Here is a 134,321-nt window from a genome sequence, read left to right as displayed (position 1 = left end):
GGTAGGGCAAGTTCACACTGAGAGGTAAGGCTAGCCAAGTCTCAGTGTCCATGAGACTGTCCATCACCTGGGGAGCAGTCCTGAAGCCACCATTGCAAGGCCCTAGGTGTAACCTCCTTCAGCCTTGGTCATCAAAGGACAGATGAGCCAACACACACAGGACAGTGAGCTTGCACCCTCCACGCAGAGGTCACTCTGGGAGCTGGAAACTAGTTGGGAGAATATTCCTGCCAGAGAACCTGCAGTCTCTCCCCAGCTCTACCATGGGATGATGGGGGAGGGGAGGGCAGGAATTGGACTGAGCCCAGGAGGGAGATGGAGGCAGTGTAGGAAGGCACAAACGTTCTTTTTAGGCTTTTGGATTACCACCTCTCCTATTATCCTCTTCAAATAGTTAATCAGGGCATTCTTAATTCTATTTTTTTAAATGCCACCCTGCTTCAGTTGTGCTACTGGTTTAAAAGAAAAAATCAAGGTAAGCATTTGCATCTACACTTGTAGGGAAAGGGTAAGAGCTGTACTCCCTGGAGGATGTGGCAGGAGAGGGGGAGGCAGCCTCAACCAAAGGGCCAAACACCAAGAGGAAGGTGAGCTCCAGGGACAGAAGCAAAACTTAACTCAGCAAAACTTAATCTATTCGGTATAAAACCCTCAATTGCTGGGGCTTTGTGGATAAATTTCCTGGTGACCATACAAGTGTTGGGCACTGTACTAAGTGCTAGACTGGGAAGAGAGGTACAGACAACCAGTGCTCAATCCTTCCCCTTTTTTGGAAGACAGACAAGAAAATAGCAGAATTTGTAGTGAGGGCCATTGCCAGGTTGGAAGCCCAGGGGGGCTGGAGTGGAGGGCACATAGCAAAGGAGAGAGAAAGGCAAGTGTATCTGGAAAGGAGGATGTGCCAAACTGACATGGAGAGCCTTGTCCTGCGAGGAAAGGGCTCCCTGTCACATAGGAACCTGGGCATGCTGTAGTCCATCTGTTCATGCAACAGGGGCAGAAAGGTGGCCAGGCTGCAGGGGCTGCCCCTGAAGGTATGGCCATCACAAATGCCCAGCTGTGCCTCAACAATTCCAGCCCCAGAAACAAGGTCTCCAATTGTAACTCACGACAAGGATCAATTTCTATGCACCAACCTAAGCCAACAGCATGGGGTGAAAAATGTGACCAAATGTGGGTCCTTATGGGCCATTCCTGGAACGCCAAACCTCATGACTGATTATCAATGGAAGAGACTGAAAAAGTGCAGAGTCCTTCCATCAGCCCTCACATCTCCAGCTCCAGAGGGTCCTTCTGCCTCCACAGACAAGCATACCAGTCCTCTTGATACCAGGGATTTTACTGCCCATCACTACCAAAACCACTCGGAAAATTTCCAAGTGTCTGCTCGGTGGAAGCTACAGTGCTTGGTGTTGGGGGACAAGGACAGGGACACAGTCTCTGGCACTGGAGTGGATGCACCCAATCCAAAGAGAGGGTGCCAGAGGAAGGAGCTCCCCCAAGCACTTCTTAGAGAGTCACCTGAGCCACCATGACCAGAAGACCAGCAGGAATTAACCTCAGGGTGCTCCAAGCAGGGGAGCAGGAGGCACAAAAGCCTACAGGAGACTGAAGCATCTAGAAATGTCCTAATTCTTGTAGTCCTAAGGGTCGAGCCACAGGCTTGTGATTCAGACGACTAGGGTTCATTTTCCAGCTCCACTCTCAAGAGCTGCAGTTGCTCGGGTAGTTGCCTTAGCCTCTTGGGGCTTTGGTTCTGGAAGATGAAACAATGTTTGCCACAGAGGTGCAATTAGTAAATGTCATTTAGTGTTATTTGTCCATGGAATATGCGCCTGCTGCTGCCTGGCTATACAGGGATGGAAGCCAGGTAAGGACAGGTGCTGGGAAGGAGTTTGCACCTGGACAAGTGGGAGTGGCTAAGTCACGTGACTGGGGCAAATCCCTAGGGCCCTGCTCTGTCCCTGGGGCTTTGAGTGCAGAGGTGAAGGTGGGAGGAGGGAGCAGGCCCTGACCCTTAGCTTCCAGCTCCCAATCCTTGGCTGTATGCCAGCTCTACTCCAAGCTTCCTCCAGGTGATGTCAGCCACTCCTAGCATCCCTTTCCTTGCCCACTATAGCACCCTCCAGTTCTCACCCGCCCCCCCACGTGCCTCTCTGGCTCTCATGATTTGGGAGAACCATCAGCTCTGGAAGACAGTCCCCTGGCAGGCTGGCACCCAGCCCTGCTGGAGGAGAGGGACTACCCATTGCCTCCCTCACCCCCACCAGGTTCTTATGGCTGTGGAAACTGAGGTGGAGGGAGGAGGGCAGGGGGCAGTTACCAGAGCACTACACAGAGCAGGCACAAGGAAGGTCAGGAGGAAAAGGTGGCACTCAGACATGTCTGCTACCTGCTATTGTATACTACCGTTCGGTCACCAAGCCATCCTGAGCTCAACTCTCCTGCATGGACCCATGACCCCCACTTTGGGGAGAGGGGTTAATGCTACAAGAACAAAGCTCCAATCTATAATGTGGCAGGTAGTGTGTGACCAACTGCTAAAGGGAACCACCATGATTGCTGCCCAATGCCCACTCTGAAGGGACACGATCGGGACCTGGCCCAGGCTGCACTAACAGCTCCACCATCCAGACTAACAATTACCTCCTGGGGTGTCTGTGTGCTTCATTGAGGGACAAGAGTTACAGGGTTCTCTCTGCCTGACCTAGTCCCCATCCTTGGCACTTACACTTGTGTACACACACACCCATGTTCATTCCCTACAAGTACCACAGTCCACACCAAGCCCGCAGGCCAGGCAATGCCCATATTGGGTGGCTCTAGTGCTCACAAGGTGCCCCAAAGAAATAACCAGCATCACCCAATACAAAGCCTCAAGGCAGAGTAGCAGTTCTTCCTCCAGTCCCTCTCTGGGCCCACCAACACCCAGGCCCCCTCACTGGGCAGTCCTGTTCCTGCCTGTGGTCCTCGGCAGTAATGAACGGAACTAAGCCCCCAGGATGAGGACGTTCAATGGACAAGGGCAGACAGTAGTGAGGATGCCACAGCCCCAGAGAGCAGGGAGCCCCGTGTGTGAAGGGCATCGAGCTTCACACGTGCCCATCCTTCCTGCCATCAGTCACTGCCCCACCTGTCTTGTCTTAGGCTGAGATCACCTCCACTGCAACTCCCGTTAGAACTGCCTCCCACACTCACACCCACATCAGCCCACGAGGATTGCCCATGTTAAACTCTCATCCACAAGCAGATACCTGCTCGCACACACAGGTACATGTATGTACACATAAAGGCATGTAACAGATCCTGATGCCCAAAATCACTCTTCCTGCCTGGCCTGTTTCCCTGCTACCCCCCCTACCTCTAAATGATGGGTCTCCTCCTTTTCCCCATCTTGTTCAGACCCTGCCAAACTCTGGTCAGGGTGACTTTGACCAGGCTGCTCAGAGACCACCATCCACCAGGCATGGGCAGGGAGAAGAGCCATGTTTCACTTCAAAGCAGAATTAGTAAAAACCACCTCAAGAGGTCAGAGGTGGTGAGGCTCTGAGAACTGCTCTGAGCTCCAGTGGCCTTTGCCAGCACCTTCACCTACAAACCAGCCCACTGCTCCTCCTACAGCCAGTGCGCTGCAGTTTCTCTGCAGTCCGTGTGCTCACAAACCCAGCAGCACACATGCACACATATGACTACATGCTCCTGACTACATGCTCCTGTGTGCATACATGCATGCACACATAATCACGGGGTACACATCACTGTCGTCCAGATATCTAAGGGAAAAGAGACACCTTGAAACTTCCAAATTCTTTAGTCAGCTCCTCTTGTGATCAGGGTGACAAGTGACCAAGGTGATCAACCCATCTGCAGCCAGACATGGGTATATTCTGGCCGGGTCAGTGTGTCCAGAGTTGGATCTGTGTGAGGCCCAATTATATAGTTTGATAAGGTCAGACTGGTGTGGACAAGGAAGCTGGACTCAGGCCTAGTAAGTTCAAAGTTAGGATCAATATGGGACTGATTCATGGACTATGTAAAGGGGACAAGTGTATGGCTGCCTTCAGTGTGGGGCCAGCTTGGGGAGCCAGCATGCCACCCAGCAAAGTAAAATGGCCCTAAGGGACTAGACCCTGGGGAATGGGGGAGAGTGTCCATCAGGACCACCCCCAAATCCAGGGCCACTTGGGAAAATGACCTATGCCTCCCTAAAGAGCACCCTCCTCTGCACACAAGCAGAGCCTGCAGGCCCTGGGCACGCAGACAGAGCCTGCCCCCTACAGAGGCCATGTGCCTAGAACATGAACACAGGATACAGCAGAGGAAGACCACACCTTCCCAGCACCACTGGAGTCTCCTCAGGATAATTATTTATTATTCATAGTCATCAGCATCTTCATTAATTATTCATATGATCCTTAATTATTATCCTTAACAATAAGAGCAGTAAATAGCAGAAAAGTCCTTGAGGTGCCTAAGGCCCAGGGCCGGGTGCCTCCGGGCAGTTAGACCAGCTAATGCCCCCAGGGCAGTGGGGGACACAGACCCCCTGTCCACTGCCCAGCCCTGCCCCTGCCCCTCCCAGTGGGGCCCAGGGGATTGCAGAAGAAGACAGTCCCAAGGGCAGGGGAGGAGCTGCTCCATCACCATTCTCCCCTCCACAGCCAGGGCCTCCTGGGCAGGGCCTCCAAGGGGAGTGGCCCAGGTAGTGCCCTGAACCCTGGGTGAGCCATGTGTCCACACTGGGCAGCGCCACTAACTGCCTGGGTCTGAGCCATGTCTGTGCAGGGGCTGGGAGGTGAGGGCCCCCAGCTGGCCCGGCAAGGAGAGGCGTCGAGTGGGGCCATCTTGGGGGAGCTCTGAGGCTCCCGGAGGAAGCTCCTCGAACCCCATGAACTGGGAAACCTGCAAAGAACACAGAATGAGCTGGCAGGGATGCCCCAGTGGAGGAGGAAGGGAATGCCTCTCCAGAAGCCAGAGAGAAGGGTCAGGGGGACAGGATGGAGCCTGGAGGGGACAAGAAGGGCCATGGCAGACAGAGCAAGACAGGGACCACAAAGGGGAGGCACTGTGGTTACAACTAGAGAAATATACTGTCAGGGCCAGAACCAAATGGAAGAGCTGGCAGTCACAGAGAGCTGACACCGAGAGAGGGCCCCCCTTTCCCTTGGGGCCAGGGAAGATTCCAAGCCATGGCCTCTTCCTTCCCCAGGGAACATGGCAGCTGGATCCAAACCCAACCTGGAATGAAGAGTCCCTGAACTGGGGCAGAAGCTGGGACAGAAAGAGAAACAGGTTCCTTCCTGCAATTCTACAAGGAATTCTGGGGACCTAGAAACAGAGGCAGGCTGGCAGCCAGGCATCCGAAGGCCAGGGAGAGCGCCAGGGCAGGCGGGAGGGGCTTGTGGGTGCTGACTAGTCTGCTGGTGAGATCCCTGCGGGGGAGGCTGTGAAGGGAGACTGGCACATTTGCTGACGTGGGCCCTGGTGTCTGCAAACAGGAGCAGGCAGCATATGGGAGGGGGAGAGGAGCCAGGGGAGGGGGGAGCAGATCCCAGGCCGCTTCTGGGAGCCACCCTCACGGACTGGTACAGGAGGCCTAAACACAGCTGTCCTTCAGGAAATGGGAACACACATGGCCACTCAGAAAAGGACAAAGGGCAGCTGAGGCCCTCCTCTCAACAGGAGGGGAGAAATACAGGCCCAGAAAGTCCTACCCCAGGGGCTTGGCCTCAGCACCCTGGAAATGCCAGCTGCCTCCAAGATGTGGCATTGCTAGAGTGAGAACCAAGATCAGCAGATACGAAGACTGGGGATGCGTCACCACAGCAAGGACCTGGGACCCTGTCCTGAGACACAGTGACATGCAGCACCAAGCCCCAGGTCCTAAGCTTAGACACCATAGTTACATCTTGGCCCTTCAGGTAGCCTTGCTCTAGCAGCCCATTTCCTCCAGGAGCCCAGAGGAGGGGGGAGAGCAGGAACGGGTGCGGGGAATAGAGCACAGAGTCCAGCAGAAAGGGTGGCAAGGCAGGTTTGGGGCAGAAAGGGCAGAGCTGGGGTGCTGGGAGAGAGGGGCTTGGGAACTTACCTGAGAAAGCGAGTCCAGGGTGAGGGTGGGGATGGGGCTGACGGGCAGCAGAGGAGAGGTGGAAGTGGGGCCAGGCCCAGGGGTGGTCACAGCACTGTAGGCTGGTGGGACCAGCGTCATTTGCCTCTGTAGCAGCTGCAGGACAGTGGCCATGTCTGCACTCAGCCGTGTTTCCAGCCTAGGGAAAGGAAGGAAGGACAGCAAAATGTGGCCCACAGGGAGTAGGATACGCAGGGAAGTAGTTTACTCCAGATCCTTGGGGGTAGGAGGAGGCAGCTGGTTAACCCCAGGCTTCCCCTTCACTCTGGGTGTGCCAGCCCTGGCTCAGCTGTGGAAGGAAGAAGGTCCAGCTGCTGGGTCTTTATCCTACAACACAGCCAGCAACCCACAGAGCAGACTACAAAACACCTCCTACTCCTGCCCATCTCCCTAGCCATCCTCCTTACCTGTTGAGCTGCCTCTGGAGGGCGTCCAGCCTGCTCTCCACGTCACCCCTGGACCGCCGGCTGGGGCTGGACAGAGGGATGTTAAGGAGGCTGGGGGTGGGGGCAGGGCAGCGAGGCAACTCCTGGTACTGACGGCCCCGACTGTCCCCCCAAAAGCTGAAAATGTTGGACACCCCGGAGAAGGCGCCTGGAACCAGAGAGTAGGGGTAAGGCCGGGAACGCAGGCCACGCCCCCTGCCCATCGCACTGACACACACCCCCGGCCCCGCCCCTACCTGAAAGGGGGTTGCAGGTGTCGCTGCTCTTCTCGCAGTCCTCGGTCAGGGGCTCCCCACCCGGCGGCTCTCCGGGGGGTCTGGGGCTGGAGAAGGGCACCAGGCGGAGGGGGCTGGAGCTGCGGCCTGGGCCCTCATCCTCACTGCTCTCGGGGCTGGAGGGGCCACTGGACGGGCTCTCCCCCCACGATCCCCCCGGCCGGCCCCGGCTACTCGGCCCTGCCCCCGCCCGGCCCGGCCCCAAGGCCGACACCTCCCCTGGCTGCTCCGTGTCTGTGGGAAACAGAGAACGGGCCTCAGAGAGAGGAGGATAGGGGAAGGGAGAGCAGGGAAAAGACAAGGGGAGCCAGGCAAGACTGGGAAAGGACTTGGTCCCCGGTTGTTTCTTCTTCTATCTTCCTCCCACTCTCTACCTGACCGCGAACTCCCCGGGACCCTGGCTGCCCATGCACCGGCATTGATACTGCTGAGCAGGGCTCTCTGCAGCACTTGTGATCTGCTCCTTGCCCTCGTTTGCCCTGAGTCTCCCCCCTCATCAGCTCAAGGTAGCTCCTGCCAATACCCAGGCACCGTGAGGATGAAAAAGCCCAGCCCCTGCCCTGGAGAGTGGAAGAGGGCTTCCAGGAGGAGATGACAGCTCAAAAGGGCCTGAAAAGATGGTAGTACTTGAACAGCAGAGGGGTGGGTACACCGGAGGAGAGGACACAAGGGTCTGCGCTGCCCGGTGGAAAGGACCCTGTTCCCCAGCTCTGGTTCCCCTCCTGACCTTCCTGACCCCACCCTCCGCTCTCCTCCCCGCCCTCCCCTCGGCTGCCTCACCCTTGTCGGTGCGCCTGCGGAAGGACAGCTTGCGCTTGCGCTGCCGATTAAAACCGCCATCTATCTCCGCGCTGCCGGGGGACCCCGGGATCATATTGGTCTGGAACCAAGAGCAGTGTCAGGGTGCTCCAGCCCTGCCTGAGCCAGACCCACCCCACTTAATTGAACAAAGAAGAGAGGGAGCTGGCGCTCTGGACACACACACACACACACACACTCTGGACACACACACACACTCTGGACACACACACACACACACACACACACACACACACACACACCCCTTAATCTCTGCCCTCGACAAGGGCTGAAGTGGGACTTTCATAGCTGGGCCTGAATGTGATACTAGTGGACAGAAAGAAATAGAGGAAAAGCAGCAGCACATTCAAGGTCACACAATGAAGAGGCAGTCTCCCAGCTGAGAGGTAAAGGCAGCTCTCTCGGGAATGGGGCCCAGCTGAAGATGGCCCACTCACATCTCGAAGGTTGAAGGTGATCTCCAGGCTGGACCAGAAGTGATCTGAGAACTCCGGGTACATATCCAGCACCTCCAGCAAGTCATCACGATGGATCTTGTGCAGGTCGCAGTAGGTGAGAGCTCTCACATCCCCGTTGGACTTGCCAGGCCTTGCATATAAGTTCAGTGGCTCTCCAAAGATGTCATTCTTTCCTGAAGGCCAAGGAGAAGACAAAGGCCTCAGCCCACCAGGCCAGCATTTAAGGTATTTCCAGCCAGGGCTGGAGCATGTCCTTCAGCCATCCCCTAGCCACTGACCAGGGAAACATCAGCCAGCCCATTTTCCTTCAGCTCACAATAGGCAGGATAGAGCCAAGTAGCTGGCAATGCCTGAGGGAGAAGGAGCCAGGAATTTTGGGGTCTCCTGACAAGTAGGGCCCAGCCAGAAAGACCATCCAGGATGCCCAGCTCTGCCTATGGTCCTGACTTCCTTGGGTTGTAACCCCACTTCTATCCCAAAACTCCCTGTCCCAGACACCCTCCTAGCCAACCACTGCACCTCATAAGCAATGTTCTTCAAACTATAGATAAGAACACAGTAGTGAATCAATACCAGCATCTTTTTTTTTTTTTACTGAAAGAAAACAGGATGGTATAACTTAGCATGGCATAGAACAGACTGTATCACAGATAGTGCTGTGTAGTGAAACTTGGAGGGGGAGAGGGTGTTTGTGATTAGGTTGAACTGAGAAATTAAAACCTAGAATGTTCTACAGTGAGCCATGGTTAAAAGGGTTTGATGCATCAGCCCCTAAGGCATGCAGGGCCAAGGAAAGGATAGGGCAGGGCAAGAAGTCCCCAGTGTCATGGCATACCTACCCATATACACATGTGAGGTAAAAAAGAAAGGGGGTTTTGGGGAGAAGGCAGGAGCCAGGGATGGGTCTATTGTATGAGGCTACAGGGAACCACACAGCCCTTGGTAAAATCTGATGCACACCCTCCCTGCAGGCATCTCTCCCTGCACTGCCCATTTTGGAAGATCTAGATTTGATCCAACTTTAAGGAAGCAGGAAGTGTCTGCCTAGGGGGAGATCCTCAAGTTCAGGGGAGTGTGGGAACCCCCAGTTCAGCAGTGCCATGCCTGGTGGGGTTTCCCACTGATGTCCCCCTTGGAGGGACTGAGCACTCCCAGGTCCACAGCCTTAATAACTGTGTATTCAGGGGCTCAGGCCTCTCTAAGAAGCACTGGACATTTCCCATCTAGTGACCCCACCGCTTACCCAAGATGGCCACAACGACGTCGCCTCGAAGGATCTCGATGGAGCCCCGGGAGATGAAGTAGAGGGCGGTGAGTAAGTCCCCAGCGTGCACCAATGTGTCCCCGGGCGGTGCATGTGTCGTCTTGAACTTCATGGCCAGAGCCCTCAGGCAGCCCTTGGTGGCCCCACGAAAGGGCTTGCAATGCTGCAGCAGTGAGCGGTTCAGGTGTAGGCAGATGTCAGCCTGCAGGCACTCGGGGAAGCCCTTCAGCACCTGGGGGCAAGTGGGACAATTCAGGACACTCTCCCTTGGGACTCTACCCACACCCCCAGTCCACTGTCCCAACACCTCCATCTCAAGGAAGTCTCCTCCTCCAGGGCCCAGAGATCCAGGATGTTCCCCAGAGCCTAGGGGACCCACCAGTGTCTTGGAAAGCACCTGACTTCCCTCTCCAGCTGCACCACCTCTGGCTGGGAGCCCTTGGTCTCTAAACCTCAAGTTCTGTGTGTAAGTATAGAGATCACTTCCTGCCTCATGGCTTAACGCCATGGCCTTCGTACAGTGCCTGCCCCAGTGGGAATGAAGGAGCTCCGTAGGCTTCCTGCTTCTCAGGCTCCCTCTCAGCACTGTCACCACAACACTGGATGCACAAAGAACGCGTCCCCGACACCCGCTGGCACCTCACCGCGTTCATGTCGATGCCGTTGGTGTAGGACCAGGCGTGCTGGAAGTACTCCTCCAGGCGCTGGCGCAGCGGGTTGGGGATCTGGTGGAAGCGGATGAACTCCCGCACCCGGAGCATCTGTGTGTGGTAGCGGGCCGTGCCCGAGTACAGCCGCTGGATGATGGCAGACACGTTGCCGAAGATGCTGGCATACATGAGGGCTGGGGGCGTGGGTGAGTGGGGCCATCAGCATCCGCAGGGACCCCGCCCGCCCACGGGGACCCTCTGCTCAGGCCCCGCACCAGGTCAACGACACTCGCGGTCCGGTCACGTCTCAGTCTGAGAGTGGACATACACATGCTCAAACACACGCCAGCCTTCAGCACTTCCTGCCCTGGTGTCCCACCTCCAAACCAAGTCATGCTGGTGGGCCCTGGAGTCTCTAAGGGGGGGACAGGGGTGGGGGGGAAGGATGGGGGCGGGAAGTTCTAGCCACTTCTCTTGGCTCCACCCTGGGCTCTTCCCTACACCCAAGCCCAGCCCCCCGGCCCCGCCCCCAGCCCAGGTCCCGCCCCCAGGACACACTCACAGCCAATGAGCATGACGCAGATGGAGAAGATCTTCTCCGAGTTGGTGTTAGGCGAGACATTGCCAAAGCCCACGCTGGTGAGGCTGCTGAAGGTGAAGTAGAGCGCTGTCACGTACTTGTCCTTGATGGAGGGGCCGCCCAGGCCGCTGCTGTTGTAGGGCTTCCCAATCTGGTCTCCCAGGTTGTGCAGCCAACCAATGCGGGAGTCCATGTGCGGCTGCTCCATGTTGCCGATGGCGTACCAGATGCAGGCCAGCCAGTGCGCAATGAGCGCGAAGGTGCACATGAGCAGGAAGAGCACTGCTGCCCCATATTCCGAATAGCGGTCCAGCTTCCTCGCCACGCGTACCAGCCGCAGCAGCCGCGCGGTCTTCAGCAGCCCGATCAGCTGGGAGGAGAGGAGATAGTATATTCAGTGAGGGGCGGGGTCTCCGTAATCCTTGGAGACGGTATTGGAGGTTAGAACACCGAAGACTCCGTCCCGTGATCTCCTGCTGATTATTAACGGCACCTTATATGAAGCACTTTCCACACGGTGCCCAACACAAACGTGTCATTAATCTTTGTGCCAGCTTTAAGACAAAGTGGCCACAGTCACCATAGCGAGAATGAGTAAATAGAGACTCAAAAGGTGCAACCATTACAGACAGGAAGGTGCCAGCCAGAATTCCCAGTAGCTTTTAGGGTAAGTTTGTGTAAGTTAGAAAATGGTGGTCCCTTTGGGTAGACAAACTGGACAAAGGAGTCCCCTCTGGGCTGTGCAGTCCCAGCAAGCATGAATTTGTTGGGGTACCCTCCTTGCCTGTGCAGCAGCCCTCTCTTCCCACCCTTTCACCCTACCACCCCCCCACCAGCTTCTCTCCCTTTGCCCACAACCTTCCTGCCAAACCCACCTCCTCAGAGCCAGAGCCGAAGATGAGCAAGTCAAAGGGGATGGCGGCCACCATGTCAATGAGAAACCAGCCCTTAAAGTAGTGGACAGCAATGCGGCCAGGGTGGCTGACCACCTCCTCGTTGGCATTGACGTAGGTGGTGCGGAAGTTGATGAGGATGTCTACGATGAACATAATATCCACGATGAGATCCACCACAGCCAGCGGCTGGCAGGCATAGCCACAGTCAGGGGCCTGGGAACCCTCCTCGGTCTCCTTCAGCAGGAAAGCAGCTGAATAGGGCGTGAAGACTGCCGTGTAGATGACTAGCAGCAGGATGAGCCAGTCCCACACAGCCTTGAAGGGACTGTAGTGCAGGATGGTCCAGCGGTGGATGCGTGGCGCCTGCAGCTTGTACTCAGGAAGCACGTCAGCACCCAGTGATAAAACCTGGACAGGGAGGGAATATGCAAGTGAAGGATGAGGACAGGCCATGGGACCCCAAGCGTGGGAGCTGTGATATCCTTGCTACCGCCAAGAAGAGTAAGAGGGGAGGTCAAAAACATTTCCACCAGAATGCCCACTCTTCACCAAATGGCCATACCTACTGACCACCTCCAGACCTAGGCACTACAATTCCCAGAATGCCACACAGCATAGTCACCTCCTGGCTGGTGCCATATAGTTCTGACATTCCCGAGATACTTGAATTCAGGGTACAATGCAGTAAAACCTGTTACCGCTCCCCATTAACGGACAATGCAGACCAGACCCTCAGACTGTAACTCGTACCTTGCAGTCTTACCCCCAAAACCATACACACATACATACACACACCCCATAGTCTCAGTCCCAAAAAATGTCCCAAGGACTCCAGCTCCCATCCTGGACAGTGAGCCCAGGAGCCGTAATCTCTACATATAAAATGGTCACTGCAGGTCCCTACCACTCCCACTTCACGCCACTTGCATGAAGATACCAGCCACCCAGTCTCAGGCTCCTTGGCCAACCTGGGGGAAGAAACCAAGACACTCTCCATGCCCTCTCTTTACCTGGGCCCCAGGCAGCCTCCCACACTCTCACAAAGGCACACAGAGTACAGAGCCCAGCCCAGAGGAGCTAGTGCCAAAACACTCATGGGGACTGTGCAGGCTCCCACTCACAGATAAGGAAGCACATCCCTCCTCAACAGGCGGAGGCAGGCCTGCAATGTGGACCAGGTGGTAGCAGCCACGGCACCCTTTCTCCCAAGTTGAACTAGGGCGAACTCGGGCCAGCTTTGCCACAGGCCCAGAATCTTCTTACAGACTACTGACTTAACCCAAGAGCCCCTTCCCCAAACCCTCCCACCCTGGACTCTGCCCTCCCACAGCAGCCAGCCCCAAGGCCCAGACTTGCTGTCGTTGGCCTTGCTCCCAGAAGCACAACCCCCCAGCCTCAGGCATCTGGGCTGGATGGAGTCCCAAAGACTCCCTTTCAGATTCAAGCGGGGATCCCCTGGGCCCATCTGCACAAGTGCAGCTGTTTGGAGAACATCTCCATAGGGGAAATAGCTAGAAGGCAAGGTGGGTCATAGTTATGGGTTTGGCTGCCTGGGGTGGCCACACAAAGACTCCAGAGGCACCAGATGGAGTGGGGGTGAGCAGCCAGGGTGTGGACAGAGCCTGAGCACAGGTCCCATTTCTATGCTGCCTTGAGTACAAGTGGCCTGTTTCTTAAGGCAGACAGCAAATACGCAAGTGGTGGTGGCATGTAAGGGGTCAAGTGGGAACTGAAAGAAAGGAACTAGCCAGGACCCCACAGACAAGAGGCAGAAGGCAGCTGCCCCTGGACAGGACTCCTCTCTGTGCCTGAAGGGGTTCAGGCCCTAGGGGGCTATGCTGGACCAGCCCTGACAACAGTGACCCTACCCCCAAGTCTGTCCACAGCCTATGGACAAATGCACCCACATGTACAGCAAGCCGGGGACACAGGTCTGGACTCACTAACCTCATCTTTCCAAAGGCCATTCTCAGCTCTGAAACCATCCGCTTACCACATGGCCCTGAGCCAGGCTGTTCTACATGACCTGCTGTCCTGTAGAATACTGACCAAACCTGGCTCTTCATCTGTGGGTGGGAAGAATCCCACCTGTAACCATCCCCCAGTTGGGAGGAGCATAGGAGCCCAGGTAGAGGGAGACAGAACAAGGGTGGTGCTGGCGGGAGTGAGATTCTCAGTCTCACCTGGAGCCACCTCCAGGCTCTGAAACAGGAGAGCCATTGGCAGAGAGGTGGCTCCCAGAAGGTATTCATCAGCCTAGGGGACAATGACCCAGGCAGTCCTGAAGAAGTGAGCCAGGTGCCAAGACTCAGCATGCCTCATACCCGCCCTCAGGCCTCAGACCACCCACCCTCCTCAGACTCGAGCCCTAGGACCCCTTAAACAAACCAAGCCTCCCTTGCCGCCACAAGGTCCACCTCCAGGACAGAATGAGGAGCCCCACACCTCTGTGCCAGGCCTGGTTGCTGCCCGCTGGTTCCTTCACCTCCCTGTCTCCCCGCCATCCTTTCTGGGCACCCATTTGATTCCTGTTGTCTCTCTTCTCCCTTTACACTTTGAGCTAGAAGACTGCAGGCCCCAGGAGCCCCGGGAGGCGGGATATCCAGGGAAACTCTGGGAGCCCAGTCCAGCAGGAGCTCAGTGGTGGGCAGGGCTGTAGACCCCATGGCCCCCAAACTATCCTGTTTCTAACAAGCCCTCTCCCCAGTTGCAGCCAGAGCCCTTTGGGCTGTACCCCCAACCTGCCTCAGTGCCCCAGCCCCAGAAAGGAAGAGGGGCTAAGGGTCACCTACCTCCTGGGCCACCAGGCTGGAGATGCGAACGGCCCGCCTCACCCGGCCTTTCTGAGCCCTGGGTCGCAGAGCCCCTGTCCTGCTCGCCTTCCCTGCTGGGGCCGCCATAGAAGACTTGGCTCCCCGCAGCCTGCCTGCTCTGGGCCCCGAGGGCCCAGCCAGTGCTTTACTTGTGCCCCAGCAGCAGTCCCAGCCCAGGCTGCACCCCCAAGGCTGGCCGACTGGCAGCCAGGGCCGCCTCTGGCATGAAGCCAGGATGGTTGGGGCTGGGCCCCGGGACTGGGGTCACCTGAGCTGTGAGGGTGGGCAGCAGTCTGCCTGGCTCTTGCTGCCCATGGTCCCCTGGTGTGAACCCTGCTGCCAGGGTGCTGCGCTCTGCCCGCCTGCCGCCTGCCGCCTGCCGCCAGCCCGGCAGCCGCGGTGGGAACCGCAGCTCCTCCAGCCAGCCCCTCCTCCTCCTAGGTTCCCACCCCCACCCGGCCACACTGGGCTCCCCCCGCCCAACCCGTGCCCGCCCTCCGCCCTCTGCCCGGCCAGCGGCCCCCACCCCCTCGGCCCGCTCCTGGCTCCTGCTGCAGCCGCTCCTGCAGCCCATGCCCCTCCCCCTCCACCCGGCAGCCTGGTCTGTCACGGCAGATTAATGGTCTCCCCAACACCCCCGCCCCGCCAGTCCAGTGCTGAGCCAGCCACAGTCAGACAGAGACACCGAGAGATGGAGAGACACCCAGTGACTGGCAGGGGCACCACACACGGACATATCCAGACTCACAAGCACACGGTACATCACACAGACACAGGCTGTGGGCCTGATCACAGATGAGATGCCAGGGCTCAGGTAGGAACCAAAAGAGGCAGCAACCAGAGGGGGAAAGGGACAGGCAGCCGGATAAGAGCCTGGGGTGAGGGGAACATTCTGGAGTCAAGACCAAGGGGCTGAGGACTGGCAAAGACCCAGAGAGCTGGAGGCGGTGGGAGCAGGGCCAGGAGGCTGCCAAGGAAGGCCAGAGCAGGGCCGCTCCTTCACATAGGCCAACTGGGCAGCTGCCCTGGAAGTGGTCAGAGGGGACAGTTTGGGACAAGGGTCCCCTCCTTCACACTGTAGGGATCCCACCTCTGAATGCCCCACAACACCAAGGCCAGGATCTAAAGAAGCTGGGATGGACTAGGCAGTGAGGGTGTTATAGACCACCTTGCAGCCAGGAAGGGACAGAAGATCAGGCTGGCCCTATGACAGGGGACCAAAGGTTGGTATTCTTGGCTCCAGAATTTAGGGACTTGATCCTTCCATATCCTTGCACCCACAACCAACCACTCTCTACCTCACATGTCTCCACACTATGGAGACATCGTAGGCAACTTCAGGATATCTGCATAGTACTAGCCCCTAAGAATCAAGGGGTCTACAAGAATCAAGATCCTCCTGATCTTGATCTCTAGGGTTCTTTCTGATTTAAAGCCTCCTCCTATTTCTTGGCTTACCCCTAGCACCTCCTGGGTGTCCCTTGAGGCTGCCTTCTCCCACCCACCCTGGCTCTCCCATGTCCTCAGCTCCAAATATCCTGTCTTCATCTAGTACCCTCAAGCCACACACCCCACCAACCAGTCCCACATCTGTCTATCCTAAGGATCACCTCTCTTCATCCCCTCCAATCTGCCTCTCTCCAGGACTTCAGACTATTCCCTCTCACATCCCAGCTCTGGGACATCTCCCCCCAACTTCCCCACTCATTGGCCCTTATTGACTTGCCCCCTTCACCCCTACCACTTCACCACAGCCTACTCACCCCCCTTTCCCTCCAAGTTCCTGCAAGGTAAGGGGAGAGCCAGGCAGCTAGGCACCTACCTGGGTGACTTTCTCAGTGACATTGTGGGTCCGCTCCTTTATCTTCGGTGCTATGATTTCCCGGTCACTGGTGGGTGAGGCCAGGAATGGGTCGCCCTTGAGGTCCACAAAGTTGAGGGTGATCTGGGGAATCTTGCTAATGGTGCGGTAGCGTACGAGGTCCGAGTCTGAGGTGGAGTTAAGCAGGCCGCTGCGCAGGGGGTGCATGGTTCCTGAGGTGGAGAGGCACAGTGGGGTCAGCTGAACAGACTGACTGGCTGGACAGCTGGACAGACTGACTGGCTGAAGAGCAGTCAGGCCATTGACACAGACTAGAGTGGAAGCCCGGCCCTTCTTGGGCCAGGGCTGTGAGGGACAGGGAGGAATGAGATCAGCTCAGGAGACCCAGTGACAGAAACAAGCAAGGGCCAGGACCCCTTCCCATGATGCAATGTGATGAAGACCACAAGAGGGAGAAGAAAGGGCAGGTGGACAAACCAGAGGGTGGGGTAGTGTCAGGAGCCCCTAACCCTCCCCAGCCCTTCCCAGTTCCATGGCCATCCCTGCTTCAGGGTGTCCTGGGTCAGCCAGCTTCATGGGGCCAGTCAGGGCTCCGTGAGTGGAAGAATACAATGGGGTGAGTGGACATTTAATAAAATAAAAGGTCACTTAATGAGATTAAATAAGTGCTTAATGGGATTTCCATCTCCTATGCTCCCAGACACCCAGGACTGTGGGGAGAGAATGAATGTGACAGGCCTAGGCCTGGGCCTGGGTCCGGGGCAGGCCTGGCAGGCAGGAAGTTGGATAGTTCACCTGGCCTGTTCCCTCACCCGTGCTAGCATGGCGTGGTGGTGGAGGCAGCACCCCAGCGCGCATGGCCTCGATGTCGTCGGCGGATGAGGCACGGCGCACGCTGGCGCAGCTCTCTCGGGAGCGCGTCCGGGTCAGGCTGCAGCTGGAACCTGACGCATCGGGGTTGAGGCTGTGCGCCCTCGGAGATGGGTGTGGGCCAGGGCCGCTGGTTTGAGGCGAACCAGGGCCAACCAGCGCGCGCCGCTCCTCCGCCGGCCCCAGCCCTGCCACATGGTTGTCCATGGCTGACACCTCGTCCAGGGCCAGCGACTCACTGCTGGGCACCGCCGGCGTCAGGTCCACGTCCACCACCACAGCCCCCGTGGCGCCAGAGCCTCCCGTGCCTCCTGGCCGCACCGATGACTCCCGAGCCGTCAGCGCCAGCAGCGCAGGCAGCTTCAGACGGAAAGTCTTGGCGCGGCCTGTGGAAGAAGAAAGGCTGGAGTATAAGGGCCATGAGTAGCAAGGCCTAGGGGCTGGAGACCCACCAAAGGGAACTAGGACCCTGACAGTGGCAGCCTCCCTTCTCACCCCATGCACAGAGCTCAATTCCAAAAGCTAAGCAATCCTATCTAAAATTAATCATAAACAACTGCCATTTCCAGCCACACTTCAGGGCAGACCCTGTGAATTATCCCTGATTCCACAACAGCAGTGGTGGGACCATCCCCCATGTCAGTCAGGGGGACATCAGGCATTGATGTTTGGGTGGCTCACTGGAGGTTTCACAATCAGTGCTGGGCCTGTGTGTGAACAGGAGTGATGCGTAGGGCTCTCTCCCACGCCTATCAGCTGGCATCAGAAGGGCCAGTGTCATTACCATTGTTTTAGAGCTTAAGAAACCTGAGATGAACATTTTTATCATGATTATGAGGGAAAAATTAAAGTTAAACCCTAATAGGATACTGGGGAAGGCCAGAGAGCTGAGCCTTTGGGTTGCCCAGGGGAAGAAGTAAGGCCACCATGTCTCCAGCCATGGCAAGTATGCCCTCGAATCCCCTCCCTCAATTAGCCAAGGTCATTAGAGGAACTTGGCCAGTCCAGGATCAAGGACCAGAGAGAGTTGAGTTCATGAGACAGAGTTTTCTAATAAGCATAGGGAGCTACTCCCAGCTGGCCAGGGTGAATTCCCATCCCAGGACTGCTCAAGCAAAGCTGGAGCAAAAGCCATTCCTTGGGGGTGCTGGGTGGGAACCCAGCTGGCAAGGTTGAAAAACAGGTGCTCTCCTGCCCCAAGGACTTGTATTTCTGGGCCATGCTACTCCATATCTGTCTATATCAGTTCTGGGCCAGGTGGAACCACACTCATCAATGTTCTCTCCCTAGCCTCTAAAGGGACCACACACACAAACTATTTCCCCTCCTGCAGGGCATTGGACTTGGACAGCTCAGGGCCAGAGAACCAAGACTGAGTGTCCCTGAGCTGGGTCAAAAATTCAAGAAGCTGCACTTACCAGGGGCCAGCCAGCTGGTAGGGGGGCCTCGGTGATTGGTATCACGAGCTGGGGACCCTACCATGTCCTTCTCCATCACCACCTCAAAGTTGAGGATAAACATGATGACAGCCCCATCCTCGTTCTTCACAGGTACCACATCCACCAGACACAGGAAGCAGCTCCCTGCAGAATAGGGAGGACACAGTCCATCATGGCACCAAGGCCCCGCTCCCCCAGTGGGCAGGGCACAAAGCCAGTTAGAATGAGCCCCGAAATCCAAATCAGCCCATCCACTTCTGTCTCCTCACCACAGCCCCCACTTAAAATTGCCCATCCCCTTCTCCAGGGTTTCCTACCCTGACCCCACACCCCAGTCACGGGCCTGCCAGTCTGCATTTCTTCCCTCACTGCCTACTCCAGCTTGCTGCCTGAACAGCTCCTCCTCCCTCTTTCTGCCTATCTTTTTCTCTAGCCCTCTTTCCCTATGTGCATTTTCTCTCACGTGTTTCTGTCCTCCAGGTTTTCATCTCAGTTTCTGTATTTTTTCAATGGATCTTTGTTTCTCCATCATTCAAAGCAGTGCTCAAGCCTACAGGCTTTAGACCCAGAAAATCGGTGCTGCTGTATGCATTTTTCTGAACCTGTTTAACATCCCTGTGCCTCATTTTCCTCACCTACAAAATGGGAATTATGATTCTCTCTTAAGTTATAAGGATTAAATATGTGGACATGTGCTAAGTGCTTAGGGCAAGGCCTAGCATGTATGACATTGCAGACAGTGGCTATTACTATCTGTCCCTGACTCGGTTCTGTGTAGATTAGTGTCCAACCATTGTGTCTGTCCACAACAAGATAAATACAAAAGTTGAAAGCAAGAGTTTCAAAACCTTTACAACAATTTGGCATTGCTAAATATCCAAGCATGTGATCTTGTGATTCACAAAAGTACTGGTCTGAAAACCAATCTTTCACCAAAAAGTCTGAGAAGTACTGCTTCTAGACCTTTCATCTTCATCTCTCCTTGTGTTGCTCTCTGTTCTGGACTTTCTCCCTCCCAGTCTCCTTCTGTCCCCTAGTAATCCCTCTAGCTGGTCAGATCGGCCCACCAGTCCATCAGCTTGCTATGGGGTGATGTCATGCTCCTCCATGTGGGACCACCTTAGGTAGAGTTCTCAGCTCCACTAAATGGCTGCCTCTTCCTCCTCCTCTTCCTCCTCCTCCTCCTCCTCCTCCATGGCCTCAAAGGGACCCAGGCATGTTCTCATCTCTTGCTCTTCCTGGGTGGGGGGAGTGGGGTTCTCAACTTGGCCCCCTCTGATTACCTGTCTTTTCTGCCTCCTTGTGTCCACATTCCCTCAGAAGGACCTGGTGCCTAGAATAACATGCTCTGGGAGCCAGTGATGGCCTGTCATGTCAGTGAAGGGCCCATCCATGGATGGAGAAGAGGTAGCAGAGGTGACATTCCTAGAAGTTCAGCCTTAGCCACCCTTTCTGCTCACCTCTCTACCTCCCAGAGCTTCCTTGGGTTGGTCTCCCTTCCCTCTTCCTCCTGGGCCAGACTGGAAGCAGGGGCGATGACAGTGGTAACTGGAGTCAAGAGAGGACTGGCACCCCTGGGACTTGGAACAGATGCTGATGCCTGCTACCCAGGTGCTGGGACTGGGTGCTGGCAGGTAGGTGGGGGAGCAGTGTTAGCTGCAACCATCAGGCCAACAGGGAAGGTCCTGGCTCTGAGAGACCCTGGCCAGGTACAGTGCTGACTTGCTGGGAATGGAGCCAAGAACAAAGCAGACCAGCGATTCGAGCAGCCACAGGTTCCTCTAGTGGAATGAGGTCCTCCAAAATCAACTCAAACAGGATGGCATGGAGGTGAGAGCTGGACCCAAGAGGAGCTGGTCTGGAGCTCTCGCCCCACCCCACGGCCCTTCCACTCACCGCAGCCCAGGCCCTCACAGCCCTGCCGGAGGGCCCTGAGTGCAGGGGCTCTGCCTGGGTCTCCCTCCAGCAGTCGCTCTTGTCCCCTGACCTCCGGCCTCTGACACACAGCTGTGGTGTTGGAGCCACAGGGGGGCTGGGCCCAGCTGGAGACCGTTTGGCACCCAGACAGCCTGCCTGTAGTTTATGCCCTAATATGGTGATGGCCGGCAGCGGCCTGAACAGGGACTGGCCTCCTCAGGACTATGGAGAGGCCAGAGACCAGGAAACTTCAGCCCTGGAGACCCTAGCACCTGCCCCCAAGACCCCATCCATCCAGGCTCCAAACCACAGTCTTCACCAAGAGGCCTGTCTCAAAGAAGCCTAGAATCTGGAACCAAGATGACTCTAACCCTTCTAGATGGCTTAGGGACTCTGCCCTCAACACAGGGCACCAAAAATTCTGACCTTCAGTCTTCAGCACCCCATCCCACTTCAGTCCAAGCTTCTTGGCAAGAGAAGCAAGCTTTGCATTCTGAGCTTTGCCTACCCACTCCAGGACCCTACATCTCAAATTGCTGCCCCTGGACCCTGGCAGCTCAAAAACACACAAACATTCTCAAGATACAGAAACTCAAGGATAACCCTCTCTCATATTGCAAAAGTCAGCTCCCCACATCCAGGTATACACACAGAAGCTCAGGTTCCCTTCCCTTTGTTGATATGCAAGGAATTTTCCCTTTCAAATTATTCTGTGAAAGACTTTATTATTCCAAAAACGTGAACCCCAGTCCTGCCTGATGGCTGAAGGAGACAGAAATTTTGGGTGGGGATGGGGGGAGTGGGGGGAGCATCATGAAGAAAAGAAAGCCAGGGCCAAGTAGGCCCCAGGCTCCCCAAGGCACCTTCTCACCAGCCAGGTTTTCTGGGTCTTTTGTAAGTTGCCATATCTGTCACCCACCCCAGTTCTTCAGCAGGGCCTGCCTGCTGACCCCACCCCATCACTGACTGGAAACATGGAGGGGGTTCCTGAGGGTAGAAGAGGGTTGGCCAGGCCAGGGGCAGGGCCCAGGATGGCTGGAGCTAGGCATAGCACAGAACAAATAGCAACTTATGGCTGGCTTGGGTGCTCTGCTTGCCAGCAGACAAAAAATGTGTAAGCAAGAGGCTAGGCTGCACTCCAGAAAGCCTGAACCAGCAGGGCACAAAAACAATCCTAACTTCCCACCTGCCCCACTCCCCCCCAGACCCAGGCCTCTCAGCCATCACTTTGCTCCTCTTTCCCTCCCTGGCTCCCAACAGCAGCCCAGCTCACCCAGGGTAGAGGTGGGCTTAGGAAGGGCCACAAGGCCCAGAGCTGAGAGAGGCTGCAGTTCCACTGAGAGCCACTCTGTGGCAGGCATAGCCCACACTCTTAAGGCAGGCGGCACCAGGAATGCTCCTGGAATGGAGCAAGATTTGGTGTGTGGGGGGGGAAGGCCACGGGACTGCAGGACAGGCTAGAGGGGACAGCAGACAGCCAGATTTCCAGTCTCAAAGGGGAGTCAGGCGGCCTTTGTGAATTATTAGAAGCACATTCACTAGTCACCCTGAGGAGCCCCAGAGTGTTGTCTGTAACACAAGGTGATCATGCCCATGCCACAGAGTCAGAGGGATGAGATATAACACATGCAAGACTCAGAGCCAAGCCCAAGGGAGGGCTACATAAACTCAGAAGAAAGGGAAACATAGGTGGGTGGGTCTTAGCAATGGAGAAGCCCCCAGGCCAGCCTGCCACCCCTTCTCTTACCTTAACTGTGCCTAGACTGAGAAGCCCTCGCTCTGGGTGAGGAGGCCTCTTTTCCCAGCCTAGATCTGCCCACTCCACCCTCCCCCCAGCCCCTCTGGATGGAGACTGGGAAAGGAGAGGCACACATACCTGGGTAACCACACGCCTACTGGTTCCTATCTACTTACACCTTGGTGCCTTTGGCTCTAATGGCCTGATGAGGCAGGCCAACCACTCTCCCAGCAGGTCTTCCAAGGTTATGCAGCTCGCTGAAGGTCACAGAGGGGAGAGGACAGTGGGAGGGACAGTGGCTTTTCCCTAGGGGAAAGCCTGGACCCACTCCAGGCAAGTGCAGCAGGTGCAGCATGTACAGTTCACCCTGACCCCATGGAAGGTCCCTGTCATTTAGAATGCAACACCTGACTAGCTTTCATTTGGTGCCAACTCGCACCTGGGAGTCCACCTAGGAAAGGCACTGATCCTTGCCTGGTCCTCTAACCTAATAAGGATCTGGCACTCAACCCAGTGTCTCAAATCAGATTTCCTGCCTCTGAGCACTGATGGCCCAGGCCAGCCCCAGAAAGTGGCCATACTTGGCTAACAGGAGTCAGACCTTATTTTCACAGCAACAACAGGCTGGAGGAGGAAGCCTGCAGATGACCTGAGTAGGCTCGGCAGGTTCCTGAGGTCAGTGTCTCAGCTGGCTCACCTATGAACTACGGATCCTTCCAACTTCTTCACTACCCGAAGGACATCACTGAGCATGTCTGTGCAGGTGAAGCATGACCGACAAGAGAGACCTGACATCAGCCATTTTTGAACTAAGTGTTCAGCAGAACCCCAATTTGGTGCATGGGACAAGATGGAGGAAGAAAAAACAAACCGGACAGTGGAGGAGCCCTGGAGAGCTAAGCTATTCCACCCCAGCTGTCAGGAGACATGGGCTTTTGCCCTCCCTCTTGTTTACTGTGTGGCTGTAGGGTAGCCCTGAACTTAGGCTCTGTGGGTACCACTGGGACAAGTGATTCCTGCCCTGGGTGCCAGATGAGATGACAGATGGCCTTGTGAAAGCATCCAGAGCTATAATGAGGCAGGGTGGCGGGTCCCTGCGGGGAAGGTGACCTCAAGCATCCTCACCCTGGTCGCCTCCCTGCCTTGCTCCAAGCAGAAGGAGCTGTGCCCGGAATGGGCCCAAAGTCATGCTGAGGGCAGGAGTCTGGGGCTGCAGTTGGCCCTGTCCGCCCCCAGGCAGAGGATGTCTCCGGAGCAGCAGCCCAGGGCTGTGCAGTGTCAGGTTATATTTAGCCTGGTGGCGGCGACAGGAAGATGCAGCAGGAGCCGCTCCTGGCCAGGGGCCACCGTGTCGCTAATACCACTCTCATGGGCAGCACGGGCCCACAACATTACAGGACCAGGAAACCGAGAGAGTGACTGAGAGACCAGCCAGTGAATAAATGAGTGTGTGTGTGTGTGTGTGTGTGTGTGTGTGTGTGTGTGTGTGTGTGTGTAACAGAGAGAGACCAATCCTATGCTCCTAAATTTAGGAGCTGAGACTTGCAAAGTCCTGGGGAATACCTCCTACAAGGCAGGATTGGGGGGGATTGGGGGCAGACCCCAACTGCCATAGAAGCAGCACTTCTACACAGACTCCTCCACCTTCCCTTAGTCAGACCCTGCCAATGAACTCTGTACAGGGCCTAGGACCTTTGCCAGTTTCTAGAACACCTGCCCATACCCAGGGTCTGTGGCATACCCAAGCCATCTTCCACACCACGTCAAAAGACAAACTCTGCCTAGGAAAACTCAGCCAGCTGTGTCCCCAGGATCCTAAGGCCCTACCACTCTGGGCCACTACCTTGTGGAATATAAATGGAGAATTATACCTCCTATCCTAAGAAGGTAAGAAAAGGTCACACTGCCCTGGGGAAAGCTGCCTCCACCACACCATTTATTCACAGTTCCAACAGTGCCCTGCCTGCCCCGGCTTCCTCCCACCCCTTGTGCTCTCCACAGCCCCTGCCCCTCTTCTCCTTCCCTCCAACTCCTCCCATCCCTCCAGAAGCCCTCTGCAGAGGTTTTCCTGACTGTTCCATCTGTCCTGCATGGATGCTTCTCTCTGGAAGCTTGTCTAAATGCACACCCTTACAAGCTGGCTTCTGGGGTGAGCTCCATCCCCCAACCCAGCATTCAGGCCTGAGGCCAGGAGAGATGGCTTTATGGGAAGTGTCAGGTGCATAGCCTTAGAAGGCCCACTGGTAGCCTGGTTGGTGGGGGGAGCGAGGATAGACCTACAGTTATGGCAGGTTTGGACAGGCTATGTCCCTACCCTCTCACCTCCCTTCCAAATCTGGGGGCACTCCTCAGGACAGAATTCACCTGTTTCAAATCCATGGTGCTCCCATCCTGAGTGTGGACAGCAAAACAAAGCACCACAGGACTTCAGGTGTCTTTCCCTGAAGCAACATTAAATCTGGTCACCAGTTACCATGGAACTGAGCCTGGCCCCAGAACCTGGGTGAAAGAGGCAAAAGTGGAAATACACCAGGTGTTGCATTTCTGAGTTTTGGGTCCCCTTCAGCCCCTTTCACCAGTGTCACCCCTACCCTCCAACCCAGCCTGCCACAGGGCACCAAGGATACACAGAGCTACCACTGTCCACTGGGGTCCTCTAGTGCTCCATAAGCTTCTGCAACAGGGTTCCATCTTGGCTCCCAGCACAACCCAGAGGATCTGGGGGGACATGAGAAAGCCCATCCCAATTTATCTCCGCCATCAGTCACTGAGCAGACTGCAGCTTCTTTTCTGTGTGTGTGTGTGTGTGTGTGTGTGTGTGTGTGTGTGTGTGTGTGTGTGTCTGGGGGGGGGTTGGCAGCAATGGGGTTTGAACTTAGGGCTTTGTGCTTGTGAGGCAGGCGCTCTACCATGTGAGCCACACCTCCAGCCAAAGCTTCTTGATCATTAAGGCAATGATCCCTGGCTTGCTCTCTATAGGCTCTGTGAAACACCCACTGCTGCAAATACATGTGCTCCTGCAAATCCTCTGAAAAGTCAGCTGGAACATTCACGCATTGGAACGCATGACCATGACCCAAACGTAAATAAGAAAGCTGGCATCATTTGCAGAGGATGAGGTCAGCTCCCTAGAGAGCCAAGAAAATAAACAGATAATTAAAACTTGAGAGGGGGGATAAGAAAAAGTAATAGAGAGGGGTGAATTTGATCAAAGTATATTATATGCATGTATAGAAATATCACAATGAAATTCCTTTGTACAATTAACATATGCTAATTTTAAAAAGATAGGGGGAAAAAAGAACTGTTAAGATAGCTCAGCAAGGTTGCCAGATATAGGATCAGTTCACAAACTATATAGGTTTTCTCTACAGCAGCCACAAGCAATTAGAAAGTAGGGTCAAGGGGGCAGAGGTATGGCTCAAGTGGTAAAGCGCCTGCCTAGCAAGCTAAGGTCCTAATTCAAAGCCCAGTTCCACCAAAAAAGAAACAAAAACAAGACAATCCAGGCTGTCAGTTGGGACAAATATCACTGAGACATTAATTCTCCCAAAATTAAACTGCAAAACCAATTTAATTCTGATCGAGATTCTAGTGGAAGCTGGGTATGGCTGTATTGGCCGTAATTCCAGCACTCAGGAAACTGAGGCAGGAGGATTGTGAGTTCTAGTCCAACCTAGGCTACTTAGCAAGACCCTATCTCAAAAAAGCAATAGATAAATGAAATGACAGAATAAAAAGTAGAATAAAGAGGGAGGATTTGCCTTACCAGATGCTAACGCATATTAAATACCACAGTTTTGTTGTTATTGTTTTTAATGTGGTTCTGATGTAAAAACAGACAAATAAATATTTGGAACAGAACAAAATGTTCAGAAGCAGATCCATGGCTAATGGGCAAATTAACCTATGCTAAAGGTGGCCTCACGAGTCAATGGAAAAAAAACAGACTAGATGAGTTGGGAAAGTTGGCTCATTACACGGAAAAAATAAAACTTGATCCTGACTGGACACTACATCCCAGGAGACCCAACTGAGGAAGGTGAAACAGTTGAACTAACAGTAGGGAAAGGTGGACCCCTGAGGGCCTCTGTGACCTCAAGATGGGAAAGCATTTGTTCCACAGGCCTTCAAAAGCACAAACTGTTAAAAACCAATGATCTGTTTGTATCAAAATTAAATATCTTTTGAATAAATTGAACAGACACTTCAATGGAGAAGACATTTGCAATACATCAGTTCACCAAAGAGTTAACATCTGCACTAATATATACCAAATATTTAACCGTGTGCATTTGCAGTTCTAGAATATGCAAGCAACTCCTGTAAATCCACAGGAGCAAAAGGGAGCAGCCTCAATAGAAATGTGGGCAAGACCATACGCAAGCAATCACAGGAACTGAAGTCAAAGGCTGTGAAGCACAGAAGATGCTCGGACTTACTAGTAATCAAAGAAATACAAATTAAAGCAACAAGATACCACTTTCACCTAGGAAACTGGCAAAAATTTAGAAAAGTGGATGATGGCCAAGTGTGGCAGGGTATTGGAATCTCACACTCTGTTCAGGAGGCAGCGGTTCCCATGCACAGATGGACAATACTTCCTAAGAGTCCCCATATTCTGTGATCCAGCAAGTCCACCCTGGGGCACGTGGCCACAGACAGCCTCACACAGGTCTGGAAGAGCCCATGTGCAGATGTTCACTGCACCATCATTTCTGGTGGCAGGGAGGTAGAGGTGGGGGTCCCGCATTGAGAGAGTGAGCAAGTAAGATGTGGTAGGTGCATACCCCAGAATGGAAAGCTAAAGACTAGACAATGAACAGCAGCCTACCTGGACTGAAAGGCACACTCCTGTGTAAAAAGAGTGAATGCCAGAATACAATATATAGCACAACGTCATTTACATAAATTAAATCCACATGCCTCTCTCCAGACAAAATACACATTTGCAAGAACATATGCAGGCAACCCATCACGGTGAGTACATCTGAATGGATGCCTGTGGGAGCACTGTGGGACCAGTGAGTGAGATTAAAAAGGAAAAGGAGAAAATAAAATGAAAGAGAAAGGGGAAAAACACTAACATGAGTGCTGTGTTTTCAATTATTTGGGGAGCTAGGCCAGCAGACAACTGGGGAAAAGGAGGAGAGGCAGGCAGGAGGGCTGCCCGGGCACCCTGGGCAAATGGGCTCACCTCCCACAGTCCTGACAGCAGGACCTGCAGCCACCAGGGGTAGTGCCCTGCTGAGTGCGTGGCCTGCTGCTGCATGGGCACTGGCATGCTTACTTGTTCCAGGGACACCCCTGCCCTGTCACGCAGAAGCCAGGTGCTTTGATTCCACTTAGAAACAGATCTAAGCCAAACCCAGGCTTCCTGAAGCCCTGAGCCCATCACACCCCAAAGGGCTTCTTGGGAAGACAGCCTGTGCAGGGTGGTCCACGCTAGGCTCTGAAATTGGAATAACTGGGATCCCATTCAGGCCTCTACCAGCTGGGTGCGCCTAGGCAAGTCCCTCAGCCTCTGCAGGAAGAAAATGACTGAGAAGTTCCACTGTCAGAGGATGAGGTCCACCACTGCTGAAGCTTGTGTCCCTGTCTGCACACTATAAAGAATGACCATAATGATGAGTGTACCTGTGTGCTGCCAGGCAGCTGCTATCTCCTACCCAGCTTTGATCTCTTGGCAGCTCTAAGGCTTTGCTGCCTTCCCAGGCCTCCTCTGTTCTCTAAGTGAGGGGGCTATGAGTCCCCAGATGCCTTCCCTGTGCCCCACGATGTCATGCAGCAAACAGCAGGGCTGCTGGACTTCCAACTCGCTGAAAGTCACCTCAGGCCATCTCCCCCATCCTACTTTCCTCGGACCCTGATGGCCTCCCCAACCTCTCCCAGCATTCTATTATTTCAAGGATTTTCACAGTGTGAGAGGCTGAGACTCAGAGATGGGAAGTGATTTGCCCAAGGTCACACAGCAAATCTGTAACTGAGCTGGAAATTGCCCCCAAGTCACTGACTCCCAATATCAGACTTCTTGCCAAACAGCACTGCTCACCCCATTCATTTGTTCAGCAAACATATACAGGTACTGAGCTGGCACTATGCACTAGGCATGTAGATACAACAGAGAGCAAAACAGCAAGGCTCCCTCTGCCCTTGTGCAACTTACAGTCTGCTGGGGGAAGACGGCATGGCAAGCTTATCCAGTGCTGGGACCAAGGGAGACAAGGATGGAAGGCAAAACAATGCCATGCCCTTCTGCTTCTAGGCCAGCAGATGAGCTAGCAAACCGGAGAGGGGTTTACTGGAGGACAACCCCAGTCCACATCAACAGTTGCCGGAGCCTCTCCTGTGCTCAACACCTGTTCCAGGTGTTCCTCCCAGGCTCTTCTGGGGCCCTAACCCCCAGACCTCCCTGCATGTCAGTGTCAAAAGTCCTGTTATCCCTCTCTCCCAAAAGGGCCAAATACTGCCTCCCACCCTGCCTGCACATGAGGGGAGCGTGTTTTCATAGAAAAAGGGCCATTCTCAGACAGAGTCAAGTTCTTGCCATTTCAGGCACACTTGGGGGAATGTTTTAAGTGTGAAAAGGCTTTCTTGGAACCTCTCAAATCATACCAGGAAGGAAGCCACCTCTGGGCAGACAAGAGGCCCAGGTTCACCCCATGTCACACCTCCAAGCCAATCCTCCTGCTGCCCCAGTCCCCCCTCCCTAGAGCCCAAAGCCACAGTCAACTCTGCTTCCATCCAGACAGCTCTGTGCAAATATTTACATAGCTCCTCTCAGGGCTTCAGGAGACACAACGTGGAGGAGCCACCCTCCCAACACTATCCAGGCATGGGACTTGGGGCAAGCTGAGGACAGACAGCACCCTCTATTGTCAGGCTGCCTCCCCTGGGGAAAAAGGGCAAGAAGTCCCTCAGCAGTCCAGGGCAGCCCTTCCCAGTGTGGCTCAGAGGGAAAGCACTCAGTGGAGACAGCCAGTCAGCTTGAGGCCTGCCCAGGATGTCCCTCAGGCCCATACCTCTTACCTGTGGGCCCTCTTACCTGTCTCCCATCTCCAGTTGCTCCAGGGCCTGGCCAAAAAGATAGGGACAACTCTGCCCCTAAGATGAAGTGAGCTCCCAATGGCTTTAGTCCCATGGAAAAGTACTCCTTTGCATCTCAATTCTCAGCTTCTCTAAGCCTTTGCCTTCCCAGCCCCAAGGTTTACCCCTAGGAAAAAAATCTTCCTTTTCTCCCACTCAGACTGACACAGGACCTGGGGGCCACAGGTGGGGCAGTGGGTGTCTGACTTGAAAAAGGAGGTCCACTGCAATGACAGAGCAGAGCCTCTGATTTAAGAGGACAAGGAGGGGTAGAGAAGGTAAGGAAGAGGACCAGGAGAGGTGGCCTGGGTGTAGAGGACAGAGAGAGGCCCTGAGATGTGTGGCTGGTATTAGAAAGACTTACATGAGCACCTGAGAGGCCAGGTCTGAGTCAGAGGCCAGTAGCCCAGTGAGTGTGGGGATACAGCACTCTGGGGAACAGGCCTGGCCCTCGGGTCCCCACCCCTCCCTGTCACAGCATCAGCTGTGGCAGTGGGGGCCCTTTGACCTTGTTGCTATGGCAACTGGGCTGCAGCTGGAGTAGAGAAGCTGATACTCTTCTCCAGAGACACCCGGATCCCCACCCACGCACAGGCTCTGGGGGACAAAGGGACATGGAGACAGGGTCAAGTCAGTCAGAGGTATGGAAAGACAAAGCCTTTGAGACACAGCCCAGAGGGGCACAAGACACAAGAAAGAGGGAGAAAGGGAGAGAGGCAAGAGGAAGGCTCAAGGGCACTGAAGGAAGAGAAGAGACAGACAGATGGAGATAAAGACGAAGGGACAGAGAAGGCCAGGCAGAGACAAAGGCAAGAAGGGAGAGCTGCCAAGAGGATGGGGCACAGCAGGCAGGTGGAGTGGTGGGGAGGCGGCAGAGAAATAGGAAAAAGAACAGAAAGAATGGAAGGGACAGAAAGAGAGTACCTCCTCAGGGTCTGGGAGAGGAAAAGCCACAGTCCTCAGCTATGGCAATGTGTGGGCACAGGTGTGTATCCAGCCAGCACCTGCTGCCCAAGGTGCCTCCTCGGGGATGTTATAGCCTGCCAGCCCCACACCTTCGGGCTCTGCTTTCAATTCTGTTTTAATCCTGGGCCTAATTTTCAGGGGAGTCGGCATAGGGCCAGTGAAGCCCAGGCACACCATGTCTCTTCCTCCACCCACACTCCCCCAGTCTAGCCTCCCCACCTCCCAGAAGTCCCAGCAACTAAATAATGGGGTTGTCTGGCTCCAGACCCTGAGACTGCACAGAGCTAGGCCAGAGGCACCGACACAGCCCAGCTGTCCTTGGAGGCGCCTGCCAGCAAAAGGCCCTGCCTCCTCCCAGCCATCCCGCCTCCCTGGGGTTGTGGCCCAGGGACCCACTCCTCCAGCGCTGGCCCAGGCAAACACTGCAGGAAAGACCTGGATAGAAACAGAAGGAGAACACCAGCATGCCTCCCCTCTGCCTCTTCACTTAGCCCTCAAAATAGCACACATACACACACACACACACACACACACACACACAGTCCAGGTCAGGCCATGAGACAACACTAGGGACTGAGCGTGTCAAGGCAGAGGAAGGGGAGGTTGAGAAAATTTGCTTGCATTACACCAGGCTTTGAGCACTGGGGTGAGTGGAGCCCCAGGTGGCCAAGGGCAAAGGCCTTGTTTGTTACCTGATCCCCATGGAAACTGAGAGCAAAGAATGGGGCAGGAGGCAGTGGCTGGCATAGGATTTTCTGGGTCACTGTCCCATATGGAATAGTAACCTGGACAGGGTAATACTTCTCACAGCTTCAACTTGGGCAAGGACCTGAGTTCTAGGTCCATCCCCTTCACTTATGCACTGGTAACCAGACCTCTGCCTCCCAGCTTCTCCATCTGTAATTCAAGTGGGCCAGATCAGGTGATCCTCAAGATCACAAAGGTTCCAGGATAGCTCCTCTGCAGAAGGGGGTCCCACAGCCATCCTCTCCCAAAGAGGAGAGGGCCCACTCCACGTAGGAGGACCCCATACATGCTACAGCCAAAGACAAACTCACTCAGAACCCTCCTGCCAAGGGACCAAATCTGCTAGCACACTGTAGGACTGGAAGGGGTTTTACAAAGGAAGGTCCAGCTTTCTCAAAAGCTCAGCATGGTGAGCCAGGCACAGCACACATCTGTCTATAATCACAGCATTCATGAGGCAGAAATGGGAGGATGGAGAGTTTGAAACCTGCCTGGGCTACATAGTAAGACTGTCTCAAAAAAAAAAAAAAAATTAAAGGAAAAAAAAAGCTCAGCACTTTGTATAGTTCTCAAGTGAGTACTTTATCCCAGAAAAAGAGAGAAATCAACCAAGTTGAACCACTGTAATATATAATAATTTCCTGCATTACTTCCTAACCCAGGATTTATGTGTTCATATTCTTTTCATTACACCAGTGGTTTAGAAACTTTTAAAATAAAATTTCACATAAAATAATGGTGCAGCAGGGAGACAGAGTAACACTCTGGAGTCATTCTCAATATATGACAGACAGCAGAACAGAGCAGGTAGGGCTCTGGTCAGACAGAAGTGGACTCTTTCTTAATTTCTCTAAACTTCAGTTTCCTCATCCATAAAGTAGAAATTAAAAATATTCTTTCTCCACCTCTCAGGTAGAGGATACTCTCCATTCTCTCAGGGTAGAAGGTTGCACAAGATAATGTGTAGCCCTGGTTTCAGCAGGTACCAATCACCCACTGCCTCAGGGTTTGCATCTAGTCGACAGGCCCTACCAGAACACCTATTTGCTGTGGGCAAATCCTATTCCATGGGGCCACAGGAGCAGTGTCCCTGAGTGCTGTCCAGACTGCACACCTGCAAAGGAACAGTCCCTGAGGATGTCAACTGTTACAGGGCACCCTCAGCAACCCTAGAGCATACACGGCAGGGGTCTGGGGCTTGCTAGTTCCACTCATCCCAGCAGGAGGTAGAGGGCTCACTCCGCACAGCCGCACAGCCGCCAAGCTCCCCAGGGTAGGTTCCTTATCAGTCTTACAAACAGCTCAGTGTCCAAGAACGCAACTCTGAGCCCAACTCACAGTAAATGCTTGAGACATGCACTGGTAAGCACCAGGGCTTAGGCAGTCCAGCTGTAGATTCTGGAGCCCCCTTCTCAGCCTACCCATATTTACTAGTCCCTAGGCCACTGCACTGCCTTCCCCGAGCAGAGTCCATCCCAGTAGGATAGACATGGTGTGGGAGCAGCCCTGCACGTCTCTGTTTATCCGCTCTCCGGAAGCCCGGAGCAGCTGGGCTGGGAGGCGGTGGCTGAGCAGAGACACCTGGTGCAGGAGCGGGTGGAGGGGCGGAGCGCTCAACAGATGAGACAAAGAGAACCGAGTTGTCCGGGGAGGCGCACACCTCCCCCCAGGTGCAGTTGAAATGCAAAAGAGAAAAAGGAGCAGAAGAGGGGCAGGAGCAGCATCCCTGTTTGGTCCCACCCTTGGTGACATTTTCCCTGACCAGTTACCTGGCAGGAGCTGCCCTAGGGTAGCTAGAGCCCTATGGCCTAAGGTCAGCGCCAGTACCCCGCCTGACCTATTACCTCCATCCACTTACGCACCTGCCATCCCAACACAAACTCTAGCCCGCCTAGCTCAAGTTGCTCACACTTGCCCAGAGTGCCAGACCCTCAGCCTAGCGGCCCCACAGTCACCCGAAAAACCATCCCACCAGTGAGTTAATTGAAGAGACCACGGTGCCACCTCGCGGGCACACGGCCACGCCCCAAATTGGGTCCCTCCCCACGGAACCCACTAGGTTCACCAGCCGCCCCTAACCATGGGTCCCACCTCTGCCCCGCCCCCACCCTACCTCCACCCTCGCCCCGCCCCCACCCAACACCTCACCGTAGCCCCGCCTCGGCCCCGCCTACCATCTTTCCGGTAGAAAGCGATCTCCACTTTGCGCTCCTCCGCGCCGAGCAGGGCCTGCGCGATTTGCGCAGCGGCGCGGCGCTGCGTGCGCGGCCCGTGCAGGAAGTCGCAGGTGCAGGGCCGCTGCATCACCTCGGCCCGCGAGTAGCCGCACAGCTCGCAAAAACCGTCGTTGCAGTAGATGACCGCGCAGTTCTCCACCCGAGCGTTGGCGATGATGAACTTGCGGCCTGGGGGGCGGGAATGAACGAGCATGTGAGCGGGGGACCCCAGCCTCAAGGGTTCTCAGCCCTTCCCCACATTCTCTCGTCACACAGCCGTCCCGACACTCCGCAGCAGGGATCACAGCGGTTACTGGGGTCCCCAGCAGAGGGCGAACTCAGCTGTGCCCAGATACAGGTGCCTCAGTCGGACCCGGCCTAGTGGCACGCCCCCTCCCCCTAGCCCACAGGCTGGCTGCGTGGCTTCCCCCGGGCAGAGCGCCAGCAACCCGCCACCTCCTCCGCGCCCGGGGCCGAGGCCAGCCTGGGCGGGTGTCAGCAACGCGTGTCAGCAGCCGCGGCGGAAGGATAAACACTGGGCCTAGAAAGAGAGCCTGGGAAGGGCCAGAGATGGCGGCCAGCCCTTCCGTTTCCAGCGGCATCACTGGCTTCTTCCTCTTCATCCCTGCTGCCTAGAAAACCATTCCCCTCAACTGTCTGCAGGTCCCGTCGGGCCAGTACCTGCCAAGACTTCCGCACTCCCTCCACAGGCAGTCATAAGAGCTGGGGAGTTGGTGCACGAAGGATGAGGGAGGTAACACACAGAACACCCATGATACTTTATCTCTCTGGGTACTCTGACACCCAGCGGGTAGGTGTCACTATCCACGTTTTATAGATGGAGAAACTGAGGCTCAAGAGAAATTCGGCAGCATGCCCAAGTCTTGCAGATCATAAATGACAGCGCCAGCTTTTGAAACTATCTGGCAGAAGGCCGAATAGCTGGTGGTCACAAGCCAGAAGCCCAAGGTCACAGCGTGCAAGACATGGGACCTGCAGCTCCAAACCCTTGGAATCTCTAGAGCCCAGGGATGGGCCTGGGACACTGGGCAATTTATAAGAAAACAGAGCCAGGAAAGACGACCTTCTCTGGGGATTTAAGGTCCCATAGAGAGGGAAGCCCCAATGGACCCGTTTCAGCTGGACTTGGCTCATCCACCCCACACCTGCCCCAACAGCCAGGCCAGTGGGTGAGTAGCAGCATCCATTTGTGCCAGGCAGGATGCTCCAGGGATAAGAGCTTTCTATAAACAAAAGTTCCAGCCACTTTGGCCTTTAATGCTGGAGCTTTTGAAAGCAGTTGGAACGCTCCCTTCCCCTCCCCCTGCAGGCATAGCCCTATGGCTGTGCAACCCTGAGGGCAAGGCCCAGGCTACTGCAGAAGGAACACCTGAGGCAGGTCCAGGCCATTAGGATCTGGCCTCGTGCCTGCCTCTGCTGCCCTGCCCCTGGCCTCAAGAAAGTTACTTTTTGGAGTTGGGTCATCTTTTTGGTCAATTCCCCCAACTCCCAGGCAGCCATTAACCCCACATGAGGACTTTCTGTCACATGAAAAGACCCCCAACTCTGCCACCATCCTCACCTCAGCCCAAGGCAATCCAGAGCACCAGCCACACATAAATGAAAAGCCACACCTGTCCTTAATCCCAGGTCTGGGAGCGAAGAGAAAGTTTCTTCCAAGGCAAGTCCCACCCCACCCACCCTACTTCGATTCTGGAATACCCGGGTAAAAAGTATTGTAAAGGCCCCTTTGGCCTGCTCCCTCCTACAGATGTGGAAACTGAGGCCTACTTAGGGAAGAGTCACTCAAGGTCACATGGCAGTCAGTGGCAGAGGTAAGGCCAGAAACAAGGCCTCCAGAATCCCCTCCCAGGTCCCCAGGTTCTTGCTGTGCCTCCCCACCTCCCAGGCTTGTAGGAAGGAAAGCCCTAGGACCTGCCCCTCAGCCCCCCAGGCCTCTGCCAAAGTCATTGACTCCGCCTCCTCAGGATCATCTTGTTCCTCTGCTGGAGACAATGCTGCCCATCCAACTGACCCCTCCCTCCCACCACAGCACAAGCACACGTTGTCCTGTGCTCACAGGGTCATGGGCAAAGAATGTCACCCTCTCCCCATTCCCTTGGCAGTCACACCCACTGTGGCACATGCAGCCTTGGGGACAGGCACATGAATGCCCAGAACATTCACCTAGGATGGGACAGTTCTGGAAGCCTCTCCTATCAGGCCAGCATTAGGGGTGCTGTAATCCGTATAAAGGGACTTGGGGACAGTGCCCATGACAAGAAAATCTGTAACATGGGAGCACCATAGCCAGCCTGTTACCCTCAAAGCCACCTTCAGCCCTAGGGCACCCTCTTACCACAAGACTCACAATCTTATCGCGTTGTCAAAGACACCTCCCGGCTGTCCATGCCGAGTCAAATTCGTGAGTAACACACGGGTCACATATGTGCCACAAACACACACTCAAGAGCAGATTAGGCAGTCATCCTAGTCTCCTACAGCACAGTCAAGATTGACACACGAACGATACTTTTAAGGTTCCACTGTTTGGGGCACATAATATTTTCATGTCCCTACACACACATAGTCCCACAAACTTCAGGCACCTAGAGTTGAGGATACCTGCATTCTCCCCTCCCTGCACACTCTGGGTGTCACATGGACTCCCGAATTCCTAAAGTCTGAGCTGAGCCTCCTGCTGCAAACCACAACACAAGGTACCTTGGTCCCATGCCTACGACCCCCTGCACCAAGCCTTGCCCCCACGGCCCCTACCTGGAGCCTGGGGACCACCAGCCCCCACTGACTCGCACTTTGTGCTGCACACGGCCCGGGCACGCCCCTCCATCCACACTCGGAAGAACTCGACCCGCCCCCAGACCCCCTCCCCGTTCTGCCCCCTCCCCCACTCACTCTGGCCCTCAAACTTGCGGATGATGGTGTCCAGGAAGGTGTTCTGCGGCGCGACGTGGCCCCTCCGCACCGGCATCCTGAGCCCATGGGCGGGCCGGGCGGGCCCCCACCCACCCCGGCCCGGCCCGGCCCGGCACTAGGCTTCGGATGGCCTGGCCGGGCCGTGGTTCCCGCACCCCGCGGCCAAGCTAGGCACGGGCGGGGCCGGGACTGGACTGCGGACGCGGAGTCCCTGCTTGGCTCCCGGCTGCCCGCTCCGGACCGCGGGCCCGGCCTGAGGCTGCCTGAGCTCGGACCGCCCGGCCACCCGCACACCTGTCTGCCGGCCCCGCAGAGCCACTGGCCCCGCTCCGCCGCGTCCTCGCGCTGCGCTCCGCCCGCCCGCCGCCGGACTCCCGGCTCCCGCCCGCTCGCCGCCGCCGCCGCGCCGACAGCCGCTCCGGCGCCCGCGGCTCGGGCAGCGCCTGCGGCTCGGCCCGGCCGCTGAAGGGTTAATGTGGCGTGCGCCCCTCCGGCTCCGGCCCCCGCCTCCCGACCCCCTCCCGCCCGCCGCGCGCCGGCAGCGCCGCCCTCTCCCCCCCCCACCCCGAGCGCCCGCCCTTCCCATTGGCTGAGCCTCGCCAAACGCTCCCCCCAGCCCCAGCCCCTGGCTCTGTCACTGAGCCCCCGGGACTCGCGCGCCGCAGAGAGGGGGAAGGGACCCTTACGTAGGGGAACCGGGAGGACAGGTGCGACGGCCGGCTTGGAGGCGGCCAGGAAAAGGGGGTAGGGATGCTACCCCGCCACGCACCCCAATTGAGACCTAAGAAACCTGATTTGATGAGAGAGGGTCTGGCCCTTATCTCCTGCTTTCCCAACGCGCCGAGGACCGGCTTGGTACATGCAATATGCGCTCAGAGCCTGCTGTGGGTGGCAACGGTGAGGCCTAGGTTCTGGAAGCCCAGGACCAGGGGAGACCCAGGAAATGGGAAGGACAAGACAATGTGGATACCAGCAGAAATTTGAGATAAGGGTGGGCACGCCCCCCTACTCTTTCTCTCTCTCTCTCTCTCTCCCCCTCTCTCTCTTTCTCTCTCTCTCTCTCTCTCTCTCTCTCTCTCACACACACACACACACACACACACACACACACACACACACACAGAGCCTTCTCGAGTTATTCGAAGCTCTCCATGGGTGGCATGCATAGCGAAGGACAAGAGTTTCAGCCTCCTAGCTGCGGGATCAAAGAAAGGCGCCTGAGCTCAAGGTTCCAGCCTGGGGATCCCCGAGTGGGAGCCGGCCTGCCCTCCCCCTGCAGCGTGGGGGCCAGGCTTGCAGGCCCAATAGGCGGGCTTGGGGCCCTGCGGCGGCTGCGGCGGCCCAGCCCCTCAGAAAACCCTGACCTAGCCGCAGGCCCCTCCCCCCCGGCCAGCTGGCTCGCTCCAGCTGCAGCTCCCTTATTTAGGCAAGGAGGTCTGAGGATGCTCAAGGGCAGGCAGGGTGTCTGCCCGCCGTCTGCCCATCGCCTGGCAATCGCCTGCTTGGGTCTGAGAAAGGGTCTTTCGGGGCGAGGTGTCCCTGGCCTGAACAGCCGGGCGGGGCCTGGGCCAGGGCAGGGCGGGAGGCGAGTGTTGACAGCTGAACCGGCAAGCAGGCGGGGAGGAGTCGGCAGCTGATCTCACCGTGGGTCCCCTCCCCTGCTTGCAGCTCGGATCAGAGGCCTGTCTAGATGGATGGGGCCATGTGGGGGCTCCTGAGGCCTTGCAGCTGCTCTGTCCTTGGAGCAAGGGGCTGGGTCTTGTCACCAGGGAGAACCATCATGGGATGTGGGGGAAGGGAAGGAACAAAGGACAGAGAAGGAATTAGTCTGGAAGGAGGGAGGTGTGAACGAAAGAACACAGAGAGACCACCACATCCAGACTCTCACCTTCCACCCAGGAACAAAAAGATGCAAACACTGGGGCCAAATGGGGCTGCTGGCCAGCAGATGACACCCTTTTTTATTTGCTGGTGGGTGGGCAGTGACTCAGGGAGGCAGCCGGTGGGAGAGAAGGAGGTGGCTCCACCAGCTGATGCTAAAAAAGTCCAGAGATTCCCGCCTGCACAGTCATCTCGTAGGCCCTCTCCACTTCCAGTGGCTTCCTCACTCACTCCCAAGATGCTCAGGACCTTCCATGGCAGGGGCTTCCCCCTTGTGACCGTGGCACCAGGGGCATCAACACACCTGGGTTTATGACTGGCACAGCCCCCGCCCTACCCCATAGCGTGCACACACACAGACACACACACACACACACACACACACACACATGCTTCTTGGTTACCTACATGTATGAGTAGAGGACCCTCTCTTCCAGGTTGGGGGACTGAGAGAAAGTGAGGAAAGACTGAGGATGGGTTTGGAGAGAGTGGAAAGAAACATCTGCAACCCCTTCTCTCTAGACCAATGGGACAGGAGAGCCAGGCACCTAAAGGAAGGGGCTACTCATCTGACCTGCCCAGCTGCCCCCCATGACAGGAAGCCACCTCGCTGGGACAGTCCCATTCTTAGTCCAGAGGGAAAACAGAGGTGTCAGAGGGTGTCCAGAGGAGCAACCAGGCACAGACTAGTCCTCCTGTGCACAGAAGAAAGCTGTTCCCTCAGGCTAATGAAAGCTAGATGTCTCTGTCTCAGTCTCAGTCTTACATACACATGTAAGTCAAAGCCAAATACAGGTTTCTGACTTCTTTGGAAACTCAGGGGAGAACCTGAGGGCAGTGCCACCGAGTCACACCCACATGCAAGGATTGAGACAAGGAGAGGCTGTGAGAAGAACAAGCTGTCCCCTAGGCAACCTTCCTGGGGTCGCTAGTGTTAAGAACTAACAACAGACAAGCTGATGGAAAACCTTAAAAACCTTCCCCCTCCACCATCACACACCGACCTCTCATCTCCATTACCCCAGACTCAAAGAAACAAGTACCCAAACCTAACACCAAAAGCATCCAGAATCTGCCCCACCCCCAATGCAGGGCCCAAAGGGTCATTTTCAGGGATCATTCCTGGAGTTCTCCCTCACCCTGCCTGTAACTGAGAGGAGGGAGAAGCTGTATTTATATTGAGACACATAGGCTCCTCCCAGAGCCCAGAAAGAGACAATTTAGGGAGAAAAGTCTTCAGAAAACATCCTGCCTACCCCACTCTCTGCTCCTGCTCAGTCTGAGGGAATCGAGCCAGAACTTCCTGGGAGGAAAAATGTAATTGAAGCCTACTCCTGCTGGTAGGCCCCCAAGGATGAGGCCAAGCCAGGCACAGCCAAAATCAGACCCAGGAGAGCAAGTAGCAAGTGACACTCACAAGGGACTGGAAAGCAGTTCCAGGCTGATGGGCACAGGAGAGACAGCTTATGGAGGAATGGCTCCTTGGAGGCCCCAAGGGAGGAAGAGCAGCAAGTGCCTCTCTAAGTGTTTAATGGGAAGCTTGGGTTGTATGGCGTAGGGGTAAGGGGCTTTGTTTTTCTGTGCAACTGGGTTCAGAGTAAAGATGCTTTCAGATATAAACTGAACATGGAAAAGAGAAACAAAGGAATAGTGTGTTTCCCACCAGAAGTAGGTGCTCAGGGCTTATTGAAAACAAGAAAGGGAAGAGGGAGTGAGGGAAAGAGAGAGAGAGGAACTGGGAAGAGAGAGGGACCTGCCTCAATCCCACAGCCAGAAGCCAGGACCCCCTTCACTCACTGCCACCTGTAGCTCTGTGTGCAGCCGTCCTGCCATCCCTTGACCCATTCTAAGATTTTTTGCCAACCCAATATCCACCATTAGTGGGACATATTCCTGGCATGGTGGCATCAGAAGAAGCCAGTAAGAATTCATGAGATCTGACTTCTGGTTCCAGTTCTGCTACCAGTCATGTCAACAAATGTTTCCTGGGGACCTTCTTTGTGCTGGGCCCTTTGCCAGATGCTATGAGGGGACAGGAGGTTGTAAGCCAGACTCCCTCCTCCAGGGATTCACAGTCTAGTGAGGTTTAAGAGAGGCGGTAGGCAGACAGAAACTGTGCAATCTGCCATAAGTGCTGAGGGATTGCAAGGAGATGCCGGCTCATTTTAACTGCAAAGGTCTAGAGATTGGAGAATGGAGATCAGATCTCAGACAAAACAGGTGCAGTGATTTGGAGCAGTAGGCTGGTGCCATTAGCAGAGAGCTGAGGAGTATGCAAAGAGGACTCACTGAAGGAACAGTGATGGCTGCTGAAATACACTATCCACAAATGCAGGAATCACATCTGCTGTTGTCCAGACTAGCATATAGTAGGTATCCAACAAATGTTTGTTAAATTAATAAACATCTCAAAACCCAATAGCTAGCTGGGCTGGGTGCCGATAGCTCATGCCTATAATCCTAGCAACTTGGGAGGCAGAGATCAGAAGGATAGTGGTTGGAAGCTAGCCCAGGCAAATAGTTCACAAGACCCTATCTTGGGGGAAAAAAAAAACAAACCCTTCACAAAAAGGTGGAGAGGCTCGAGGTGTAGGCCCTAAATTCAAACCTCAGTAACACAAAGAAAATACCCAACATAAAAAAGGATTGGTGGAGTGGCTCATGTGGTAGAGTGCCTGCCTAGCAAGCATGAGGTCCTGAGTTCAACCCTAGTACATCCAAAAAAACAAACAGTAAGTTAAACCAAGAATATTTGTCTCTGCTTCATTCCAGATAAGGGACTGAAGTTTCATTTCCCCATGTTTGATGGTTGATGCTAGCTGTCCCTGGAACCTCAGCCCAAACTGAGGCTACTTGTTCACATGAAGCCTTTCTGCATGGCTGCCTGGCTTCTTCACGGAATGGTTGCTGGGTTCCAAAGGCAAGTATCCCAAGAGAATCTAAATGACCTTGAGAGATACACAAAATTATTTCTTCCATAATCATGGTCCATCTGATTTGGAGAAGAAACATATACCCTCACCTCTTAATGGAGGAATGTCACAGTCATATTGGAAGAAAAGCAAGATATATTGGTACAACCACCTTGAAAATATATAATCTGCCTTGTGAAACTATACAATAGTCCAGAGAAAAGGTGTCAAAGACTTGAACCAGGTCAGAAGTGATGAAGAGAGGCCCATTTGTTGTGTAACTTCAGGAGTATCAGTAAATCTCACTTTCCTTACCTCTAATATGATGAGACCAAACAAGCTGGCCTCTGAGATCCTTTCCAGATCTCAAGGTGAGTGATTCCTTAGTTCTACACAACTACACTCCCCACCCATGAGCAATCCCTCCATTTTCTCTCAATATCTACTCTCCCTCAGCTCCTTCCTCTGCTTTCTCATTCTGGGTGCCCCCAGGGCCAGTGCGTACTCCACAAACAGCATCATATTTATTTCGGACTAAAAATAAATGGAGAGGGAGGCCCTGAAGGACAGGTGAGAAGCCCCTGGGATTATCAGCCCCACACACCGACCAATGCTGTGAGTCATCACTACAGGGTCTCCTGGCAATAAGCAAATATATGAGATGACCTCTGCCTGCAAGGAATTCATAATCTAACTGGGTAGAAAGGACAAATGAACACGAGTGTCAGGACAACAATCTGGTGCTACTGAAGATACATGGAGGGGAACTCAAAGTAGGGGAGGCTCTGAATGGGTAGGAGCAGCCAGAAGGGCTTCCTGAGGAAGCTGGGCCCTCCTAGATAGTAAGAGTCCCCCCAGGCACAGAGGAAGGGGGCGGATAGCTTCAAAAAAGCCAGATCCCAATAGAACTCAGTTGTGGGTCCTCTTGCCAGTCTATTCTTACCCCAAATGAGGAAAACAGTCTGTTGCCTCCACCTGAGAAGCTGACAGCCCATTGATTTGTGGACTGGACTGCTGAGACACAGAAAGGGCTCCAAGTGGGGCTCTGGAGCTCAATTCAGTGAGTGGTATAAACACCAGAATTACAATACAGGAGAGGCTAACTGGGATGGAGGCTCTCATTATAAGGGGGCCAGCCACTTGTCTGGAAGGTTCATAAATTCCTTTAAAAATATACTTACCAAGTCCCTGGTATGTACCTAACACTGTTCTAGGAAATAGGTAGATTTTTGTCATCTTTTATGTGGGTTTTTTGTTGTTGCTGTTGTTGTTTTATATACTTTTTGAGACAGGGTCTCACTATATAGCCTAAGTTGGCCTCAAACTCACAATTGTCCTGCCTCAACTTCCCAAGTGCTTAGATGATAGATGTGCACCACTACATTCAGCTTTTTTGTCATTTTAAATGAAGCCTGTGGAGGTCGCAAAACAAGTGCTGCTATGTCATAGATTTAGGATTTATATTGGGATGGCTTTGAAGAACCAAAGAAATCAAGGAGCAAGCCATGTTTCAAGTTACCCAGCTAGGGAAGCTGACCCAAGAGGATATTCTGAGGTTTCTTGGCAACACAGCGCCTCTAGCCCGGCTGGACTCTGTCTCTGTCCAAGGTGCTGAAAGCCCTGCATACCAGGCTGGGCAGGAAACCAGGGAGGGCAACCCAGGTGACCAAGATGGGGGCCCTCTTCAGGACACAATGAACTAGAAAGCCACCCAAAACCATGAAAATGCTTCTGGAACTGGACAGCAGCCCTACAAAGCCACATGTGATGAAGCCAGAGCCAGTTTGCCACTGGTGCTGAGAAGCCCAGGCCTCTTGTGCTTCCACTCTCACCCCCACCCCACCAATTGCCATCAGGACAACAATCTGAATCCACCCCTAAAATTCTCTGAGTTTCCAGTGGGGCTTTCTGTTGCTTTATGGAACATTAGAGCTGGAAGTAAACACATTCCTATTTGAGATGATAAAACGGAGATACAGAGTCATGACGCCTCTTCCTAGAGGTTATGCCAAAACATAGAACAGAGCTGCATAAGAAGCTCAGTGTCTTGATCCTTAACCAAGTGATTTTGCCATCACACCAAGATGGGTTGTGAGATTATATATATATATATATATCACATATAGCAAGCACTTAAAAAAAATGAAGAGTTCAAGGGGAGAAACCCAATCCAACCCAAGGAAGCTACCCCTCCCCGTGGATCACTAAGCAGCCAACACCAAGGACCAGAGAACTCAGGCTCAACCTGCTCTCCTCCACCCCGGTTCTCCCCCATCTACTCACAATTACCCATCATTTTCTCTGTGCCTCACACTGTGAAGGACACCTAGGGAAATATTGGGTCTACAATCTAGCCCTGGCCTCGCAGAGTTTGCAGTTAACTGGGAAGACAAGATGTTCACACATGAATAGATGATATTATGAGAGCCAAATACAAATCATGGCAGCTGACAAGAGAAGTCACATGGTCCTACAGCCCAAGCCCAAGAAGTGGTGCTGCCCACGAATGCTTTTACTTCAAATTGGAGAAGTCATTCAAGGCTGGATGGGGACAGAAGGCTGTACAAGGGCGGAAAGCTTAGAGAGAATTCAACTGAGCTGAGAATCAAGGTCAGGACCCCATCTGAATCTCTCTGAAGACCACCAATATTGTCACAGGTCTTCTCATGGAAAGGAGAGCTGGTGAGCACAGGAAGGTGACAACTGGGGCTAATCAGTGTCCAGAAAGAAAGAACGAGGTCCCACTTCCCTAAAAAAGAAAGAGCCAGAGTGCTCCCCCTTTGGGTCCCTGAGACAGAACTCCATTTGCATGCAGGCTCCTCTAGGAACCGAGGTCAGCAGCCCCTTGAGCAACTTTGGCTGGGGTTTAGGAAACAGATCACAGACCTGAATGCTCATCAACCCCTAACACATCAGGACAGTCTTGCCTGCTGGTCCTGAGCTGGTCACCAGGAGTCAAGGATCTTGTAGTCCACTTGGCAGTGCAGGAGAAAAGACAAACTCCATAGCTCTTTGCTTCCCAGTCACCATGGAAGCTTTGCTCTACCATGCACTCCCTGCCATGCCGTGGTGCCTGGCCACAAGTCCAAAGCCATGGGGCTACCTCAATCATGCACTGGAACCTCTAAAACCATGAGCCAAAATACATCTTCCTCTTAAAAAAAAAAAAAAGACAAGCCCCAAAATGACCAAAGATGGATCAAGTTTGGATTCGGGATTTCGATATCTCCTCATATAAAAGGGAGATCTAAGGCTGTTCCTCCCACTGTAGTTTGGGGAGAGCGCCCCTCCTCATCCCTAGGCAGCTGAGAGGCTGAGGAAGGGGGCTCTGCCCAACAGATCGCCAGTGCTGGTTGCTACGGAATTTCCATGCTGGGCACATTTGATGCTCAAAGCCCTGGTTCCCAAGAGACCCAGCACCACAGCAACCACCCCAGGAAACTGGGCCAGCCTGAGGGATTGAAGGAGAGGATGGGGGGGAGGAGGAGGGAAATGGGGGCAGGGTCTGGCAGACATCCCTCACAGCCATCTCTCAAGACTAGAGTAACCCTATAGTCTTGCATTGACAGATGACATGGTGTTCTGTGTAAGCCTTGCTGGTCATCACTCAGACCAGTCTAATCCTAAAAAGTCTTTTTCCCTCTGGATCCTAGGACCTATGGATATTAAACCATTCATATCCATACTGAAGTTCTTATCCCAAATTAACTCTGGATTTGCAAGGACCAAATGAGGAGGCATGTTAGTGAGGGAGCCCCAGGACATACTGCTCATAGGCACATGCACACGTGTTTACACATGCACGTACATATTACACATACGTACACACTTGCACACAGGCATATGTATACCCACATACATACATTCACATAGTCCTACAGACTGAATGAGCCCCCCATTCATATGTTGAAATCCTAACTTCTAAAGTGATAGCGTTAAAAGGTGGGGTCTTTGGGAGGTGATTGGTGTCCTTATAAAAATGGACCCCAGGAATCCCCAAAGCTGGCAGTTACTGCCAGGACAAAGTCTAGGGGTTTCCAAAGACCTCTAGGCCATGAGACTTTCCTATCAGTCTGAGAGTCAGCAGGTGGACATGCCTCCAGAGCAGAGTAGATCAGATCAAGCTTTTCAACAGTCTCTGCCCTTAGGAACCACACCCATGGGATGGGGCAACACCACCAAGTGCCCCTTCCCTGGTTCCCTCAACTCAGGAAACTGCCTCCTCTACCAGGAGCTCTGCCTGATGCTGTCTATACTGGTTGTGCTGGATGTAGCTCCCTGCATCTTCAGTTCACCTGTGTGATCTGTGCAGGAAGGAGGGAGGGAAAAGGGGCTTGTCCCTGAAAGCACCCCTGCTCCTCTGGGGGTGTGCTGCTCACAGTCACCACCAGGAGCTTCAGGCCTGTGCAAACGAGCCACTTCAGGACCAAATCAGTGTCCATGGTTCATGACTTGTTCCCTCTGAGTCACTGGCTGTCTTTGGTGCATGATCTCAGGACTTTGCACAGACAGCTCCTCTTCGGCTCTCTGCTGCCCCCATGTGGCTATCTCAAGAAGGGCAGAGCCTGCTAGAGGGTGCCCAAGATTCACCCAAGCCTCTGGCCCAAAATTCTTTCCAACAGCCAGCCCCAGTCTTGCAACCTGGAAGCTGAGTAGACCTCTCCAGACACTCAGCATGAGTTACATCCTGAGTTGGAGGGAGGCCTCCCTGGCTGGCAGGCCTTCTTCTACTCCCTTCCCTCCTTTCCCCTCTGCTCCCCACCCAGTCCTTGCCAGCAGGCAGGAAGGAAGCTGCTCATAGTGGGGAGGGTGGGGCACTTCCAGCTCACACTGAACAACCCTGGGTTGGGCTAGAAACAGTCAAGACCTTCTGCTTTGTCACCCGCACCCTCCACAGCTCCTAGAGCCCCTACACACACACACCCTGGACCTTGCCTTTCCAACTCAGGCACCTAGATCCGGGCATTACTCACCTCCCAACCCTGAATACCACTGCATTCTGAGGGAAGGCAGGAGTAAGATTCGCCACTTTCTCAGAGTTCAGGATGCTTTGAGGGAGCACCAGAGGCCCGACCCTCCCCAGGGAGGTGCCCCCCACTCACCCACAGAAGACTATGAGGGTTGGGATCTGGGCCCACCTTTCCAGTGGGGTAGAAATGTGCCCACTGTCTGGGATGGAGGGGCTGAACCCCCAATCAGATCACCTCTAAAGCCCCATCCAGCTTGACACCCCACAATTTAAATTTAAATTATGTCCTTTCGATAGAGTTGAAACCTTGAACATTTTGTTTTTTCAGAAGTGGCTCTTTGAAATGCATTGCTAAATAAGTAAAATGCATTTGCCAATACAAGTAGCCAGCCACTAAGATGCATAAACTTTGATGCCTTTTCAGCAGGGATGCCAGCAAGAACAGAACCAAAACCACAGAGCGCTGGCAAGGAGGGAAAGGCCCACTCTAGAAGTGGAGGAAGCAACTGGCAGGGAGCACTGTTCTTTGACTTGTTTTGTTTTTAATTGACACATAGAAATTAAACGTATTTACGGGGTACTTACTACATGACGTTTTGATACACGTGTGCTTTGTGCAATGTTCAAATTGGGATTAGCAATTGGGATGTGGTGGTACAAGCCTATAATCCCAGTATTCAAGAGGCAAAGACAGGAGAATCAAGAATTCAAGGCCAGCTGGGTGCAGGTGGCTCACGCCTGTAATCCTAGCAACTCAGGAGGCAGAGATCAGGAGGATGGCGGTTTGAAGCCAGCCCAGGCAAATAGTTTGAGAGACCCGATGTTGAAAAACCCTTCAAATAAAAGGGCTGGTGGAGTAGCTCAAAGTGTAGAACCTGAGTCAAACCCCAGTACCACAAATAAAAAAAAAAATTCATGGCAGGGCTGGGCCCATGGCTCAAGTGGTAAAGGATCTACCTGGCAAGCACAGGTCCTGAGTTCAAATCTCAGTACTACCAATAAAAAGAGAGAGGAGAGTATGAGGCTTACCTGGGCTGTATATCAAGACCTTGTCTCAGATAATTTAAGAAAACAAATTTAAATCAAGGTAAGAATAACTATATCCTGTAACATTTTTCATTTCTTTGTGACAAAACCATTCAAAATCCTTTCTTTTACCTTTTTAATATTCATAGCACGTTACCATTATCTATAGTCACCCTGCTGTGCAGTAGCCAAAACTGATTTCTCTTGTCTAATTATAACTTAGTACAGTCGGCCAACCTCTCTCCATCTCTCTGGCCCATGTTGCATGGTTTAGATCAGAGTGCCTGAACAGAAGTTAGGATGGCTGGGTAACACTGTCTTCCCCAGCAAAGGAGAGAAGGAAATTTCTGTTGGGAATGCTCCCATCTCTGACTTTTTCCATTCATTTGACTTCTTCTTTTCTCAAAACCTGCCATGCTGTGCCCCAGACAGAGCCCGTTGACCCTTCAGTGTCAACCAGGCTTTGAGAATTGGGCCGCCTCTGCTCTTATGGCTGAACAGTGCTCCCTCTTCCACCTGTCCTTCACCCTACCCATCTTGCCTCAGCCAAACCTGTTCTCAGGGGCATCCCCTCCCCATTGCCTCTGAGATGGCCATGCACATTTGCAGTGAAACAAGCCAGTGTTTAGGAAGCACACACTCGGTGCAGGGCAGTCAGACCCAGCAGAGGATCCCATGAGCAGAAGTGGCCTGTGTCCTCCAGGGTTCTTGGACAGGAACTCACGTGCACAGAACAAGCCACCTGCAAACCAAGGCCCAGAGGAAAAGATGTTCCCAGAGGCTGAGGATAAGGAGACAAAGAGTGCCCACGAAGTATGGAGAAGGGGATATTGATGAAGGCCTCACAGAAGAACCCCAGGGCTGTTTGGCGATGGACTCCCCTGAGAAAGACCCCAAGAAGGAGTTAGAAGCATAAGGGAATTCCTTGAGCGAGACCAGCGAAAGGAGCAGGAGTAGGCAGGGGAAGGATCCAGAATGTGATGCAGCTTTGACCCCTGTGGAAGGAGAGAGGGAAGAAACAGCAGGTGGGAAGGGCTTCAGATGCAGCATGCTTGGGGAATCTCAGCCCAGCAGGGTCTCTGGCATCCAGATGGCCATGGAGGGGTCCCAGTTGGACAGGAATGGGGAGCCCACAAACCTCCCCAGGCTCAGGAGCTGTCTGAAGTGTCCAGAGAAGTGTGAGGCCTTGGACTGAATGCTGGGCATATCCCACAGGCATCGCAGCTGGAGGCTGTCAGGCACCTGTCCTACTGCAAGCAGGTCCCTGCTCTCTGGGAGGGAGATGTGGGCAGGACATCTCCAGTGCCAAGGATGGGCCTCCTGTCGGGGAGGGAGACTTCAGTCTGAGGGGGAAAGCAGGGCAGAAAAGTAGAAGACAATTTGGAAATCATGAGAAAGCCCATTTGTCTAGAACAGGGGGTGAGCAGAGCGCTGGGGAAATTCAGGACCAGGCCAGAGAGTTGGAGTGGCCTTGGCCTTTGACTGAAGGTTTCAGCTGGAGACAAAATGTGAGATACGCCTGCTTTTGAGAGGAATCTAGCAGTGGTGTGGAATATAAATGGGATGGGAAGACTCTGGGGCAGCAGACCCTCCTGAGAGGAGGGTGTCAGCATCCAATGCTAGTTGTAGCTTTTTTTTTTCTTTTTTTTTTTTTTGTGGGACCTGGGGTTTGAACTCAGTGCTTCATACTTGCAAAGCAGGTTCTCTATCGCTTGAGTCCCACATCCGGTCCATTTTGCTCTGGTTATTTTGGAGACAGGGTTTTGTGAACTACTTTGCCCAGGTTGGCCTCAAGCCCAGATTCTCTAGAACTCAGCCTCCCAAGTAGCTAGGATTATAGGCATGAGCAACCAGCACCCAGCTTCTGGTTGTAACCTTGACCTTGAGGAAGACAGTCATAGCTCACTTAACTAGAATGGGGAAAGAGGACTCTCTGGTTGTGCACATTTAAGGTCATGGCTAAATATGGGAGCCAGAGTGGGGAGACAACCTAGGGGAGTCTGTCTGGTTGAAAATGTCTGAGTAGGGGACTAGATTCCATCTCCTGCCTCCCTGGGAAAGCAAGCTGGTGGGGACAGGCTGGGGTCTCAGGCTTGGGGCACTATGGGTATGCCAAACTGCTCATAGGCCTCCTGCTTGCCCTCTTCCTGAAGGACGGCCCAGAGGCAGGGGCAGGCTTTTCCCTGTTTATGAGGCCCCTTCCCCTCTACCCTCCCAAACTGGCAGACCCCACCTTCTAGTGACCTAGAGCTTAGCACAGCCTGTTCCTTCCAGCTGATCTGCCTGCCAACCCCACACCCAGGCCCACCCCAATCTTATCCTCCACTACTTTTCAAAGGAGTCCGGCCAACACAAATTCACATGTTTGTTTGTCTGCCTGTCTGCCTCTCCCAGTCTCTGCCTCTCCCTGTCTCTCGGCTTTTGCCTCTGTCTCTTAATCTCTCTTAAGTCTCTGAGGTCTCAAACCCACAAGTTTTCCACCTCTGTGGACCCAGATGTCCAGCTCCTGACCTTTTCTGTAGTCTCCAGATGGTATAAAACTACAAACCCCAGCATGCACTTCTACTCAAGGTGCCCAAAGGGTGCTGATGCACACTCTCTGCATTATGGGAATTGTAGTTTGTCTAGCCCATACTCAAGGGGCCTCCAAGCTCTCCCCCACGGGCCCTCCTGCCTCCACCCTGATTGCCAGGTCTCTGCTGACCTGCTGCCCCAGGGAAACATGCGTCACTGGATGACAGAGTGGGGGTGGAGGCCCTAGAAGCCAGCTTCCTGCCCTTTTGTATCCCCCACTTGAGTCATGGGGGGTGGGGGAGAAGTTTCCAGGAAATTGGGGTGGAGGTGGGAGAAGGGATACCCTAATATCAGACACAAGGACCTGTATCCCCAAGAACTCCTAAGGACATTAAGGTGGTGAAAGAGAAGGCCGGGGTGAGCCTAGCAGTCCCTGGGGTCACTGGAGGTGCAAGATTTCATCACCCCAGCTACTGGCATGGGGCTCAAAGCCCTTCCCTTCTGTCCTAAAACTACCAAAGCATCTTTCTGACCCTCTGGTTGCTCTACCCCGCCGTTCCCCCCAAGCCCAGCTCCCGTTCTCCAGCTCTAGGTCTCAGTTGGACACCTGGGTTCCCACTTATCAGAACTAGCCCTCCTGGCGGAACCCAGGCGTCCGGCCCCCCTCTGGGCCAGCGGGCGTGGAGCCGAGGCTTTAGAGCCTCTAAGCCGGCCTTGTTCCTGTCCCATTGTGTATGGGACAGGGGCGGGGCCAGGGCCCAGCACTGGAGAGCCCCCTCCACCACCCCTTCCCCAGCCCCCTCCCTGCTTCCTAAGGAAAAGGCCAGGGCTCTGCTGGAGTGGGCAGCAGAGTTGATGCACGGCTGACATGGGCAACTTGAAGAGTGTGGGCCAGGAACCTGGGCCACCCTGTGGCCTGGGGCTGGGACTGGGCCTTGGACTGTGCAGCAAGCAGACCCCGGCCTCTCCAACATCAGAGCCCAGCCGGGCACCAGCATCCCCACCCCCGACCTCACCAGCGCCAGACAACAGGTGAGGGCCACATGGCTAGGAGCAGGTGGGTGGGAGGACTGTGTGGAGACCTGAAGCCAAGGCTAGGAAGGGCCAGAGTTTGCAACCCTACCAGAAGGGCCAGGAAGCCAATGCAAAAGGCTATCAGCATGGACAGAATAGGACAGGTCTGAAGGCTTAGAAAAGAGATCAGGATCAAGGCCAGCGGGTAGCAGGTGAAAGTGGTGAATACCAGAGCCTGCTACAGAATTGGGCCATGGCTTGAATTCTGTTCTGCTGCCAAGAGCTGTTTGATTTTAAGACCCTCTCTGAGCCTCCGTTTACATTAAGTGGGAACGTGGTAGTACTTACCCCATGGGGTTGAAAGTTGCTAGTTCACAGCAAGCCTTCAACACATGGTGGTGATGATTACTTAACTGAAGAAGACAGGAGTTGGGGAGGGGTATTCTAGGTTGAGTGAGAAAGTGGGGTGTCATTGGAAGAGGAATGGTTTAAGCAGGAGACTCTAGCCCTTGGGGCAGGGGCTGAGAGTCAGTGCTAGTAGGCCCTTTCCCTGCTCCAGGCCCCCCTCCTAATATTGGTAACACCAAACTGGATCCTGTAGCTCCAGCCCCCAGGAATCCTCCCTGGGGCTGAGGTCCCTGGAGAGAAGGAGAATCAGGAGTTCCAGTAGAATACTGGGCCAGGCAGCTCCCGTGTAGGGCTGAGAGCTGGGCTCTGCTGCTCAGACGCACCATGGCCTGAGTCCCTCCCTTCCTCCCTGTGCTGGCTGGTGACTCTGGGAGGAAGTGATAAGGCCCCAAGGCTTCCCTTCACACAACGCTACTGTCAGGAGGGGTGTGAGTGGTAGGAAAATCAGAGCGGAGGAATCCCTGCGGGGGGCTTCCCTCAGCTCTGGCTCTTGGCCCTGTCCCCCCTCAAGAAGGGGCCATGCCCTTGTTCATTTACTGTTACTACAACACGATCCTGGAGACCAGGAGACTTATAAAAAGTAGAGGTTTATTTCTCTCGTGCCTCTGGAGGCTGGAAATCCAACAGCATGATCCTAGCACCTGTTCTACATCCTCACATGGTGGGGAATATTACATGGAGAGACACAGCAAGCAGGTCAGAGAGCTCACTTTTATAACAGAGCAACTCCCACTAAGACCCACTAATTTATTAATCCATTAATCTATGACTGGATTGATCCATTCATGAGGGCAGAGCCCTCTTGACCCCATCACCTCCCAACACCTACCTCTCAACACTGCCACATTAGGGACCAACTTTCCAACATATGAAATTGGGAAGACACATTCAAACCATAGCAACACCTGGAGTACAGAAGAGGCAAGGTGGGCAGTGTACAGGAAATGAGGACCCAGCCTGGGCTGGCACTCAGAAACTGGGCAGGTCTAGGCAACCAGGACAATCTGAGCACCAGGAGACCAGGCGCCAGCAGAGCAAAGGCCACACCTGTGCACTCCAGGCAGGAGGCCTCCATCCCTTGTCTATAGACAGAGGCTAGAGTACTGCCTACCTCCTAAGCTGTTGTGAGAGCTGACAAAATGTAAGGAAGCAGACAGCAGGCAAACGATAAAGAATTGGGATAATTGATGGATGCTGTAGGAGACTTGGAGCTGCATCTGGAGAGGCCAAAAGGAAACAAACATCTCCCCCATGACTCCATTCTTGCCTCCCAACAGCCCCCCACTAACCCGGCCTCCAGAGGGGCCCAGGTTCCCTCGAGTGAAGAACTGGGAAGTGGGCAGCATTGCCTATGACACCCTGTGTGCCCAAGCTCAGCAGGTGAGGATGGGTGGAAGGTGAGGCTTGGTCTCAGCTAGGGATCAGAGTGAGGAAATTCTGCCCTGCTCTGAATTGGGCCCTTGTCTCCAAAAAGATGAGAACTGGGAAAGTCCAGAGCTGCTGAGGAGCATGTAAGGACCTTGGTGACTCTCAGCCCCCAGCTTTTACCAAAGTCCTAACCCCAGTTCTGCCCTAGGCCTGTCTAACCTCACCCCACTTCCAGTCTCAGTGTGGACCCAAGTCCACACCTACCCTGGACCCGCCCCGCTCTGCCCCAAACTATCTCCAGTCCCTGCCACACCACAACCATCCCTGAGTCCTGATCTGGTGCTGACCTTTGTGGTCCCCATTCCCCTAACCCAGGATGGGCCCTGCACCCCAAGACGCTGCCTGGGATCCCTTGTGTTTCCAAGGAAACTACAGAGCAGGCCTACCCAGGGCTCACCACCCCCTGAACAGCTGCTGGGTCAGGCCAGGGACTTCATCAACCAGTACTACAGCTCCATCAAGAGGTGAGGCCTCATCCAACACTTGGCGTCCCCTCATCCCACAGAGTCCTAGAGCCCTCAGATCACCTCCCTCCGCCCTGCCCTCCCCCACAATCCTAACACCAAGGCCTATGGGCTCTCCCTTCTTGTTCTGTGTCCCTGTCTCCTCCCCAGGAGTGGCTCTCAGGCCCATGAGCAGCGACTTCAAGAGGTAGAGGAAGAGGTAGCATCTACAGGCACCTACCAGCTCCGGGAGAGTGAGCTGGTGTTCGGGGCCAAGCAAGCCTGGCGCAATGCTCCCCGCTGTGTGGGCCGGATCCAGTGGGGAAAGCTACAGGTGTGGCCAGCTGGCACATGGTCTGGATGGGCACCAGGGGAAAAGAAGGGGAGGCAAGGGTGAAGGCAATTCCTGAGGCCTCCCTGGGGGTGACGAGCAGTTGGGGAATCTCTTCCCATTGCCTTAAAGATGAAAGGAAGGGGACCAACCCCTCCCTGGTGCCCCTGGGAGCCCTCAGCCCAGTAGCTGCCACCTAGTCAAGAGGCCTTATAGCAATGCCTTGGAAAACTCCAGGCCCACTGAGTACACAGGGACTGCTGATTAGGGACCCCCTGAGTGGCTATTAGAGGAACTTTGGAACAGCTTTGGAAAAGGCCTCCAGCTGCTCCTGCCATGTGGGCCCCACTGCCCAGCTGGGCCCTTTACCTCATGCCTTCCTCTTTCTGCTGGTCCCCCACAGCCTCAGCCCCAGACCCCCTTACACACGCAGCCAACAAGTCAGAGTTAGCCTGGGTTACTGGGACAGCTGGGGCCTCACAACTAAGAGAAGCAAGGGACCCACAGAGGAATTGAACCCATGACCTTGGGAGTTCTAAGTAGCCACCAAAGAATGTGGAATAAAGCCACATGCTCAACAGATGCCAAAGTTGTCTCCAGTAAAGCAATGACTCCCGTCTAACACTTGCCAATCCCTGTAAGTTGTTCAAAGCTTTAACTCAACTTTGAACCCATCTGAGCTTCTATAAGGGGCTCCACTCCCAGCTATGTCCCTCTTTTGGCCCAGGCCAGACACTTCCACCTCTGCCTCTGTCACAAGTTTCCCCCTCCCTCCAGCAGGAATGGGTCCTCCCAGCTTCCTCCTCCTACCAAGAATGTCGCATTGGCAGGGGCCCCAGAAGCCATACAGGGCAGCCACCACTTTCCAGCAGCAGTGAGCTCAAGGGAGAAGGATGACTGACTGAGCAGGCAGTCATTATCCACTCTCTGAGGTGGGCATCCTGTCCACTGGGGTCCTTCCCCAAGCGTCGATTCAGCAGTGACTGGGTCCCTCCTCTGTACCAGGTACCAAAGCAGCTTCCAGAAAGATAGGGAAATATATGCCCCAGGAAGGAGATCAGGCTACATTGGGCATGTGAGGGCACAGGTAGGAAATGATCAGCATAGATGCAAACAGTTAGGAAGGACTCGTCAAATGGACAGAGTGGCTTTCCCAGCCCTGCCTCCTTCCCAACGAGCCACACACCAAGAGCACTGTGGATCTGGTACTCAAGACCCCCACCTCTCTCCTTGCCCCTTCCCCTGCCTCCTTGGGCTCAGGTATTTGATGCCCGAGACTGCAGGACTGCCCAGGAAATGTTCACCTACATCTGCAATCACATCAAGTATGCCACCAACCGAGGCAACCTTCGGTGAGTGCTCCCCTACTGCACCAGAGCTCAGCTCACTCCAGGTGGAGTGAAAGAGGGGCTCTGACCAGCTCTCCTCCCCACATCAGCTCCGCCATCACAGTGTTCCCCCAGCGCTGCCAAGGCCGCGGAGACTTCCGGATCTGGAACAGCCAGTTGGTGCGTTATGCTGGCTACAGGCAGCAGGATGGCTCTGTGCGAGGGGACCCTGCCAACGTGGAGATCACTGAGGTGGGTGCTGAGGCGAGAATGAGCCATGGGGATCAACCAAAGAGAGGTGAGCTAGTAGGAAGAGGGGATTGAGTCCGTGCTTGGTATGAAAGATGGGAGATGCCACAGAACAGTGTCCCCGAGGTGAAGACTGACTGATGAATGATGGAGAGGATCTCTGTGGAGTTTAGGGGTCAAAGCCCTTGGACCCACCTCTGCCCGCTCCCCACAGCTCTGCATCCAGCATGGCTGGGTCCCAGGAAATGGCCGTTTTGACGTACTGCCCCTGCTGCTCCAGGCCCCTGATGAGCCTCCAGAACTCTTCACTCTGCCCTCTGAGCTGGTCCTCGAGGTGCCCCTGGAGCACCCCACGTGAGCATGAAAGGAATGGGGTGGGATGGCAAGGAGGGGCTGTGGAGGGCACCTGGCAAAGGCTCTAGGGGGTTGATCCTAGCTTGGCACCCCCAGGCTGGAGTGGTTCGTGGCACTGGGCCTGCGCTGGTACGCCCTCCCGGCAGTATCCAGCATGCTTCTGGAAATTGGGGGCTTGGAGTTCCCTGCGGCCCCTTTCAGCGGCTGGTACATGAGCTCTGAGATCGGAATGAGGAACCTGTGTGACCCTCACCGCTACAACATCCTGGAGGTGAGGGGCTGCCGTAGGGAGGGGACACAGAGCTGCATGCCACACACTGTCTGATGGCCTGCCCCTGGAGATCTGAGCTGCATCAGAACCACCAAGGCAAAGCGGAGTGCAGCACGCACATGCGGTGTGTGTGTGTTGTGCATAGTGCAAGTGGCATGGTGTATGTCGTATGTGTGCCATGGCGTGGGTGTGTGTGGTGCATGTGGTGTGTGAAGTATGGTGTGTGTGTGTACACAGTGTGGGTGGTGTGGTGTGTGGTGTTTGTGTGGTATGTAGTGTGTATGTGGTGTGGTGTGTGTGTACACTGTGTGTGCGTGGGGGGGTATATGTGGTGTGGTGTGGCATGGTGTGGTATGATATAGTATGGTATGGGGGGGGGCACATGCCTGTGGTTATTTTTCCAGAGTTGTGATCTATAATTCTATAGCTTTCATCAGAATCTCAAAGGGGATCTTGACTCAAAAAAAGGTAATTTCTCATCTCATTTCAGAGATGAGAAATTAAGGCCCAAGGCTTAGAAGTGACTCACCTAAAGTCCCTGTCTGATTTGTGGTGCCACTGAGGCCAAAAACTGATGTAACCCACAATGGGTAGTAAAGCCCCCTTGAGGCCACTCTCTCACATTCCTTCTACCCACCAGCTGTCCACTCCCCATTTGCCATTGTACCTACCAATGCCCTGCTTGCCCTACCCCAGGATGTAGCTGTCTGCATGGACCTGGACACCCGGACAACCTCGTCCCTGTGGAAAGACAAGGCAGCAGTGGAAATTAACGTGGCTGTACTGCACAGTTACCAGGTGCACAGGCCCAGGCTTGCCAGTAGGGCAAAGGGCGGGGGTGGGAAACAAGGAGAGGGCGAAGGTAGAAACTAGGGCAGGGCTTAGACAGGAGGAAGTTCCAGAGTACGTATGCCATGGAGTACACTGGGCCTGCAGCTGTGGACACAGCATATGCTATTCCTGGCCCAACATGTGCCAGGAAACTCACTCAGTAATTCTATCCCCAGGCCATACTGTGGGACCCACTGGAGTCTGGAAACTTAATACCAGGAGGGTAGTGTGTGCTGCAAGGGGTAGTTTGAGGAAACTGGTGCCTGCTGAACATTTCTGTGGATATGGCTCAGTGGCAGCATGCTTGCCTAGCAATTGGGCCCTGAGTTCAGTCCCCAGCACTGAAAAAAAGGAGTTATGATAGATAGGGTTGGTAAGAGTGGCTCAAGTGGGAGAGCACCTGCCTAGCAAGCATGAGGCCCTGAGTTCAAACCCCAGTGCCACACACACACACACACACACACAATGAGATTAAATAATTATTAAAAATATAATAAGATATAATTTTTTTAAAAGAGTTATGGTTTGGAGGCAAGGCACACAGACACTGGAAGTTAGAGTTGAACTTTGGGCACGACCAGGCAAGCTGCAGTTTGGAGGTATCACTGTGGTTTGAGGGGACACAGTCTATGTCAGGTTTGCAGTGACTCAAGGGACAGTGTGGGTTGGGGTAAACAGAAGTGGTAGAGATAAAGGTGGGGACTGCACTGAGCCCTGCCTCTCTTTCTCCTCCCACCTCAGCTGGCCAAAGTGACCATTGTGGACCACCATGCTGCCACAGCCTCGTTTATGAAACACCTGGAGAATGAGCAGAAGGCCAGGGGTGGCTGCCCTGCTGACTGGGCCTGGATCGTACCCCCCATCTCGGGCAGCCTCACTCCTGTCTTCCATCAAGAGATGGTCAACTATTTCCTGTCCCCTGCTTTCCGCTACCAGGTGCCCACCCCAGCTAGCTCCTGCCCACTTGAGCCCAGTTCTAGGGCTCCCAGGAACTGTTAACTTTTCCATCCTTCACTCTCCTCCCTATTTCTGCCCCCATCACTTTCTGTAGCCAGACCCCTGGAAGGGGAGCGCAGCCAAGGGTGCCGGCATCACCAGGAAGAAGACCTTTAAGGAAGTGGCCAAGTGGGTACCCTAGAAGTGCAATCCTCCCCTGATTGGTCCTGGGGGGGACCAACCCAGCAGTGGTGCTCCAAGACCCTTCTGGGATCTGGGGAGGCCCCGCCTCTGGACACCCAGGATGTCCTCACCCTATTCTTGCCTACAGTGCAGTGAAGATCACTGCCTCGCTCATGGGCACAGTGATGGCAAAGCGCGTGAAGGCAACCATCCTGTATGGCTCAGAGACTGGCCGGGCCCAGAGCTACGCACAGCAGCTGGGGAGGCTCTTCCGGAAGGCGTTCGATCCCCGGGTAGGTGAACCCAGAGGGGCAGGGAGCTAAAAGAGGGGTGTTCTGTCAGCAGCTTCAGAGGATCTCAGGAGACCAGGAGAGGGTCAAAAGTCAGGGCTCATGAGGAACCCTGGAGTCCACAGGATTTAAGGTCAAGTCAGGGCCTGAAACTTGCTCTTCTAGGGAAGCCCAGAGTGAGGAGGACAGGGACCAAGACTACGGGACATCTCTCTTCTCCTTACCCACAGGTCCTGTGTATGGATGAGTATGACGTGGTGTCCCTTGAGCATGAGACACTGGTGTTGGTGGTGACCAGCACATTTGGGAATGGAGATCCCCCAGAGAATGGAGAGGTAAGGTCTTCTAGGACAGGGGTCACTGGGAATGAGGATGGCAAGTGAAAATGCCAAGGGAAAACCCCCAGTAGGAGTGTGGACCTGCTATGGGGAACCTTGGTCCATACAAACCATATCCCACACCTCCCAGCACATACCTGCTTAATTGTATTTCCAAGTTATCTCCATTATCAGTGCAAGTTTTCAATTTGAGGAAAGCATTTCCTGACTGACCAAAGAGGTCAGACTTCTCCTGGGTATTGATTGACAAATAAGAAAAACAGGGATACTTCACTCAATTCCCTATTTCAGCTTTTCTTTTTCTTTTTTTCTTTCTTTTTTTTCTGGCAGCACTGGGGTCTGAAGTCAGGGCTTCATGCTTGCTAGGCAGGCACACTCTTACCATTTGAGCCACTCACTAGCCTTTTCTTTTTCTTTGTAACAAAAGAAAAGAACACTGTTTAGATGCCAGCATAGGTTAAATAATTTCACTTGCTCAACAAATCTTAAAAGAAACAGAAAAAGTGAAGTATCACCATTGAATGCCTTATTGTTTACCACTGTCTTTCCAGTGCCTCTGGGCTACCCCAAGCTAGATGCAGTTCTGCCCTCTTTCTTCTCCCGGGGGTTAAATACTACCTCCTCTAGTACTATAAAGCTAAATGCCCTATCTGAGTTCAGATGGTAGTCTTTTCCCTCTGCTTCTGGTCCATATCAACCCTCACTCTGATATGCCTTCTAAAAAACAGCACCTGCCTCAGCAGGTGGGGTCTCCTTGCTGTGCCACAATGTGGCAGAGGGCATCAAATGGTGAGAGAGAGGGAACATGCCAGAGAGAGCTCACTTTTATAACAAAGACGCTCTTGCTACAACCCACTAATCCATTAATCCATGAATGGATTAATCTATTCACCCAATCACCTCCACGTACTACTAATATATGACTTAGGATTAATTTTCCAACACATAAATTCTGTGGGTAAACACTCAAACCATAAGCAGCATCATGAATTAACTTTTTTTTAGCATAAAATAGTATATGCATCTGTGTAACCCACATTCCAAACAAGACGTGGGATATTTCCATCAGTCTAGAAAGCTCCCCATTAGTTCCTGTGCGTCAGTCTCCTTCCCTGAGCAACTGTGACTTCTGTCACAATAGGTGGGATTCATTTGCTCCAGAATGTCATATAAATGGAAGCATACAGTTCCATAGCTTCTGTCACATGGCCTATTCTGGGGATTCCTCTGTGTGGTTGTATGATTCAGTACTTTTTTACTGCTTATTGTGTGAGCTGCCCTGGCTTGTTTATCCATTCTCCTGTTGATAGACACTTGGGCTGCTTCCAGTTTGGGGCTGTTATGAATAAATCTGTTATGAACATTCTTGTAGCAGGCTTTTGTGAACTTATGTTTTCATTTTTCTTGGATAAATACCGATGAGTAGAATTGCTGGGTCGCAGGGTAGATGTAAGTTTAACTTTTTTTTTAACTGCCGAATGACCAAACAAATTGCACTGCACTCTAAAGATTTGTGCATTTCAGTTTTACTACAAAATTTGTAAATGGAACAAATATAGGAATATGCCCCACAGAAAATGGAATATATCCACCAAAGATATGGACAGAAATATTTATAACAGCATTACGCACTGTAATGAAAACAATTCAAATGATAATCAACAATAGATTGGATAAATAAGTTGTGGTGTATTCAAATGTGATATAGCAATAGGTTTAAACAGGGGTGAGGATGTAGCTCACATGGTAAAGTGCCTGTCTAACAAGCACGAGGCCCTGAGTTTAACACCCACTGCCATCAAAAAAAGAGAAAAGAAAGAAACACATAAATACACACATGGGCATAAATGCCCACATCCCCCAACCTAGGACAGGACAGTGTAACTTACGACATTTTACTTTATGATAATGTGAAAGTAATAGACATCCATTAAAAAACATATTTCTTCTTTTTTTTTGGTGGCACTGGGGTTTGAACTCAGGGCCCCATAATTGTCAGGCAGGTGCTCTTACCACTCTGCAGGCCCTTTCTGTGTGTGTGTGCTGGGTCTTTTCAAGATAGGGTCTCAAGAACTATTTGCCCAGGGCTGGCTTTGAACCTTGATCCTCGGGATCTCTGCCTCCTGAGCAGCTAGGATTATAAGCGTGAGCCACTGGCACCTGGCTTAGAAACCATATTTCGAATCTTGAATTTGAGTCTTTACCCAGACTAGAGATATGTGGTAGGATCCTCTATTTCAGTGCTTTGCAGTGGCAAAGAATCGCAGCTCCCCACCAGCCCTGCAATCACCAGGGGAAACAACCAACATTCTACATGTGCTGTGTTGCTGAGAATGTGCAGGAACAAAGGTGTAGGAAATGCATTTTCCCCTTACAGTATTTCCAGTTTACAATGGGTTTATTAGGACATAACCCCACTGTAAGTCAAGGAGCATGTGTGCGGTGATAAAGGGCCAAATGGTTTCTCTGTTGATGGGGCTTATGCTGTAGAGGTAAGACTCGAGCACAGAGAAGGCTTGTCCTCCTTGTATTACTTCATACACTTCTGCAGTGTAATTTTTCAAAACCCAACCCTCTTGAAATTTGCAAAACAAATTTATTTATAAGTTACTAAGGGCCAGCACAGTATAGTTTGAAATTTCTGTATAGTGTGAAAATAACTAACCATGCTGGTAACGCTTCCCTGGGCAGAGTTTTGCAGCAGCGCTAATGGAGATGTCGGGACCCTACAACAGCTCCCCTCGACCAGAGCAGCACAAGTGAGTAGACACGGCAAATTGAGATGGCAGGAGGCACTCGGAGACAAAAAGGAAAGAGCCCCACCCCACCCCTTCCCCAACAAGCTGAGAAAGAGAGGGAGCCTGGGTGCCAATCCAGATGGAGGAAAGGGGAGTGGGGGGGGGCTCTCCTCCCCTAGGACCTGCCCACTCCCAAGCCCCAGGATTCAAAGACCCTAAAATCCTGAGGTCTCCTTCAGAGGGAGGAGAGGCAGAGCAAAGCCCCCCTAGGCTATCCCTCAACCCTTCCCAAACACAGAGCCCTTCTCACCCCAGAGGTGAAGACACTAAAACTGTATCCTAGGTTGGGCCTGGGCCGTATCTCCAGGTCCCTGTGACAACCCTGTCTTTATCTTCTCTTGCTAGGAGTTACAAAATCCGCTTCAACAGTGTCTCCTGCTCAGACCCACTGGTGTCTTCTTGGCGGCGGAAAAGGAAGGAGTCCAGCAACACAGACAGTGCAGGGGCACTAGGCACACTCAGGTTGGGGTCCTTGCCAAAGAAGGTGTATGGGAGGCAAGCTGCCTGGATAGACATTGGCTGGCATGGGGGACTCTAGCAATGGTTCCTGCACCTCAGGTTCTGTGTGTTCGGGCTGGGCTCCCGGGCGTACCCCCACTTCTGTGCCTTTGCCCGGGCGGTGGACACAAGGCTGGAGGAGCTGGGTGGAGAGCGACTACTTCAGCTGGGCCAGGGTGATGAGCTGTGTGGCCAAGAGGAGGCCTTCCGTGGCTGGGCCCAGGCTGCCTTCCAGGTAAGCCCCTGGGCACCCAATGTCTGATTCCCTCCAGCCCCTCATTCTGACTCACATCAACTTGAGAGCCTCCTGCAGGCCTTCACGGCTGAGGCTGAAGGCCTCCCTGATTCTGTCTAACCCCAAATCCACTTTGTTTAACCACTGTATAGCAGCCATTCTGGGCTTAGTCCTGAATAGTGGACAACATGGTCCTACCAACAGGAGAGGATGAGCCTAGACAGCAGCACAACCAAAAGAAAGCAGGCAGGACTGGCAGAAAGCCACCTCAGCCAGCACAGGCTGGCCCCATAAGTGGGTTCACAAGAGGAGGGAGTGCAGGCAGGATGGAGGGAGAAGACAGAATTGAGGGAGAAGACAGGATTGAGAGAGTCAGACAAAGGCCGGAGCTGAAGCTAAGGCCACCAGGAGGTCCAGGAAGTCAGAGGGCAGACTGGCATGGGCAATTGCTTGGACTGGAGGGGTGGTCCTGTCTAGGTAAGGGTCCTAGAGACTGGACCCTCACCTAGAAGGTGAGGTTTTTTAAGCTTGGGTTTCCTCAGGGCAGTGCTATCTGTCTGAGGATTACACCTGGAGCAAGCAGTTGCTCATTCTCCCAGTGCTGACACTGCTCACTCAGTGCAGGGCTGCCCCAGCATCCATCCATCCATCCATTCATCCAGGGCTCATGTTCAGCAGGTTTCAGTCAATGGCAGGAGAAGGGTATCCTTGGAAGTGGGGGATGGGAAAGGTTTGCTGGAGAGAAAAAAGTCAAGCTGGAAAAGCAGATCTAGATTGGAACGAAATAAATGGAAAATAAGATCTAGAGCCACAAAAACAAAAACAAATATCTAGATCCAGGCATGGTGGTGCACACCTGTAAGCCCAGCACTCAGAAGGCTGAGACAGGAGGATCATGAGTTCAAGGCTAGCCCAGGTTACATAGCAAGACCCTGTCTCAAAAGAAAGAAAATAAGACTTAAGGAACATAGATAAGAGGAGCCAGTGGAAGGTTTAGAACAGGATGAGACCACAACACAAAGTTTTAGGAATATGACTTTGGTGGTGCAGGCAAATTAGAGCATCCGAGAAAGCAGGAAGACTGGGCTTACTGGGGAGGTAGCAGTGAGTATAGGAAGGAAGGGAGGGGGCTGAGGAAGGAAGGAAGAGATATAAGACTGCACACACCACAAAAGAAACAGTAACTAGGGCCCAATGATATGGGGCTCAGCCAATCATGGAAGAGTCCTGGATCTCAAGCCTGGAACAGACCAAGCAGCTGGCCCAACTTGTACCTGACCAGAAAGAGATAGCACAGGGCCCCTCCACTGCCGGTAAGACAGCACTGACTGCATATGCTGTGTTCTAAGGGCTTTGCATACAGTATCACTTTTAATCTTCACCAGAACACAATGAGTGGCAAGATGGAGAAAACTGAAGCATGTAAGACATACGTACAAAGTCAGAATTCGAAAGCAGGTGTGAGTGCACAGCTGCCTTCACTGAGCCACTATATGCCACACCCTGTGCTCCCTGGAGTATGGGATTAACACTCACCTGACAAGTACCCAGCAGGTGTGACAAACCAATATGCACAAGGAGTAGCCAGCAGGGTCCCTGAGCCAGCAGCAAAGCCAAGAAATGGGCTGGAGAACAAGGTGCCATGGTCATTACTGGCCTCAGCCTCAGTCTGTTGCAATCTCACTTATACCACTGCCAATAACAGAGCCACAGTCCTGGCTTCTTTGGCCACAGGAGTGGAAGCTGGCTTCTGGAGATCAGACAGGCACAGCCTGACCTCCCTCAAACACCGCTCCACAGCATCTCAATGGCGATGCTCCCTGGTGGCAGGAGGTTCTCAGCCCTGGTCTACTTATCCCTCAGGCCTCCTGTGAGACCTTCTGTGTGGGAGAAGACGCCAAGGCTGCTGCCCGGGACATATTCAGCCCCAAACGCAGCTGGAAGCGCCAGAGGTATCGGCTGAGTGCCCAGGCCGAGGGCCTGCAGCTGCTGCCAGGTACAGTCCTGACCTCACCCCCATCCGCAGGCTCTCTGGGGTTCCCAGGGTCCAAGGACTCACTTATTCAGGCCCCACTCCCTGGCTCAGGCTCAGTCTCCTTTGCACCCTCCTCATCCTTAGGCCTGATCCATGTGCACAGGCGGAAGATGTTCCAGGCTTCAATCCTCTCCGTGGAAAATCTACAAAGCAGCAAATCCACGTGAGGAAGAAGTCTCACTCTACCCTCTCCACTATCACTGTCCATCCTTCCCCAGATCCCTGCTTCCTCCTCCTCCCATTCTCTCATCCCCCACCCTTCTCTGTCCCCCTAAAACTTCCCCCTCCCTTCCTATCCCCAGCCGGGCCACGATCCTGGTGCGCCTGGACACTGGAGGCCAGGAGGGGCTGCAGTACCAGCCCGGGGACCACATAGGTGTCTGCCCGCCCAACCGTCCTGGCCTCGTGGAGGCACTGCTGAGCCGTGTAGAGGACCCACCGCCACCCACAGAGCCTGTGGCAGTAGAGCAGCTGGAGAAGGGCAGCCCTGGTGAGGATGTCAGGCTGGGGCAAGACAGGGAGAGCCTGCTGCATCTCCCTGGCCTGGGACCCCCTTGGAGCTCAGCCCTGGCAGGACCACCTCCCTTCACAGCTCTGCACTACCTTGAAGTTAGCTATACAAGCCCAGCAGGGCCGGCCTTGTTGCTGGATGGTCCACACAAAGCAAAGTTCCTTTCTCAGAACCTACCTGCTTCATGCACCCCCAAAGGCTGTCCCTCCCTCTGAGTTCCCAAAGACTCCCTCTGGCAGTCTAGCTTGCTCTGTATCTGATGTACCATCTGCCAAATCAGTGCCTGGGGCAGAGGAGCCTAGACCAACCCATTCCACCCAGGGGTCCCCAAAGAAACACTGAAGCTGCCCAGATAAATCCACACCACTGTTCAAGGGCAGATTCCAATAAGACATGGTAAGGTCATGGTAAGGTCCCCCAAAGGCAAACTTCAGCCCAGGCAATGCAGTTCCTGCTGGGCCCCTTCCTCAGAGCTTCCCATGTACCACCCCCAGGTGGCCCTCCCCCCGGTTGGGTACGAGACCCTCGGCTACCCCCGTGCACACTTCGCCAGGCTCTCACTTTCTTCCTGGACATCACATCCCCACCCAGCCCACGCCTTCTCCGACTGCTGAGCACCCTGGCTGAAGAGTCCAGTGAGCAGGAGGAGCTGGAGGCCCTCAGCCAGGTAAGGGCAAGGAGCAAGGGGCTAGAGGGGAGGATAAGCGGGGGAGGCCCAGTGGCAGGAAGTCCCCATGAGAGGTCCTGCCTTGGACTTTCCTCTCCTGACCAACATGTATTGGTGTTTTAAAACCATCTCCAGGCTGACCCATTCATCTTCAGGCAGGTCTTAAAAAGGTGTTAGTTGGCCTGAACTGAGCAGGGAGGAACCCTAAGAAGGTCTACTAGGAAGGGGTCAAAAAGGGAGGTCACTATGCCAGTAATGGGGCTCCCAGCTTACCACATCCTGCCTGATCAGGACCCTCGGCGCTATGAGGAGTGGAAGTGGTTCCGCTGCCCCACGCTTTTGGAGGTGCTGGAGCAGTTCCCATCAGTGGCACTGCCTGCTCCCCTGCTCCTCACTCAGCTGCCCCTACTCCAGCCTCGGTACTACTCAGTCAGCTCAGCACCCAGTGCACACCCAGGAGAGATCCACCTCACCGTTGCTGTGCTGGCATACAGGACACAGGGTAAGGCTGGGAACAGGGCAGGCCTGGCTTCAGTAGGACTAGAACAGCTCCTCACTGGCCTCTCCTCTCCACCCCGTAGATGGACTGGGCCCCCTGCACTATGGAGTCTGCTCCACATGGCTAAGCCAACTCAAGGCCGGAGACCTTGTGCCCTGCTTCATCAGGGGGTAAGTGAACCCTTCAGGATAGGAAAGAACATCAAGAGGAGAGAATCTGTGTGCACGCAGGGGTGGAGAAAATGCCACAGGGGTGGTTGGGAATACATGAGGAATCAGTGTGTGTGTATGGGGGGGGGTCACACAGAATCAGGTGGCAGCTCTGATGAGGAGTGCTATTCATAACAGATCAATAACAGGTAGGACTCACTAATGTGTACTTGGGATCCTGCCTTGAAAACTCCAAAAGACACAGCATGGATTAGGCTGGCAGTCTTGTTACTTTGTGAAATCAAGACTTCTGTGCACCTATGTCCTTGGGCACAGCCTATGTTGGAAGGCATGCACCTGGGACTGTGGTCCCGGACACCCCACTCAGTCCAGAGAGGACTTTGCTAGGGCAAAGACTATCCTTGGCATGGTGCCCCTGAGAAGTCAAAGAAGCCCCTTCCCTCCTGCTTTGCCCAGAATTCTTGCCCTCTCCAGCAGCCAGGACTGAGAAGAGTTCCCAAGATGGCAAAAGCTAGGCCTTGGGGACCCAAACCCACCCAGGAGGCTAAATTACAAATAAACTGTACCAGTCAACTCAATACAAACCAAATACCAATATGATGGCTATTATTTAAAAGAGCTGGACACCAGTGGCTCACGCCTGTAATTCTAGCTACTTGGGAGTCTGAGATCCAGAGGACTCAGCTACGAGGCAAGCCCAGACAAATAGTGAGATCCCCATCTCCAAAAACATAACCAGAACAAAATGGACTGGAAGCATGGCTCAAGGAGTAGAGCACCTGCTTTGCAAGCGCGAAGCCAAGTTCAAACCCCAGTCACACCAAAAAATAGAATAAACACAGTAAGCCCCTTATGAACTGAGAATCTGTACCCCTTTCCCTATATTTTTGTTGCTTTTTTAAAAAGAAACATTTTGTCTGCACCGCACACCCAACATCAGTAAGAATGGGGGGCACAGGGTCACTGAGGGGGCCTAATAGAGTCTCTCTGGCTAGGGCTCCCTCCTTCCGGCTGCCACCTGATCCCAGTTTACCCTGCATCCTGGTGGGCCCAGGCACTGGCATTGCCCCCTTCCGGGGATTCTGGCAAGAAAGACTGCATGACATTGAAAGCAAAGGTGAGACTGGGACTAAGGGACTGACTAGAAGTCAGGAGGAAGTCACACAATCTAGGGACAAAGGGTCTTGAAGGCAGGAAGCAGGTAGAAAAAAAAAGCGCAAGACACTCCAGCCAAAGGTGAAAGGAAATTTATTAGACCAAGGGTGGAGGACTGGAAGTAAGAGCTGGACTCTATTCGCCTGGCTTCCTGGTGCCTGGCACATAGTAGGTGTTGGCAGATTGTTAAGGAGAAAGGGAAATGAGAGTTTGGAAGGGACTGGGTGGGAACTCAGAAGTCAAGAGAAGAAATGCCCCAGGTGTGTTGGGGACTGTGCCAGAGCTTACATGGTGTGGCCAAGACGGCCCCCTTTCTAAAGCGGCTCCTCCTCTGGCCGTCCACCGTCAGCTCCGGTTTCCTTCTGTGTAAATCAGAGACAGATACATCAGGCTTTCGGGGAAAGCATCCTGTATTGCCCTAGAGGCCAAACAGCCAAGACAAGTTGTCGCTTCAGCCCAAAAGGCCGGCTGTCAGCCTGGGCGAGGGTAGCCAGTGGGCGGCGTGACCAGGGCTGGAGGGGGCCCTCCCGAGCCACAGTGTCGCTCGCAGGGCTGCAGCCCGCCCCTATGACTTTGGTGTTCGGCTGCCGTTGCTCCCAACTCGACCACCTCTACCGCGACGAGGTGCAGGACGCCCAGCAGCGCGGGGTGTTCGGTCACGTCCTCACCGCCTTCTCCAGGGAACCAAACAGCCCCAAGGTGCGAGATGCTGAGGGCCCAGGGGTGATCAAGAGCAGCCCGCCCGCCACCCACACTCCGCTCACCGGGTCCAGGTGCCCCTTCCGGGTGCGCCCTCCGCGCGCTAAGCCCCGCCCCTTCCTGGCTCGGTTCCCCAGCCCCGCCCCTTCCTGGCTCGGTCCCTAGCCCCGCCCCAGGGCCGTGGGCGGTGCCCCTCCAGCCCGCCGCGGAGCCGTTTCACAGCCGGGGTGGCCTGTCGCCCCGCTTCCTCCAGACCTACGTGCAGGACGTCCTGAGGACTGAGCTGGCTGCTGAGGTGCATCGCGTGCTGTGCCTGGAACGAGGCCACATGTTTGTCTGCGGCGATGTCACCATGGCAACCAGCGTCCTACAGACAGTGCAGCGGATCCTGGCGACAGAGGGCGACATGGAGCTGGATGAGGCGGGTGACGTCATCGGCGTGCTGCGGGTGAGGAGGGGCGGGGCTCCAGCCACCGGCGTCCCTGGTTTCCCCGCTCCGGTTTCGAGCTTGCCTTTTGATCCTCAGCTCTTTTGCCGCAGGATCAGCAACGCTACCACGAGGACATCTTCGGGCTCACACTGCGCACCCAGGAGGTGACAAGCCGCATACGCACCCAGAGCTTTTCATTGCAGGAGCGACAGCTGCGGGGGGCAGTGCCCTGGGCATTGGACCCGACTGGCCCAGACACGCCAGGCTCCTGATAGCCTGGCTTTCCACTGCAGCTCCTAGAGAGGCTTCCGCACTGCTGTCGGCTGACCAGGGCCAAGCCACCTCTCTCCCCTCTTGAGGTGCCTACCAGCATCTGTCTGTCCTGAGGCTGCGGAAATTCAGCCCAGGGAATGAGAGATCCCCTGTCAGGGGTCTGCCTAATCTAGAAGTTCCTCCCAGAAGTGGTATTAGGACCTGCTGCTACCCCCTTGGTATGCTTTAGGTGAACTGTAGATTCCCCTTATAGCTCTCAGGAGTATTTTACCTTTAAAGCCTATCTCTAAATCATTCAAATATTTATTATTGAAGACTTATTATAAGAGACTGTACCAGATGTTGAGATGCCTAACCCAGCCACTGTGGATTAGTTATATTAAAAAAAAGAAAAAACGAAAAACAAGTTTTGTGTTTAAGCTTGTACAGATGTGGGGGTGGCAATTCTGTGACAGTGAGTCCTACAAACACAGCCAATCACAGGCATTTCTCTTTGCTCTTGATAGAGAAAGCAGGTGCAGCGATCAGCTGCCAGGAGTGGGGCATGCCAGAAACTACCGCCACAAAGATGTGCAACACAGCCATGAGCAATCTTTACTGCTTATTTCACACAGGATGAGGTGCTCCACCCACTTCCTCAGACATCACAGCAGTGCTGAAGTTCAAAAACATCAGCCCTTTCTAATGTTTCCACTCTCAAGCCCTCCCCCCCAATACACACACACAGTCCCATGGGAACCTGAAGGGGAGGCCAGCAGAAAGAACCCGGCTTTCAGATCACGTGTCTTACTGCTTCCCTAACACAGCACCGCCTCGGCCTGGGACCTGCCCGACAACTTGAGGATGTTCAGGGACTTCTTCCCAGGCAACTGTGCCAGGACAGCCAGTTGGGGCGCTGTATCCTTAGCCCCCTCTGTGTGGGGACCATCTCTAAGACTTGTTTCCTGATGCCATAGTTGTCTCCTATCTGTTCCCTGGGGCGAGTTCCTCATTGACCCCCCCCCCAGGTCCTGCCCAGTTAAAGCATCCTGGACCTGTCATCTGTGGGGAGGAGGAGCTCTAAAGATGGCTCCATGTGTCCTTCCATGCCATGCCATCCTGTCCAATCTCCTGCAGCTGGAGAAGCCAGGAACCTGGGGGAAGAGAGAGCTCTTTCTTGGCAAGCATTCCAGGAGACTAGGTTCTAGAGATGACCACTCCCATCTCCCCAAATTTGACCAATGTTCCCATCCCTCTGAGACTGGTTCCAAACCAATTTCCTGTTCCTTCCTTCCACTCCGAAGTAGGCAATACTGACCTGAGGTGTGCTCTCAGTCAGTGCAAGGGGTATGGCCAGGCTCTTTCTGGGGATCTGTGGTCTCCTGAAACTCCCTAGGGAACAGAGCCTGGGCCCTCTGGGTTCCCCACTGCTGTCTGGGACTGGAGGCAGGACTGGAACCTGGTGACAAAAGCCATCAGTTGAATAATGCCATGATTCCCAGCATCCATCCACCAGGACCTGCCCCTTGTACCCTACCCTCCTCACCATCACTTGACCAAGATGGCTTCTCCTCTTCAGGTGAGGCTGGCTGCGAGGGGCTGGACCAGGGCCTGGATGGGGAGGAGGCTGAAGCCTCCCCCCACAGTTCTTGCTGCTGCTGCTGATGAAGCTAGATGAAGGGAGAGGAATGAGGGGCTTCTTTCTGCCTGGGGGCACAAGCCCCTGTGCTAGGTACAGGGGACTTGAAACTCCTGTTAGGTATTTCTTAGTGTCTGACGCCCCTCCCAGTGTCCATTTTATTCCCTGCTTCCTCCCCACATCTCTCTTTCCGACAACCCTCTACTCACCTGGTGCAGATAGATGGCATGAAGACTCATTTCAGCAGAAGCAAGCTCTGGGAGCTGGGCCAGCTTCTGGCCCCCAGTGCCTCCTGGGGACACACAACTGGAACACAGAATGAAAAGGTCGAGATATGTCTCTTCCTCTAAGGAAGGCCAGGCTGCCTCTCCCCTTCCAAATTCCCTCAGCCACAAGCCAGACTCCCCTGCATCTCAGGCCTCCACCACTCACCTGGAGTCCTGGGCAATGCGGGAAATGGAGGCAAGGAGGCTGGCAGTAGCAGCAGCTGGGCAGGGGGCTGTGGGGCTCAGGTCCCTCGGGGGCAGAAAGAGGTTGGCCAGGAAGGCTTCCGGCTGAACAAAAAAGGGAAAGCCAAAGGAAGCAGAAGAGGACAAGAAAGGAGAAGAGGCTGTTTAAAAAAGGCAACAGAGGGTAAGGCAAAGTGGGAAGAGAGGGAGAGAGGCAGAGGGTGGGAAGGGAAGAAAAGGGAGGCCAAGCCTAGGACTCACCAGAGGTGAGGTGCAGTCACTGAGCACCCCCGAGGTTGGGGGGCTGCGGGCTGAGGTACCACCCCAGGCAGCTGCATCTTGTTGTACACGGCCCCGAAGCTGCCCAAGGAACTTAGAGCTGTGCCCTGGAGGGCGCCATTGTGGATGTGCTAGGGAGAACCTCATCAAGGAGAGCTCTGTCTTTCCGTCCTCAGCACGTTGAGACAATGAGGCCTCGGTCTGTCCCTCAGAGAGCCACTGCAAGCAAGAAGGTCCTAGTGCTGGTGACACTGAGCCTCATGGGGTAGGTGGGACAGGAAGTATAGCCCCATGTTCCAGGTGAAGGAAAAGGCTGTAACAGGGACTTACTTAGGATCACCACACGACATAGGTGCCCAGTGTGGGGATATACCTTACCCCCTATGCAGACCGAATCCCCACTCAGCCCCACCTGCTGGCCAGCTCCCTCTATCAGTTTCTCTGATGGTCTTTGCTCCCATTTACTGCAGATTCTATGGGCTGGCAACTCTGTAAAGCACTGGACAGACTGGCATCTCAAGTCATTCTCAGAGCAAGCTGTACACTGGCTCACGAGATGAGGAAACTAAGGCACATAGAAGTGAAGTGACTTGGTGAAGGTCACAGATGGCAAGCAATGGAGCTGAAGTTGGAACCCAAATCTGCTTTAAATGAGGCAAGCAAACTCCTCCCCAGTGCAACCTTCCAGAATCAGGAAGATCTCTAACCTGAGGGTGGCCATGGCGCTTCACATCCATAAGGGCGAAGGAACAGATGTCCCCAACACCGGCCACATCCACGGTGAAGTGATGAAAAAAGTCAATAATCTCCAGAGCACGAGGTCGGAACCAGAAGAGCAGAAACAGCGGGGTAAGGAGGGGGGACAGGAGCTCCTCCAGAAGGGAGACCTGAGGAAGCAGAAGTGAGGCTGAGCAGGGGTTGCTAAGTGATCTGGGCCCCTCCAGGAACACTCGCCAAGGGAAACCTCCAACCTAGTCGACCTCTTGGGGAGTTAGCCCCATCAAGTGTGGGCCACAACTTCTCCCAGACAAATCACCCGGTTGGTGCACGGCCTCCACTGCAGCCCATATAGGCCTCGACCCTCACCGCTCGGTACTGCAGCAGCTTCGCCATCTGCCAGTAGGCGCTGGCCCTGCAGCCCGCGCCAGGCTCCTCCGGGAGGTAGTGCATGTGGGCCAGGGCCGCCTGCAGCAGGAGCTGAGGGGAACGCCCCTGGCATTGCTCTTCAGGAATGAAAGATCTGGAGGACAGGTGGCAGGGAATGGGGTTTACGGGTTAGGAAGACTTACAGATAGGACACTGGCTGGCTAGGAGGCTCAGGTGGTGAGAAGGTAAGGAGGGCTCTCCAGGGAAAAGGGGTCTGTCTCAGCCCCAGGTCAGAGAGATGGGAACACACCACCACCACCTCCCCGACAATTGCTGTCGTACCTTGCTACGGTGGCCAAGACCCCGAGCGCTGTCATGGTGGTGAGCACGTGCTCCACGGCAAGCACGTCCTCGTCGTAGACAGTGAGCACCAGTAACGCGGCAAAGAGCGCTCCGGCGAAGAAGACGAGCTGGCGGGCCAGCAGCGCACGCAGAGGCGCGGGAGGCTCGGCCGCACGCAGGAAGGCGGCAGCCGGCCGGTAGGCGCGGGCCAGGCGAGCACGCAGCTCGTGCGGCAGCTCGTTGAAGTGGCGCAGCTGCAAGCGCGCCAGGCGGGACCAACGGCGAGTCCCGAACGCGCCGGGCTCGCGCCGCAGCAGCTCCACGTGGCTGTAGAAGGCGTGCAACACCTGCCAGGCCAGCACCAGCGGACTCAGCGCCAGGTTCACGGCGGCCAGCAGCAGCACCGTGCGCCCCCAGTGCGCAGCGAGGGCGCCCCGTTGGTCTCTGCGCTTGTAGGCGTCGGGCAGCTCCCAGCCCCCGCGGAAGAGGGAGAAGGGACCGCGAAAGAGGAGCAAGTCGATGTTGAGCGCCAAGCCGCGACTAAGGAAAGCTGCACTGCCTCCCCAAGGCAGCGGGCAGCGGGCCGGCAGCAGGCCCTTGTTGGCCAGCGCCACCTGGTAGTTGGTGTAGCGCAAGATGCGGTGGTGGACATCCAGCTCTGTCAGCGGCCGCGGCTGCACGCACAATCCTCCGCTCCGCTGCAGTTCCAGAAGGCGTGACTGCACCTCTGCCCAGGGCACCGAGCTGAGCTCCTCCTGAGGAGAGAGGACTGATGGGCACCAAGGACCTGGATTCCCCTCCACAGTGATGCCCAGCCTCCACACCCCCTACCGGGCTGCCTACAAACTGCCACAAACTCACCAGACCAAAGCTACAGCCTGGCCGTCATGGACTTCCTCTTCACTTTTGGCTTTCTGTCCTCCCCTAAGGCTAGCGCTAAGAGGAGCACTTCGAACTTTCATCCCTTTCTGAAGTGCTTTGCTCCTCATCATCGCTGCCACTCACGTGGCCATTAATCATGTGCTTCCTGGTGACTTCTCTTTAGTAAACTTCAGGTGTTAGACCTGGCTGCTCAGCTCCTTAGAAACAGGTTTTCCTGAGTCCCCCTCACTCACACACATGAAAGAATGGCTGTCCCCTTGTCCAGCATTTTCATTACCTCTGACCACCTTATGCCTGGGCAAGCTTCCACCCCCCCCCACCTCCAATTAGTGTCTGTGTGGGGATGAGGGTGTAGTCAGATCTCACGGGGGGGGGGGGGGGGGGGTGCTGCAATTCACCCAGCTTCTCAATCCAGTTAGTCCCTCTGAGCCACCCTCTCCAGCTCATCCTAGTGTCTCCCCTTCCTCCTGGTAGGAATGGAGGAGGGGAAAGAAGGAAGGAGGAAAAAGAGGGGGTCAGCACCCCCAGAGGAGCAGCAGACAGGCTTCTACTCTCCCCTCATCTCTGCTCCACTGGTCTCCTGGCCCCCCACCTGTGCCTGATGCCTTCCAACTCCGAAGGCTCTGGAAGGCTCAGGACTTCCCGGGGAGAGCAGGGAAGCACACTGCAGAAGTTGCTTTTAACAACTTAGTGTAAGACAAAGCAAGAGCAAGCTGGAGAGGAAAGAACTACAGTGACCAGGCCAACACAGCAGCTTTCACGCCAGGGGTCCTTGAAGGCTCCCTTGTAAGCTGGCAAGTACATCTCACCACCTGCAGGTGCCCATTACTTTTCCCCTGAGGCATGGAATGCCCCTGACCTGACCTTTTGAGCCTCCTGCTCCAGAAAGCCAGGTAACAGCCCTTCCTCTAAACACCCATTGTTTTCACCAGGAGCATGTGACTATAAGTCATTTTATATGACCCATCTAAATGAAGGAAGCTTCACAGGGGTAAGGGCCATGCTTCCTAAGTCACGTGTCTCCTGACATTACTCTGAGACCAGGGCAGAGTCAGAAGGCCTTGTTCCTTCTGCCTTCCCCCGCTGGTCCTTCTATCTGGGGACCATCTGTATGGCCCCACTTCTTCCCCATCCTCTGTTCACCCTGTCACAGCAGACACGCCTGTGCAGCTCACCGGGGAGATGTGTAGGGCCTCCCTGTAAAACACCTGGATGTCCCAGTAGTTGAAGAGGTTGCAGACTGAGCGAAGCAGCTGGAACAGCCAGAAGCCAGCAGCCAGGACCAGGAGGAAGACCAGCAGGGGGCTGTCGTGGATCCTGCATAGGGTTGGACAGGTAGTGATGGAAAGAAGCCCACAGAAAGAGAGACAGACGCTAGGAGCAGTGTGGCAAGACTAGCGGGTCTCAAAGTAGGGTCCCCAAAGAGGCTGTCAACTGCCTGCAAAGTCAACACTTCTTACAAATAACACTAATTCTTTCTATAGTTTGTATTCTCATTCTCCTACAAATGTGCAGCAAAGTTTTCCAATGCTTGTGCATTCCTAGGATTTAAAGTTTTCCTCAGAGTTGGGCACTGATGGGTCACACCTATAATCCTAGCTACTCGGGAAGCTGAGATCAAGAGGATCAAGGTTCAAAGCTAGCCCAGGTAGATAATTCTTGAGACCACCATCTCAAAATAACCAGAGCAAAATGGACTGGAGGTGTGACTCAAGCAATAGAGCACCAACTTTGCAAGCTCAAGGCCCTGAGTTCAAACCCCAGTCCCACCAAAAAAAAAAAAAAAAAAAAGTTGTCCTCAAGGATGAAGATAGCCAGGCTGGTGGCTCACATCTGTAATCCTAGCTTCTCTGGAGGCAGAGATTAGGATGATCACTGTTGAAAGCCGGCCTCAGACAAAGAGATCACAAGACCCTATCTCGGAAAAAAAACCTATCACAAAAAAGGACTGGGAGAATTGCTTAAGAGGTAGAACGCAAGTGAAAGCCCTTGAGTTCAAAACCCAGTGCCGTCAAAAAAAAAAAAAAAGAAAACAAAAAAAGGCGGAAGATGTGGCTCAGTGGTACTGCAATTGCCTAGCATACTTGAGGCCCTTGGATTTGCTCCCCAGCACCCCAGGAAGGTGGGAAGAAAGGAAGGATAAGGGAGAGAGGGAAGATCCAGACACAGATAGCTCATGTCTGCAATACTAGCTGCTTGGGGGGCCAGCCTGGGCAAATAGTTCATGAGACACCTATCTCCAAAAAGTAACCAAAACGGGCTAGGTGTGGCTCAAGCAGTAAAGCCTTGAGTTCTAAACACCCAAAAAGTTTCCTCACCTTTATTTCTAATAAGATAAATATGATTCTCATAAACAAAGGTTCTTTGGGGTTCTCTACCAATTTGAAGTGTATCTTTAAATACACTTAATATACTTTTAGGTTCTGAGGCCAAAACCTTTGAGAGCTGATCTAGACCAAAGAAGACAGGGTTTCTCCTTTCTTCTCCCCACCTTCTGTGAGCTTAATATGAGGGAGGGGGGCTATCAGACTGTCACTCACCTCTCTGCACACTGGGCTGAGGGTAAGATGGCATCTGACAAGGTCACTTTGCTGTGGAATGGCCCAGGTCTTGTACGGTTATTTGGTTGGTTGGCAAAGAGAACATTGTAATTGACACAGCGAAGGAGGAAGGTTGTGAAGGTGACAATGAAGATGAATTGTCTGTGGAGAGGGTGCAGCAAACAGCAGTGATCAGGCCTGAGTATCAAGCAGGTTCCTGCAGCAGTCCCCAGATAAGCCCGAGGCTGTCCCTTCACCCTCCAGAGCCCTAGGCTACCTGGGGAAGGAGCAGGATGGACTAGGGCAGTAGGTGCTACAAAGGAAACAAGATGCGCAGGGGGTAAGGGGGTGGGAGGGAGAGACAGAGCTTGGGGCCAGGATCAGCTTCTCACCCCAGTTGGAAGACATCCTCTAGCAGGATACAGGCGAAGCCATTCCGCTGGTGGTAACTGTAGATGTGGCAAATGCATCAAGGAATAAACCTGAGCCACAGTGGACCTTTCCTGAAGTCTCCTGAAGAGACAGCACCCTCATAGTCTCTCCACAAAGAACAGCTCCAGGGAGGCCCTCCCATGCCACCTCTGGCAGGCTGAGCACAAAGGATATCTTGGTGAAGAAGCTGTCCAGGTTCTGGATGTGATGCCAGGAGCCTGGACACAGAGGGAACAGCATCAGGACTTGGCGTTGTCACTGGAGTGATCAGTTTTCCATGCCCTCAGCCTGTGCCAGAGGCCCAGCTTGGGCTAAGCCCTTGGAGCTTCAGGGCTCCCCACCCATTCCCCACACACATACCCCCACTCACCCCGGAGCCCTTCAGGCACATGAAGCAGGGGTTGCTGGTCCTCCCCATGGAGGGGTGAGTCTTGGGATCCCTCAGGGTCACAGTCCGCCAGTTGGTCATAATCCTGCTCAGGGATCAGAGGACCTATCCGCAGCCCAGGAGGGTCCTGGGGGCACCAACGTGAGGGAGGGGGAGTGACCGAGGCCAGGGATGGGGTGGAGTGGGATCCCCAAGAAGGGGAAGCAGAGGTGGATGTCATTGCAGGCTGTGTCTGAGGTGAGGGGGTGGCTGGGGTAGGGAGGACACTGTGTCGAGACTGAGAAGTCCCTGTCCCCTGCAGTGCAGGGCAAGGGGACCCCAGGACAGGAGGGAACAGTGAAGAGGGGGAGCTTCTTGAATGAGGAGCAGGTGACAGAGAGAAGACAGAGATCCTCCCTCCCCCAGGCCCCCGACAAGGAGGAGCAGGAGGAGGCAGTGGCATGGGGAGCAGAGGCACTGAGCTGGGCCCCAGGTCTCCCCACCGCCCCAGCTGCCCCCTGCTCCCCCCCCACCCCATTCGGCTCACCATGAGGCTGCAGCTTCTCCCAGGAGGTCAAAGGGAACCCAGGACTGTCGCTGCTCCCACAGAGGTTTGTGGAGCTGAACAGGACTTCAACAAAGACAAGACAACAACACCAGATGACTCAAGCTGGGCAAGCCTCAGGCGTCCCAGCTCTCAGTCACCTGTGTGATCACTCACACCCCTTTTAGGGCAACCTAGGGCCAATCTTATCAAGGCCCATCCCACGCCCTGGAGGAACATCAGCTTGGGAGGCTGGGGCTGAAGAGTTCATTTGGACAAGAGGAGACACCTACAGTTTCCATCTTTAGACCTTGAAGGGATTAGAGAAGAGAGCAGTAACTAAACTCAAGCAAAGAAGTAAAATCCCACTATAGGATCTGGGGACAAACATATTAAGCCTTTCACTTCTTAAAATCTTATCCCTCCTCCCTCCACATCTTCTATAGTAATCAACAAGGAAATGCTTTAAGACCAAAAAAAAAAGGCTGCCTGTTTTATTCATCTGAGGGTGCTAAGGAAGGGAAGAGGGGAGACTGGCTTTGCAGCCAGGGCAGGGGAAACCATGAAGAGGAAGGAAGTTAAAGAAGAAAAGCCAGCTATCAAAAAAAAAAAAAAAAAAGAAAGAAAGAAAGAAAAGCCAGCTATCTTGGATTTGAGAAGTGGGGTTCCTTGGAAGATCCATTATGTCTCCTTCCTTATCCTCTTGAACCCTGATACCCTGTCCTCTAAGTCCTGATCCAGTTTCTGGGGAGCCCTGAGAAGTATCACAACTAGATTGGCAGAGGAGGGCAGCCAAGGGCCCATGATTTAGAAGGATAATTTGGGTTCTCAGGAATGGGTCAACTGAGTTGAGTTCCTTGTTGTCACCTTACCAAGGAGGAGGCCCAGGTGGCTGGTCTGGTGGCTTGCCTAACCATTCCTGAGGACCTGAGTCACTCACTCGGTGTCCTACTGACGCCCATGCCTGAGATGCTACTCAGCCAGCAGGTGTCAGGGCCTCGGGGCTCAGGCCAGGAGCTGATGTAAGAGCCAGTATCCAAGAAACAAGAGAAATGCAGTGCTTTCTAGATTGTTTCCTGGAGGTATGTGGAAGCAATCATGGAACTGCCCACATATTGAGTCCAGACTACCTGCTTTTCTTTCTGGGAGGGGCACTGTCACAGTAGCTACAGACTTGAGTATTTCTATGGCTGAGCAGGAGGCAGAGCTATGAAAACCCTTCTATAGGTGGCAAAATGGGATGTCATATTGTGTGGGGTAGGTGGCTAGGAAATTTTCATGATCTTTCTGAGTTTTGGGAGGTTTTGAGTGGTCTCTCCCTTACCTCACCTGCCATGACTTACTTAGCATCACTGATATCCTATGTTCACATTAGGACCCCTCCCTACACACCCTGAGCTCCTCATGCCAATCTCAAACTAATTCTGGCTCACCCGTCCTATTCAGTTCCACCCTAAATTCACCTCCCTACCACCTCCCTCAATTCAAGTCAATGTATTAGGAAGGGCACTTTTTCCTGCCAGGCATGTGGGAGGGAACTGGATGAATGAAGCTGCACCACTCCCACCAAGAAGTCACACCCTGGTGGAGATGGCAGATATGTGAATAATTACACTGAAGAGTAAGCACTAAGCACTGTTCTCTTTATGGTAGGCAGGTAGGTAGGCATGAGCAGGGAGAAGGAAAAGCCCTGGGCTACAAGATTCCATACCCTAAAAACCCAGATGGCCCACACCCTGGACCAACCATAAAGAGATTGGTCCTATAACCTTCCTTATGGAGCCCATTCCCCATATCAAGATATTGTCTGTGCCTTAAGGGCATAACTGCTGTATGGCCTTCCAAGGGAGGTACTAAAGAGAGAAGGGCAAAGAGGGTCAAATGCTCAAGCAACTGCCCTCACGTTCTCAAAAGCACAGGACTTTCCAAGCTTGGCAACCATTGAGCTGTCAAATCACTTGGGAAGGGCTACAAAAGGGATTAGTAGGTGGGTTCCTTGCCACCTAACCTCGACCTTATTGGATAATGAAACCCAAGCCTCAACAACTTCTGAAACCAGTTTTGGACCCCAGGCTCAAACTCCTGGAATTCTATATGTCAGGTCGATCCACTCACCCCTGTACTCCAAATAAAGAGGCATGGTGAAGGGCAGAGAAAGGAGATTTATTTTACAGCTAGGGGCATACTATGGGAAGAAGTAAAATAAGCACTCAGCGGCCCATCTTCAGTCATCTTTGGTTTTGGTTATAGGTTTAAGTGGACCAAAGAACCGGAGGCACAGGACAAACAGTCACAGTGTGATCTGATTGGTCATTATCTCAGTCCTTGTTCTGGGAAAAGTTCTGGAGTTCTGGGAGGAGTTCTGGAGTTGTTATCTAGAGCCAGGCAGGTAGGTGATCCATCCTGAGGAGGCTTTACAGTTGGAGGTAGTTTTGGTCCATTGTCATGAAGATGTTACCAGTCTGTCCTTCCTGGAATTCAAGGTGATTGCAAAGTGACTTCAAAGAGAATGGTTTAGGATAAAGGCACACACAAAATGGAGAGGTGACATGCTTTTCTCCTGTTTTTAGTGGGCCCAAGTAAGGAGTCCATGCTTTCAGCAGAAGCAGTTTAAGCACCTCTTATACTTCTAAGCAACCAGCTCTCTGTCTGAACTGCCCGTGTCATATGTCCAAATGTAATTCTGTTTTGCTAATAAATCTGCTATTCTTCTCACTGTTTTTTTTTTTCTTTCTGCACCTAGGGCAGTATCCTAATCTTCAAAATTGCACCCAAGGAACTGAGGTGCATCTGGAATGCCCCAACCATTGAATGCTGTTGAAGTGAATGCTTCACTTGCTGAAGGAGGTTGCACTTTGATTAACTTCCGAAGCTCCATACCAGTAATTCTCAATAATGGAGGAACAGGGCGTCAGTATCAGAACCACCCGGGGAGTTTGTGGGGTCTTTTTCTTTTTATTTTTCCCGCAAATGCACATTATTGCAGTCCCAGAAATTATGACAGTCCTGGGAGAGCTGGGTGACGACAAGTCACGTGCATTCATTTACTATTTCTTTTTAGGAAACTCTCCCGTCGAAATTTGCTCGCTCCTCCACCAGAGCCGAAGGGCACTCCCTGGAGACCCCAGGACCTCTAGAAACCCTCTGGAATATCCTTATGTAAAAGTGGCCCGTCGTCAGAAGTTGACGCGTTACCGTGGACATCCCCAGGGTTGAGAGGGCAAGCTGCGTACACTCTTCAAACCTTAAGAGAGCCAGGCGCCAGTGAGTGCACGCCTGTAATCCGAGCTACTCAGGAGGCAGATCACAGTAAGATCTCGGTTCGAAGCCAGCCTGGGCAAACAGTTCCGCGGGACCCTATCTCGAAAAACCCTTCACAAAAATAGGGCGGGTGAAGTGGCTCAAGGTGAAAGCCATGAGTTCAAGCCTCAGGGGGCGGGGAGGAGGGGCCGTGTGAATTAAAAAAAAAAAAAACTTACAAGAGCCGACCGGGGCAACTGGCAAAAAGAAGGTAGAGCCACTTCCTGCACAGCCCCGCCCACAGGCTGGGGCGGGCGGGTAGTTGATTCTCTCCAATCAGAGTTTAGGAAGGAGGCGGGCGGACAATGTTTTCTCCAATCATAGACCGCAGTGAGATTGATGCTTTTTTTTTCCCACCAATCACCGCGGAGGCACGAGGGGGTTGTCGGGAGGTGGGCCACGGCCAGCATGGAGCTCTCGGAGAGATGAGAGTGAAATTGTCGTTGCCGGCGCCTCTGGTGTTCCTGCCCCAGAATGTTGGTGCACTTATTTCGGGTCGGGATTCGGGGAGGACCTTTCCCAGGCAGGTCGCTACTGTCTCTCCGCTTCCAGACATTCTCGGCCGTCAGGTAAAAAAGGGCAGCTACTCGGAGCGCGGGCCATTGACCGTCCAGCGCGGCGCGAGGCCCGCCGGGAGATGGAGTTCCGGGCTCGCGCAAGGCCTGCTGGAAACTGTAGGCTAGCTCGGCCGAGGTGAAATGTCACTCCCCGGGGAGTTGGCCTCAATTATTTATAGTGAGGTGCAGGTGCCAGCGGGAGGCTCCGCACTTCTGCTTCTGTTGTGTAGAGTGGACTTGGGGTCAGTGGCTACGCCCAGTCTGCGCTGCCCACCAGGAGGCGCTACGCCCGGCCTGCGTTAGCTACCTGGGAATTGATCTGGCGATTTGGATAAAAATTGATTTTAGAGTCTAGAGACATTTAGTGTTGCTGGTGCTTCTACGAATCAAGATGAGCCGATCAAAACTGGTAACTCATTCTTGATTTAAAAAAAGAAATCAAAAAGCTCCTCACACCTTCCAGAGAGGGGAAACAAGCAAGGATGGGAAACTAAACCTTCAGTGTAAATGCTTTGTTAAGAAGGGACCGATTCCCTTCTACTGCCGCAGTGAATTACCTTAGGGCAGGACAGGAAGATTGCCAAGGGTGGTGGCCGTGAGGCTGTTATTTGGAAAGAGCCAGGACGAGCTGGAAGTACTGGTGCTAGGAGGCCGTCAACCAGTTGCTGGCGATCATCAAGCCCTTCTTAGAGTTTTGATGTGGAGAAGATTAGAGAGAAGCTGGAAAATGGCCATAGTAAATTATTAAACGATTTGAAAACAGTCTTTAGGAAAGAGTAGGGGTGTTGATATTTTTTAAACCAGAAAGAGACTCAAGGAAAGATAAATAATATTCAAATATATGTGCATTCATTTTTAGACAGTGTTTTTCAGTAGGTCATGAAATGAAGTTAGTAGGTCAGGACCATATAACAATGAATAAAAAAAATAGCAGAATACATGTTTAAAAATTAGGGAAAGTATTATTTTGTGAACCTTTGATTTTGCGTTATATATTCGTTGTACTGGGTTATACTGGGGCATTGAGCTGGATTGCAGTGTAAAATGTTGGTCACAGTGAGTCCAAACGTTTATAAAGCGTTGCAGTAGTCAGGTCAGACTGCTGTGTGTCTCTAATGAAGGCACGCACACACTGCACAAACATTTGCTCAGCGTCTATTATGTTCAGAGCTCTCCTATGTGCTGGGATATAAAGCAGCTTCCTGCCCTTCAGGAAGATAATGTCTAATGGAAAAATGGGCCAGTGACACAGGAAGGAAGAAGCGTGAGCTACTTTATCTAAAACCTAGAATAGTCAAAAAAACCACAGTGGGAAACAAGACAGGAAAACCAGGCAGGTGGATTGCAGTGTTTAGGTGGCAAGAAGCACAGGCTTTTCTGACAGTGAGGGAGGATGAGATAGTCTATAATTAGAAGGATGTGGGAATATGAAAACAGAATGATAAAGAAGAAATCTCTCGCTGTTTTTTGTTGTTGTGGCACTGGGGTTTGAATTCAGGGCTTCATGCTTGCTAGGCAGGCATTCTACCACTTGAGCCACTCTACCAGCCCTTTTTTATTTTGGGATTTTCAAAGTAGGATCTCACTATTTCCCTGGGCTGGCTACAAACTGTGATTCTTCTGATTTCTGCCTCCTGAGTAGCTAGAATTACAGTCATGACCACCAGGGCCTGGCTTGTTTTTATTTTTATTTTTTTGAGGCAGGGTCTCACTATATAGCCCAGGCTGATTTGGAGCTCAATATCCTCCTGCCTCAGCGTCCCAAGTGATGGAATTAAAAGCTTGATCCACCATGCCTGGTTTCTATATTCTTTTTTCTTTCTTTTCTTTTTTAAGCCTTTCCCTATCACTAATCACTTTTAGATCTCTGAGCATCCCACCATGCCCTCTTGGCATAATTTCTGCTTCAAACAGACCTCTCTCTAGCCAGCCCTGGCTCCCTCTAGCCCACTCCCCTCTTCTAGCCTTTAAAGTACACATCTGATTATATCCCACATCAGCCTAGAAACCACAGATAGTCCTGCATGGTTCTCAATGTCCTTTGACGCCCTTGTGCCTTGTGGAGATTAGAATGACTGTCACTTCTAAGCCCCACATCTCCTCTCTTTTCTGTGTAGCCAGCCTCAGCCACACTACTGCTGGAACTCTATTACTGCAGACACCCCTGCATGCTTTCCCTCCGCCTACACCTGGCAAACCTCTCTTTACCCAGGCCTCATTAGTCCCTTGTTCTGTGTTCTCAGTGTGCTTGCTATTCCCCATTACTGTTTGTCCTCCCTCCTTGAGCATGATCACCATGAGGATAATCACCATAGAGCCTGACTTGGTCACCTTCAAACTCTCTACACTTTGGAGCAGAGCACCTGCACACAGTAGGTTTGCAGATGTCTTAAGCATTTGAATCTGAATTGCTGTTTTATAGATATGGTACCTGAAGGAACGAGAAGGGCTTGGCCTGTCCAAGGTGATTCAATCAGCTAATGGAGGGGGAGCGTGTGGCCCTTTCCCTCTGTGCATAGTCACACATGGCTTTCCAGCCCTAGGAGGGTAGGTAGGACAATGGGGTGGAATAAGTCAGAAGAAGACTTTTCCTTCTGGCTCGAAGTTGCCTGCTGGCTCCAACTGCCACACATAGCCTTGAACACACCACACTTGGCAGAGTAGAACAAGCCTGAATCTTAGAACCAAACAGCAGAGCTCCCCTCTTGTTCCAGTTCTGCTGCCTGGGGATCTATGATTTCAACTTTCAACTCTGTAGGAATTTGCATTATCAAGTGAGAATCAGGGCAGCAAGCCAGGGAGGCAAGGGTCAAAGGCAGTGAACCTCTGACTCAGTGCTTCAGGATCCATCTCTGCCTCGTTTGCCAACATGAGCATGTGCAGTGCCAGTCACAGAGCAGGAGCTTGCCGTGCTGGTTACCTCTGAGCCTTACTCAAGGAGGACTTCTGGGTCCCTGCCTGTCAGAGGAGTGCCATGGACCATCTGCTGCCTCATGTGCGCCCCAGCCCTGGCATACCTGTGGTTATGAGAGGCAGGGTCTGAAGACCACCACTGACCAGGCTTGGGACCCTGGGAGGCTGAGTGGGGGCCTGGCTGCTGTTGATTGGAGGATGGTGCAGGGGGAAAACACTTTTTAAGATTTGACTCAGTGCACTTTGTCATAGAACCTGAAGTTGCTTAAACACAGCCCTGTGAGCTAGAAAGATAGCACACACCTGTAGCCTAACTATTTTGTAGTCTCAAATACTTGGGAGGCTGAGGCAAGAGGATCACTTGAGCCCACAAGTCCAGGCCAGGCTAGAGAACATTGTGAGACCATGTCTTAAAAAATAAAATAAGGCAGGTACCAGTGGCTCATGCCTGAAATCCTAGCTACTTGGGAGACTGAGAGCAAGAAAACTGCAAGTTTGAGGCCAGCCCAGACAAATAGTTCACAAAACCCTATCTCTAAAATTAACCAGAGCAAAATGGACTGGAGGTGGAGCTGGAGTGGTAGAGCACCTACCTTAAGCACAAAGCCCTGAGTTTAAACCCCAGTCCCACCAAAAAAAAAACCAAAAACTGTCCTGAGAAAGGTAAGGTGGAGGGCCCAGACAAAGAGGAAATTCTGGTGGAGGAGGCTCAGCCAGAGCTCGGGGTTTGTTGGTCAGTTGAAAAACAACCTGGACCTCAGCCACCAATGCCCTTTACTCCCTGCAGGTCCCAGGATGACCGCCTCAGCTCAACACTCCTCAGGGCCGTAGCCCAACTGAGGTCACAGCTCAGGGCCCACCTCCCTCGAGCCCCACCAACTCGCAGCCGGATCCCCTCTGCCTGGTGTTGGGTTGGAGGAGCCCTTCTGGGCCCCACAGTGCTGTGTAAGCGTCCCTGCCTCTGCCTTGTGGCACTGTGTGAGGCAGAGAAGTTCTCTCCCACCTTCTCTACAGCCCATGTCGTGGAGTCCCGCTTTAACTGGAAGCTCTTCTGGCACTTTCTGCGCCCTCACCTGCTGCTCCTGGGGGCAGCCATTGTGGTAAGGCTTTTCCTGCTCCTCCACACTGGGGACAGGAAGGACCCAGGGAGGTGTCTGTAGATGCCCCAGCTAGAGCTGCACAGGGACAGAATTCCTGCCTCCTGGAAGCAAAGGGCTGGCCTGAGCCTGCAGTCTGGGAACACTGGGAGGACTTGTGTTTGGGTTTGTGGAGTACAGGGGCCTGGAAGGGCTGGAAGCCCGAATTTTAACTCTCAGGCAGGTGCTGTGTCCACACGAACAGCCATGATGCAGACAAGAACAAGGCAAGGGAATGGCGAGGGAAAAAGTGTGGCCTCCCTCTCCAAGTGTCTGTCCCCTCTGCTCTGCCTGGTTTCAGCTGGCCTTGGGCGCAGCACTGATAAATGTGCAGATCCCCCTGCTCCTGGGCCAACTGGTTGAAATCGTGGCCAAGTACACAAGAGACCACATGGGGAGCTTCACATCTGAGTCCCGGAGCCTCGGCACCCAGCTGCTTATCCTCTATGGCATCCAGGTACAGCAGGGCAGGAGGATCTGGGGCAGAGGAACCTTCCTTGGGCATCCCTGAGTGCCATGCACTGGCCTCTCTCACAGGGACTGCTGACCTTCGGGTACCTGGTGCTGCTATCCCACATTGGTGAGCGCATGGCTGTGGACATGCGGAGGGCTCTCTTCAGCAACCTGCTCCGGTACTGCCAGCTGCAGAGTGTGGCTGGACGACTGAGCCCCAAGGGGTTCAGGAGAGGGCCTGAGGGTGGGCCACGTCCGGAAGTAATGTCCCTCTTTTCCCCCACCTGCGCCCCTATGTCTTACCACCAGACAGGACATTGCTTTCTTTGATGCCAGAAAGACAGGGCAGCTGGTGAGCCGATTGACCACTGATGTGCAGGAGTTTAAATCATCCTTCAAGCTTGTCATTTCCCAGGTCAGTGGCCCAGGCCCCCCTCCACCCAAATACACTGTCATCCACGCAGACTCAGCAGGCCAGCTCTGCCTGCCCCAGCCCCAACATTGGGCCCAGAGCCAGGGCCTTCTACCATCTGGGGAGGGTGTGGGCGGGAACATGACATCCACAGAGGGAGGTGCCAAGGCCAAGTCCAAGGTCAGGACAGGCTGCCTCTTCGTGTTCTGACATCCTGCCTCCCCCAGAAGCCTTCCTGAGGGCTCAGACCAGAGGCTGTCTTGTCAAGAGCAAACCTACTTTGTCTGCTGTGTCCCCAGAGTGCTGATCACTGGCCAGCATTAAGCTGGCACCATGGTTCTTTGCTGCATACTGTTGTCCTCCCCTTACCCATCCTCACCATCACTGTGGCCACTGGGTTAGGCTAGACATTGGTTCATGGAAGCCAATGGGTGGTATCCCCATGTGGTTCTCTTAGTTTGGTTTCTAGGATAGAAAGAAAAGTAAACTGGGTTTTGTCAAGGGGAAAGAGGGTGTGGTCCATGATTGTTCAACTCCTGCTGGTTGAACGCAAAAAAGGGTTTCATTTGGTGACCAGTGATTGTCACTTGGCCTGTGAGGGGTGAGATCTGTGGCCTGGGCCTCGCAAGTGTGGGGCTGTAGCCAGCCCACTGGACAGAGCACCAGCATCATAAGCCAATACTTCATAGCCTCCTGCCCTCTTATTGCCCAGGGGCTGCGGAGCTGCACTCAGGTGGCAGGCTGCCTGGTGTCCCTATCTATGCTTTCCCCACGACTCACGTTGCTGCTGGCCATCGTTACACCTGCCTTGATGGGAGTTGGCACCCTGATGGGCTCAGGTCTCCGAAAATTGTCTCGCCAGTGTCAGGAGCAGGTACTGGAATTCCTGATCATCTCCTTTGCCTCCCCACGACCTGTCTGATCTGCTCTTCCCATCACTCCTCTGGTCTCCAACCTGCTTCCTGTTTCCTGGACTCCATGCAGATTGCCAGGGCAACGGGTGTAGCCGATGAGGCCCTGGGCAACGTTCGGACTGTGCGGGCCTTCGCCATGGAGCAGCGGGAAGAAGAGTGAGTCCTGGGAGGGTGAGCACAAAGCAAGGACAGCTCCCCACATGCACACACCCACCCTGCACCCCAGCTGCTTCCTGAGCACCTGGCCTGGCCTCTGTCCCCAGACGCTACAGAGCTGAGCTGGAGGGGTGCCGTTGTAAGGCAGAGGAGCTGGGCAGGGGCGTTGCCATGTTCCAAGGGCTTTCCAACATCGCATTCAACTGTGAGTGAACCCAAGTCCTGCCTGGGAACTGGGGACCAGCTCATGGGCTGGGAAGGGGCAAAGATAGACAAGAGCAGTGCACCATCTATGTTCTTCAGACGTTGACCTAGAACCTTAATTTGCCAGGTACCTTAACTGGTAACACCTACAGGTAACAGGAGGGCGGAGAGCACTGTCACTTGACCCTGAGCTGTGGAGAGAATGCTGCAAGGCCGCCTAGAGAGAGAATGGAGGTTTGCTCTGTCCTCCTTGGTTGGCAAATGAGACCAAGGCTGAAACCACTCAAGGTCTCACCTAAATTCTCCAGTTAACTGGTGGCATAGCGGGCTAGGACTCAGGACTAATGGGCTTGGGCTCATTCCTTATCTTTCACCACTTCCTGCCTTACCTCTTGTCCCTTCCCCCAAGCAGGCATGGTCTTGGGCACCCTGTTCATTGGGGGCTCTCTTGTGGCTGGACAGCAACTGACAGGGGGAGACCTCATGTCCTTCTTGGTGGCTTCCCAAACAGTACAGAGGTGAGTGGGGGCCATTCCCATTCCTAAGGAGCCCCCTGCCTCCCTGTAGAGCCCTTTCTACTCAGGGTACCAGGGTACCAGCATGCTCTAAGGGGATTGCTGCCCAGACCTGGGCCTGCCCAGCTTCCCTAAGGGAGTGCAGGCCCCAGGAGAGTCCAGGCCTTCCACAAGAACCCCCAGGCTGATGTACTAAATCCACACTCAGGAATGCAGTTGGCATTGTCAGCCTTCCACACAACTCACGAGTATCTGACATGTTTTTGAGAATTTTTTTCATTGTGGCGAAATACACATAACATAAAACTTACCATGATAAGCATTTTTAAGTGCACACCCTGGTACTGTACAGCCATCACCAGCACTCATCACCAGAACTATGTCATCCTGCAAACGTGAGACTGCACCCATTAAACACCATCTCCCCACTCCTCCCTAGTCCTCACCTCACCTTCCACTGTCTGCCTCTGTATCTCTGGTCACTTTGGGGAACCTCACAGAAGCGGCTGTGCAACATCATCCATTTGTGACCAGCTGGTTCCACCTCTCAGTGTGCTAAGGCTCCTCATGTTAGCATGCATCAGGACCATCTTCCTTTTTAAGGCTGAGTAGTGTTCTCTGTATGGATAGACCATCCTTGACAATCCTTTTAAGGGTTGTGTCTGCCACTCATCTGCCTATTTCCTGGGATATTCCTATTTCCCCTGTCCCTGCAAATACCACGCTTGTAGCTTGTCACTTTTCATTGGTCTGAAGCTACCTGCTCAGTTGGGCCCCATCTGCATTGCGGGTCTCTCTGCTGCCTCAACCCCTCAAGGCAGCCCCAAGCAGACCTCCCTGTCCTTTCTTTTTCCCAGCACAGCGTGAGCAGTTCCTATTGCTATTTTCCCCCACAGATAGCAAGTATAAAAAATATATAAATATGTGTTATGATTAATAATTAAAGAGTGAATATGCTGTAATAAATAATTAAAGACTTGTTACCACCAACCACGTCAAGAAAATAGACACCCCCATTCTCTCCCATGTTCCACATCCACTGCCCCTCACCTCTCTAGAGGTGACACCCCGATTCTTTGGTGTCCCCGATCCCTGCCCAGAGTCCTATCTTGCTACTGCTGTACATTCATGGCTTCTTACAGAATCGCCCAACATCAGACTGTGTTATACTCCCATGTAAAGTGAGGCTAAGACAGAAAGGGATAGGACAGCCTTCCATTCTCACCCCAGACAGAAATGCCTCTTCTCTGCCCAGACACCACTCCTCAAAGCAGTCCACCTGTTTCCGCAGCTGCACCAACACCATCAGCTGTTTCTGCTCCAAGGTCCCTGAGTTGGGCATGTTCAGACCCTTTCTGGGCCTGGGGAGCCTCATCCCTCCACTGGGCCAGGAACTGATCTGGGTGGCTTTGGGATCCATGTGCTCTGATCTTGGGGTGTCCCCTCTGCTGCCTGCACTCCTTTGTGCTGGCATCCCCCTTACTGACTCGGTTCCCTGACTGAGCTCCGATCTTTCTAGTCCTGAGGTCCCATAGGAACTTGCTGACTCTCTTAAGACAAGCAACATGGCCCTGCTCCCTGGGCCTCTGTCCCCTTTCTGGTTTGATGACAGACTCCTCACCTCTCCACTGCACAGCTCAGCCTTGAGCAGGATTGTATTACAGTGACAGGAATGCCTAGGGAGCCAGCCTGCCCTGTCTCAGGCCCCTGCCCAGGTAGCTGTAGCTGTTGTCACCCACCTGGAATTTTATTAAGGAAGCTGACTTGTTTCCTCCTGGGTCATGTCATGCAGCCAGGGGCACATATGTTAGTACTGGGGTCCAGGGGGAAAGACCAGCAAGGCTAAGTGTTCTTGGCAGAGATGGGGCAGTCACTAGACAGACCACAGTTGGGGCCAGGCTGCCTCATCACAATCCAGGGCTGGGCCCCACCTGGGCAGGCACAAAGTCTGCATCCTGCGGCATCTCTGAGAGCAAGGTCATTGCATGCCAATGAGTCATATCCGTTTTGGATTTCAGTTGTGGCTGGTCCCTTTGCCAGGCCCTAATGGCTTCCAGATCTCTGTAAGGTCCCCTCCCCATCCATAGATAACTTGCTGGTCTGGCTCCTCCTTGCACTCCCCACCCCCTGTGGCAAGTGCTCATTGCTCTGAGCCTGCCAGAACCATTTCCTTGTGGGTTTTGGGGCACCTCCCACCCCCTCACTTTAGCACTGGAAGAAGTGAGTCTGCAGCCCACAGAATGGTAGGGATTCAGTCTTTCCTCTTCTCAGAAAGGACCTGGGGCACACAGTGCCACACACATTGTCACGGGTCAGCCAGGCCATTGGGGACCTGTGACTAAGAGACTGTTGACTCATCTTCCTCCCAACTCACAGCAGCCAGCCAGCCCCATCCCCAGCCCTGCCAGGTCAGAAGAGGCGACCCACTGTCTAGACAGATAAACACACACCCATCTCCTACACATGCACCTGCAGGGCAAGGCCCACAGTACAAATTCTGTCAAGGAATTCTGTTCTGGGGTCTCCCCAGAGTTCCTTTCCTGTTTTCTTCTTTCTCTGAAGGGACTTTACTTTCTTTCCTCTGCCTTAATTTGAATGAAAGTCATTGCTTTTCCAGGAAGCAAGCATTAAATCTAACCTCCCATTGTGGGCCATGCCACCTTGACATCTGTCAAGGATTATTCTAGTCATCAGGGCTGAGGCAGGTCAGTTGGGGTCCCTCCTTAAGGACTGTAATGTCCTCCCTGGTCTTATGGGCTGACTTCACCCTGCACTCTGTAGCCATGTGGCATACCTGGGCCTTCTTTCCACATCCGTTACCTCAAGGAGCCCCCTCTGGGTCTGGAGTAAACTAGCAGACAGTTGTCATTGTCTACAACCAAGGAGGGCACTGAAACTCAGTGATGTAGTGTCCCTGGGTCCCAAGGCTCCTGCAGCTGCAGACCCTGAGGGGGCCTTCTCTGCATTTGGTCCTCAGCCCCTGTATCCTTACCTCCTCTTTCCCAACCTTCCCCTTCTCTGTGGCTCTTACAACCACATCTTCCAACCCTCTCTCCTCACAGATCTATGGCCAGCCTGTCTGTCCTATTTGGGCAGGTGAGTAAGTGGGAGTATCCTGAGATGGGGCATTTGAATCTGGGCTGGGGTCTATATCACTAGTGGTTGATGTGGATGCTGTTCATGCCTGGGTGTGGGGAGGGGGATTTCTGAACCCTAGGGCCTCAGCTTGGCTCCAAGGCCTGCTTTGGGGGTGCCAGGGATGCTGTAGTCCCCTGACCAGCACCCATCACCTCTCTTGCCTGGGAGCCCCTTCAAATTCTGAATTCCCCTGGCAGGTGGTGCGGGGGCTCAGCGCAGGCACCCGTGTCTTTGAGTACATGGCTCTGAGCCCCTGCATCCCACTATCGGGGGGCTGCTACATTCCCAAGAAGCACCTGTGTGGCTCCATCAAGTTCCAGAATGTCAGCTTCAGGTCAGACTGGAGGCGTGCCAGGTGGAAGGTCTGGCTGAATGAATGCCCTGTATAAGCGAGACCCCTCAGAGGGGCATAGGGAGACTGAGGAGGGAGCAGGGTGGCAGGGCCTGAGAGCCTGGTCTGACTGGGGCTTTCTGCTGCCCCTAGCTACCCCTGCCGCCCTGGCTTCGAGGTGCTCAAGGACTTCACCCTGACACTGCCCCCTGGCAAGATTGTAGCCCTTGTGGGGCAGTCTGGGGGAGGTAAGGGGAGCTCTCACCACCCCCCGTCAGTTTTCCAAAGCCACTTGGAGCAGGGCAGGGAGCAACAATCCCAATGTTGTCCCTGACCCTCCCTGGTCTGGGTGTCCTTACTGCCACAAGGGTCCCTCTTCTGGGATAGTCTCCAAAACCCTGTCTCCTTCCCCCACCACTCCAACCCCCCAGGAAAGACCACAGTGGCCTCCCTGCTGGAACGCTTCTACGACCCCACGGCCGGTGTGGTAATGCTGGATGGTCATGACCTGCGTACCCTAGACCCCTCCTGGCTCCGGGGCCAGGTCGTCGGCTTCATCAGCCAGGTGTGGCCCAGAAGCTGGCAGGGCTTGGGCAGCCTAAGGCAGTGCCCTGTTCCCTAGTACTCCTCAGCCCTCGGGGCCTTTTCTTTCCTTCCCTTTCTTCACGGTTCTCAGGCATCATGGGGAGAGGGGCATCCAGAGCACCCCTCTCCTAACCCTCATTCCCAGGGCAGGAAAGCTTTGCTCCTGGTCACAGCAGTCCACACAGGTGGGCACTTTAAGATCCTGTGGTACTGTGAGTGGCCACTTTTCCATTGTAGGCTGGGAAATAAAGTGAGCACACTTTCCATCCCATGAAGATGCAAAACCCCATCCCTGATCACTGTGATTCCTGCCTGCCTAGCCAGCCTTGAGGTCCCAGCTCCATTTCCACCCTGCTTCTGGGGAGAGATTCTGTGCCCTTAGTGGGAGGGTGCATCTACTTCCCTATAATGGGCCACTCTGTGCTCTTGCCTGATTGACCTTTGATTTTGAACTTCCAGTCCCCCAAGATGCCCCCAAGGGATCCTAACAAAAGTGGCAGTCCCTGGCATTCTGAGGCAGGATCAGAACATTGTCCGTGCACTCTCATCTCTGTGTCCCCTCCATCCCCCACTCCCCAGGAGCCAGTCCTGTTTGGAACAACCATCATGGAGAACATCCGTTTTGGGAAAGCTGAAGCGTCTGATGAAGAGGTGTACGCAGCTGCGAGGGAAGCCAATGCCCACGAGTTCATCAGCAGCTTCCCTGAGGGCTACAACACTGTGGTTGGTGAGTTCCAGGGTAGCCTCCTACTTGAGTCTGCCGGGCCTGTGGGGATGAGACTGGAGAGACGGGATCCCCTGAGCAGTGAGGGGTTCAGTGAGACTCAGGGTTGCAGGGGCAGCTGGTGAGAAAATCATTCATGCAGTGAAGACCAGGACCATGGCTGAGGGTACAGAGATGGCTCTAGAAGGACCGGAGTCCTGGCCCGTGTGGCTCCTGCATAGTAAACCAGGCAGGCTGCAGAGACAGGCAGGGCTCCAGCAGGAAGCAGAGGTACAGCAGAGCGAGATGACCAGGCCCTGGCATGAACACAAGTGATTCATGGAGTCTGGAGCCTTTATAGAGCCTGCCATATCCCAAGCCCAGAAGATAGGGGATTCTGTGCTTATAACCATTCCCTCCTCTTGTGGTTTCCAGGTCATTCCCATTCTCTTGTTCTTTAAAGATGTTCCCCTCAATGTGACGGATTGGAGTCTGTGAAAGCCTCTCCCAGGAGGGGCATGGGTGGCTCCCAGAGCAGTCACAGTGGCCTCTAGCACGTGCATATTACAGCTCACAGCCTTAGGTCTTCATCCCAAGGGTTTCTCCTTAACAACTCGGGAACCATGTTTACTGCTTAGCATTTGGCTCTGTTGCAGAATGTTCCAGAACCTCTCATGATGATCTCTGGAGTTCTCAGCTTTCTCCAGTCTGACTGAGCAGCCTCTGGGCCATGGCCCCTGTCTGGCTGTCCTTCATATTCCATGTCACTGATAGAGCTGTGCTTATGCTGCTCAGGCTCTGTACTCTTCTGAGGTCTCTATTGGTTGAGACCTTCCTTGTCCCTGTGATCCCTGCATGCTTCCTGCTCATTGGGGCATCTAAGAGCTGTCCCCTTCACTGACCTGTAACCCTGGCATCACCTTGCAGCCCCTTGAGGTTATTTTGACTCCCAAACTGGCATTTCTCATGTACTCCATGGGCTTCAAATTCTGCTGTCCACGAAGTCTGCACTCTTCAGCACACATCTGGGTGCCAGATGGGCTCCACAGCATCAGAGGCCAGAGACCAGTAAGGCAGCCTTTGCTGCAGGCACAGGGCACCCACCCTGCTCTGAGTCCCTGCCAGGGTGAGAAGACATGCACTCAACAGTGCTCTGCTGTGCACCACTTGGCTTGTGTTGGCTTGGGTGCCTGTGTGCACTCCTTTGTACAAGGATGTGGGATTAGGGAGGTGCCAGGCATCGTCCTAGCCTCAGAGAGGCTGGGGAAACTCAGAAACTGACAAGTGTGGGGTGGGAAGTGGGTGACTCAGAGGGGCTGGATGGAAGTTTAGGAAGGACCCAGTGCCCCTTTGCTTACCACCCCAAGTATGGAGCTGATGATGGCTTCAGGCCCCACCCTGTCCCTTTCCTCCCCAGGTGAGCGGGGTGCAACCCTGTCTGGTGGCCAGAAGCAGCGCCTGGCCATCGCACGTGCCCTCATCAAGCAGCCCACAGTGCTAATCCTGGATGAGGCCACCAGCGCACTGGATGCAGAGTCCGAGCGGGTGGTGCAGGAGGCCCTGGATCGAGCCAGCACTGGCCGCACCGTGCTGGTCATTGCCCATCGGCTCAGCACTGTCCGTGCAGCCCACTGCATTGTCGTCATGGCCAATGGCCAGGTCTGGGAGGTTAGTATAAGCCTAGAGAGTGGGTGGTGGGTTAAGGTGGCTCCAGCCATACACAGTGGAGCAGGAGGTACAAACTGAGCTATGTAAGCATCTGGCCTGGTCCTGGGAGCTTGGGGCCATGTAGAAGCAGCATCCCAATAGATTTAGGAGTTCCTGCCCTCAGATGAGCCCCAGCCTCTTGGGGTCTCAGATTCTTCTTTGTCTCCTGGGATACTTGAGCTATACTAGTGGCTCCCAGAATAGGAGGGGAAAGTGTAAAGGGCCGGGGTGGATGTTGGGCCTGGGGTAAGGCTGATCATCCACGGGCTGAGGTGCAGAGCAGTTGAGACCTTGATGGACCAGTCGGGCAGACCTCAGAGAGCATGTGAGCATGTGGGTGTTGCTCAAGGAGATAGGAGGGATTGGATTTCCCCAAAGTTTTGCTGAGCAGGGAGGTGACACTGACTAATATAGCTGTGCCCAGACAGCTCCTTTCAGATGGGGCCCTGATTTCCAAAGGTCCCCAGAAGGGATACTGGCTGAAGTAACTATGAGCCCAATGGCTGATGGTCAGCCCTCCCAGGGCTCTGAACTCAGCACTGGTGGAGTGATCCACCTGCCTGTCTTCTAGGCTGGAACCCATGAAGAGCTCCTTAAAAAAGGCGGGCTCTATGCAGAGCTCATCCGGAGACAGGCCCTGGACACTCCACTGACCTCAGCCACACTTCCAGAGAAGCCAGAAGACCCCAGAAACTGCAAGCATGAATTCTAAGGGTGGCCCTTTAAGGTCGGGTTGCTGCCAAGTAGTGAGGCTGGTCTGGGGGAGCTGGCCAGGGACTGAGCCCCTGGAGGGCCAGCATGCTGGGGATGTGGCTGCCACCACTGCTCCCTGTTCACAATAAAGTTGGGCCCAGCGGCTGGGCTTGGAGGTAGGATCTCTCCCTGCTTGGTCTCTGCCTCCTTCCTGCCAGAGTGCCAGAGTCACTGGACTGCACATTGGTGAGGAATCTCCAAGGCCCTTCTGTTCAGTCCTCTCCCTTTGCTCCAGCTTCAAGGAATTTTGAAAACTGGGGGTTGGGAGCAGGCTGGGAATTCAGACCTAGTCTCTTCCTTACCCTTGCTAGGCCTCAGTTCCTTAAACTAAGGCCTGACCCACACCCTGTGTTCCCACTGTCTCTCCGGACCTGGGAGAGAACCTCTCCTTGGCCCATCCTCCACACAGCCTTCCTTCCTTCCCCTCCTCCAGTCTACAGCACTGATTTCTGGGTTTCACCTCCCCACCCATTCACCTGCACAGGTACCTAATAGCCCTGCTCCTAGGTCAGAGTGACAGGGAAGAACAGGGTGTCCCATACCCACGAGGAGTACCAGCCTGCCTCTGACCTGATAAAATTGGACAGCCTCCCCCTGCATTGAAGACTAAGACAGAACCCGGCACACACCCAGAATGCTCAGCTGCAGGGTCATAGTGCCAACAAGTGCAAAACCAAGTGGGAGTGGTTAATGCGAAGAACAGTGTGAAATTCATCTGAGAAATGGGGAGGCTCATGGAGAAGGTGGGACAGTGGCCTTGGTGGGTTAGCCAAGGCATGGGGGGTGCCCACCTGGAGTTTCCAGCACTACAAGGGCTGAGGAAGGAGGAGGGAGAGTTGGAAACCAACCTGAGCTACATAATTCAAGGCCAGCATGAGGTACATAGCAAGACCTCGTCTTAAAAAAGTGGTAGGATAGATAGGCAGACAGCTCACCCAAGTGAAATGAGTTTATAGTCCCAAAGCTGTGAATAAGCAGGCTTGGGCCCCACTCAGCTTTTTAGATGCCAAGAAAGGTACCTGTGAAAGGCTCTTAAACTGAACTGGTGTCGTCCAGGACCAGGAGCAGTCAAGACCTTGTGTCCTTGTACTACTGCAGATGCACCAGCCCTCCTCACCTGCTCTCAGGATCAGTGGCCTCTTGTCTTGATGCTATCCATGTCACTTCTTATGAAACCAGTTCATGTCCAGCCATGTCCAAGCTGTGAGACTCCACAGAGCCCTGTTCCCCAGAGTAGGGAGAGAAGTACTGCACCTTCATGGCCAGCCAAGCATTTTGGATTCTTACTGTGTATGAAGGGTGGTGCCATCTTTCAGGGACCATGGCAGCAGTACAACTTCAGGATAGCTTCTGATTCACCTTCCACCCACCCACTAGGGAGTAGTGAAACCTCTGGCCATGTGTCTGCATTCACTGGTCCTGTAACTTACCTTGCTCTGTCACCTACTTAGTAGATATCAGTAGACTGGCTGTGCTTGGTCTTGAAAGCCTCTTCCAAGAATTAAATGGAGGTAGTCTGTAATGAAGTCTTTAAAAAACCACAGTTGCAGGCTGGGTTATGGTAATATACACCTGTAATCCCAGTTACTACAGTGACTGAGAGGATCATGGTTTAAGGCCAGCCTTGACATAAAGTTAGCAAAACCCCACCTTAATCAGCCTGGCACCATAGTGCACACCTGTTGTCCTAGCTAGAAGGATTGTGGTCTGAGGCTGGCTCTGAGCAAAACGTGAGACTCTACCTAAAAAATAAAGCAAGAAAAGGACTGGTGCATAGCTCAAGTGGTAGAGCTTCTGCCCAGTAAGCACAAGGCAAACCCTAGTACCAAGACGGTTGCTGGTGGCTCACACCTATAATCCTAGCTACTCGGGAGTCAGAGAGAGATCAGGAGGATCATGGTTCAAAGCCAGTCTAGGCAAATAGTTCGAGAGTCCCTATCTCTCACACAAAACACCTAACAAAAGAGGGCTGGTGGAGTGGCTCAAGTGGTAGAGCACCTGCCTAGAAAGTGAGAGGTCCTGAATTCATACCCCAGTACCACCACCAAAAAAAAAAAAAATCAGCATGTGATAGTCTTGGAAAGTGTCATAACTGTGCTACAAGACACCTTATTCACTCATTCCTTCCAAAAAATTATACACCTGTCCTGTGCTGCTGAGCCCGGAATAGTCCCTGTTTCCTACCAGGCCCAAGAAGGACCAGTGTGCAGACAGGCAGGTGCAGCATGGTGGGTCACATTTGGCTGGTGGAACCTATATCTCTACTCCTCATAGCCAGAAGCCACCAAAATGAACCCTGTGGAGGCTCCAGTGCTTTTCAGATGGAGTAGAAATAAATTTCAGTGAATTAATGGAGATAAGCCTGCTTCCTCTCAGGCATACAAGTGACCAATTCCCAGATACACTGGTGGGGGGAGGGGTGAACATTTATTCAGCAGAACTTGACAGTGATGAACAGCAGACCTGGCAGTACCCTGTGCAGGTGCTCTCCGGAGGCCCCTTTGCCTCTGAGCCTCAGCCCTTCAGCTCGGCCCAGTTCTTTGTTCTGCTTGAAGCCATCTGGCATTGACCTCGCGGACAGTGGCTGTGTTTGGAGGTCTTTGCTCCAGCCACTGGGAGTGCCTGTCCCCTGCTGTCTTCCCCTCTGCATCATCACAAGTGTCTGTCTCTGGTCACATCACCAGCTGGCTCTGCCCTCTCAAGGGCACACCAAGCTGACTCAAGGGGACAGAGTCCCTTCCTTTGGAGGAATCCCCGTACAGAAGAGAGCACTTCCTCTCCTAGTACTGGTAGGAATGCACAATGTCATAACTATTATGGGAGGAGGACGGATGACATTTTTCAAGTTACATAGGCAGTGACCTCTTGACCCAGCGATTCTATTTTTGAGAGTTGACATCTGTGCAATGGTATTGATAGCAGCACTGTCACAGAAGGACTGGAGACCCCCAGTGATCCTCGGGGGTGTGGTTACACAACAGCACATCCCCTAATGGGATGACTTGCAGCCACTTTTCAAAATGAGGGAGATTTCCAGGTGCTGTGTCACACAACCTTTAGGCTTTGTCCAGTGAAAGGGCAAGAAGTAAAGTTGAAGTGCCTCTGATACTTGGGGGTGGCAGGTCAGCCCACACTCATCATGGTTGAGGCCAGCCTCATCAACAGGGATGTGGGGAGATGGGATGTGATTCCTTATGGAGAGAGGGACACTCAGAACACAGAACAGCCCTGCATGTGGGACCTGAAAAGGGCCCTGGCCAGCCAGTGTAGGCTGGGATGCTGGGGGCACAGGAAGAAGAGATCTGCCAGTGCCAAACCCCACCACCCTCTAGCTTGGTTAAGGGCCAAGTCCACTCTGTGAAAGAACAAATCCTAGGTAGGGTTAGTGAGAAGGAGGAGTCAAAAGAGAAGGACGGGCTGGACCAAGGCGCAGCAACTGACCCTTAGATCTGATGTTCAGGAGCTGCAACTGGGAACCAAGAGGGCCCCAGAGGCACCCCCACACCCCATGTATCTCTGGGCTCCCTTCAAGTTCTACTCAGTACTGCTGCGGTTTCCTCCTGGCGCCTCTGGTCTCTGACAGCAACAGCCCCCCCACACTGCACTAATGGCTCAGCCTGGAGCCCCAGGGACCTCCCCCGCCCCCCCAAGACTGCTCTGGCCCCCTTGCCCCCCTCACTGCTGAAACCCAATCCTATGCAGCAGCTCTAGCTCCGCACCACTCCACAGCCCCTGCCTGCCACTGCTGCCTGCGCCCTACCTGGTCTCTGCTGCGGACAGAGCCCCAGCCCAGCACCAATTCCAGCGGAGCTGCCGCCTGTCCTGGGGAAGGCCTAGTTGGACTGGCAAGTCACCTCATCAATCCCACCAGGCCAGTGCCTCCCTACCTCTTAGTCTTGGTTCCTCTCCTGCCCTCACCTCACCTCCCCCTCCCTCACCTGCCTGGCCACCTGAATCCTACCAGCCCTCCAACCTGCCCTCTCTCACTCCTTTCAAGCCGTGTACCTGATTACCAACCCTTCAGGCCTCTCAGCCCCTTCCCCGGGCTCCAGCCATGAAGCCCTCCTCGGGGCTGGAGGAGACCCGGCGGCCAGCTTCAGACATCCGCATGTTTGCCAGCAACTGCACTCTGCACGGACTGGGCCATGTCTTTGGCCCCGGGGGCCTGACCCTGCGCCGTGCACTGTGGGCCACAGCCCTGCTGCTGTCCCTGGCTGCCTTCCTCTACCAGGTGGCTGAGCGGGTGCACTACTATGGGGAGTTCCGCCACGAGACTGCCCTGGAGGAGCGTGAGAGCCACCAGCTCACCTTCCCGGCCATCACCCTATGCAACATCAACCCACTGCGCCGCTCCCGCCTCACACCCAATGACCTGCACTGGGCCGGGACCGCTCTGCTGGGCCTGGACCCCTCTGAACACACAGCCTTCCTGCGTGCCCTGGGCCAGCCCCCGGCACCACCCGGATTCATGCCCAGTCCCACCTTCGACATGGCACAGCTCTACGCCCGTGCCGGTCACTCCCTTGAGGACATGCTGCTGGACTGCCGCTACCGTGGCCGGCCATGTGGGCCTGAGAACTTCACCGTGGTGAGCTAGCTGCCCTAGCTGATCCGCTCAATGACCATAATCTCCAGCCTTGCCAGTCAGGACTCCCCCAAAGTCAGGGAACCTTAACTCTCTCTACCTGGGGCAATCCCTTCCTGCAGGCCACAGGCTCCCCACCCCTTGTGCCATTCTGTTAAGCCCAGGAACCATCCTCCTGGGGAGGATGGCTGCAAGCCCAAGGGTTGGCCCCTGGAGCCCTTGCTCCTGGGGGTGGGGAGAGCTCGCCACTAGAACTGTTCTGGAGCAAAAGACCGTCCTCTCTGCCAAGAGGAGTGGACTTGCTTTCCTCTGCCTCATCACCAGTCCCAGAGGAGTGCAACCAGCACACTTCCTTTTACCCCAGTTGCAGAAGGAACACCCTGCAGGCTGTGCCCCAGGACACAGTGGGAGGTGGAGGAGTTGGAGTGATAGAAGTGGAGAGTGACATGTGGGTCTGGGAGCATTGAGATGTGGGCTTCAGAGTTCAGAGGAGACCCAACCGGATCATGAAGAAAGCAGTGGCCCCATGTCCACGTACTTGCCTGTCACCCTGTCTGCCCCTCAGATCTTCACCCGGATGGGGCAGTGCTACACGTTTAACTCTGGAGCCCAAGGGACAGAGCTGCTTACCACTCCCAAGGGTGGTGCCGGCAATGGTCTAGAGGTCATGTTGGATGTTCAGCAGGAGGAGTACCTGCCAGTGTGGAGAGATGTGGGTAAGGGGTACATGTATGAGGCTGGGAGTCTGCCCATGGGGAGGGATGCAGGTATGGGATGCACCATGGGACTGGAGGGACACAGAAGGGATACAAAAGGCTAGAAGTAGAGGATGGGAAGAGGTGCCATGATCTTTCTGTGAGAAGAGGCAGGCCGACTCATTCTAGTCCTAGGGAGAGGGTTGCCAGAGGAGGTCTCTCCTGGGGGGAGCCCAGGTCTCAATGGCCCTCCTCCCCACAGAAGAGACCCCGTTTGAAGCTGGAATTCGAGTGCATATTCACAGCCAGGAGGAGCCTCCTGCCATCGACCAACTGGGCTTTGGAGCAGCCCCTGGCCACCAAACTTTTGTGTCTTGCCAACAGCAGCAAGTAAGTTCACCTGTGCCTCCTCCAACCTTTCCAAAGCTCCGAGCCCTTTTCAGTGGAGCTCCTCAGACCCCAAGCCGCAGTCCCTCAGCCTGTCCTTGAGGCTGGACCGCAGCGACCTCTGTGTTCTCCCAGAGCCTTCTTAACCCCGTTTCTCCATAGCTGAGCTTCCTGCCACCGCCCTGGGGCGACTGCAGCTCCGTATCTATGGATCCCGACTTTGATCCGGAGCCCTCTGATTCCCCGGGTACCCTCAGCCCTAGCCCTCCTTATAGTCTAATAGGGTGTCGCCTGGCCTGCGAGACCCGGTACGTGGCTCGGAAGTGCGGCTGTCGAATGATGCACATGCCTGGTAAGGGACTGGGGTCTGTATTGGGTTGGGGGTGGGGAGAACCTAGGGGCGCTCTGGCTCCTGGAGCTCTCTCTTCCACCCTACCCCAGGCAGCGCGCCAGTGTGCAGCCCCCAGCAGTACAAGGACTGCGCCAACCCGGCCCTGGGTGAGGGCAAGCCTCCTGCCTCCCGTCCCCACCTGCTCCGCCCTTGACCCCGACCCGACCGGCGGGCGGCCCTGACTGCGTCCTCCGTGGCCCGCAGACGCCATGCTGCGGAAGGACGCGTGCGCCTGCCCCAACCCGTGCGCCACCACTCGCTACGCCAAGGAGCTCTCCATGGTGCGGATCCCGAGCCGCGCCTCCGCGCGCTACCTGGCCCGGAAATTCAACCGCAGCGAGGCCTACATCGCGTGAGCGGCCCGCGGGCCGGTGGGGGCCAAGACGGGGTGGACACCCTCCTCTAGCGCCCTGGCTTCTGATGGGCGGCCGGGTCGAGTCGCAAACCCTGGGACTCTGGACAAACTGCTGGACCTTTCCAACCCAGGGGATGGACGGTGTTGGCCCACGGCTCTTGAAAGGAGCCAGAGACCCCACGCCCGTTTCCTGCTGAGGACTGCCTTCAAGGGCAGGGGAATATGTCCAGCCGACAGCCAGGCCCATCTTTTCCTCCAGGGAGAACGTGCTGGTTTTGGATATCTTCTTTGAGGCACTCAACTACGAGATGGTGGAGCAGAAGAAGGCCTACGAAGTGTCCGAGCTGCTCAGTGTGTACTGAGCGCCCGGGCGCGGAGGTGTGGGCGGGGCAGGGAGTTCCAGGTGACTGGGAGCTGACAGGTTTCATGTCTCTACAGGCGACATTGGGGGCCAGATGGGACTGTTCATTGGGGCCAGCCTGCTCACCATCCTTGAGATCCTTGACTACCTCTGCGAGGTGGGCGGGGCCCCAGAGCGGAAGGGGGGTTGGAACCAGGACAGTAAGGTCCAGAGGAAGGTGCTGGTCATCTCCCACTGCCGCTTGCCCTCAGGTGTTCCGAGACAGAGTCCTGGGGTATGTCTGGAACCGAAGGCGCTCCCAAAGGCACTCCAGGGCCAGTCTGGTAACAGCTCCCTTTTCCTCCCCTGCTGCCACCTCCAGCAGAGTGCTGGGCCCTCCCTAACCCAAGAACACTGGCTTAGTGTGTGTGTCGGGGGGTGGTGCAGTGACCTTGGTTGGTCCCAGGGAGGGATTGTCCCCTCCACCTCCGACCCTCTTCCTCCCACAGATTCAGGAAGGGCTGGATGGCCATCGAACCCACGTTGTTCCCCACCTCAGCCTGGGCCCCAGGTAACTCAAAGTGGCCCCCTAAGGTCAAGGAAGGAGGGGCAGAGCAGGTCCAGAGGGTGGAAGTTAGGTCCAGGAGGGCAGGGTCAGGGAAAGTGAAGTTCTCCTGCCCCAGCACTGTGGCCTGTCCCACCAGGCCTTCCACCCCTCCCTGTGCTGTCACCAAGACTCTTTCAGCCTCCCACCGTACCTGCTACCTCGTCACACGGCTCTAGACCTGCTCTCTGTGAGCTCAGGGCCATGCCTTGACATCTGGACTGTTCAGCCTACCAGCACCTTTGCTGTCTTCACCCCAAATAAAGCTCTAATGCATCTGCCTCGGGTGTTGGTCTCACAGGGCAAACACAGCTGAGCCTAGTGAAGGTCAGCCTCCTTGGGGCATCCTCCGCCAGCCATTATCCAGCTGGACACCACTGCTGAAATGTGGGCCTGGATCCCAGTTAGTCTCCCCCAGAGAGGGTAATAAGATGTCAGCCATTTGCACCTCAGTATGAACGAGTTTATCAGACAGACATCTGAAGAGAGCTCAGGTGTGACAGCACAGAAGAGTGAAGGTCAGTAGGCACTGACTGCTATCAGGATACAGGTGGAAGAAGGTGCTCACCCAGAGCCCAGCAAAAAGGGGTAGGAGGCAGGTTATCATTAGGAGGAGCTACGCCACTTCTAAGAATGCAAGATGATTTCCTGCCTTCAAAGACCATGATTTCTTTTCTCACCTTTGGGACCAAATGTGCTATGCAGCTTGTCTCTGAGACAGCTCTTACTTCTCCAACCTCCCACAGCAGCTGTAGCCCCAACTTGTCCTCTTCCCCTCTTCCTGTCAGGAAGGGCACACCAGGCTCAGCCTTAGAGCCAATTTCCCTCTTTTGCTGCACCCCAATCATTGGAAAACTGGCAAATATGGGTGGAGGGGAGGGGGTGTTCCTGATGGAACCTCATTCTTCGGGTCTCTCCTGCCCCACCCAGCCCACAGATCGAAGTATGGGGGAATAAAAAGGCAGAGTCCACGGGGTGTGGACAGCCACAAGGAGAGGCCCAGATATTTTCTGCCCATTATGGTGGAAGGCTATTCTTGCTTACCGATGCTGGCTGCCTGTCCCCTTGGGACTATGTCAGGCCCTCCTGGCAGAGGGAGGCAGGGGTGTGCATGAGTGTATAAGGACATGTGTGTGAAGACAGCCTGCCTTGACCCTAACTGGAAGGTGTGATTGTCAAGGGCTATGGCCCCTGATCTCAGACAACTTAGAGTGGACAGCTGGATATGCTGGAGCTGGAAGCAGGGTGGTGGAGTATGGTAAAGTGGGCCAGGGGTCCCTCAGCCCTCTTCAGAGCTACCCCACCACCACATCAGCAGACTGTGGGACAGGAGCCAATTTATGAAATTAAATAAAGTCCATGGAGGAGTGAAGATCTTGGGCCAGGGCAGCTCCTCCCTGGCTGGGCCCAGCACAGCTGGTGCACACATACCACACCCCATTTTTTCTCCCCTCCCTGGAGGGGACTTAAATAGGCCAGGCCCCAGCCTGGCAGCCAGGGATCCCAGGGTCTACGGGGGACAAAAGTCAGAGAAGTAGGGGTGCTGCAGGGCCTCGTCTGCAGAGATGCGCTGCACAGGGTTACACTTCAGGAGATTCTGGAGATGAAGGAAAGGCAGAGTGGGCTCAGGCCAGGTCAGCTGCTCAGAGCCCACCCGCCCCTAGTCCCTCTGGACAAGGGCCTTGACTCCACCACTTCACATTACACCCTGGTCACCTACCTGCAGCAGGTCCCTCCCTGTGGCATTGAGCTTGGGCACGACATTCACCAGTGACGTTGTGGCTGGGTACATTGGATAGGGCTGTGGAGGGGCAGGGAGAGTCAGACCAGAGTGTGCGACTGCAAAATCAAAGGGACCTCTATCAATCATGACACCTCCCCCCCAAAAGCGCCATCACACCTTATAGTCTGGCAGTTTGGTCATGGCAGGCCACTGCTCCTCCGTCGGTGTCCCTAGCAGCGTGTCCATAGGGTCAAGGGTCATTTGTGGGAAGGGCTGCATTTGCACCTCAGGGGCAAGGTGAGGCCTCTTGCCTCCCTCCTGGTGGGGATCCTCCTTACTCCATTCCTCAGCCTAGCGTGTGATTCACATTTGCCCCACATTCACTCCACCTGCCTGGTATTTAACTAATTCAACTCAATCCTGGATGTCTGTGGTCTTAATGAACCAGGTGTCCTCCCTCCTCCCACAAATGTCTGTTCCTTCTGGCTCCTTCATTCTAAGAATTCACCTCCTACCAAGCATGTACCCTTCCAGCTGCCTCCATCCTTGCCTACAGGCTGTACCTCTACAGTGTGCACCTGTTCAGGGACAATCTGCCCCTCCCCCCACCCCAACGCCAGGAAAACCCTTGGCCCCACCTTCTGACCCAGGCTACTGCCACTGTCAGCCCTTCTCTAAGCTCCCTGCCCGCTCCTTTTCAGAGGGAGGATGACAACCGGGCAAAGGACTGAAAGGCAAAGGGAAGTGGAAGGATATCGAAAGATCCTCTTCAGCTGGTCGTCCACGTCATTGCCAGGGAAAAGAGGCCGCCCAGCATTGGCCAGCTCTGAGAGGAAGAGGGGAAAGCCATGACACACGAAGGACCCCTCACTTGGAGGCACCCCCTGTACCTTCCATCTCCAGCCCCGAGGGTCGCACTCCCTTCTTCCACAGGGGACCCTCCAGACCATATTTGTCAAGCCAAATGGGAAATTAAGTGCCTCCGCAGAGCCCCAGTATGTCACCTGCAAAGATGCAGCCTGCTGACCACATGTCGATGGACGTGGAGTACAGCTTGGCCCCAAAGAGGACATCCGGTGGGCGGTACCACAGAGTGACCACCTGGAGAAGACACCACCCACAGGAACCCCCCCCACACACACACACTTAGAGGGCTAGGGAGAAGGAAACTCCAGAGAGGCAGATGATGCTGTGGGGCCTATAGAAGAGGCTGAGAGAAGCCCAGTGGGGACTCCCTCCCTCATCCCATATTCCATCTCCTGGGCTCACCTCAGCAGAGTAGCATCGGACTGGGATACCAAAGGCTCGAGCCAAGCCAAAATCAGCCAATTTCAGCTCCCCATTCTGAGGGAGAGATGAGAGGACACATGGAGACATGGAGAGGGGCTGTTAAACCATTTGGGGCAGGCTCCAGCTCCCCTTCCCTCATCCTACCCCCTTGGTGCTCCCCAACCCTGGCTCCAGCCTCTGCGTTCTTCCCCCCTGCTCCCAGAGCAGTACCCTGTTTATGAGAAGGTTCTGGGGCTTCAGGTCCCTGTGCAGCACATTGCGGCTGTGACAGAATCCGAGGCCTTTTAGCAGTTGGAAGAGGAATGACTGGAGAGAGGCAAGGAGGAGGGAGTCAGACCTGCGAGGCTTCACCCTGCAATGGGTCTTGCTCCCTCCTCACCGTCTCCTGGGTTCCATGGCCCACCGAACTTGCAGCACCACGTTCAGTGGAACACCATACAGTCACTGTCAAGGACTCACTTTGCATGGCACTGAGCATCAAAAGTACAGCAGTGAGCCGGTGCAGGTGGCTCACGTCTGTGATCCTAGCTACTCAGGAGGCAGAGATCAGGAGAATCGAGGTTCAAAGCCAGCCTGGGCAAATAGTTCGAGAGACCCTATCTTGAAAAAACCATCACACACAAACACACAAGAAAAGGTCTGGTGGTGTGGCTCAAGGTGTAGAACCTGAGTTCAAACCCCAGTAGAGCAAAAAAAAAAAGTACAACAGGAACAAGTTGGTCCTGCTCCCACCCTTTCTGGATTTTATAGGTTTGTGGGTCTTCCTGCTTTCCCAGTCCCTAGTTATCTCCCTACCTGGCTACACCTGAGCACACACACACCATACCCAGCAACAAAATGCAATTCTATCGTGTTATTCAGGACCTGGGCCAAGGTGCTTGGTCTTGGGCCTAGAACAGTGTCAAGTGCACAGTGAAGCATTCAGGAAGCCATTTTATTTTTATTTATTTATTTGGCAGCCCTGGGCCTCACTCTTGCTAGGCAGGTGCTCTTACCACTTGAGCCACTTCCCAGCCCTTTTTTTGTGATGGGTTTTTTTCGAGATAGGGTCTCCCAAACTATTTGCCCAGGGCTGGCTTTGAACTTCAAGCCTCCTGATTTCTGCCTCCTGAGAAGCTAGGATTATGGGCATGAGCCACTGGTGCCTGGCTAGGAAGCATTTTTTTGTTTCTTTTGATTTTTTTTTTGAGACAGGGTATTGCTATGAAGCACAGGCTGGCCTCAAACTCTTGATCCTCCTATGTCAGCTTCCTAAGTGCTGGAATACAGGTGTGAACCAACACGTCTGGCAGTATTTGTTGAATGAATGAAGTGTTTCTCTATAAGCCTCCTTCCTCATCTCTTAAGTACAAATAACATCAATATCAGAGTGTTACTGTGCAGGTCAAAGGAGACCAGGTAAAAATGTTTGCTAAAATGAAAATAAGAAAATGCTCATTAAAACTGGTGGCCCCTGGAGAGCAGAAATAGGGTTCCTCTGATACCCCAACCTTGTGCTCCAGGAGTGCTTACACTGAATAAAGTTACCCAGCATTGAAGAGACCCCAGGACACCCCTCCCCTCACCTTCACAATCTCTGGATCGAGATCACCATTGCAGCTGTCGAAATATTTCTTCAGGTCCTAAAAAAGGAGGACGACGGGAGAATGGGAGAGAGCTTAACCTCAGCCTTGACTGCTATACCCTCCCCAAGATCACTGCCCCCCAAGTTCACCTGATCACAGAACTCAAAAACCAAAGTCAGCTTCTTGTCACTATGCAAGACATCATGAAGCCTAGGGAGAAGGAAGGATTCAGTCAGGCCCACACTTACCCCATAATGCCCTATACCAGCCCAGTCTAATGGGAAGCCTGCACCTCCTCCAACAGCCGCGCAGGCAAGGAGGGCCTGCTGCGCACACACCTGACAATGTTCTTGTGCTTCAGCTCCTTGAGGAGGCAGATCTCCCGGAGGGCCGAACTTGGCACACCCTACACGTGGGAGGGAGCCAGGAAACAGCAGTCACAGCCCACCCAGCCCACGCCTGGACTCCCCCTGCCCCAATCCTACCTCATCATCGTCATCCAGCCTCACTCGCTTCAGAGCCACAATTTCATGGGTCTCCCGGTTCTTGGCCTTGAACACTGTTCCATAGGTGCCTAGGGGAAGGAGGGCAGGAGTGAGAAAGGATGGCTATCCTTTTCTTCCTGGAAGTGGAGGGCAGCATCTGAGTGTGCGACGAAAACGTTTCAGTGTGAAGGCCAGCTTTGTGAGGAGGTGGCAGGTGGGGAGGTGCAAAAAGGAGCCTGCAGAGGCTAAAGGGTCCCAGCAGGAGGGAGAGTCTGCAGGCCACAGGGCTAAGGAGAGCTATAATAAAGGTGGTGTTCCGGAAGGGTCTGCAGAAATATTGAAGTTGGAGATCTGCAAACACACTGAGGGTTGGGGTGGAGGAGAGGTTTGCAAGTGGTGCTGAGGCTAGGGTTGGGGATTGAAGGAGGAAGTGCCGAGGTTGGGAGGTCCAGTCTACAGGTTGGGAGTGGGAATCTGCAGGAAATTCTAACGTGAGGGAGAATCGGTGCCTGCACAAAGTGTTGCTCAGCGGCCAGGGCTTCTGCCAGTGCTGAGGTCGGAGCCTGCAGGTATTGCTGACGATAGGGGAGTCAGGGCTGCTAGGAGTGCTGAAGGGTCTGCAGAACAGCACCTTGCAGGAACATATCGTGGTTCTATTACCTTCCCCAATCTTCTCCAGTTTCTCGTATTTCTGCATCGCTGCGGCCGCGGGGACCCCTGCGGGGCCTCGGTTCTAAGACTTCGGCCCCGGCGTTGCAGAGGAGGCGGCACCCCAGCTCCGGCCCCGCCCGCCCAGTTGTCCGCTCGCGGGCTTCTGGAACTTGTAGTCCCGGGACGACCAGATTTCCCAGGAACTCCCGGGGTGGAGTGCAAGAGAACTACAATGCCCAGCAGGCTGCGCTCAGGCTCTCTGTAGCGCTTGACTCCCGGGACTCGGTTCTACCGTGGAGGCAAACCCTGGACTTCAAATCCCAAGAAGCATCGCGTGTCCGCTTTCCCGGCGTCTGTGCGGTGGCGCTGTGGCTCCCAGTGTGCCCTGCTCTTGTTATTCCCTTGCTGTGCTCACTGTCCTTCTGAAAAAGGCCTCTCGGGGACTACGCGTTCCAGAATGCAGCGGGAGTGGGGGTGGGGCGCTCTCTGCTTGGGCTTTGGAGTTTGACGGCCTAGATCCCGGGCGCGGGTGGCCTGGCTCTGACCTGGTTTGTATAGAGGTCTCAGCAACCTCCTGACAACCTCAGCACAAGTTTTCACCTTTTCCTAGGTCCTCTAGCGACCCTGGGATTAATTGGGAAATAGCTCTCAGCGATGTCTTGCTGCTGATGATCTCACAGGGACCAGCTGACCACAGGGTTGGGCAGTGAGGCAGGTGTGCCCCATTAGAGACTGGATTCGAGTGGAGAGACACACGCGCCAGAGACCCCTCTTTCTGCTGGGCCGGGTTTATCGTCTCCAAGCCCATCGAACTCCAGCTGCTCCACTCTGACATGCCGAGGCAAGCTGGCTGGAGCCTGGGAGTACCCCCAGATCCCAGGATCCACAGCAGGCCCACTGGAGTCAGCCAGGGTGTGGCCCACGAGGGCTGGCAGGTTGGTTACCTCCCCCTTAACAGACAAGACCACAGACAGATGCTACACTTGCAGCAGCCTTTACCTCATACCGTCAAGGAGTTGATTATAGATTTTCTTGCACTGCTCTCTAATTGTCTCATGATTGCATTCTTGAGGGCTGTGAACTGGGCAAAAAAGGATCCCAAACAGTGCAGGAACCGGAGTTGGTGCTAACCATTTGTTAATTAACTCACTTATATCTGAGTCTTTTGCATGAACAATGCTGTGACTCACCCACGTGGCGGACTAAGGAAGCAAAGAGGAATAAGCAATAAGGAGTACACATTCCTTATTTGAAAGAATTTATAATTTAGCTGGGAAAACAAGATTACACACAAAGGTCTTTAGTCTTTAAAAGATAGGTGTCGGCTATGAATAGGGTTCCATTCAGTGTGGAGGTAATTCAAAGCAGGGTGTGTTGGAGAGCGTCCTCAAGTTGCCCTGTCCTACGGTAAGACCAGGGTAACGGGCAGCCAACCTCCAGCACTATGGCCGCTCTCACTCGCATGCCACTGTCTCTTAGCAAACACAGGGGGTTTCTTGGAGGCACTGGGGGTGGTTATTGGAGGTGGGAGCGGCGCAAGAAATTCTAAACCCCGATGTATTTATATTTCAACTTGCTTCGCTTCGAATTTCCGGGTTATCCTGGGCACGTTGGGTCCCCAGCGTGAGGCTGGCTCCTTTCCGCCCAGAGTTGCCATAATAGAGCCAAGAGACGGCGTCCCTGGGGCGTCTGAGCCCTGAGCGGGGAAGCCCGGGGCGGAAACCTCGCGGAGCCGGGCTGAGGGTCAGCGGGGATGCCCCCCAGCGCTGGGCTCCGCGTGCAGGGCTGCGCGTGGAAGCGCGCCCCCACCCCCGGGTCTCGGCGCCGGCTCTCCGCCTCTCAGCCCGCCGCGCCGGGGCCGCGCACGGCGCGCTGGGGGGCGCGCACGCTGGGGGCTGGCCTGCCCGCGGCGCGGGGGAAAGTTGAGTTGGAAGAAGTTGGGAGCGGCGGGGGCGCGCCCCAGGGTGGGCACCGCGAAGCCGTCGGGAGCGCGCGAGGGCTCCAGAGGACCGGCAGAGACCCCGAGACCCCGGGGCACGAAATCCAGAGCAAGCGGGTAAGCGGATAGGTGGTGGCGGGAGAGAGCCAGGGCGGCGGAGGGAGGAAGGGAGGGGGAAGGAGAGGGGGAACTCGGGACTCGAGCAGGGAGGGAGTGGAAGTGGAGAAAAGGGCGGGGACTGGGTTGCGGGGAAGAAGGTCTTGGGGATAGGGATGAAGAGGCGAGCGGAGTGCTGGTCAGAAAGCGGGGATTCCGGGGTCGCTCCTTAGAGTTTCCTAAAGCCGGGGTGCCGCGCCCCCTGCCACCAGGAGGGGGTAGTCTCAGGGAGGTGCTGCCTCCAGCTCGCTCTCCCACTGCTGGGCGAGCTCCAGACGAAGCCCCCACCCCTGCGACTCGCCCACAGTGCCCCTTAGTCCTGTTCTGGGTGACCAGTCTGGGGGTTGCTGGGGCCCTCCGCCCCATCTCCGGGTTGGGAGGCGGAGCCGGGAAACGGCGGGAGGGGGGTGGTGGCGGGTCAGGTCAGGACGGGGGTCAAGCAGAAGAGAGAGCAGCTGGGTGGGGATGGGAAAGACGTGCTTGAAGAGTTGGACCTGACTTTTGGGGGGCTGCCTTGTTTGGATGAGGAGCCCTGTGCTGGATTTGGGGGTGGCGCTGCCTGAAATCCAGGGTCCACTTTATCCACCCTCCTCTCTCCTGCCAGCCCCACAGCCAAGAGCTGTGGAATGTACGAATTCACTTGGGTAGTGGTTAATGCCCAAGTGGGGGTCCGTGGTGCTAATCCCGTGGGCAAGGGGAAAGATGCTAATCCTCTGGGCGGGTTGGGGCTGGTCCCCGGAATGTGCCCCCACTCGGATTATGGACACCGATGTTCTGGACAGAGGCTGCTTTGTGTTCTGGGACAGCGCGGGAGGGGTGGGGGCGTGTGGGTAGAGGGAGGAGGGGATTGTGGAGGAGCACCCTGAGGGCAGAGCCTGGAGGTGGGAGTAAGTACCTGCAGGTGCTGGGGACTGACTCCCCCACACCCCTCCCTGGGCACTTCTCCCCCATACTAGCTAAAGGCCTGCTGAGGGGGAGGTGGAGGGAACAGTCAGTTGAGTTGGAGTGCCTGCCAGGAATGTGTCACCCAGGCTCCCCACCCTGGACTGAACCCCCCAGACCTTTATTTTTTGACCCTACATTGAACTGTCTTACCCCCAATGTAGTCCTAAATAAAGCAATCCTGACTCCCCAACAACACATCTGGAACTTCATATTGTTACCTTCAGAGCCCCTTGGGTGCTGCCCTGTACTGCTGTCACTGGGGGAATAGGTACCCGGATTTGCACTGGTTGGGTTCCCTCCAGCCTGTCTACTGCTCCAATTCCCCCACCCCCAACACAGTGCCACCCCCCCAACAGTCACCATCAGGAGGACAGCAGCCCTGCCACTCACATTTTCCAGGCCTCAGACTAGGGAGAGGAGGGATAGGGACTGCCCCTCAGGCTTTCTGTGCCCATCCCCTGGGAGCCATCACGTGCCCCTCCCCCATTATAAAGCTCTGCCCAGCAAGAGTCCACTGTTGCCCCTTCCTCCCTCCTACAGAATAGAGCTGGGCTGCTGCGCTTTACCCTAGGAGCCGGCTTCAGTCCTGCCTACAGGCAGCAGGGGGAGGGGTGCCTCCCTGCCTGGTCTGCCTTGGGGAGGGGGTGCCCCCTCCCTACTGACAGGCCCCCTGCTTGCTGTCTTGGGCTCTCTCCAGAGTTCTTTCTTGCCCTCTCCTGTCTGGGCAGCCAGCCCCCTTCTCCACACCCCTCTGCTCCACAGGGTGTCTCACTCTTCACCACACCCCTCTCTGGTCGCAGGCCCACCTCCAGGGTTCCTATTTCTGCCTGGCCCTTTACTCCCGTTCTTTCTCTGTCCTTTATCTCTCCCTCCCTCATCTCTGTTGCTTTCTCTCCAGGGCTGGGCCTTGACTCCTTCCTCCCTCATTTTTTGCAGCCTCTCCCCATTCCTGTGTCTCCTCCTCTGCTCAGTCTCGAGGCCCTTTATGGCTTCCATTGCCTCAGTCTTCCCCTCATCTCTCTTTGGTCTTTTCTTCCTATAAATAACTCTCCTCTTTGCTCTTGCCACCTCTAAGGGCCATTCTGAGGTCTTCATAGTCTAGGAGGATCCTGAGCATCGAGACTGTGCAAGCAGCTGGGGCTCCTTTTCTCCCCTGGGTCAGGCGTCCTGCTGGCCAGGCCTACTCTGCTCTCCTGTCCCATGGTGACTGGTTCTCTCCCCCACCCAGGTTATGCCTCCACCTTGTTGCCCTGAAAGCCGCAGCGACAGTGAAAAGGGTTAAGATTTGGCCATGAGCAGCGCCCCCAGGCGCCCCGCCTCGGGCGGAGATTCCTTCCACAAGGTGAGTCCTGCCTGTGGGTCAGCTAGTCCCGATGGCCAAAGGTATTCCAGCCTGGAGGTGTGGGGGGCGGCATTCATAAGCTCAGGAAAGGAGGCTGTGGTGGATTGAGAGAGAGGTGCTGCCATCTGCACCCTGACCTCGTGTGGAGTGTGAAGGTGCGGGAATGGGTGAGAGGGGACAGATGGCTCCCATTCCTGGGGTGGGAGTTGAGGGTTTTTGCTGAAGACACAGGGTGGTAGTTTAGTCTTAGCTGGACAGAAACTTTGAGAATGAGGACCTTGGGTTTCCCCCTACAACCGAGCTTTAGATCCTGGGGTTGGTTCGCACAGGTCTGGAGGTCCACATGTAGTAGTAGTTCTGGGCACTGGGCAGAGTTAGCTGGCCATAGTTGGCCCCGCCCCAGCCCCGCCTCCATGTGCCACCCAGGCCTGCCCTTCCCACCCCCCCCATGGCCACCGCCCACAAGTCCCCCTCCTGATTTTCCTAAGAAGTCTAATGATTAACCTCAGTGCCACAATCAGCCCCTTATTGGTCACTTTGGCCCAGCGGGGCACGTGACTGAGAAGGGGCGCAGGCAGGTGTCCTCCCCCTCCTTCCCAGGTTCACCCCTGCCGCCATGGACTTCCTCCTGCGGCCTCAGGTGCGAGGGGTCCTTGACCCACCCTCCCCCTCCCCAGCCTTCCGAAGCTCCCTCCCCAGTGACTTGCTCCTCTGCCTGCTTCTTCCTGCCTGCCTGCTTCTGTTGGGAATGGGGCTGAGGGCTTGGGGGGAGCCCACTGGAGCTACAGAGATGGCTGGGCAGGAGCCCTCCCAGACGGGAGATGCCATCCTTCTGGCCCTCCCATCCTCTCCTGTCCAGTGCCCCTGCCAGCTCTTGGTGCTTTTGGCTGCACCCCACCCCTGTAGATCTCCCCAAGACCCACCCTTCATCTGGACCTCCTCCCCTGGTTCTTCCTTGCTTTAGCGGCTGGCACTGCCATGGAGGGGGCTGCATACCCCTGCCCTTGGAGGTCCTGATGCCCTTCAGGTCCAGAGGCTCTTGAGCAAATATTTGCCGGAGTCGCTGGGAGCTGAGACCAGCAGAGGGTGGGTGGGAGGCTAGACCAAGGCTGCCAGACCAGGCTGGGCCAGGCAGCAGCCCGATTAGGCAGCTGAGCTCTCGCAAGCTCTGCAGTCCCTGCCCTGAGCTGGCCCTGCTGGTGCTGACTGCTGCTGCTGCTGCTTTCCTGCAGGATGACTCAGGTGGGGGGAGTGGGGGTGGGGTGAGGGGGTGGGGCTAGCTGGCTGAGGGGCTGAGTGGGGATGAATGGCTAGGTGGGAGTGCTTGCTACTGTGGATGGGAGCTCCCTTGGCCAGGCAAGCACATGCATTCCTGTCCAGGCAGGGCTGGGGTTTGGCTCAGACCTACTCCAGGGCAGTTAAACTTAAGACGCCTCCAGAAGTTACTTTTGGGGCTCAGCAGTTGTCCTACAGCCAAAAGGAGTTTCTTCACTTTCTGCCACATGAACTGTTCAGTTCACATTCCCAGCTGCAGAAGGACTGGATGCAGGAGTTCTGAGGAGACTTCTAGAGTGGGCCCTTCCACCTGCCTTGGAGCTGCCTGGCACTGAGTGTACAGACAGGGTCCAGAGAGCTGGAAACTCAGGGAACAGGTTGCGGATCTGACTGGGTCCCTGGCATTGGAGGGGCAGCTCCTGGGGATGTGTTCAATTCCTGCATTTGAGAGGACAAGTTGCTGATGGGGACTAGGTCCTTGACATTAGATGGGTAAGCTGCTGGGTCCCTGCATTTGAGAGGACAGGCTGTAGCAGGACTGGGTCCGTGGCGTTGGAGGGCACAGCTGCCGGAGAGAACTAGATCTCTGGCCCTGGATGGAGTGGGGCTTTGGGGTGAGCATCTGTGTGTCCTCTCCACCCCTCTTTCTCACAGCCAGAGCCAGAGAGTTTGGGTCCTGGGACACCTGGGTTCCCCCAGCAGGAGGAAGACGAACTTCACCGCACCCTGGGCGTGGAGCGGTTTGAGGAGATCCTTCAAGAAGCTGGGTCCCGTGGAGGGGAGGAGCCAGGCCGCAGCTATGGGGAGGAAGACTTTGAGTGTGAGGGGGCAGGCAAGGGAGGTGGAGGCTGAGGGCTTGGGCTGGACTGTCCAGCAAAGAAGGGACTGGGTTCCAGTGGGAGGGGTTGCAGTTGGGAGCCAGGATGGTGGGGGAGGGATGCTGTACCTGTCAGTAGCCAAGCCCCTCCTCCCCTGCAGACCACCGCCAGTCCTCCCATCACATCCACCACCCACTGTCCACTCACCTGCCTCCTGATGCCCGACGCCGCAAGACTCCCCAGGGCCCAGGACGGAAGCCAAGAAGGCGCCCTGGAACCTCCCCCACTGGGGAAACCCCCACCATTGAGGAAGGGGAGGAAGATGAAGATGAAGCCAGTGAAGCTGAGGGAGCCCGGGCACTCACACAGCCATCCCCTGCCTCCACACCTTCTTCTGTGCAGGTGAGTGGTACCTGAGCTCCTGGGGAATGTCTGTAGGGCCCTGGCCTGGCCTCACCTTACCTCATGGCTTCCTGTTGCAGTTCTTTCTCCAAGAGGATGAGGGTACCGACCGGAAGGCCGAGAGGACTAGTCCATCTCCCCCTGTGCAGCTGCCCCCTCAGGAGGTGGCACCCCGGGCCACCAAAGGGGCCCAGACTGGGTAAGGACACTGTAATCATTGGTGTTCCAAGCAGACATGTCTCCTGCTAGATCAGGAAGGGAATGAGGGAGAAAGCCAGAGTTTTGGAGTCACCAGGCTGGGGTTCAGATTGTAGGTCAGTCACCTTTCACCAGATGTCTGGGCAGATGACAGCATAACAGCACAATTCTCCCAGGTAGGGATTACAGGGTAGTTTAGTAGTCTTTAAGATGCCCCTTGGCCCCCCCATCCCCATCCCATCACTGACTGGGTACTAGGCTGGTGACCTCCCAGCACCTGCTGGGACTCCAGGTCTTGAGAGAAAGAGGAGAACCCCCTACTGTTCTTGGGGAGCTGCCAGTCCACCAAATGTCATCACATGAAATGGCACCAAAACGTCATCACTGCAACCAGGGGCCTGGCTCTGGCATACTTCAGTGCCAATGGTGATGGGAGTTTGGGGGCACTTGCCAGAGAAGGCTTCCTGGAGGAAATAACTTTGAACAAGTTCTCAAGGTCATGACTATCACAGACTTGTTTTCTGGGTACCAGGCAGCGTGAAGGGATTTGGGTAGTGAAGGGCATGGTGCCCCTCAGGAGAGTGAGTACATAGGCTTGCTGGGAGCCAGGCTGGCAAGGGAACTGGCAGCAGGAGCCTCAAGGAAAGCCTGACACTGGGAGATGAGTGGAGAGGTAGGCAAGGCTGCCACAAAGCCAGGGCACCAAGCTGTGGTATGCAGGGAAGCCTGGCATTGGATGTCTGGTCCTGGGAAGGGACACAAGCTCCAGTCTTGGAGAACCTCTGTATCAGGAGAGAGAAGGATGATATGGCAGGGACTGGGATACTGGTGGTGGGAAAAGGGGCAGGAGCTGTGAGGTGCAGACCCTCCTCACAAGTCCAGGGAGCTGGCTGTAGTTTCATAGACCGTCTCCATGTTCTTCCTCTCTTTGATCAGAAGTAGAGGACCTTGTGAACCTTTGAGTCCTGTGGTTAGAGCTGTGCCTGGGAGGGCAGAGGGACAGGAGAACCAACGCTAACTAACATAAAGAAAATTCTAGAACATCTGCTATGAGCTAAGCCCTGTACTGCTACTTTTCAAAATGTCACCTCCTACAGCAGCTTGGGGCTGGCCTCATCCCATTCTACTGAGGAGGGGTTTATGTCCAGATAGTCCTTGGGGTTTCTGTGACTGTTGGGGCTGCATGGCCAGGAAAGGTGAGAGCTGGGATCCAAATGCTGGCAGTCCACTTCCAGAATGCTCCCTATTTCCACATCCCCACATTCCAACAGTGGCAGCTAAGAGGGTGTGATCCATGTGGCCCCTTGGAAAGCTCCCCTGAATGGGGGAGTGGGAGGGCTTTCCCAGCTCATGGCTTGTCTGTCTGCAGAGCCCTGGTGGAGGAAGCTGTGGCAGTGGCCAGTGGCGCAGCTGCAGGTGACGATGGAGGTGCCTCAGGGCGCCCCCTGACCAAAGCCCAACCTGGACATCGCAGCTACAACCTTCAGGAAAGAAGGCGCATTGGGAGCATGACTGGGGTGGAACAGGCACTGCTGCCTCAGGTTCCTACTGATGAGAGTGAGGCCCAGACGCTGGCCACAGCTGACCTTGATCTCATGAAAAGTGAGTGCTGATGGGGCCCTGGCCAAGCTCATTGTAGGTGGGAAAAGGAGTAAGAGAAAGGTGAGCCTGATCCTTGCCCTGGCCCTCTGCTTGCCCCCAGGTCACCGATTTGAGGATGTTCCTGGGGTACGGCGACACTTGGTACGGAAGAATGCCAAAGGGTCTGGGCAAAGTGCCCGAGAGGGACGAGAACCTGGCCCCACGCCTCGGGCCCGGCCCCGGGCCCCCCACAAGCCTCATGAGGTATGGGTCTCTGTGTTGTTCCATTGTCTTCCATCCGTCCCTGGCCCCTCCTCTGCCCTCTTGGCAGACCAGTAGTGACCTGGAGCCCTGGTATGGCCCCTATGGGCCACAGGTTGCGTACTGCACCCTTACAGCGGTGTGGGTTTGGGCATCAGGCTTTGGTTTCCATCTGAGATGTTGTTGATTTGCATGTTGTAACTGTGTCCCACCTGAGACATCGCTAATGTGTTCACCATGGCCACTTCTGGCAGATGGCAGCAAGGAGTCTGAAGAGGAAGTATCTTTTCCTGGTTTGAACAAAGGACCTTCTAGGCTGGACAGGGCTCCATGTACCACTGCACTTCATTTTCAAAACCCAGTCACCTCTGTGCTCATTTGACCCTCCCAACAACCTGTGAAGGTGGCAGCACAGGTGGTGTCAGCTATAAACCAGGGTCTGTCTGTGACTTGGCCAAGGTCACTTAGTTACTTAGTGACACTGCCCATCTTTGACTGCAGGGCTCTGGTCCTGAACTCTGACTTAGTGTAGTTTTTCAAGCCTTTTTATTGAGGTGTAATAGCCCTGCAGTAAACTGCACCTGTGCTAAGTGTCCAGCTCAGAGACATGTCACACCCACAGCAGCCAGATCGCCCCTGCCCAGCTGGAGACCGTTCCCACCCTTGGCGAATTCCTTCCTGCCCCCGCCCTAGCAGTGTCCTGCAGAGGTGATCATACTTTGTCATTTGTAGTTGGTTGTGCCAGTCCTAAATGTGAGTAAACAGAACAGTGCGGAAGCCTGTTTTCATGCACAATGGCCCTGGCCAGTGTGGAGTCCTACAGCCTGCTGATGTTTACAGTCTCTTTCTTTAATCCTCATGATAGCCCTTGGAGGTGGGCGTCATTGTTGTCATTTTGTAGACAAACGAAATGAGGCGTCAGATTGGTTAGTCACGTATGCCTGTGTGCCATCCACCATGCTCCCACAGTCTCTTGTCCCTCCCGAGCCACTTCTCCCAAGTCGTATCCCAGGCCACCACTGTATGTACATCTCATCTCACTGTACTTTCTCCCATCCAGGTGCTAACCAGGCCTGACCCTGCTTAGCTTCCGAGATCAGACGAGATCGGGCACGTTCAGGGTGGTGTGGCCGTAGACCTCACTGTACTTTCTCATCTCACCCTAGGTGTTTGTGGAGCTGAATGAGTTACTGCTGGATAAAAACCAGGAGCCCCAGTGGCGGGAGACTGCCCGCTGGATCAAATTTGAGGAAGATGTGGAGGAGGAGACAGAGCGCTGGGGGAAGCCCCACGTAGCCTCACTGTCCTTCCGTAGCCTCCTGGAGCTCCGCAGGACCTTGGCCCATGGTACTCACCTCGTCCCCCTGCCTGTTCTCACTGTGAGAGAAACTTCCTGCTCCTAGGCCTCATAGCTAAAGTTACTATGTTTTGGGTACTAAAATGTCTTTAAAAACCATTTCGATGGAAAGCTTCCTGAAATTCCTGGCATGCCTTGTTAGCATCTTAGAGGATCTAGGATGCGGTCTAACCTGTAGGGCTGTAAAAACTTCACTAATAACCACAGACACAGGACTTTCGAGCCCTATGACCACTTGTTTCCTTCTTCCTGTTGGGTAATCACTCCCAGTTGTTCTTTGAAGGCCTGTTTCTAAGCAGCTGAGGACTGAGAAATCTGCTGTTAGAATTTTTTACAAACTAAGCGTAAACAGACTCTGAGGGTGGCTCTGGTGCTTTGGGTAAAGTGCCTGCCAGGGTGCAAGAGCTTTATCACTAGTTTTGTGATCTGTTTTGGCTGCTCAGGAGCCTTTGATTTTGTTTCTTCTTTAGTGCTCTGTCCCTGAAAGTTGACCTTGCCAGATAAATGGCCTGGTACCTTTTGAAAGGACTTTCATTTCTATATGAGACAAAGAAGAGAGAGGTCTGTAAGCGCCCACTGAGCAGCCATTAGGCTTGCAGAAGCAAAGGAGAAGTCAAGAAGCCTGGGGTGGAAGAGAAGGCCTCAGGTGGCTAAGGGCTGCCATGTGGACAAGGCCACAGCACAGACGAGCTGTGATTATTCCAGAGAGAGAGAGTGAGGACCCCAGAGGACTGTCAGAGGAGGCAGCACATGGCTAGCTAAGAGGAAGAACTTTCTAACAGCAAACAGGGTTTACCCAGAATGGCCATGCTGGGCATCCTGAACTAGATGTTCCCTGGAAGGGGTGTCTGGTGACTGAATTTTGTTGGTCTCTTGTCAGCCTCACAGCATCCTGGGAGAGGATGGGGTGGGGAGGAAAGAGGCATACATACAGATGTTGGGCAGAGCTGGGACTCAACCCTGCTCCCCAATTTGTAGACCTGTGCCCTGACCCCTGGACCACACCCACCTGGCTGCCTCAACCTACCATTCTGTCCTCCTCCACTGTTGTTTCTTGCCCTGGGGTGAGGAGCCCTCTCTGCCATCTTTATTTCAGGGGCTGTGCTCTTGGACCTGGACCAGCAGACCCTGCCTGGGGTGGCCCACCAGGTGGTGGAGCAAATGGTCATCTCTGACCAGATCAAGGCAGAGGACAGAGCCAATGTGCTGCGGGCCCTTCTGCTGAAACACAGGTATAGCCCTGCAGGGCAGAGGGACACTGGTATATCCTGCCCACCTGACCCCTGTTCCGTGTTGCCCCCTCCTCACCCTCGCTGCTCTCTGTCCTACCAGCCACCCAAGTGACGAGAAGGAATTCTCATTCCCCCGCAACATCTCTGCTGGCTCCCTGGGCTCCCTGCTGGGGCATCACCATGCCCAGGGTACTGAGAGCGACCCACATGTCACAGAGCCACTCATTGGAGGTGTTCCCGAGGCCCGGCTGGAGGTGGAGCGAGAGGTAAGACAGCAGGCCCTGCCTGGGGCTGGAGGCAGAACTTTGAACAAGCTTCAGGGTAGGGAGGAGGTATTGGCTGGGCTGAGCACAGTTCTGTGCCCTGCAGCGTGAGTTGCCACCTCCAGCTGCACCAGCTGGCATCACCCGCTCCAAGTCCAAGCATGAGCTAAAGCTGCTGGAGAAGATCCCAGAGAATGCTGAGGCCACAGTGGTCCTTGTGGGTATGTGTGGCAAGTCTGGGAGGGGTGGGTATCAATGGCCAGGCCTCAGGGCCTTCCTGGACTGGGGGCTGGGAGGTTCCTGCTACCTGCTCTTGCCCATGATGGCCCAACACCCCTAGGCTGTGTGGAGTTCCTCTCCCAGCCTACCATGGCCTTCGTGCGCCTGCGGGAGGCTGTGGAACTGGACACGGTGCTGGAGGTGCCTGTCCCTGTGCGCTTCCTCTTCCTGCTGCTGGGCCCCAGCAGCGCGAACATGGACTACCACGAAATCGGCCGCTCCATCTCCACCCTCATGTCTGACAAGGTCAGCTCCCTCCCCATCTGGCCCTGCTCCCTGGTGCCACCACCACCCCTGGGCCAACCTGGCCCCATGCAACCTGTCCTGCCACTGATCTAGCCCAGCCTCAGCTCCAGGCCTTTGGCCTCCTCCTGGTACCCTCCTTGATCCCCACCTGTGTTGGCAGCAATTCCATGAGGCAGCCTACCTGGCAGATGAACGGGACGACTTGCTGACTGCCATCAACGCCTTCCTGGACTGCAGTGTGGTGCTGCCGCCCTCAGAAGTGCAGGGCGAGGAGCTGCTGCGTTCAGTCGCCCACTTCCAGCGTCAGATGCTCAAGAAGCGAGAGGAACAGGGACGGCTGCTGCCCCCAGGGGCTGGGCTGGAGCCCAAGTCTGCCCAAGATAAGGGTACGCCCATGTAGGCCTGGGACAGATGGGGCTTCCTGAGGAGGGGTTCTGGGGGAGGAGGGCCTCACAGGCGCCCTGACGGAGGCCTGGGTTGCAGCGCTCCTGCAGATGGTAGAGGTGGCAGGTGCAGCCGAAGACGATCCTCTTCGGCGGACAGGCCGGCCCTTTGGGGGGCTAATCCGTGATGTGCGGCGCCGCTACCCCCACTACTTGAGTGACTTCCGTGATGCACTTGACCCCCAGTGCCTGGCCGCTGTCATCTTCATCTACTTCGCCGCTCTGTCTCCTGCCATCACCTTTGGGGGACTGCTAGGTAAAGAAGAGGCTTTGAGGGTGGTAGCAGGAGTGCACAGGACCTGGCCACCAGCTGCTGAGCTTGTTCCTGTGCCCTCAGGAGAGAAGACGCAGAACCTCATAGGGGTGTCAGAGCTGATCATATCCACAGCACTCCAGGGTGTGGTCTTCTGCCTGCTAGGGGCTCAGCCTCTGCTGGTGATTGGCTTCTCTGGGCCTCTCCTGGTCTTCGAGGAGGCCTTCTTCTCGGTGAGACCCTTCCTGTCCCGTTCAGCTGCCCTTCCTCTTCCCAAGAAACCTCTCCCGGTACCCTCCAAGCTCTGTGCCTGATAGCTCCTTTCCTCACTTCCAGTTCTGTAGCAGCAATCAGCTGGAGTACCTGGTGGGCCGTGTATGGATCGGCTTCTGGTTGGTGCTGCTCGCCCTGCTTATGGTGGCCCTGGAAGGAAGCTTCTTGGTCCGCTTTGTCTCTCGCTTCACCCAGGAGATTTTTGCCTTCCTCATCTCCCTCATCTTCATCTATGAGACCTTCTACAAACTGGTCAAGGTGGGCAGGCCCTAATGAGATGGAGGCCTCTGGGCAGGAGGGAGCCCCAGGCACCCTGTTGTGTCTCTTGCTCTTTGTTCTGAACATGAGGCCAGGCTGGTCCTCATGTTCCCTGGGCCTACAGTTCATGGAACACCACCCCCCACCCCCGGCACCCTGGCCTCCCTGTCATCTACACAGGCCACAGTTCAGATCAATCTTTCAAAAACTCACGTATTTTTATAGCAAAGGTAACACTCACTTTTGTTAAAATGTCAGACAATTCAGGAGGGTGGAAAGAAAATGGCCCAAAGGTGACACACAGTTATGGTCTGGCTATCAGACACCTGTGACGGGCTTGGGAGATGCCACCCCTGGTCCTCTGTGCTTATGTCCTCTTCCTCCACCAGGCCCCTGCATCCCTTCTTTGGATATTCCTGACTCAGCCAGCTCCTCAGATCCTCTCTTAGTCCTGGGTAACCCTGTGCTCACAGATTGCCCACTGGATCATTTTCTTAATCCAACAAGACAAGCTCAAGTGGGTGTGGTGATGCACACCTGTAATCTCAGCATTTAAGCAGAGGCAAGAGGATTGTAATTCAAGGCCAGCCTAGGCTGTATAGCAAGTTGTAGGGAGTACAGGTTAAATAGTAAGACCTTGTCTCCAAAAAAAAAAAAGAAATGCAGACTGACTCTGCCTGCTCTGGCCACCCAGCATCCAGCTGAGCTCTGGAGTACTCACTCCAGTTCAGCCAATAGAGTCCTTTGTGGTCCTTCCCCAGATCTTCCAGGAGCATCCTCTCCATGGCTGTTCAGTCTCCAACAGTTCAGAGGCAGATGGTGACAACGTGACTTGGGCCAGGGCAGCAACCACACTGGAGCCAGGCAATGGGAGCTTGGCTGGGCAGTCTGGACAGGGGAGGCCCCGTGGCCAGCCCAACACAGCCCTGCTGTCACTAGTTCTTATGGCTGGCACCTTCTTCATTGCCTTCTTCCTGCGTAAATTCAAGAACAGCCGGTTTTTCCCTGGCCGGGTATGTGGACTTAAAAACCAGAGGGAGATGGGAACAGGGAGGGAGGTGACTAGGAGTGGGACCGGAGGCCTCTGAGTACTGTGCTTGCCCTCAGATCCGGCGGGTCATCGGGGACTTTGGGGTGCCCATTGCAATCCTCATCATGGTGCTTGTGGATTACAGTATTGAAGACACCTACACCCAGGTAAGGAAGTGCATGAGTGACAATGAGGAGGTGCTGCATGGAGCTGGGCTGCTTCCACCACCTTGGGCTCTGGGTTCCAGCCCCCAGGCAGAACCCATCCTTAAGCTGGGCAGACACCAAGCCTTTTCCGTGGTGTGCTCTCCGTGTCCACCCTGCCCATGATCCTACTGTCTGCCCTGCAGAAGCTGAATGTGCCCAGTGGATTCTCAGTGACAGCCCCTGACAAGCGGGGCTGGGTCATCAACCCCCTGGGGGAGAAGAGCCCCTTCCCTGTGTGGATGATGGTGGCCAGCTTGCTGCCCGCTGTCTTGGTCTTCATCCTGATCTTCATGGAAACACAAATCACCACGTGAGTCGTCCTGCCTGAGAGGCTACGGGGCTGTCATGGGATCAGAGTCCCTGGGCAGGCTCTGGGACAGCATGGGAACTGGCACTGTTGGGCAAGGGAACACAAGGACCCTGGGGGGGAGGAGGACCTTGAATACCAGGCTAGCCAAAGTTTGTTTTGTAGGCAGGAGAAATGGCACTGACATTGACCAGGGTGGGGACAGAATGCAAGCCAGGTGGGATGGACTGGCAGGGCTTTCTGGGAGGGGTCCTGTTGCATAAGGGCTGAGGGCACAGATTCAGCTGCTGATGGAATTCTAATCCTGACGGAATGGACAGGGACCACCAGGTTCTGTAAACAGACTGGCTGGGGTGTTCCGGAAAGGTGTGATCTGCCATACTGTGTGTCGCCTGGCCTCAGTGGTGCCCTCTCCCCATCAGGCTGATCATCTCCAAGAAAGAGCGCATGCTGCAAAAGGGCTCTGGCTTCCATCTGGACCTGCTGCTCATTGTGGCTATGGGTGGCATCTGTGCCCTCTTTGGCCTACCCTGGTTAGCTGCTGCTACCGTCCGCTCTGTCACTCATGCCAATGCCCTCACTGTCATGAGCAAGGCAGTGGCGCCTGGGGATAAGCCAAAGATTCAGGAGGTCAAGGAGCAGCGAGTGACAGGGCTGTTGGTGGCCCTGCTTGTTGGTATGCTGCCCTTACTCTCCCCCTTTCCCATGGGTCCCCAGGGCCACTGGGGGAGAAACCTGGAGCCAACTGTTTCTCCCCCTCTCCAGGCCTCTCCATGGTTATCGGGAATCTGCTCCGGCAGATCCCACTGGCCGTGCTCTTTGGAATATTCCTGTACATGGGAGTCACCTCCCTCAACGGGATCCAGTTCTATGAGCGGCTGCACCTGCTGCTCATGCCACCCAAACACCATCCAGATGTCACCTATGTCAAGAAGGTGAGTCCTCACCCGGAATAGGCCCTAGACCCTCACCCGGGCCAGTTCCCATTTGCCTCTTCTTTGTAGAGTGGGCTCTGGAGGCACGTGAGATACTTCACCCCTCTCTCTGGAGGGGAAGGAGGGCCATCATCGTTTGGATGTGGCTGGCTCGCTGGGGGAGAAGCCTGGGCTACCTTGCCTCTGCCCTCCAGGTTCGGACCCTACGGATGCACCTGTTCACTGCCCTGCAGCTGCTCTGCCTGGCCCTGCTCTGGGCTGTCATGTCCACGGCTGCCTCCCTGGCGTTCCCCTTCATCCTCATCCTCACAGTGCCGCTGCGCATGGTGGTGCTCACCCGCATCTTCACTGATCGAGAGATGAAATGTGTAAGGACCCCCGCCCCCTCCCCTCCAACCCTTCAGACCCTCCATGTTCCCATGGTTCTAGAAGGACCCACCGTTCCCTTCCTCCCACAGCTGGATGCTAATGAGGCGGAGCCTGTGTTTGATGAACGCGAGGGCGTGGATGAGTACAATGAGATGCCCATGCCTGTGTAGCCGCTACCTGGAGGGACAGCAGAGGGACTAATGGGCTGGTGGGATGGGTTTCTCCCCCATTTTTATTTAAGTGATTAATAATTTAAAGTCCCCTTCTCCCCACTCCTGCAGTAAAATGCTTCAGCCCCCACCTAGCCCTGGCCTTCCGTTTTCATGGAGTATAAGGTGGGGGTGGGGGGGGGGTGCTCTCTGTCCCAGAAATGAGACTCACCATGGAAAGGAAAGAGACTTTAATGAAAAACCAAAACAAATTGTCCACCCCCCATGGGGGGGCCATCCTGAGCCCCATGTGTATCCCTCACCCCCCTTCAGGTCCCCAGCGGAGGCCTAAAGTTTGCAGCTTCTGCCTTAGGTAGCTCTTGAGCTGGGCCAGGCCTCTCTGTGACTCCAGTTCTTCGAAGGGCAGCTGTGGGGAGAGAACAGAGGGTTACGGAGGGGCTGCCGGGAGGGTGAGCATGCAGGGCAGGGGGGCGCCTCTCACCGGCAAGAGCTGGTAGCCCATTAGGCCCAGGTGCCGCTCCCTCAGGGCCCGGGAACCTAGCAGCACCCTGCCGTCACGGCAGAAATGCCAGCGTTCATGCAGCATCAGCACCACCCTGGAGAAGGGGCAGATATGGCTCAGGGCCTGGCAGCCAGGTGGCCAAGGCTCTCCCACCTGCTCCCTTACCTTTGGGCAGGGTCTCGGGTTGTAGGGTTAAAGGCAGCCTGGCCCTGTGGGCAGGACCGTGGTGGGTAAGGTAGGAAAGGATCCTGGGTCCTTACAGGAAGCACAGCACCAGAACTGCTGACACACAGAAGGAAGTCTGCAAGGGAGAGGCAGGGCCTTAGCCTTGCTCCAGGCTGGGACTGCCCAGCTTTGGGGCTGCTGGCCACCTGCAGCTCACCTGTGCAGTAGCCTGGAGGTACAGTCAGGTCCTGGCGGTATTTTTCTTCCCCTAGCAGCTGGCGTAGCCCCTCAGCTACTATGTCCTTGTGACTGGGGAAAGGGCACCAGTGGAAGGAAAGCCTTAAGGCCTCCATGTAGTCTGTCCTTGCTGAGCACCGCCACCCTGGGCAAACCCCTTCACTGCCTCTGGGCCTGTTCTTGAGATCGCTAAGAGCCATGCATGGTGCCCGGTCTACTTTGTGTTTCCGTGGCTGTCCCACCCCTCTCCTCAGACTACCTGCCCACCTGTATTTGGAGCGGGCACGGTCAGTGATGAGTGGTTGTGGGAAGATGGGCACTTGTTGCCCTCTGGGAAGGCGGGGGCCCCGGTATCCTGGAAGCTCCAGCTCCACAGCCGTGTCAAGCAGGGAGAGGTAGCGTCGCACAATCAGAGCATGAGGGGTGCCTGTGGGGAAGTGAGGACGGGGGGGACACTGGGCCGACCCCTGGACACCCCCTGCCCCTCTGCCCCACCAGCCATCCCGTCTACACACCACTGATGTGATTGATGAAACTTGGGGAGAAGACAAAGTGCAAGGCTCTGAAAGGAAGGCATTGCAGCTGGCACAGTGACATCAAGATGTTGACTGTGGCCAAGGGTGTCATCCCTGCCTCCCTTGCCAGGATCCTCTCAAGGCAAGGCATAAACTGCTGCTCCAAAGGCAGGTAGTTCAGCCGCCCAAAGGGCAGGACCAACTTCTGTACCACCTGTGGAGGAGAGCAGTGCTCCGCATCTTTCACCAGCAGACCTCAGGGAGGCGTGGCGCAGCCTGTAACACTGCTGTCAAGGCAGAATGGCCCTCTAGTTCAATAGCCTAAGGTATCTTGAGCCACAAGGTATCTTATTACTACAAAGAGGGGCATCACAGTGGGGTCTAGCCAACAGACTTGTAGCAATGGGTAGATGAGGCTAGGCTGGTGCCAAGAGTGCTTTGGAAACCTACAGAGCTGGAGGGATCCATACTGGTCATGGGAATTGGCCAAGCTGGGGGAGTGAGTACAGATGGACGCCTAGGGATATGGAGCAGAGCAGCCTAGCAGCTGGAGTGTTTGCCTCAGGAGAAAGAGGCCAAACAAGCTGGACAGGGAACCGGGCCTGACCAGGTCTCCGAGGGTGACTCACAGAGGGGAAGGGAAGGGTGGGAGGCAAGCCCACCTTGCTGCTGAGCTGGGCTTCCTGGGCCACCAGGAAGTGAGCAATGGCTTCCAGAAGCTGGGGCTCCCGCAACCGGTGCCGGGCCAGGTGCCGGGCGAGGAGCACCATGACATGAGGGGTCAGGTCCTCTGGCCTTGCTTCTGCAGAGAATAGCCTTGTCACACTGGGCTAGATTGCACCTCAGCCCAGACAACTTAGCCTCCTGCACCCTTTTGCTTTTAACCCTTCAGCACCTGCCAGACTGCTGATCAGATGCTGCCGTGGGTACCGCAGTAAGTGGGGACAGCTCAAAGCAGCTTCCAGCCTTTGCCCACCATGGACAGGCTGTGGTGGGGGGGGTGGCTTTGGAGGGAGGCGGAACCTTCGCTCCTGCTCCAGGGCACACACCAAGGGCCCATCTGATGGAAAACCTGAGAGAGAAAGGGAGAGGGGCAAGGACAGTCTTGCTAAGAGGACTGTGCTATACTGTTCTAATTGGTGGGTTGAATCCACACATCTCCTCATTTCTCAAGTGGGACAAAGGTACTAGAGTTTAAATGGGAAACATAGGAGAGATGTGAAGTATGAGAACGTGAGGTATCAGGACAGTTTAGGGAAAGCCTTATAAAAGGTGTCAAACTGGTTGTCATTTCATGCCAAGTGTGACAAACTGCAGTGACTATTAGAAGGAATCTTGGGCAGCACTCAAGTAGCTGGGACGCATGCTGTTTGACTCCAACATCTGCTGTAGACATGAGAAGCAACAAGTGTGCCAGGTTATGTGACATTCCTAGGCAAAAGCCAGGCCAACTCTTGTCAGTGACCTGGGGTCCTCTACTCTTCTACTCCTCCCCAAACACCCACACTCCTAGAAGTCCTCCTCACCAAGTAGGACTGCAAGGTGCAGACACACGTGGATGGTGTGAATGTCAAAGGAGGGGCAGTTTTGGATGATGAGCTGACTCAAGTCCTGCAGTGTGGCCTGCTCCACAGGAGGTGGCTGGGGCTGAGTCCTCAAGAGCTGGCCCAGACGACGAAGCGCCACAGGGTAGTGGTGAGGGCGCACCTTGGTGGGGTTCTGGCCCAGCCAGCGCAGCAGTTCCCCTGGGCTCCTCGCCTGTTCCAGAAGCCGCTGCAAGCCTTGCATGGGGCCTGCATGGGGACCTCCTCCAAAAATCTGGTTCCCCAGCTTGCCGGGCCCCAAACAGCAGGGCTGTACTGGTGGGATGAGCAGCAGGCCAGACAGCCGAGCAGGGGAGGCCTTCGCAGACAGCAGGATTCGAAGCATGGAGTTGGGTGATGGAGACCCTGAGAGGTGGCCCAGAAAATCGGGTGAGGTTTCCTCCAAAGAGGAGAAAGCCCTGCTACCTACTCCTTACCTCACTCCCCATCCAGAGGAGTCTGGGGTCAGAGCAACCCTCTGTGACTGCTCTGGTCTCCCTCCCACCCTGTTCCCCCTCTACTTGCAACAGTAACCCCAGTCCTTCAGGGTGCTCAACGTAGCGATTCACAAAGCAATTTCACATGCATTATCTCCTCCGATGCTCCAAACACGCTGATGAGGAGTCGCAGGGCTGGCGTTGCCTCGTTTCACAGGTGGAGAATTAAGGCCCATATCAGCCCGAGGTCATTTACAGGGTTAGCGGTTGGCGCCCAGCCTGGAACCCGAGAGGTCCCGGGAATGAGCCCTCAAGGCTACCTCCCCCTCCCGCAGGAGGTGGTGGCAGCACGGAGGGTGGAATGCGGACTCCGCAGCTGGACGATGCTGGGTCCCATGCTGGGCGATCCCACTTACCAGCTGCATGACCTTGGACAAGTGGCTTCGCCTAAGTCTCTTCACCCGTGAAAGGAGAACACAGCGCTCACCTCGCACGGCGCGCAGGGCTCGGGTGCGCAGCTTTGCGAAGGCGCTGAGTCGATGCTGTCGGGGGCCCCTACACCCACCCCGGTCTGGGGACGCCAGAAGCCCGTGGCTAACGCCAGCTCCCGCTGCCCTCCCGCGGCCCTCCGCGCAGACGCCACCCTACATGACTCCCCGGGCCCCGCGCAGGTCGCTCCCTCAGTCGGTCTTGGGGCCCGGCAGCCGGATTCCCCCCGCAGCCTTCTCATCAGCAGGTCACCAAGTCCGCCATCTTCCCAGCAGCCCCGGACGCCAATCTCGGCGCAGGACTCCGCCAGCTGAGACGTGGCTCCCGGCAGGCGCTGCGAACCAGGGCTCCCCCCAGGCCCCGCCCCCCGCTTCCGGGAAGTGCGCGTGCGACGCGGGGGCGTGGCCAGGGCGGGGGCGGGGCTGCCGTGCCAGAGCCTGAAATCCGTGGGACTCAGATGCGAAGGGAGGTCAGCTGCCTGACCTGGGTAGGGTGCACAGGGCCAGACGCTGGTCCTGGTCCCTTCCATTTCCCCCAGGAGCAAGACTTCTCGCTCCTCAGCCCCACACAGACGCACACCGAGAGTGAAAACTTCACAGTTACTTTAATCTGCACAAGTTCCAGAGGACACCTGTCCCTCCTAGCTCCCCTTTACCAGCCTCCCAGTTTGTGGGTCCCCTAAGGAGCTCTTAGGGACTAGAGGTGGCTCGGTCCTCTGGCAGAACACTAAGGCGGGCCCAGGGGTGTGGCCCGGCTCTGCTCAGGGCCAAGGCAGCGACAGCAAGTTCCTGATCTTGAGGAGGCCATTGTCAGTGAGGGCTGGGGGCCAGAAGCTCCAGGAGGTGGCCCAGAGACATGAAGCTCACAGGCAGGTGCCTCCACCAGTCCCCGGACTGCTCTGCGGCGCAGGGCTGGGCTCCAGGGTAGTGGGAAGAGGCAGGCTGGAGAGGCTGGCCTGGGCAGACAGCAGCTCCCACCACGCCTTGGGGAGTGAGGTCCAGGGGGGACAGCTGTGCTGCCAAGAGCCCTTGGAGGCACTATGGGCGGTACATGGCAAAGGCCAGAAGACTGAGGAGCAGGGTGAAGCTGGCCAGGCCCAGGGTGGCGGTCAGGGGAAAGAAGGGCCGGTACTGGATCTGGCAGTACCAGAGCAGAAGCAGCAGGAGCAGTAGCAGGGGTAGCAGCAGGCTGCCAATTTCCAGCCCGGAGGGGCCTGGCTCTGACCCCGGTGGGCAGGGGGGATGTGGGGGACCGACCCTCGTGGACACGTGGCAGTGGAGAACGCAGTTGGGAGGGAGGTGAAGGCTGGCCAGCGTCTGGGTGTCGTCTCCTAGCAGTTGGCCTTGGTAGATGAGTCGCACCTGGTGTTCCTGTCCTGGAAACTGGGTCCTGAGGAGAGAGGGACCTGGGTAAGAGAGCAGGCCTCAGGCAATCCTAGTCCCTTGCCCAGAGCAAGGCTCCCGCCTCTCACCCCTGCCCTCCACATACTACCAAGGCCGTGGCCTCTGGGGGGCAGTCTGCTACAGGGGAACAATACAGCATGTGATTTGGGGAGCTCATTTCCCCCAAACAGAAAACAAGGGGGAGTTTTATATCTCTGGTGGCCCTTTTGCAGTCACTCCCACCCCATTCTTTAGCATTTTGTTTCTACCCTCTTTTCTGCTTACCTTTTCAAGGAACCAATGGTGTCGTGGGGCCAGGCCCTGGCCACCTGCTCTGAATCATTGAGGAATTTCAGCCTTAGCACAAGGGGCTCCTGTGGGGAGTCCGGGGGTGGTGCTGTTGCTGTGACCCCTGGGCCAGGCTCTGGCTGTGCAGCTGGACCTCTGTGTCTCAGGCTGGGGGTCTCGGCCCCTGGGGCTTCCCCTCTGACGCCGTCGGTGGTTGCCATGGCTTCACTGGGCTGTACTGGCGTTGGGGTCCCTGACGGCTGGGGCAGGGGATCGGTGCTCTCGGTAGTATGTGTTGAGATCCAAGCAAGGGCCAGCACCAGAAGGCAGGCAAGCACCGCAAAAAGGACAGTCACCTCATCACCTACCCCTTCAATCAAGGCCATGGCACCTGCCTTGCCTGCTGTGTTACCAAGCTGGAGAGACACAAAGAACCGTGATGGGCTGGCTGCCTGGCCAGGTGCCCTCTGATCTTCAACAGGCTCTTAACTCCACCACCACTACAACTCTCCCACAGTCCTAATTCCTCTGTCCCCTTACTCACTCAGGGTAGACTGCACCTGACTCACGGTCGCCCCAAATTTGTCTCCTGCCGCTTCTCATCACCAAATTCCAAGTCTAAACTTTGTTACCTGAATTCTAGGTATTTAACCAGCTCTCTAACTCATCCAAGACCCATCAAAAGGGAAGGGCCTTCACCTTTTAAGCAAGCCCGCCCCTAAATTTAACCCCCACCAAACTTCACCCCAGAGCTTACCTATTCTTTTTTCCACTTCATCCCAGAGTTTACTCCTTCACCTATTTCACCCCCAAGTTCATCTAATGCTCTGTCGCTAAAGTTTCTCTGAGGAGCAGAAAAAGAATCTCTATGCCCCCCTTTGCCATTTTACCCAAACCCCACCCGCAGCACGGACTGCTTCCCAAAGCTTCCCCCACACCAAACGTCAAACTCCGCCCTTGGGCAATCTGGAGCCTCCGAGCGCTGCCACCCACCCAGCTCTGCCCCTCCACCCAAGCCCCACCACGCGGCGGCCCAACTCGGGAAGCCTCCCCCAAACCCAGCGGCCGCCTGACCCGGGATCCCACCGGGGAACCGAGACTTTGCCCTCCCCACCCCCACTGCTCCCATTACTCCTCCCATCTTCCCGCCCCCAAAGCCGCGGGAGGGCACCGGCGATCCCGGGGCGGGGCCCAGCCGGGGCCTGGGGCGCCGGGGTGGGCGCGGCCACGCGCGGGGACTCACCGCCTGGCTCCGCTAGCTCCATCTCGGCCCCCTCGGGCACTTCCGGGCGGGAGTTGCTGAGGTCGCAAGACACCTGAAGCACCCCTCCTTCCCGCCGCCGCAGCCCGGAGCATTGTGGGAGTTGCAGTCCGCACCGTTCAGTCCCCGCCCTCTGCCCTGCGGACCCACGTGCGGGGCTCGGTTCCCCCGGCTGACGTGTAGCCCAGGGTTTGGTGGGGACGACCCTGGGGGTTTTGCTAGCCGGAGAGATTTGGACAGCAGCAGGATCCGCCCCCTCCGCCGTCAGCAGCCAAAGCATCTGTCACTCCAGTCACCAACGTCAGCTGGAGCAAGTCAGAACACCCGTGTTCGTGATGCAGTGATGAAGGCTCTGGGGAGCTCTGGTGGCCACTACCCCGGTCTCGTCGTGTATCAGAGCAGACGCCAGAAGGCAATTTGGACCACCAAATTGTCTCTGCAACCCAGAGCCCAGTATGTACTGGCTGCCTCACCTGCCTCACAGGCTAGCTGAGGATCCTAGTCCCCAGGTCTGTCCCCTTTCTCTGGCCCCCTGCTCCACCTGGCTCCCAAAAGACTGTGAAGGAAGCACGGACTCCGGAACAGAACACAAATCCTGATCCCTTATCCCCTGCTTATTAGCTGTGTGATTTCAGCTGGGTCATTAAATCAATGAACTAAGTTGCTTCATTCCTAAAACATACCTCATAAATCAATTGTAAGAAAGAAAACTGATAACTTATTAAATAAGTGTGAAAACTGTATGGGATGTGTGTCCCAGTAGATTTTGTTTGCCTACTATTAGTGCATTCTCTCTACCCAAACCTGGCTGGAAAATTAAATCCTTATGAGTGTTTCTGTGTAGAGGATGTGTCCCAGCTACACCTGGGACAGCTACCTTCTGTGAATTTTCCCTTCTTCCTCTGGGCTTTATTATCCACAGAAATCTCACATCCTGGAGTTCACAGGCCAGTCTGTGAATTCTTTCTTTCCTTCCTTCCTTCCTTCCTCCCTCCCTCCCTCCCTCTCTCCCTCCCTCCCTCTCTCCCTCCCTCCTTCCTGTTCTCCCTCCCTTTCTTTCTTTCTTCTTCTGTAACTGGGTTTTGAAATCATGGACTTGCACTTGCTAGGCAGTCAGTCTACCACTTGAGCCACACCCTCTTCCTTTTTTTTTTTTTTTTTCGTGAGACAGGGTCTCAGTAAGGTCTCTCATACTGCCCTCAGCCTCCCAAGTACTGGCATGGCTTTACAGATTTTTTTTTTTTTGCACTACTGGGGCTTCTTGAGCCACTCCACCAGCCCTATATATATATAGGTGGCCACTACCCCGGTCTCGTTGTGTATTAGAGCAGACGCCAGAAGGCAATTTGGACTACCAAATATATATATATGTATAAGGGTTTTTTTGAGATAGTGTTTTGTGAACTATTTGCCCTTGCTGGCTTTGAACCGAAATCCTGATTTCTGCCTCTTGAGTAGCCAGGATTATAGGTGTGAGCCAATGGCGCCCTGCCAGACTTTTTTTTTTTTTTTCACTGTACTGAGGCTTGAACTCAGGGCCTCACACTTGCTAGGCAGGTGTTCTACCACTTGAGCCACTCCACTAGCCCTGTTTTGTGTTGGGTATTTTTGAGATAGGGTGTCTGAACTAATTACCCCAGGCTGGCTTCAAACCTGGATCCTCCTGATCTCTGCCTTCTGAGTAGCTAAGATTATAGATGTGAGTCACCCACACTAGTCTGTTCTGTTTTTGGATGGTACTGGGGCTCTACCACATAAGCCACACCTACAGTCCATTTTGCTGTGGCTTTTTGAGATGTGGTCTCTCAAACTATTTGCTTAGGCAGGCCCACAGGCTGGTCTTGATTCAAAATATTATAGCCTAGTCTCCCCACTCCTACTTGTGGATGCAAGTGCCTCAAATATTGCCTTGGAAAAGTGAGTTTGGCCAGGCACTGGTGGCTCACAACTGTAGTCCTAGCTACTCAGAAGGCAGAGATCAGGAGGATTACGGTTCAAAGCCAGCTTGGCAAATAGTTCATAAGACCCTGTCTTGAAGACACCCATCACAAAAAAGGGCTGGTAGAGTGGCTCAAGGTGTAGGTCCTGAGTTCAAACCCAGGACCACATATAGAAAAAGAGTTTAGATTTATAAAGTGCAGAACTAACTTATTTCTTGTTCTTTCCCATTTCATTTATGCTACAAACAGTTACTAAATATGTAAGTACTATATGCCAGGCACCGTGCAAGATGCTGGGAATACAAAGGTTTATAAGACTCTCTCCCTGCCTTGGTATGCTCATATACCAATAGAGGAGCAGGCATGCAGACAGCCCATCGGTGTTAAGACAGGTGTGTGCTGGTGGTTAGAGCAACACATTGGAGGAACTCCACTCAGCATCTCTCTGGGGAAGTATACACCATGCAACTTCTGGCTGTCAATTCTAATTAAGCATCTAAAGGAGACACTGGTGCTGCTTTTAGAATTACAAAGCCGCAGTCAGGTTTTCTGTTCAACCACCATATTTTGCAAATGAAGCCCAGAAAGGATACAAGACATCCTTAGTCATACAGATAGAAATCCACATCCCTTGGGAGTTTAGGAAGTCCCAAGTATTGATTAGTTTGCATTTGGTCCTTTGGAAGGTAGGAGAAACTTAGGAATAGTGACTGGGTTGGTACTCGGGCAGAGTTGGATGATAGATAACTTTACACTGGGAAAAGGTCCAGCTCAGCCTGGGAAGTGAAAGTGTGTGTAAAAAGAATGATATGTGTCAACAGAACTCAGAAGATATCTGGGTATAACCAGAAATCTATTGGCTGGGCCACTGCCCTGCACATGTCACCCTTTCTGGGATGCAGGAAATGTGTGTATGTTCCTTGGGAGTGTGGGCTGGCAGAATGGCAGAACAGCTTTGGCAATGGGAATGCACAGGAACTGGGACATTGAAGGAAGCTCCCTGGCCCCAGGAGTGGAAGGACAGGATGGACAAGGGGGGAAGAGCAAGGAAAATTATGAGAGCCATGTGGGTTCTGGTGTTTCTCTAGGGGTGGATGGGGGGAAGGAGGCATAATTGATTCCTCCCTTTTCTTCCTCTCCGTACCAATGGGTTAGGGGCAACATTCAGGGAACCCTTCCCAGCTTGGCAAGTAGAGTCTTTTAGGAGAGGCCGGTCCCAAGAAGGTGTTAGGATGTTGTTCAAAGTGTTAATTTCAGGGGCCCTCTGATGAAACTGGAAATAGCAGCTGGGAACCGATCTCAGCCTCTGAGTCGCACAGAGCAGTGGAGATCCGGGCAGAGCACTAAGAGAACCCCAGCGGCGGAGTGGTCTCCAGCGCTGACTTCAGGGCCTGGGGACAAGGGAGCTTATGCGGCACACAAGGCAGGGAGGCGCAGTTGGGCTTGGGCGGCTTCTCGGCCAATCAGCCGCCGTTTATCAGCACCCTTAGGCGTAGAGGGCACTATTCGGGTATTGCCCAGAGATCCTACCACCGCCCAGACCAGCGCAGGGAGGTGCAAGCGACACCCAGCCCGGGAGGGGCATGGGGCAGCTGTGCGCAGCTGTGCCCCGGAGCGGGTGGCCCTCGAGTTGGTGTGGGTGGGGGCTGGCGAGCGGGCGGAAGGGCCGAGCCGGGTGGGAGGGGCCGGGCGCCGAGGCCACAGCGCGGCGCTTGGGGGTGGAGGCTTCAGAGCCCGCGAGCAAGCAAGGGGCGGGGGCGCTGGGCCGGCTCGCGGGAGGGGCGGGGGCGGCTGGGAGGGGGGCTCGGGCTGCGTGTGCTGGAGCCGGCGGGGGCGGCAGTGCGTGCGCATGACG

The 134,321-nt window shown here is 54.7% G+C and overlaps 9 protein-coding genes and 1 long non-coding RNA gene across 26 annotated transcripts; 4 read left to right on the top strand and 6 right to left on the bottom strand.

Annotated features, from left to right (window-relative positions):
• Positions 1 to 4,350: 4,350 nt before the first annotated feature.
• On the bottom strand, positions 4,351 to 36,376 carry Kcnh2 (potassium voltage-gated channel subfamily H member 2). Of its 3 annotated transcripts, XM_020176369.2 has the most exons (15): positions 36,046 to 36,374; positions 33,088 to 33,318; positions 18,439 to 18,603; positions 16,963 to 17,406; positions 16,151 to 16,362; positions 11,495 to 11,923; positions 10,602 to 10,989; positions 10,034 to 10,233; positions 9,369 to 9,621; positions 8,105 to 8,298; positions 7,629 to 7,728; positions 6,810 to 7,082; positions 6,535 to 6,721; positions 6,089 to 6,266; positions 4,351 to 4,902 (listed from the first exon to the last, which is right to left on the bottom strand). In XM_020176369.2, the coding sequence occupies exons 1-15, from the start codon at positions 36,119 to 36,121 to the stop codon at positions 4,753 to 4,755; spliced, it is 3,480 nt and encodes a 1,159-aa protein (XP_020031958.1). In that variant the 5' UTR covers positions 36,122 to 36,374; the 3' UTR covers positions 4,351 to 4,752. The 3 variants fall into 3 exon arrangements, with proteins under 3 accessions (XP_020031958.1, XP_020031959.1, XP_073916905.1); XM_074060804.1 differs by lacking the exons at positions 4,351 to 4,902; positions 6,089 to 6,266 and having other exon boundaries at positions 6,584 to 6,721; positions 6,810 to 6,895; positions 36,046 to 36,376; XM_020176370.2 differs by lacking the exons at positions 16,151 to 16,362; positions 16,963 to 17,406; positions 18,439 to 18,603; positions 33,088 to 33,318; positions 36,046 to 36,374 and adding an exon at positions 14,308 to 14,732.
• A 13,740-nt stretch (positions 36,377 to 50,116) lies between these two features.
• Nos3 (nitric oxide synthase 3) lies at positions 50,117 to 67,741 on the top strand. Its single transcript, XM_020176373.2, has 26 exons — positions 50,117 to 50,400; positions 52,068 to 52,170; positions 52,534 to 52,682; positions 52,833 to 52,995; positions 54,253 to 54,344; positions 54,431 to 54,572; positions 54,784 to 54,923; positions 55,020 to 55,194; positions 55,891 to 55,992; positions 56,767 to 56,961; positions 57,077 to 57,150; positions 57,293 to 57,437; positions 57,665 to 57,769; positions 60,464 to 60,531; positions 60,916 to 61,032; positions 61,129 to 61,303; positions 63,167 to 63,299; positions 63,423 to 63,501; positions 63,641 to 63,828; positions 64,344 to 64,516; positions 64,808 to 65,018; positions 65,098 to 65,185; positions 66,181 to 66,302; positions 66,891 to 67,039; positions 67,293 to 67,487; positions 67,580 to 67,741. The coding sequence occupies exons 1-26, from the start codon at positions 50,237 to 50,239 to the stop codon at positions 67,739 to 67,741; spliced, it is 3,609 nt and encodes a 1,202-aa protein (XP_020031962.1). The 5' UTR covers positions 50,117 to 50,236.
• A 572-nt stretch (positions 67,742 to 68,313) lies between these two features.
• On the bottom strand, positions 68,314 to 76,287 carry Atg9b (autophagy related 9B). Its single transcript, XM_020176363.2, has 14 exons — positions 75,741 to 76,287; positions 75,545 to 75,588; positions 75,331 to 75,395; positions 74,939 to 75,100; positions 73,574 to 73,715; positions 71,517 to 72,271; positions 71,175 to 71,328; positions 70,796 to 70,975; positions 70,071 to 70,307; positions 69,793 to 69,914; positions 69,570 to 69,666; positions 69,268 to 69,391; positions 69,040 to 69,180; positions 68,314 to 68,875 (listed from the first exon to the last, which is right to left on the bottom strand). Exons 1-13 carry the CDS (start codon positions 76,285 to 76,287, stop codon positions 69,053 to 69,055), a joined length of 2,757 nt encoding a protein of 918 aa, XP_020031952.2. The 3' UTR covers positions 68,314 to 68,875; positions 69,040 to 69,052.
• A 2,136-nt stretch (positions 76,288 to 78,423) lies between these two features.
• LOC141418804 (uncharacterized) lies at positions 78,424 to 79,972 on the bottom strand. The gene is made up of 2 exons (XR_012443450.1): positions 79,761 to 79,972; positions 78,424 to 78,752 (listed from the first exon to the last, which is right to left on the bottom strand). It is a non-coding gene; the product is annotated as an uncharacterized lncRNA (long non-coding RNA).
• On the top strand, positions 79,952 to 94,178 carry Abcb8 (ATP binding cassette subfamily B member 8). Of its 3 annotated transcripts, XM_020176376.2 has the most exons (16): positions 79,952 to 80,150; positions 83,839 to 84,151; positions 84,489 to 84,644; positions 84,725 to 84,819; positions 84,950 to 85,055; positions 85,765 to 85,926; positions 86,037 to 86,122; positions 86,230 to 86,327; positions 86,739 to 86,844; positions 89,904 to 89,937; positions 90,177 to 90,313; positions 90,464 to 90,558; positions 90,742 to 90,875; positions 91,475 to 91,622; positions 93,016 to 93,266; positions 93,877 to 94,178. In XM_020176376.2, exons 1-16 carry the CDS (start codon positions 80,056 to 80,058, stop codon positions 94,015 to 94,017), a joined length of 2,157 nt encoding a protein of 718 aa, XP_020031965.2. In that variant the 5' UTR covers positions 79,952 to 80,055; the 3' UTR covers positions 94,018 to 94,178. The 3 variants fall into 3 exon arrangements, with proteins under 3 accessions (XP_020031965.2, XP_020031967.2, XP_073916817.1); XM_020176378.2 differs by lacking the exon at positions 83,839 to 84,151; XM_074060716.1 differs by lacking the exons at positions 79,952 to 80,150; positions 83,839 to 84,151; positions 84,489 to 84,644; ... (3 more) ...; positions 86,037 to 86,122; positions 86,230 to 86,327 and adding an exon at positions 86,466 to 86,560.
• Positions 94,179 to 94,325: 147 nt separating this feature from the next.
• On the top strand, positions 94,326 to 103,969 carry Asic3 (acid sensing ion channel subunit 3). 6 transcript variants are annotated; one of them, XM_074060762.1, is made up of 11 exons: positions 94,326 to 98,646; positions 99,209 to 99,359; positions 99,601 to 99,728; positions 99,888 to 100,077; positions 100,167 to 100,223; positions 100,321 to 100,468; positions 100,731 to 100,822; positions 100,910 to 100,989; positions 101,084 to 101,155; positions 101,321 to 101,382; positions 101,516 to 101,696. In XM_074060762.1, the coding sequence occupies exons 1-11, from the start codon at positions 98,113 to 98,115 to the stop codon at positions 101,592 to 101,594; spliced, it is 1,593 nt and encodes a 530-aa protein (XP_073916863.1). In that variant the 5' UTR covers positions 94,326 to 98,112; the 3' UTR covers positions 101,595 to 101,696. The 6 variants fall into 6 exon arrangements, with proteins under 6 accessions (XP_073916863.1, XP_073916855.1, XP_073916838.1 ...); XM_074060754.1 differs by lacking the exon at positions 101,516 to 101,696 and adding an exon at positions 103,840 to 103,969 and having other exon boundaries at positions 100,910 to 101,155; XM_074060737.1 differs by having other exon boundaries at positions 100,910 to 101,155; positions 101,516 to 101,751.
• Positions 101,865 to 107,278, bottom strand: Cdk5 (cyclin dependent kinase 5). The gene is made up of 12 exons (XM_020176379.2): positions 107,139 to 107,278; positions 106,479 to 106,567; positions 106,332 to 106,399; positions 106,143 to 106,203; positions 105,994 to 106,050; positions 104,639 to 104,734; positions 104,408 to 104,482; positions 104,143 to 104,239; positions 103,895 to 103,964; positions 103,316 to 103,376; positions 103,136 to 103,216; positions 101,865 to 103,012 (listed from the first exon to the last, which is right to left on the bottom strand). Exons 1-12 carry the CDS (start codon positions 107,173 to 107,175, stop codon positions 102,926 to 102,928), a joined length of 879 nt encoding a protein of 292 aa, XP_020031968.1. The 5' UTR covers positions 107,176 to 107,278; the 3' UTR covers positions 101,865 to 102,925.
• A 368-nt stretch (positions 107,279 to 107,646) lies between these two features.
• On the top strand, positions 107,647 to 123,801 carry Slc4a2 (solute carrier family 4 member 2). Of its 3 annotated transcripts, none has more exons than XM_074060667.1 (23): positions 107,647 to 108,064; positions 111,398 to 111,511; positions 113,441 to 113,606; positions 113,765 to 114,006; positions 114,087 to 114,205; positions 115,574 to 115,806; positions 115,907 to 116,049; positions 117,213 to 117,393; positions 118,500 to 118,635; positions 118,736 to 118,901; positions 119,005 to 119,119; positions 119,239 to 119,423; positions 119,584 to 119,809; positions 119,907 to 120,122; positions 120,204 to 120,352; positions 120,456 to 120,650; positions 121,412 to 121,663; positions 121,758 to 121,847; positions 122,030 to 122,196; positions 122,616 to 122,869; positions 122,959 to 123,128; positions 123,323 to 123,496; positions 123,587 to 123,801. In XM_074060667.1, exons 2-23 carry the CDS (start codon positions 111,461 to 111,463, stop codon positions 123,665 to 123,667), a joined length of 3,711 nt encoding a protein of 1,236 aa, XP_073916768.1. In that variant the 5' UTR covers positions 107,647 to 108,064; positions 111,398 to 111,460; the 3' UTR covers positions 123,668 to 123,801. The 3 variants fall into 3 exon arrangements, with proteins under 3 accessions (XP_073916768.1, XP_020031976.2, XP_073916773.1); XM_020176387.2 differs by lacking the exon at positions 107,647 to 108,064 and adding an exon at positions 109,014 to 109,185; XM_074060672.1 differs by lacking the exons at positions 107,647 to 108,064; positions 111,398 to 111,511 and adding an exon at positions 112,112 to 112,151.
• An 81-nt stretch (positions 123,802 to 123,882) lies between these two features.
• On the bottom strand, positions 123,883 to 127,949 carry Fastk (Fas activated serine/threonine kinase). Of its 4 annotated transcripts, none has more exons than XM_020176388.2 (10): positions 127,755 to 127,949; positions 126,613 to 127,035; positions 125,982 to 126,158; positions 125,749 to 125,888; positions 125,087 to 125,300; positions 124,839 to 124,998; positions 124,552 to 124,643; positions 124,335 to 124,470; positions 124,149 to 124,263; positions 123,883 to 124,073 (listed from the first exon to the last, which is right to left on the bottom strand). In XM_020176388.2, exons 1-10 carry the CDS (start codon positions 127,834 to 127,836, stop codon positions 123,966 to 123,968), a joined length of 1,647 nt encoding a protein of 548 aa, XP_020031977.1. In that variant the 5' UTR covers positions 127,837 to 127,949; the 3' UTR covers positions 123,883 to 123,965. The 4 variants fall into 4 exon arrangements, with proteins under 4 accessions (XP_020031977.1, XP_073916782.1, XP_020031979.1 ...); XM_074060681.1 differs by having other exon boundaries at positions 125,749 to 125,885; XM_020176390.2 differs by lacking the exon at positions 127,755 to 127,949 and adding an exon at positions 127,523 to 127,662.
• Positions 127,950 to 128,180: 231 nt separating this feature from the next.
• Positions 128,181 to 130,665, bottom strand: Tmub1 (transmembrane and ubiquitin like domain containing 1). Of its 3 annotated transcripts, XM_020176374.2 has the most exons (4): positions 130,509 to 130,634; positions 130,023 to 130,109; positions 129,263 to 129,681; positions 128,181 to 128,984 (listed from the first exon to the last, which is right to left on the bottom strand). In XM_020176374.2, the coding sequence occupies exons 3-4, from the start codon at positions 129,649 to 129,651 to the stop codon at positions 128,633 to 128,635; spliced, it is 741 nt and encodes a 246-aa protein (XP_020031963.1). In that variant the 5' UTR covers positions 129,652 to 129,681; positions 130,023 to 130,109; positions 130,509 to 130,634; the 3' UTR covers positions 128,181 to 128,632. The 3 variants fall into 3 exon arrangements, with proteins under 3 accessions (XP_020031963.1, XP_020031964.1, XP_073916799.1); XM_020176375.2 differs by lacking the exon at positions 130,023 to 130,109 and having other exon boundaries at positions 130,509 to 130,665; XM_074060698.1 differs by lacking the exon at positions 130,509 to 130,634 and having other exon boundaries at positions 130,023 to 130,332.
• Between the last annotated feature and the right edge of the window lie 3,656 nt (positions 130,666 to 134,321).

Source organism: Castor canadensis, chromosome 2, assembly GCF_047511655.1.
Source record: "Castor canadensis chromosome 2, mCasCan1.hap1v2, whole genome shotgun sequence".
NCBI classification, from domain to species: Eukaryota; Metazoa; Chordata; class Mammalia; order Rodentia; family Castoridae; genus Castor; species Castor canadensis.
This window is presented reverse-complemented; position numbering and strand designations above follow the sequence as displayed.

Bases quoted from the DNA above. Each gene is read 5' to 3' on its own strand.
- Asic3 (XM_074060726.1), top strand. From the start codon at position 98,113: ATGAAGCCCTCCTCGGGGCTGGAGGAGACCCGGCGGCCAGCTTCAGAC. The intron at 100,078-100,166 runs GTAAGGGACTGG...ACCCTACCCCAG, and splicing joins TCGAATGATGCACATGCCTG to GCAGCGCGCCAGTGTGCAGC. The intron at 100,224-100,320 runs GTGAGGGCAAGC...CGTGGCCCGCAG, and splicing joins CTGCGCCAACCCGGCCCTGG to ACGCCATGCTGCGGAAGGAC.
- Fastk (XM_020176388.2), bottom strand. From the start codon at position 127,836: ATGAGAAGGCTGCGGGGGGAATCCGGCTGCCGGGCCCCAAGACCGACT. The intron at 124,471-124,551 runs GTGAGCTGCAGG...TCTCCCTTGCAG, and splicing joins ACCTCCAGGCTACTGCACAG to ACTTCCTTCTGTGTGTCAGC. The intron at 124,074-124,148 runs GTGAGAGGCGCC...CTCTCCCCACAG, and splicing joins TGGGCTACCAGCTCTTGCCG to CTGCCCTTCGAAGAACTGGA.
- Slc4a2 (XM_074060667.1), top strand. From the start codon at position 111,461: ATGAGCAGCGCCCCCAGGCGCCCCGCCTCGGGCGGAGATTCCTTCCAC. The intron at 119,810-119,906 runs GTACGCCCATGT...CCTGGGTTGCAG, and splicing joins CAAGTCTGCCCAAGATAAGG to CGCTCCTGCAGATGGTAGAG. The intron at 121,848-122,029 runs GTAAGGAAGTGC...TCTGCCCTGCAG, and splicing joins TTGAAGACACCTACACCCAG to AAGCTGAATGTGCCCAGTGG.
- Nos3 (XM_020176373.2), top strand. From the start codon at position 50,237: ATGGGCAACTTGAAGAGTGTGGGCCAGGAACCTGGGCCACCCTGTGGC. The intron at 64,517-64,807 runs GTAAGGGCAAGG...CTGCCTGATCAG, and splicing joins AGCTGGAGGCCCTCAGCCAG to GACCCTCGGCGCTATGAGGA. The intron at 65,019-65,097 runs GTAAGGCTGGGA...TCCACCCCGTAG, and splicing joins GCTGGCATACAGGACACAGG to ATGGACTGGGCCCCCTGCAC.
- Cdk5 (XM_020176379.2), bottom strand. From the start codon at position 107,175: ATGCAGAAATACGAGAAACTGGAGAAGATTGGGGAAG. The intron at 104,483-104,638 runs GTACTGCTCTGG...TCTCTCCCTCAG, and splicing joins AGAACCTTCTCATAAACAGG to AATGGGGAGCTGAAATTGGC. The intron at 103,965-104,142 runs GTGACATACTGG...TCTTCCTCTCAG, and splicing joins AGCAGGCTGCATCTTTGCAG to AGCTGGCCAATGCTGGGCGG.
- Atg9b (XM_020176363.2), bottom strand. From the start codon at position 76,287: ATGGTGAGCCGAATGGGGTGGGGGGGGAGCAGGGGGCAGCTGGGGCGG. The intron at 70,308-70,795 runs GTTAGAGATCTT...TCTTGCTTGCAG, and splicing joins AGCGCCATGGCCACCCTCAG to TGGCTCTCTGAGGGACAGAC. The intron at 69,667-69,792 runs GTGAGTGGTGGA...TCTGTGTTCCAG, and splicing joins CGCATTGCCCAGGACTCCAG to TTGTGTGTCCCCAGGAGGCA.
- Tmub1 (XM_020176375.2), bottom strand. From the start codon at position 129,651: ATGGCCTTGATTGAAGGGGTAGGTGATGAGGTGACTGTCCTTTTTGCG. The intron at 128,985-129,262 runs GTAAGCAGAAAA...CTCTCTCCTCAG, and splicing joins ACCATTGGTTCCTTGAAAAG to GACCCAGTTTCCAGGACAGG.
- Kcnh2 (XM_020176369.2), bottom strand. From the start codon at position 36,121: ATGCCGGTGCGGAGGGGCCACGTCGCGCCGCAGAACACCTTCCTGGAC. The intron at 11,924-16,150 runs GTAGGTGCCTAG...CTCCCTGTCCAG, and splicing joins TCACTGAGAAAGTCACCCAG to GTTTTATCACTGGGTGCTGA. The intron at 9,622-10,033 runs GTGAGGTGCCAG...ACTTGCCCCCAG, and splicing joins ACGGCATCGACATGAACGCG to GTGCTGAAGGGCTTCCCCGA.
- Abcb8 (XM_020176376.2), top strand. From the start codon at position 80,056: ATGTTGGTGCACTTATTTCGGGTCGGGATTCGGGGAGGACCTTTCCCA. The intron at 85,927-86,036 runs GTACTGGAATTC...GACTCCATGCAG, and splicing joins CTCGCCAGTGTCAGGAGCAG to ATTGCCAGGGCAACGGGTGT. The intron at 86,845-89,903 runs GTGAGTGGGGGC...CTCTCCTCACAG, and splicing joins GCTTCCCAAACAGTACAGAG to ATCTATGGCCAGCCTGTCTG.